This window comes from Artibeus jamaicensis, unplaced genomic scaffold (assembly GCF_021234435.1).
Source record: "Artibeus jamaicensis isolate MK-2021 breed Jamaican fruit bat unplaced genomic scaffold, CSHL_Jam_final scaffold_369, whole genome shotgun sequence".
Lineage (NCBI taxonomy): Eukaryota > Metazoa > Chordata > Mammalia > Chiroptera > Phyllostomidae > Artibeus > Artibeus jamaicensis.
Window position 1 is genome coordinate 1,310,104 of NW_026522042.1, and position 112,756 is coordinate 1,422,859.

The window sequence follows — 112,756 nt, forward strand, 5'->3', positions numbered from 1 at the left end:
CCCCCGGCCATCTGGGCTGCGGGCCAGGCATGCAGAACCGCCCCGAGCAGCGTACCTGCCGCCTCCTCCACGGGGGCGGCTCCCGACCTCTGCAGGACTGGGGCTGCTCCTCTCAGAAGCCCGCAGGCTGAAGGCAGCGCCTGCTGGGAGGAAGACACTCCATGTCATTCGTGGGTGAATTAGGGCAGCACCCTGGGGAGTGGGGGGCGGTGGGCCAAGGCTAAAGGGACTCCCCAGGCAGCAGAGTATTTCGGGAAGCAGCAGAGGGCGCCCCCTGCCCCCCAGTCATTCCAGGAGGGAGAGGGCCCGCGCTCTCCCGGGGAGCCCACCTGAAACCCCTACCTCCGAGAAAAGGCCCGGCTGCACGAGCAGAGCCTGGCATCATCGCGGGCACCAGGAGTCTGGGCGTTCGGATGAGCTCAAACCCTGAAGGCAGATGCTCGCTTTCCGAAGAAGAACAAATGTGTTCTTTAAAACCAAAGTGTGCGAACAGCACTGCTAAGCACTCATTGTTCAGAACTGTGTCTTCACTCTCTGTCTCTCAGCCAGAAGGCAAGTCTGCACCGGCCCTGCAGGCCTCCCGGGGGGTGGGGGTGGGGGGTGAGGCCGACCGTGACCATGACCGTGGAGGCCGGGACCCTGGGGTCTCAGCAACCGGCTGCGTGAACACTTCTAGACACCAAAGCTGAAGTGGGACTGTGACGGGGTGCGGCGTGTGCCTGTTTCAAGTTTTACCAATATTAAATACCAAGTAGAAGAATAGTATACAAAATATTTTTAATTGGTGGTAATTAGCGCTTGGCTCCTTTACAGTGAGATTACTCACCAATCACTTGTGAAATTAGAAAAACCCATGGGATCAATTTCACCGAGAGGCAGGGCGGGAAGGCTGCGGTCGCGGACAGCCGGCGCCTGGAGACGGCCCCGCCCGGCGGCCCCGGAGTTCTCACGAATTCGCCCACGCGTTCGCCCTCTCTCGTGCGCCCGGCACTGGCTGGCCACACATTCGGTGCTTGTAATGAACAGGGGCCCGGCCCCGCCGGCCTTCTAGGTCAGTGTCTTTAACAAGGAGCAGGGGCCAGAGGCTGGGGGATGGCAGCCAGCAGGGGGAGGCACGCGTCCCAGCCCTCGGGGAGCTGAGCCGGGAGGGTGTGGTCAGGCACTGACCTGCCTACGGAGACACGCCCAGAGGGGAGCCCAAGGGGATGGAGACCACAGCAGGTGCCAGGGATGAGCCCGTGCCTGGACCGCTCTGCTGCCCTGACCCTCGCACACCAGACAGCCACTGTGGTGTGCCCGCAGGGGTCAACGTGAGCTCAGCGCTGCGTGTGAGCGGTGATGCAGCACACGCCCGTGCACCACGGGATGCGTGTCCTCACGGGAGCGAGTCCCCGTGCAGCACAGGCTCCAGCCACACACGCCTGGGACATGGGCGCTGCCACTGGGTGCGGGAGCCCCTCCGACCACCGGCCTCCCCGGCAGAAGGGGAGGCCCCTGCGGGTGTAAAACACTGGCAGAAAGGGACCGATGTCAGCGTGTCTCCAGTGCCACCGTGGAGGGGACGGTGACATTCCTGCCTCCTATGGCCGCTGATTCAGCCGAAGGAGGGGCCCCAAACGAGGGAGGCGCGGCCTCTGCCCGCCCCTCTGTGCAAACCCACCCGGGTCCTGACTGCAGGCACGAGGCTCAGCCTCCCCAGATGTGCGTGGTTCTGGAGCGGCAGGCCCCGGGCCAGGAGAAGGTCACAAACACCATGCCGTGCTCTTGAGAAAAGCCACCCGGCCACCACCTGTGCCCCCTGAGCCATCTGCCCTAGCTCGCAACACACAGCAGCAGGCGATCACTCCCTGGAAACACGGGGTCTCTCCGAGGGGACCTCACTCCAGTGCAGCACTGGGGCGGGAGGCTCCAGAGCTCTCCCGCACACGGCGGGCGTGCTGGCCGGCTAAAGACCCTCCAGACACCCCGTGATGGCACTGGGGAACACAGCAGCTCCCTTTACTGTGGCGCCTCGTGGTGGCCACTGCGAGGAGAATGACCGGAGACAAAGCCAAGCAGTCCCCGCCGGCTACGGACTGTGGTGGGGACAGGAGGGAGGAACCGGGGGAGGGCACACCGGCCCTGCCAGGCGATGCCAACAGTTTCGGCCTGTTCATCATCCCCGCCTCCCACGACCTGTCTCACGGGGCGGAAGCGAGAGAACAGAGTGTGGCCAGGGTGCTCTCCGGCCAGTCCCGGTCACACCCCCCACGGCTGGCCCTTGGGATTCAGGAGTTCCCACTCACCACTGCATCCGGACGCTAAGTTTCAGCTGCTGGCACTTGCACAGAACCGTGCCACGGCAGGCTGTCCCCCGGGCGGGCCCTCCCCCGGGCGGGCCCTGCGTTCCCCCACGCACGCCCATGCTCGCTCAGCTAATGTGTACTGATGGCTTGTGGGCCGGGACCTGCGCGTAGCGTGGATTGGGTTTTTAAGGGATGGGCCGGAAGGAGTGACTTCTGGGGACAGCACCCCGTAAGCAGGGGGGCTGGCAGGGGGCAGGCAGCCAGCGGCCCAGCCGTCCGCGGCTTGCAGACCAGTGGGAACCTGTTCCGAGTCCCACGCCCATCGACCCGGCCCAGGGGGCGCGGGTCACGCTCTCTGTCAAGTGCAGAGCCTGTGACGATGACGGCGACAGCAGCCTTCTGTCCACAAAGCACTTCTGTGCACAAGGGCCCGTGTGAGCCGAGTCTCCTCTGAGACCAGTGAGGCAGGTTTTTAGGTGACCTCACGAAATTGCCATTTTTATATGGGACACAGTCAAACACTGGCCGGGTCAGCCCAGTGAGCTAACGGCATCGTCCTTTCTGGGGGAGGTGACTGACGGCGTGCCCAGCCCACGGTGACACTCGGAGCTGGCAGCCGGCGGCACTGCTGCTCAGACCGCACTGCGCACTGGCAGCCGCGGAGCTCAGACCTCAAAGGCCGTCTCTTCATGAGAAATTCCGGAGCTGCGCTGCGGTGCTGTCAGTCTGAGACGCACGCAGACACTGAGTGACCGCGGGGCACTCCTGACAGAACGGCATGTGGCCAGCGCGTCCCAGACGTTTTTAAAAGCAGCCGTCAGCTGCATTCAGTCCCAGAGTCTGCGCCCTTGCGAGGCGCGGCTGCCTCGCCCTGAGACGGCTTCAGGATGGCCAGCAGCAGGGTCAGCAGAACACAGTCATGCGTCTACACAGGGCTACCTACACCACACAAACCGTAACTGTCCTTCCAAAAATCCTGGAGTTTGTAGGCTCAGCAACATCATGTGCCAACCAGTCCAAAAACCATGTAGGTTTCAAGTGCTGGAGTTGGGATTCCAACCTACGGCTGTCTTATTCCAAAGGCTGGACTCTTCCCACCAAATTCAAGCAGTAGCTGTAAGTGGTTTTCAGTCCCTCTGCCCCCGACACCACATTCCCGGACACACGCGGTTTCCCTCCGAATCTCCGGGGTCTCGTTTCCTCCGGCTTCCGGTTTCCAGACAGACAAATACCTTTCGTTCACGTCTCCTCCAGCCCCTCACCTCTGTCCCCCGTGAGTGCCCAGCCCAACCCCGGGCTTTTAAAATACCAGCCACCTGAAGGCTGGGTGCCTTGTGACCGCCCCAACCAGTCTCCCCAGAAATAACTCGCGTGGTTAGTTCCGACCCTCGCTTGCCTGCATGGAACAGAAAAGAAACCCGCCCGTCGGAGGAAAAGAGACCTCACTCGCGAGAGTTTACGTCCTCAGACTCGAGTGGCTGAGGGTGGCGCTCACCTGCCCGCCGGCACCCGGGCCCGGCCCCAGGCGCCCTGCTGGTTCCAAGGTGCTGAGTCTCCTACCGCGGGAGCCAGGCCTGGAGGGCGACCTGCAGTCCTGTGCGGGGAGACGCGTGAGTCTTTCCTCGCTGGCTGTCCCGGGATTTTCTTTGCTTTTAAGCCCAGCCCAGGCCGGGGCACCACTTAACCCACTTATGCCGGGAAGTGCAGTGCATTGCGGTCGGTGTAAAAAGCCCGGCGCTGCTGTGGGACCACACGGCGCCCAGGGCGAGGCCGCCACGCAGCGTCACAAACGATGGAAGGAACCCCTCCTTCGGCCTCCCCCGCTCAGGAAGCCCTCGCGAGTGCGGTGGGGGGTGGGGCTCGGAAGCACATCTGCTGGGCCGAGAGAGGAGCTGTGTGATCACGTACTTACCTCTACACAACGGAGGAGACGAGCAAAGAAAGTAACAGTAGCTAACTCAGAAAAGAGGTTTACGATTCTCACTTACGTCTACGGGGAAGCACGCTGAACTGGGAGGCAGGGGCCCCGGCTGAGCCAGCGACGTAGCAGCTTGTGACGAGGACTCGTGACCACCAGTGACAGGTGCAGCCCTCACCATGTGCCCAGCAGAGCACCATGTCCTTGGAATGAGATCGTCTAGTCTTCAGGCAGTCGCCCGGGGTGCATTCACCTACGGGTGAGTGTTCCCCGCATCCCGTTGGGAATGTTTTTATTCCCACTAGACAGATGGGGAAACCGAGGCCACACGGGGAAGGTTGTCCGCGCGAGGGGAACAGACCCAGGCAGCCTGGCCCTCGGTGTCAGCTTCCTGTAAATCTAAGGCCCAAGCCGGGCGGTCTCCAGGATGTCAGCGCACAGCGATTCTGCACCCTTTTGTGACTGACGAAATCGCACAGAATAGAGAGATTCTGGTGAAACCCAGCCTAAACTTGAACACGAGGTAGGCTTCCCAGCCTCCTACGGGTTCTGTTGAGGGAGCCGCCTCCTCCTGGCAAGGAGACAGACACAGCAGCAGGGCATCCCCCTCGGGGGGCGTGGCCGGCCTGGCCCGGGGCCAACACTTGTCTGCTGTGTTGAAAGAGAATTCTGGGCCGGATCAGGGTGTTGGACTTGCTTCCAGCCCTGGGGGGTCGAATGAGTCAGAAGTCCTTATTCACTGAGTCACATGGCAGGAGCGATCCCTCTGTGGTGCTGACTGAGGAATTTTTGACAACTCTGGCTACAGACGCAACTTCCCGCTTCTGGAAATCGAAAGAACTTCCCCCAGAAGGGGGCTGAGTCAGTGCCAGGTTGTGGGGCTGTTCAGGACAGGGTAGCGGTCTTGCCTGGGGCAAGGCCAAGGCCACACTGGGGACCCCCTGGGAAGGGGCAGTGGGGGCCGGGCCTCCCAGTGCAGCCCAGGGCCCCAGGGCCTCCCCAGAGGAGCGCAGCGGGGCTCCTTAGGAAGCAGCACACTGTCCCGGCCTGGCCGAGTGCTGACCGGGCTCCCGGAACCCTCCCTGTCTCGGTGATCTCGGTCCCAAATCGCAGCTGTGCTTCCCCACATCAAACGCCACCGCTTTGGTCCAAATGGGGGGCGGGGGGCGGTCAAGGGGTTCCGGCTGCTTTCCAGGCCCACTTGCCTCCTGAGCAGGGCCTGTGCCCGGCTGCCGTGATTCTGGTATTGACGTCTGCGGCCACCTCGGCGACCTCGCCGCCTGGGCTCCCCAGGACTGTGGCATCCGAGGGGAGACGTTTAAGAGGCGCACGGGGGACTTCAGAGCCTTTGTCCTGGGTGAGGGGGCCACAAAAGTCAACAGGCCCTTGGATGAAACAATGGACAGCTTTCCCCGGGGCGGGGGTGGGGGCGAGAGGGGGCACCGAGGAGCCCCCAGAGGGGCGCCTGAGGAACCGATGCACTAGGGCGTGGAACTGGAACAGGGACCCAGAGCTGAGGAAGAGGCTCGAGAAGAGGCAACTGTAAGGCAGGAAGAAGGAGGAGGAGAACCTCCAAGAAAATTCAGTGCAGGGTTTTGCAGAAGCTCCGGCCTCGGCCAGGAGCCCTGCACCCGGCACCGGGAGGGTTGCACAAGCAGGGAGGCACGTCCAGGTGTGCTCCCCACTCAAGCAAATCTGCGACGGGAATGGGAGTGAACCACGCCGACCAGCCCAACCGGACACGCTCCTGAGAGCAGCGAGGCCCCCGAGGAGGAGCCCCAGGCCAGGCCTTCGGGGGCGCCCAGGAAGATGCCTGCTGTCTCAGAGGGCAACAGCTCCCTGCATGTGGCCCCCCCAGCCCCTCGCAGGGGACAGGATGTGGAGGCGGGGACAGTGGCCCCGGTGGTCCCGATGCTCGGTGGGCCTCCGCTACTGTGTGCATTTGTGTCTTAGTTTTTAACAAAAAGAAGTTTAAAAGCAAAAAAAAAAAAAAAAAGAGCTTTTTTATAGAAGAAAATATTTTTGTACAGTTGTCCAAGGTTTTGAGTTTTAAGCTATATTATTACAAAAGACTCAAAACGTTTAAATAATTTAGAAATTTATAAAGCGAATAGAAAGTGTATAGAAAGCTAAGGCGAACTCCTTACTGAAGAGGGAAAGGTGTCTGTTTTGAAGTGTGTCCCAAGGCGGGGCCACGGACTCTGCCGCTGGAACCGCCAGGTCCTTGGCCCTCGGCACCTTGCCACTCCCTCCCCACGCGCCGAGCCCCCTGCAGCCCCACAGGCTCCATCCGGGCCCCGCCCTTCACAGGGGCACCAGGCCCATCTCTCCAGCCATGTTCTCGCTGGGCCTTTCTTAAAAGGCTGTACCCACATCCATCCATTTTTGGGGGGGGGAGGGAGGGAGACGCATCAGCTGGCAGCCACTCACACGCACCCCGACTGGGGCCACACCTGCGACCCAGGCACGGTACCGGGGACGGAACCAGCGACCCTCTGCTCCATGGGACGACGCCCACCCACGGAGCCACACCGGTCAGGGCTCCGCTGCTCCTTTCCCACGTCCAGACACACGAACCCTCCCCACCGGGGGGACGGGTGCCTCCAGCGCTTGGCGCAGAGGTGCTGCGTGGAGCCGAGGCCTGGAGCGCCAGGCCGGACCACAGGGCCCAGGGTGGGGGTGGAGTGGGCTGCCACCGTGGTCTGCGGTGTCTGCCCAGTGACGAAACTATCTAGAGGAGCATCTCTCCGATCGTGCCCCCCGCTGTGAAGTGACAGGTGACATGCACTCGAATGGAGCAACACTGAGGTCGGAGGAAAGAGACCCACAGACACAGACGGCGTCGGCCCTGCGCTGTGGGAACCGGGCGGGGGCGGGGCCCAGGGAGCGAGCTTCACAAAGAGGCGTGAGCAGGGGCCTGGGAGACCGAAGGGGCCGCTGGCTCCACCCGGGGAGAGGAAGTGACTGAGACATCTCGGCAGAGCGCGTCACTGGGGAACGAATGTAACAAGTGGCCACATTCCTGCTGGAAGTGTCAGAGCCTCACGCTCCCTGACCTGGTGGCCGCTTGGGTCACGGAGACAGGCAGCTGTGGGACAGACACGCCAGAGAGGAAAGGAGGTTAACGGCGGGTGTGCGCACCCTCATGGACGTGTCTGTGCGGCACCTGCCACAGCTGCGGCTGCACCTGGCAACAGAACGGGCCCCAGGCCGACGGCAGCACTTGGGAGGGACTGGTTTCAGGACAACGTAGGGGGCGTGAAAACAGTGGGAATCGAGGAACAGAACCATTTCTACATGTACATTGATCCCATACAAACAGTAACTGCTGGGAAAGTTTGGCAACAAGAAGGCTTTCTGGCCTGGGTTGGAGTGGCTCAGTGGACTGAGCACGGGCCTGCGAACCAAAGGGTCGCTGGTTTGAGTCCCAGTCAGGGCACATGCCCAGGTTGCAGGCCAGGCCCCCAGTAGGGGGAGTGTGAGAGGCAACCACACATTCATGTTTCTCTTCCTCTCTTTGTGCCTCCCTTCCCCTCTAAAAATAAATAAGATCTTTAAAAAACAAACAAAAAAGGCTTTCTGAGTAAAAGGCAAACCGTGTTTTTACCATGGAGCACGTAGAGGGTTTCGGGCCTCAGGCTGGGTTTTCCCGTCAGGGAGGGAACAGGAAAGAGGAGAGTGGTGGACGTTGGAGTCCGGACGGCTCGGCGCCCTGAGGCCCCTCGGGGCCGGTCTCCAGGTCCTGTACGCCAGCTCGGTGGGGGCCATACAGTCTCTGCGCATCTGCAGCGTCTGCTTCATGCCGGGACAGTGACCGTGACGGTCTCAGTCATGACAGGTCTGGGGTCGCCGTAGGGCACGTGAGGAAATGGACCGTCAGCCCCCAGGAGTCGCACACGGGAGGGAGGACCCCACGGGCTCCGCCCGCGCCTGGGGCCCCTGGGGAGACGGCTGCACACGGCGAGAGCACACAGAGCCCCCTTCTTCCTCCTCTGCGGGCACCTTGTGTTCAGGGCTCCCTCCAACTCCACAGGGACACCCCCCCGCCTGTGGTGACCCACTGACCCCTCAGCAGGTGGCCCACTCCCGGGGGTGGGGGCAGCGTATCTGGGGAGTCTGGCTGGGACTCTGCACAGTCGCAGCCGACGAGGGAGTCCCCACCGTCGCCTCCGTCCGGGCCGCCCTTCCGCCCAGATGCCAACAGCAGCAGCTCGGCCGAGCTCCTGCCAGACTCCCGCCAGGCCACCCGCAAGCGCCCGGGACTGCTCGGGGTCCGACAAGTGCGTCCATGGGCGTTTCCACGCTTGTGTTTGGTGCCCCCAGCGGAGCCCGGCGCCGGACCCTCACTGAGCCCTGAGTGGGGCCTCGCCAGCCCGGGGGACAGCTCAGTGCACTGCAGCCCCGCTTCGGCGGCGAACACACGGGGCCCCAGTAAGAAAGGAATTCGGGGGCAGGGAGGGAAACCCGGGAAACCCTGGGGCTGCGAAGGCTTTGTGCTGGGACGCAGCCCCGACCGACCGGCAAAGCCGGGTGGTGAGCAGAGAACGTTCTTGGTCTCAGGCCAAGAGTCCTTTTCACACACTGAGGAACTTTCTGCAGCTTACAGTTTTTAGTAAATTAGGTGTGAGTGCCCCTGTAACAACAAATTGTTTCCTCTTCAGAGCCACCTGTAATGGGATGTAGGTTTTTTTCCCCCATAATCGCAACCTTAATTGTTTTCACTTTACTTTGTTTTCATCCAATCCAAACAGATGGATTCCGGAAAGAGCAGCTTCAGTACAGAGGTTTCGTGTTGCCCCCGCTGTTCAATTAAACTAGCTTATTTACTGACCTCACTCTCAACTCTGCACCCTTACAGCTGGTCGGGCCGAAACCCTCCTTGTTCCCTCAGTGTTTTCTGGGGGCCGGGGCGGAAGGCCCTGCCCTCCTCTGGGGTCTTAACCACCCAACGTGGCGCCCACTCACCTTCCCCGTCCGTCAGGAGCCTCGGTCCCTGCAGCCACTGGGCCCGAGAAACGTGAACAGTGCAGCTGAGAACCTCAGTTTGTTATTTTATTCAATTTCATCCACCTAAACTCACACGTGGAAGCTGGGCCTCGATTCAGCCGCTGGAAAACGTTCAGCGTGTTTGGAACAACGTGGGCGTGTGAGCCGTAACTGATGACGCTCCTGTTGTACAAACTCTAAATACCGATCGAGAGTTTCCAGTGAAACCTGTGACGTGAGCACTGGACCCCGAAGACCCAGCACCAAAACCTGGGTTCGCATCCTGCTCCCGCGCCGAGGTGGCATTCGGGACGCGCTGGTCACAGGTGGGCCGCAGCAGTCCGCAGACAGGCCTGCTCTTGCGGGGACCCCAGGGGCCGCGCCCACGCTGCGTCCGTCCTTCCTCCCGCACCCCAGGGTGGACGTGGCCCTGAGCCCCCTCCCCCTGCCGCTGGGGGGTTTGGGTGTGTCGCCTCCAGCATCTGAGGGGCTCCAGGGAGAGGTGGCGGAGGAGAGAGCTTTGCATTTCCCCACGGGCCGTCGTAGATGTCATTTCCTGACAAATCACGGAAAACTACTTAGACACTTTTTTAAGTTTTAAAATCACAAAGTCCTGAAATATTAATGAAAGGCAAAGTGGCTTTGTTACCTTTTTCCAAACTGTATTTGTTTTATAAACACCAGCTCTCAGATGAAGCTAGGCCGAGGAAGAGCTTCCAAGAAGCACTGCGAGCCGCCGCGGGGTGGACCTATGAAGTCGCTACCATCTGCACCGCCACGGTCACGCTCCGAATCCCACAGCGTGGGTACCGCTGTCACAGGAAGCAGGGACGGGGAAGGTGTCCTGAGATCCTCTGAGCGTGTCCCATGGATTGCTGGCTATGGGCCGATGAAGGCGTGACCCTTGGTGTGACAAGGAAGCCCACGGCCCGTCCCTGGAAGAGCCCGTTCTGCCCGCAGTGGCAGAGGCTGACCCCAGGGCGGAAGGCTCCAGCTTCCGGGGACCGTGCGGCTGCATCGCCTGAGTTGCCCCCAGTGGTGCAGGGCCCTAAAACTCATCCGTACGGCCTCTCCCCCTCCCCCACCCCTTCCCGCTGTCTGTCGTGGTGAAGAGAAGCGCGGGGACTTGGTGAGCCACGTACCAGACTGCAGGGCCCCGAGCAGGGCAGCCTGGAGTCCCACTGTCACGGCGACCTGAGAGGCCATCCACCTGCCAGCAACACCCTCCTGGACAGTCGGGTGAGCAGAAGACACGCTCCTAGCTCACCACGTCACTGAAGCGTGAAAGCGGCTGGTGCCGCCTCGATAAGTAAAATCAGGGACCCAAAGGACTGTCATTTTGCCTAAGGACAAACCCTTTCCCAGCGCTTGGTGTCAGGCCACCCCTGCATTCCATCCCCCCCCCCCGTGCCACCCCCACACGCACTGTGTGCGAGCCTGACACTGGGGCGCCCGACGCCACGAGTCACCAGGCAAGCAGAGTATACCCGAGGCGATGGCCAGAACGGCACCAGCAGCACCACGCAGAGCTGGCGAGCAGGTGGGGCCCCGGAGCAGACGGCTCACGATGCTGGCGGCGAAGCTCAGTGGCAGGTCCTCTCTGGAAGGCGCTCTGGCTGTTTCTAACAGAGTTACACACACCCACACTGCGATCCAACAGCTCTGCTTCGAGGGACACAGCTAAGGGACCTGTGCGCTTGTGTTTACCAGGAGAATCGTAGACGAAGGATATACTGCAGTAATCGGAGTTTTATGCATCATGGTAAAAAACTGTAAATCTCAATGCCATCAACAAGGAGCTGGACGAACAATTTGTCTGGAACACTGTGCAATCAAAAGGAATGAACTATGAATACACACAACACAGATGAATCACACAGATACTGTGTTGATCAACCAAACCCACACTTCCAGTCAAGACGGAGGCGTAGGTAGACACGTTTCACCTCCTTGCACAACCACAAAGAAAGTTACAACCGTATCTCAAAACAAGTGATACCCAGAACCCTCAAAAAATCGAGCTGTATGGAAGTCCAATAACCAAGAATCTAAGGAAGCCACATTCCTTCAGGTGGGCAGGGGGGGCGGAGACGGTGGAAAGGCGCAGAGGTGCGGCGTGGTGTGGAGAGGCGGTGGCGGGATGGGCGGTCCCGTATCCACGTGCGGTGGATAAAAATCAGGAGGGATGCCTCGGGAGAGAGCGAGCTCAGACAAAGGCCGGACCACAGACCCAGGGTTCCAGACCAGGAAGATACAGCCCCATAACTTCTGGCTTTAAAAACTAGCAGGGGTTGGGGTGGCAGAAGAAACTGCCAGTTTCTCAAGAGAGTCCATTTAAAGGGCCCCACAGACTTAGAACAAATGCAGACCCACCACTTCTGGGATTCAGCACTAGGGCAACAGCAGGAAGGGCGCCAGTCACACGGGGCGAGCGCCGGATGAACCTCCAGAAGCCAGGCCGCAGCGCTGTCCCCTCTCCGAGCCCTCCCCCCACGCAGAGCCACCAAGCAGTGCCACAGGCTGCCCCACTCTGGTGTGTGCTGAAGGCTCTGCCCCACCGGATCTATGGGTATCTTTTATAGGCAGTCAGAGCACCTCTACCTAATCACAGAAACAAACACGGAAAGGCTGCCAAATTGAGGAGACAAAGAAACACGGCCCAAGTGGAAGAACAAAACCCCAGAAAAAGAACTAAACAAAACAGAGACAGCCAACCTGTCAGATGCAAAGTTCAAAACACTGGTGACCAGGATGCTCTGAGGACTCATGGAGCACGGCAACAACACAAAGGAGAAGTGAAGGTCACGCTCAGTGAAACAGAGAAAAGTCTACGGGGAACCAACAGGGAAGGGGAGGAAGCTGAGAATCAAACCAATGATTTGGAACGCAAGGAAGGAAAAAGCATCAATCCGAACAGCAGGAAGAAAAAAGAATGAACAAAAAACGAGGAGAGGCTTAGGAACCTGTGGGGCAACTTTAAACATTCTAACATCTGAATCATAGGGATGCCAGAGGAGAAGAGGAAGAGCAAGATATTGAAAATTATTTGAAAAAAATAATGAAAGGAAATTTCCCCAGTTCGGTGAAGGAAATAAGTCCAGGAAGCACAGAGTCCCAAACAAGATGAACCCAAACAGGACCACACCAAGATACATCATGATTAAAATGCTAAAGGTTAAAGATGAAGAGAGAATCTTAAAAGCAGCAAGAGAAGAGGAGAGAGTTACCTACAAAGGGGTTCCCATTAGACTATCAGCTGATTTCTCAGCTGACAGAGGGAATAATTGGGACAACTGTAATAGCACAGTCAATACAATACACGGCCCTGGCTGGTGTGGCTCAGTTGGTTGAGTGCTGGCCTGCGAACCGAAAGGGCACGTTTGGGTTTCAGATTCCCTCCGGGGTTGGGGGTGTGCGAGAGGCAACCAATCGATGTTTCTCTCACACATCAGTGTTTCTCCCCTTCTCTTTCTCCTTCCCTTCCCTCTCCCTGAAAAATAAACAGAATCTTAAAAATAAATAAATGAATAAAAGTAAAACCCATACACGAGAGAGGGCGCACTCCCGGACCCCGAACACACAAAGCTCCGGCCGATTCCCTCCGCGCCGGTGGGCTGGTTGGAGGGGAGACGGGAACGGCACAGACCTGGCGGTTGTCAGGAGCGTCCGCAGGTGAACTTGTTTAAGTGACCCCTTAAGGCCTGAGCATTTTATTGTGGGCGACTTTTATTGTGAAGGGAAGAATCGAACGGTTGGCCTCCCCGGAGCACAGCACACCGTCAGGAGGAGGCGGAGCTGCAGCCGAGCACATTCTCCTCCTGAACGACACCCCCGCCCGCGGCCTGCGAGAGGTCTCCGCTCCTGCTTGGCTCACTGGCACCATCGGCAGGACCCCCTGGCATGTTGGACTCATGACATCCACGCTGTGGCGACAGACCGCAGTGATGGGCACCGAGGCAGCCCTGTTCTGCTGCAGGTGCCGGTGCTGATTCTGAGGCGCTCGGGAGACGCTGCTTCCAGGACTGACACAGCACTGGGGGGCGCACCTCCTGCCGCGCAGAGGACTGGCCGCCCAGCAAACTCGGAGCTGGAGAGGGCCCAGGGGCACCCTCCTGGGCAGGGTGCATCTGGCCAGCGAGGCCTCAGAACCGTGAGGCTGCGGGGTGAGGAGCCCGGTAAGACGCCGACGCGGTCGACGCACAAGTGATGGCGACACGTGTGACAACCCCGCCACGCGAGTGCCACCTCTGACTTGCTTACCAGCGCCCCTCCCCACCCCCGACGGCAGCCGTGGAGAAAGCCTCGCTCAGGGCGCACCAGCCGGCGTGCTGGCTGCACACCGTGTGACGCCCGCCCCAGGCGTGGCCGGACCTGGGGAGAACCCAGCGGTCGTCTCCGGTTCTGGAGGTGAGCAGAGCGCACCGACAGTCCGGCACCTCCCAAGCCGACAGCGAAGCCTGGGCCCAGGTGCAAACCGCCCATACATCCAAGCCTTCAGGATAAGTAATGAGTTCCTACGTTCAGAAAGGGAGGGAAAGCTGTGTTTTGTTCGGAATAGTGAGAAAGAATCCCAAGAACAGGAGACTCCAAGAACACACCAGCGGTGGAGGCACGCCTTGCCAGGAATTCTCACAAGTCCCCACCGAGAGGGGGAAGCCAGTGCCTGCTGTGAAGGGAGTGACGGTCCCCCTAAGTTACGGCGGAAGGGCGGGACTCCCTCAGGGAAAGGACTGATGAACTCGCCTGGCTCCCCAGCCCCAGACTCAGTCCCCAGAGTGCAGGGGTCTGGGGACTGACCTGCTGCTGCGTCCTCTGGGCCGGAACCCTGGAGACCCACCCTCCTGCAGAGCTGGCTCCGTGGTCCCGGTCGGCGGGTCTGGGGTGGCATCCAGAGATGCTGGTAAGTCCCCGAGGCTCTAGGTGGGCTGGAGTCTGTGACCGGTGGGACCCGAAGGGGGCAGGCACCGAGATTCTGACGGGGAGCCCAGGGCAGCCAGGGCGCCTCACCTGGACTGCACCCACCTGGACCCCAACCGAGTAGCCCCAGTAGGTGGGATCCTGGCCTTGGTCCCTGTTCCTGGCTGGCCAACCTCTGCCCTATAGGGAGGCCTCCGCCCGGGTCCTCGGAGCCGTTGCTCAGCCGGAGCGGCTGCCGCACGGAGCGCCAGGCGGGTTGGGGCTCAGGAAGCGGCGGGCAGGGCCGGGAGCCGCCTCAGCGAGCCTCTACTAGTGCTGGCAGCTTCTCGGGTGCGGCCTGCTGGCCAGCTGGCTCCCTCCTGGCTGGATGGAGAAAGGGGCCTGGGAGGAGGTTCTAGGCTGACTCCCAGGTGGCAGCACCGGGCGGGGACCTATGGCTCCCGTGCGCACACCTGCTGGGCCGTAATTCAGCAGCCTCGCACACGGGCGGGGGCTGACCTCCCCCAAAGGGGCCCTCAGCGGGTACCCCCTTGTGAGGAGCACACAGCCGATCTGCTCTCGGGCTGGGGAGCAATAGATACACCTGTGCAGGCAGGGCGGGGGGAGGCTGTGGGGCAGGCCCCATGTGTGTTTCAGGGGCCACCCGCAGCCCACCCTCCCGCACACGCTCCGTGCCGTGTGGGGCTCACACTGGGCAGTCGGCAAGAGGAGCTTCCTCCTTCAGCCCAGGCCAGAGCCTTGACTCACTGAAATGTGAAGAATTCGAGGAAAGAACACCAAGTTTTAGCAGCCACTTCTCAGCCTAGCACTGCTTCTCTGGGGCAGCCTTGACGACCTCAGGGAGGGCAGAGAGGAGCTGGGGCAGGAGGCACAGACCCCGGCCGGCTTGCTGGACTTGACCAAGGCTAGTGTTGGGCGCACACACAGCTTACAGATTGGAGGCTGATATCCAATGCCAAACAATGTAGAAAGATGATTTCACAGGTTAAATTCCAGGGATTAAAAAGTATTATTAGTAAAGCAGAAAATGCACTATTAAGCAACATTTAGAAAAACAGAAAATAAGGTGGATGTAAGAGTTGGAGGTAAAAACTTACCAGAACATAAGCAAAAAGATAAAAAAAAAAACTGATGATAATGGATTAATTCTACAGGTCTACCACCTGACGAGTAGGAGGGCCATTTAAGGAGAAAACAGCAAAGGCAGGGGAATGAGCACTCAGCCCCGGGAAGCGCCCCCGAACCGAGAGGAACAGAGAACCCATCAGGGTAAAGCTTCGGACCGCGGCCACCTTGGGGGATGAAGCTTCCAGAGCACGCAGACTTTCAACCTGGGTGGGCCACGTGGTGAACAGGGCAGGTCTCCCCCCGCAGCAAGGAGAACAGGAAGACACAGCACAGCGAAACTCGCTGCTCAGGAAGAGGAAGGCCCGATGGCAAGCCAACAGGGACGCGGAACAGCCGACCCTCTTCTGTTCGCCCGACACAGTCCCCTCCCTGGCGCGCTGGGAGGCCAGCGAGGAAGAGGCCTGGAGCGCCCGCTGGCGGCCCGCAGGGGTTACAGAGCACTAGCCCTGCCTGCGGGTCTCCAGGTGGAAGGGGCGCAGCACCGGTGGCCTCGGGCTCCAGCACGGAGCGCACACGTGAGCTCCGGACACGGACACGTGCGGCTGACCGAGTCGCAGTGAGAAAGCAGAAATCGAGGGCAGGGGAAGGCAGGGTGGCTGTCTCACCCCCTCCCTACGCACACCTCCAACTGTGTCACTTAGAGTGACCGGTCTGTCTCCAGGGCCTGGCCCTTCTCTCCCTACAGTGACCATGTGAGGCAACGGGTGATGGCCGAGTTCCCGCAGTGCGCACTCCAGACTCATGTGCGGCCCACTTCCACTGCAGACGTGTGTCAGCACGTGTCAGAGAAGCTGCACACGTGAAGTTTCCGACCGGCGAGAGTGACCGAGGCAGGTACTTACATACCGTGCAGACAGTCGGTGGAAGTCTCTGGTCCCGGAAACAGACACACCGAGTCCACCAGACCACCAGAACCGGTGAAGGCAAGGGGTGCGGGGCGTGAGAGGCGCGACCAAGGGAGGGCGGGGCTGCCGCCCGGTCCACACCCTTCCACGGCGCTGTCTCCCAGCCGTTCGCGTGTCCGCTGCTTTGATATTTCTAACGAAGCCGCTCAGATCCACACGGAGGAATGAGACAATGAGACACAGGGACACTCACTCACCACTGGGCTGTAATGACGGTGGGCCAGGCGTCTCTCCTTCCCGATCTCCCTCTGACCAGCCACGCCACCCTGGTCACTGCAAACAGGCCTCCCGGGCAGTGGGGCTGCGGCCAGAGAGCTCTGAGGAGGCGACCACGGCGCCAGAGGTGGCTGGTAACCCATCTCCACGTAACGGACAAACCGAGAGACGGTAAGAGGTACCACAGTCACGGCGCAAACACCTCCCCCCACGCAGCCCTTTCCAGCACTGAGGTTACGAGGTGCGGGTTGAACACCCGCCGTGTTCCATCAGCCGAACTCCCCCTTCCGGCCGGCCGTCCTCCGTGCACTTGCCCATCGGTCGGTGCTGCTGCGCACCCGCACGCGGAGCAGCACGTGGACGCCCACGCTGGGCGCGGGCTCCTGGGCGGCGCCTGCCGTTCACGCTTTGTTCCATCAGTAAACAACCCTCGTGTGACGGTAACAAATCTGTTGTTGCCTTCATGTTTCTATCCTTTCGAGTTTACCAGCAGCTGCCGCTCCCAGTTCACGGGTTAAATATTCAACCATATTTTTTTGTAGTTTTTTTTTTATTATCGTTAACACGGGGTTGCTTTTGACTGTGCTGTGAGGCAGGCGTCTAACTGGTTACCCCCGACAGCGTCTCCTGCACACCCCCCTTCCCACGTGTGCCCCCCTCCCTCGCTAACCAGTCCCTGTGACGATGTATGTTGAGGACTCATCGCTATGGTTTCAAGTAAACAATGACATAGACTCAAAACTGTTGTTTTTGTGCAAATCTTGAGGATTTGCACCTGGCTCTTGTTATATCCGAAGGTTCTGGTTCGTTCACGAACGACTTGGACTCCTCACGTGCCAGACGCGGTGAGTGCAAGACATGACGGTGAGTGAAGAGCGGCCGCCTCCGTGCGTCTCAGACGTCAGAGAGGTGAAGGGCGGGGAGAGCCAGCAGCGCTGTTTTGTCCATACGGTCTGAGTCCAGAGAATGACTTTCATCGCCACATCTGTGCAGCGATGTGTGTTACTCGTTAGTGTTTAACTTACGTACGACTGGTGAGCATACTGGTTTCAAAATGTCAGGGTGGACCAGCTGAACACCAGACGTGGAACAGTCAGTGGGAAGCGCTGCGGCGGAGCTCGCGGGTGGGGGGTCCCACCCTCCAGGTTCGAAGGGAGCAGCGCTGAGTAAACACAAACCCACGTCGCCCACCGAGTTCGGAGCCCCCGCTGCGAGCAGTAGCCACAGCCACGGCACGTCCGAGGGTCTGAAACCGTGTCACCCGGGCGGCGAGTCTCCTGCCTCAGGAGATCCCTGCGCTCACGTGTTGGTGATCCGCCGTCATCTCTGAACCTCCTTTCGAATAAAAACGAGACCACCCAGCAGTGCACCACACCCCGCCACTGGCTGGAGGGCCCACACACACTGCACAGAGAGCACGTGGCCGCAACCACACCCGGAACCCCAAGAACGCAGCGGACACGAGACGCTTCGAAGGTTTTAATCAGCCAGTCAACACCGTTTGCACGGGGATCGCAAGGCTGTAACTGTCAGCACTTCACACAGCTGGTCAGTGGGGGTTTGCACGGGTGGGAGTGAGAACAGAGGCAGGAGACGCGCGGCCCGGCTGCATGCTGGCCGCCGTTGAAAACTCAGGGTCAAAGCCGCCTCTTCCGCCCTCGAAGCTGCAGCGCGGGGCGGCGTCAGCATCAGTCCCAGGACTCCTCCTCCGCGGGGGCGGGGGCCTGGGGGGGCGAGAACCCCGCCGCGCTCAGGGCGCCCCTGCCCTGGTAACTCTGCGGGAGAGGACAGAGAGGCCTTCGGTCTGGGCCTGCCGGCAGCACAGTCGCCCGCTGGGGCGGCTCGCCCCGCCCACACGTGCTCAGCCAGCCCCGCCTGCCTGAAAGAGGGCCCAGAGCCGCCGCAGACTCTGAATTGCACAAAATATGTCCAAAAAACCCCGCTGTAGGCCAACGGAGATATGTAAATGGCAAATGGAGCCACGTAAAGCCCTGCGTGCCCACGAATGTGCACACAGGTGACTCGTTTGCTTGTGGTCTCTGCTCCCCACACTGACAGCACGGAAGACGCTCCGCTCCTCTCCCTAGTTCTCGGCCCTGGGCCGAGGTCGGAAGGCCAAAATGGAGAAGTCCTACCCAAAGTGCGGGAGACCCAAATAGGGTTTGAAGTGGCAGCGTGTTTGGGAAGACGACATCTCGGCATCACCCTTGATGTTAACGCCTCACCTTTGAGACCAAAAATACCTACGCAGAGTCAGGTCCCCTCCTAGAAGTGAAAGAACGGCTCGGACTAACACTGAGGGTCCAGTCCCCCCGCAATTTCAGACACACTTCCGAAGAGCAACCAGCAGCCGAGTTCCAAGCTGCCCACTCCACTGACCTTTCTGGTGTCCACGGACGTGAACACGCTTCCTCGGGGGCTCCCACTGAAGCCAGGCAGGCAGGTGCTGTAGGCGATCTCCTCCAGCCACGCGGGGACGTCCTGCTGAGCCTGCGAGACAAAGTGACCTCGGGTACTGCCCGCGCCGGGAAGGCCTCCCGGCCAGAACACCCTTATGTACGGAACCTCCACCTCCCAGGAGAGGCGCCCTCCCCCTTCGCTGGCCACGCCCACACTTACGTCGGACAGCACTTTCACCAGCGGCTGTGCCAGGAGCCGGTCCGCCTCCGGATCGAAGAAGGAGAGCGCCCTGCCGGTGTTGCCGCAGCGGCCGGTGCGCCCAATGCGGTGCACGTACTCGTCGATGGCTGATGGCAGGTCGAAGTTGATGACGTGTTGGACGTTCTCGATGTCCAGTCCCCGGGCAGCCACTGAGGTGGCCACCAGAACCGGGCACTTCCCGCAGCGGAAGTCTCCGAGGGCCTGCTCGCGCTCTCTCTGCTCACGGTCCCTGCGAGACAGGACACTCGGGTCTCAGGGCGGCTCCTGAGAAAGCTGCAAGGAGAACCAGCCTCCCCAGTTCGCCACGCACGCCGACAGCGCTGGCAAAGACGGCCCCGTTTAACACCAGCCTCCACCCCGAGGACCGTGTGTGACGTCAGTTCCCTCCAAGCCCTGGTTTTAGGTGGTTCTCGGACACGCTGAGGCTGGAACCGGTGTCTGCGTTTGCACCTGAGGTGGCTGGCAGCTGACACATGCAGCCAACGTGTGAACTCGAGTGTGACAAGGCCCCAGCTCACCTGGCAGTGACCCATCTGGTACTGAGAGACACACTACTGGATTAGAAGGCTTTCTTAAAAATTCAGGTTTCTCTGAAAAGTATAATCTCCAAATTCTACACATTCACTGGTGAGTATGTTACAGCTACTTAGTAAAGTACCCATAAAGCTGGGTTAATTGGATGTTTTTAAGCACTCTAATAACATAATGCCAGTCATCACAAAGATCAGATTCGGCAAAAGGAAAACTCGGGGCCAAGGACCAGAGAACCGTCGGTGAGCTCGGCCCAGACGCTGGCCCTCCCCACGAGGAGGAGTTCCCGGCAGACCTTCAACTTGCCCGCCCTTGAACACACTGATGAAGAGTAACAGTGCAGACTCTGAGAGTTCTGAATTCTCATTCTAGGACCGTGTCGTACTGGTTACACACCCTCGTGTTTCTGAACAAATGACAAGCAGAGGTTACCTCTCCACTAGAAAGTGGCAGGACTCTACTCACCCGTGAATACTTGTTGTGGGTATTTTTTCTTGACAAAGAAAAGTGGCGATAAAATCTGCCTTTTTCTTAGTTTCGACAAAGACCATAGTTCTTTCATCACCTACAAGACAATGAAACAGTGATTGACACTCAAACTAAAACCCGCAGGAGGGTGACGCAGGGGGGGTGAGCGGGAAAGCGGCGTCCCCCCAGCTCGAAGCCAGGCCCGCCGGTCTCAGGGGCTCGCGTGGTAGCCGCCTGACGGGGGGATGCCAACCGTAAAGAGAAAAGGACTGTTCTCTTGCTTGAGGGACTAGAAACATCAGCTTGCCCCCGGCAGGCCCCCTCGGATGGAGACTCGGGGACAGCTAGGGGACGGAGCCTGTCCCCCTCTCTGCAGTTCCAAACCTGCCTCGGGGCCTCCCCCCACCCCTGTGTATACAAACACACCTCCTCGCTCCACCCCCCCCCCCGAGCTAACCCGCTGGTTCATTCTAACCTGACTGCCCAGGATGTCTGTAATGATGACATCTGGCCCAGGGACGACAAATTCTGGGATGTGTCCTAGCCTAACTCTGTCTTACTTCTCATCTCTGTATCCCCAAAGTACCTCACAGAGGTGTCAGGAAAATTAAGTGATGGCTTTCTCCCAGACTCTTACTTCATGTGTCAAAGATTATCTGCTTGCTGACTTAAAAGTACTTAGCTGGTAGAAACTCATGCATGAGCCAGAGAATTTTCCACACAAGGAGTTGCCCTGTGAAACGCTGGAAAGAGGGCAGTTACAGGCCCAGCGGGGGCAGGATGTACTCCTGTTCCTCACCCCTCCCCCGCCCGCATATCCTCTGGCTTCATTTACTCAGCAAACACAGGCTCATCGCTGTTGCGGGGGCTGGAAACCCAGCGATGGTGCCCCGCCCCTGCCTGCCCTCCCTCCCCCCTCCCCCCTGCCCAGGGCAAGACGGGCCGGGGGAAGGGTCCCAGAGGGTCACTTCGGGCTGCGCCTTCTCCACGCAGACGACATTGGAATAGGGACAGCAATAAAACCAGACAGCGGATGGCTCAGGTGCCCGGTAGAGGTCATCTGCGGAGGCCCTGAGCCGCGGGCGCTCCCCACGAGCTCAGGAAGACTGAAGCGGCCCCATGGGGCTTCTCCACACTGGGGAGAGGGGACAGCAAGTACGCAGGCCGCGGTGAGGCGGGACCTTGCCTGGCGTGTGGGGACAGCGGCAGGACAGTGTGGCTGCGGTGGGGTGGCTGAGGACGGCGCGCGAGAGACCAGACCAACGGAGGCCAGTTCACGCCAGGCGCCGGTGGCCACCGAGAGAACCTTCTCCTCTGAGCGGGGAAGCCTCTCAACCACCAGCAAAGTAGCGGTGAGAGCTGACCTTTGTTTTAGCCGAGCAGCCGCGGAACTGAAAAGCTATTCAAACGTGCCACACTGAGAACACATGGACCTTCGTGTACCTGTGGCACCTGCTGCCACATCGCCCAGCCCCGGGGCCCAGGGTGGGTCGGCAGTTGGAAACCGGGCTTTCTCTGGGGTCACTCACAGTGTGTGAGTCTTAGAAGAAGCTATGAGATGTGCTGAAAGTTTAGCAAAACGCAATCACTGGGGATGGAAACACTTCTTGACTTACTGTTTAATGCCTTTATTTCCAATAAGAAAGGTTATTCGTTTGTGTGTGTGTAATCAGCCTACACTGCACAGAATCTGTTTACATCTTTGATTAGTTACAGGAAAGAGGGAGCAGAGGCCCCTTGTGGACCAAAGAGCCATCGTCATCCTCCACGGCCGCACCGCCATCTGCGCTCGCTCCTCAACGCTTTCTTGGCACTACCTCGGTAACCAGGCATTGCCCCCACCCTTGCATCGTCCCGCAGTAACCAAATGTTCGACTCCCCCGGACAACCTCGAGTTTTGCCTTTTTAAGATTAGAAAATAAATTTTTAAAAAAGAATTCCCCTAAACTACCTTTGAGATTTGCTAATGTGTTAGTATGTTTCAAAAATGTGTCCTTTGGGGAAATGCCTGGCAACGTGTACATTTCCTGGCTGTTCAGAGTGTTTTTATCTTTGGGAGGAAATGACCCCAGTAAGGCCAGCCCTAGCCTGGCCCCGCGCGCAGCCACTACCACGCCGCTGACCGTGCCTCCCACGCTGTCCTTCCCTCCCTCCGCCTGTGCTGTGACTTCCAGCCCATACTCCTCAACCCCTCCACGGTTTTGGGGGGCCCACTCAGTACACTGTGTCACTGTCCAGCCATTATGCTGTACACCTGAAACTAATGTCAAATAAAACAATGTCAACTGTAATTGCAAAAACCCACAATACCACAGGAGGCCTTTATTCATGGAAAATGAAAGTTTCAGGGGGAAAAGCAGCCCCAAGGGATGCACTTAAGACGTAACTCTGGGCAGCTTTTGCATGTTTACCAAAGGTCGGAAGGTGCCCTGCCCAGCACAGCGGCCCGTCCCTGCACTCACTACTTTAGAAGTTCGTGTTTGTGTGATCACAGCCTCACTTCCTTTGTGACTGGAACCCAGCACCTGCTGGGCCCACAGCTCCTACCTGGGGACACCCCTCGACCCGCACGTGGCATTGTGTAAAAAGAGCGACGCCTCCTGGTCTCCCCGTACGGACCGGCGTCCTGGAGACTCTCGGTATGAGACACTGTGCCCACCTGCGGCAGTAAGTCACATCGACACACGCTGACTAGTGACAGGCTTCGTCCCCGCGGAGTGTTGTACCTGTCACGTGGGGGTGGCTTTGCCGCGTTGCTTTGCAGGTCACAGAAACAACCAATTTCCCTGTTTGGGAGCAGCACTCCCAATAAGCCCCCTGCGACCTTCCACGTGTGACAGTGACAGTGGTAAAGTGGCCGCAGCACCCAGTTCTTTCTTCCGAGGCTCGCCCAGAGCTCTGCGATGAGCTTCGGAGCGTCTGTCTCCGGTGAAGATGGGCAGAGCCCGCGCGCGTAGGGAAGGGCCGGCGCGGCCACTGCAGGGACAGTCTCAGGGCCAAGACTGAGCTGGTTTCTGGGCTGAGCCCACGGCAGGCAGGACCACAGGCGCAGACGGCCAGCAGGTCCGGGAAGTGAGAGTGACTCGAACGGTTCGAGAAGCGAGGCACACACGGCTCCAGGTGGCGCTCCTCAGACCCCTTCCTGTCTGTCCTGTCCCTCGGACAGCGGACAGTGAAGCCTGCAGAGGGTGGTCCCAGTCTGCAACTACAGCACCAGAGAGGAGTCAATTTTGTGACTTCAGTACTCGTTCCAGGACGTGCACCACCAACTGGAGGGAGCCGGCCAAGGCCGTCGGTGACCGGCCTCGCTGCACTTGCACAGACCTGCCGAGTCTGATGGGGCCAGCAGCCTCTCTGGGTCAGGAGCAGCCTCGGAGGCCTCGGTGCACGAGGGGCGGGGCCGTCAGGAGAAGGGTGCCCACTCCCTCTGAGCCAGACAGAGCGCGCTCTGGCGCCCCCTTCAGGGCCGCGCGTGCTGTCCACCGCCTTTTGTCCTTCCGGCCCCACTGCGCTGCCAGCAAGGACGGCGCTCAGCAACAGCGGCACAAACACTCCTCTCAAATGTAACCCCTGCTCTGCAGCACCAACCAGTTTTGTTTGCAAACTCATTCCAGCCTTCCTGACGGGCGCATTCTGTAAATTCCCCCATGGAGCAGCTGCAGCATCTCACTAGTACCCTGGGGAATCAAACTCAAAATCTTTGGCCTTTGTTCATTTAAAGCTAAAAATATGAAAAAGACAGTTTTACTGCCATGAAATAATTAACACTGAATTTTAAAGGTAGAAGGGAGAAAGCTAGCAGATTTTAAGTTAAAAACAGAAAAGGACATAAATTATATGAACAAAAATAAGTGAAATATGAGGGCATGTTGGATGGATATTCCATGCACAGTTAAAAAAAAAGCAGCAACAATGAACTTGAACTGTGATGCAGAAACACACCAAGGGCGCTTGCACACCCACCTCACGGGGCTCGCACAGGCAGCCGGCCCTTTTGAAAACTCTCTTCATCAAGATGACTCCCAAGTTTTACTCCACCAACCCACGGGTGAAAGTGTTAAGGTGATTACACTGGAATCATGCTCTAGTCTCGGCAAAACCACACTGCTGGTCTCGCCTGCACCCAGAGCTTCGATGGCTGACAGGGGCCGTGGCCAGTGCTGCACTTCCGTGCCCTGCGTCCTTGAACCAGGGGTGACGAAGCCTCGCCCCGACGGTGGCTTTAAGAATGAAATGCACTAATGCACATAAGACAATCAGAGCAACGTGTGGCCACAGCAATGACTACCGTCACTTCATGTGTCCCAGGACACATTATGGAATGTCATGAAGCAAACTAGAGTTTCTCAAACCCAAGATGAGTTAAGTTTGGGCTTTAAAAAGTTGTTTAACATAAAGACTAGAAACCTTTCAAAAGTGCTGTCTAAACCCACTTTCCGTCGTTCTTTCTTTTGCTCATTTTTGGAAACAACGTGGTTTCCAGCCTCCCTGTCCCCCATTCCCCAACCTCAGACCGACGGACACAGAATTACTGCCGTGGGGGCCGGACGGGGGTGGGGGATGTGGGGGTGCCCAGCCTGTAACGCACTCAGCCTGGGAGGAAAGGAGAAGGTGCAGCGATGGCCCTCGTCAGAATCTGTCCTTCCAGGTACGAACGACGGCCACCTCAGTCGAACGAGAGGTGGATGAATTTTGGGGGAGGGAGACCAGATTTCTCACTGGGGTTGTGAAGCATCAGATCCCTGCAGTCCCTTGGAAATGGTCCCTTAGACCCCTGCTTGGAAACGCTCCGACCCCGCCGGGCGGGAGGCCCCGGAAAGCAGAGACTAGGGGCTGCACACACAGCACCGTCACTTCGGGTGCAGCAGCATCTGGCGTAAAGACACACTCCTAACCCTGTTTTCTGAAACAAAAAAAATCCGCTGAAACCATTGTTAGTAAAATACTATTAAGTGAAGTCTCAAATCCTTCCTATTTCTAAACTTTGTGAAGGAGAAAGGACTATACTACTACACTGTTTACGGAGAAAACAGAGTCATAAAAAGCTCTGTAAAAACAGCTTTAGAAAAAGAGGAAATGACGCAAACAGACTTATTAAAATTCATACCAAACGATTCTCACAGTCACCTTTGAAAACCAAAAGCACGAGAAGAACGGTAACGTGGGGGGCGGGTACCTGTGCTGCGCAGGACTTCCACGAGCTTCTCCCTCTTCGCGTACTGGCCCACCTGCAGGACGGTCTGCCGCACGTCTGTACAGGCTCCGCCCACTTGTCCAACAGCGACGAACAGGTAGTTCGACTTCAGAAACTCCCCGGCCAACCTCAAAAGACAAAGATCCTTCCTTAACTCACCCTCTTCCACTGATGCCCGGGACAGCTGCTAAAATCCTGCCAGTGTCACTTCAAGACTCATTAGGTTGTGACATCTACAGTGTGATAAGGTGGAGTATCAGCCAAGCACTGTTCCCAAAGGTCAAAGTCAAGTGTCACGTTTCAGTAAAACAGGTAATTACTAGTGAAAAAGCTTGTGGGGCGCAGTGGGCACAGTGACAGCGGCAGACGCCCTGACCGTGCGCAAGTGCGCACGGCGGTGTAACGATGTAAGTGTGCGCCATGCATCGAATATGTACACAACAACGATAAAAACTGTGCTGTACTATATACAATGTATACAGAACAAAAATAAAAAGTGAATCTCAGACTACAACAAGCAAAAATTTCCACTGGAGACTGAACTGTAAGTTTATGGAGAACAATGTTCTCCACTCACAGCGTTTACGGCGTTAGGAGCCGTCTGTGAGTCACTGAACTGCCAATGAATCGCTGTGAGCAAACCAGACCTTCCCCCAGTACCTCTCCCATCACAGCCCCCACAGAAAACCACACTCAGTGAGCAAAACTGGGCCAAAAAAACAGAGGGAGAGAGGTAGGGCCCGGAGGCGGGGAGGCCAGGGCAGGCCATGGGCACTCACCCCGTGGCTGGGGCTGTCCGCACCCAGACACGTGCCAGGTCTCCAGAGCCCTGGAGTCGGGAGCAGGGGAACTGCCTGTTACAGAGCTGAGTCTGGAGGGTCCAAGGGCAGACCCGAGTCTGTCTCCGGTCCTCCTCTCTCCCATGTAGCTGTCCCCGATTTTCTAGCTGCCTCCCGGAATATCATGGAACCAGTGCACAGGCTCAGCACGCCCAGCGTCTTCACAACAAACGCACTGCCGTTTCCTCCTCCTCACCTCTTTTCCCAGCAAAGAAAACAGACAAGCTTCCTTTTGATCCACCTTCCTTTAGAGTTGAGACCTCTCCCCAGGCACAGACCCTGAGATCATCTGCAATTCTTTACTCCCCATCATCCTTTTCACTCACCAGGCAGCTGGGAGAGCCCAGCATCCGGCGCACAAGGCACAAGGCACCGGGGGCGAGAGTGCCTCTGAGGGAGCACTTCAGGCAGGACACACACAGTTGTATACAAATAGTAACTATGCTTTTCAAAACATACAGTGCAATAGCTATGTGTTTTAATTATGTGCTAAATATTTTAATATTTAATACATTTATTGTAAAATCTAGTGTCGCAACAGTTAGCATCGACTGAACACTTACGTATTCCAACAAATGTGCAGAGTGTTTTAAATAGTTTACAATGATGTGTGTTGAGAAGAGTGTTCAAGTGTGAAGCAGCAAGTCGCAGTGCGGAGCAGCACTGGGTGGGCAGAGGCGCTCCGTGCACCAGGAGGGAGGGGCAGAGCGGACGGCGAGGAGGACGGGCTCGCCTTGCACAGCCAACAGGCAGCAGTCTGCCTTTGAACCCTCGCCCAGGGATCTGTTCACTGATTTCAGACAGTGGTCCACGCTGTCATTTAGGCTGGCGGTTACCCAAATACTTTCGTGTTTGGGTAAATCAGAGAACACATGGGCAGTTCATATGACCTTAACTTGCTAGTTAAGGAGGTAATTGGCAATAGTAATTCCCAAGGATGATTATGGAAATGTAGGTATCCCACTTCAGACTTAAGAAGCCGTTTAAGTACAAGAAACGCTTACTTGGTGCAACACTAAGAAACAAGCTGTGCCAGCTGCCTAAATGCTTTCGTAGGAGCCCTGGTCTTCTTCCCAACACTAGGCTCTAACTTTACACGCAGACTTCTGAACCCGTGACAACTGGAGCGCCCTGAGGCCAGCTCCGTACTCCGAGGCCTGGTGTGCACTGGGCCCCACGCAGCTTCCCGCCGGACCGGGGCCACTTCAGAGCAAGGTGGACATGCTGTGCCGCTACCCCCAGAAGCTGCCCCCCACCCCCAGGCAGAAACGGGAACCGCCCACTGACAAGGCAGGTCACGGGCCAGCGTGAAGCGACTCTCCGTAAGGCTGGCCCGTCGCCCGACAGGGCACAGAGCGCACACGTCCTGTCCCCCACAGTGCACGGCTCCTGCAGGTCCAGGGACCTGGGCTCCCACACAGGGAGCCGCTCCGCCACGGCGTCTGCGCTCCTCAGGCTCCCTGTGGCCAGGGACCAGCGTGCAGCAGGAAGAGTGACCGCACTCGCAGGGATGCAGCCCCCAGACTCAGAGCGCACCAGACCCACGGGTCCCGGGCTGGTGCGCCAACTCTCCACCAGAGGCCCAGTGCCGCCAAGCTCCATAATTTAAACTTGGAGAAAACACACAAAACAGCAACTCCATTTAGTGAGCCCTCACGGAATCCTAGCTGGGTGCTGAGCTACACACATGCACGCGCACACACACGCACACATTTATTAAAATGTGAGGCTAATGCGAGCCCAGGGACAAAGGTAGGAAATGATGAAAAATACGGTGAATTTGTAGGAGTGCACCCACTTTTCACACTATTTTAATATCTTAAAAAAACAGACCCCCAAACACAGGGTGTTCACACTGCTACTGCTTCTGCTTCCGTGGAAGGACAAGTGTCCACGAGAAGGACACCTACCTCTGAATCTCCTCCGGGAAGGTGGCGCTGAACATGAGGGTCTGGCGCTGCTCCTTCGGCGGCATCCCCGGGCAGGAAATCAGTTTCTTCATCTCGGGCCCAAAGCCCATGTCCAGCATGCGGTCGGCTTCGTCCAACACTAAGTACCTGACTTGTCTAAGGCCGATCTGCAGGACAGTTTGAAAGATCAGACAGTACGCAGTAGCTAACATTAAAACATTCGTCACGATTCCAACGACTCACACGCTCATATGGGCAGAAGTGAGAATCAGTGCGCAGGACGAGAGCGGCCGCACCCGGGTGGCAGTGTCGCTGCCTGTGTCAGCTCTCCGCTCCCCTGCGTGTGAGCCTCTGTCAGTGAGGACCGGAGGGAGCCGACCCGTCCGCACCAATCCCACACAGCGGACCTCAATTGCTCAGAACTTCTGCACCTTCACGGCCTCCCCTGCCGGCCCCCGGCCCACGTGGCTCTGAAGCACTCGCCGTGGGCCCATGCGCTTGTGGGCCAACGTGCCTGGCGAGCTGCCCAGACAGCACAGGTCTGGACTGCGTCCTCGGACCAGGTCGGGCTCCTTAAGCAACAAGAGTCCCCGAGTGGACGGCAAAGGCACATGGCTGGCAGAACGCGGGTCTGCTCTGACTGCTTTGAAGCCTTTCGAACGCCTCCACGCTCCCCTCAGTCAGACACGGCGGGGACATGCCACCCCCGAGAACGGGCACCGCCGGGGGAAGCAGCACACGTCCGCGACACGGGAGGCGTGCTGTGGCACAACCGCAGGTGGACCCCACTGAGAGCTCCGACGGCAGTGCCGGTGCAGAGGAAGCCCCGAGTGACCCCGTACAGGACGTCTGAGCAAAAGCATATCACACCCACAAAAGTGAACTTAGAGTATTGATTTAAAGTCTTAAAAGTTAACGATCCTGGTTAAGATCACTCCCACACTTAAAAAGGAGGCAAAATTACTGATGTCGAAAGCTTTCTTCCAGGAAAAAAGATTTCACTAAGACAAACATGAAACTAGACAAAAACACTCACTGCCTTTCTCTATTGTAGTCGGGCGCAATACGGAGTCCAAAATCAGATCCAGACTCTAATCCCAGCCCCATTGCTCACTAGCTAAGCGGGGGTTTCTTTAAATAAGTTAAACAATTACACCGAGTTTGTTTTCCGCATGTGTGAAATGAGACCGACTGCATCTCCTGTTGAAATTCTAAGGACTGTGTAAGAACTCGAGGGGGCCCAACAGGGAAGTGCTGTGGCAGCCGCTGGAGGAAGGCCCCGCCTCCCGTACAAGAGAGACCGTCACCGGCCTCACGGGCGCGGCGGCCCGGGCCCACCTTCTCTTTGCTGATGACGTCCATCAGCCGCCCCGGCGTGGCGCACAACACGTTGCAGCCCTGGACGATCTGCCGGACCGAGTGCCCGAACTGGGTCCCCCCGTATATGACCACGGCTCTCACGCAGGTCCTGGCGACCAGAAAGACAAAGGTCACTTGCTAATCACTCGAAAATTACACATTTGTTTCTAGTGGGATGTAAAACCAAATCCACAAAGAAAAAAATGAATACATTGAACTATCTTTAAATAAATAAATTCTTCCCAGGAAGTTGATAAACAAATGAAAAACTTTGAAAAAATGCTTTGTTACTTATCTGATAACAGGCTCTTCGAAAACAAGGATAAACACCACCAACCCCCACACTAACAGGACAGAAACAGGGCGAGAACAGGGGCAGGTGGCTCCCTGAGCACACGAATGGCGCTCAGACGTTTCTACGCTCCGCGGCGCTCTGACAAGGGGGAGAGCGGCAATGACCAGCAGGACGTCCGCCCTCCAGTGTGAGGATGCCCTGGGGAGCAGAGTTGGGGGGGGGCAGTGGGGGGGGGGCACCACCCCTCTCACCCTTGGAGCCTCTGCGGAGCTTCCCGCACTGACTCCTGTCCCAGCAGATCCACACTTGGGGACCCGCCCATCAGCTGTGTCCCCACAGCAGGCAAAGGTGACTGAGAGCACAATTCATGACCAACAGTATTTTTAGTATCAAAAGTCTGAAAACCATCTAAGTGTCTAACAGCAGAAGACTTAAAATTAGTCTCATTTCAAATAAACTAATTTATACAAAATAAAAGGCTAACAGCTTCTACACAGGAAATTCTAAAAACGTTGTAAAGAAAAACACCAAGATCCCAGCAGATAAAGTGGTTAGATAACAATTGGAAAATTTCCAAAGGAAAATTATTAAGCATTCACAAAGTAGTTCAACCTCTTAACAAATAAAGTTTAAAAATAAAAATACCTGCGGTGGTTTAAAATATGTACACAAATTCTTTAATATGCCTTCTTTCTGTCAAATATGGGTCCCACCCCTCCCCACAAGGGTGTGCACGGCTGGCTTCGCAGGCCGAGACCCACAGGGTCACAGTGGGCCCGAGCCTGGAGGAGCCTGGGCTGACGCTCTCCTCTTCACTGCCCGAGTCCACGGGAGTTTTGAACAAGGAACCTGCATTTGCACTGGGCCCCGAGAGCTGCACGGCCAGTCTGAGCAGGGACTGGGACCCGGTGCCTTCTCAGTGACACACAGAATGTGGCGGAAGCGACTGTGACCATTCTGCAGCACAACAGCCATTCAGGCCCCTCCTGCTCCTCCTCACTGACCCGTCAGTCACGGAGCTGTGCCATGTGCGGGACAATCCAGCGTCAGTCCGCAGGGGCCCAGCCAAGGCTTCGGAAGGCCGCAGTCCTGGGCCACCTCTTGTCTGTCTGCGCCTCACAGGAGGCCCCCGGCCAGAAGCACCGAGCTCAGCCGCCTCTCAGCCCCCGACCCCAGAAACTGCGAGGCCGTGGCAGCTTCTGCTTGCGCAGCTCGGTTTCAGGGGAATTTGTTCGGGCGCAGCAGGCAACCGACAGGACACCAGACACCAGCCGAGTGCACGGTGCGATGGGCAGCCGTGCCCTGCAAACCGAGGTGTGCACGGGTGCGAGCTCCAACGTAAGCCCGCGTCCTGTAACGCTACCTTCACTAAATCCTGCTGTAAGGAGCTACTTAAAACATAAAACGGAAAAAGCACACGGCAGCTGTTCATTATATGGTTGTTTACAGCAGCCCCAGGTTAGAAACAACGTAAATGCCCCCAAACAGGGAGATAAAACATATGCAGGTGGACAACCTTAAAGGCACCACGAATGAGGTCTGATTACATGAGCAGTTTTCCAAAGCTATGTGTAAAAAAACCGCATTTTTATTAGAAAGACCCAAGTTCATTTTTTTAATTGAAATCTACCAGATAATACACCAACGTGTTCACGACTTCCTTACCATCCTCCTTCTATTATCTAATTTCTGATAAGCATGCTTGTCTTTAAAATTAAAGTAAGCAGGGACTCCATAAATAAGAGTATAAAGAAGAACATTTCAATTAAGTGACACTAAGTCCACAGTCACGCCTTCACGGAGCTCTTCCCCACCAAGCGGGGACAGCAAGGACGGGGGGGGGGGGGGGGCAGCCTCCTGAGTGCACTCACCCGAAGGAGAACTTCCGGGCCTCGAGGAAGATCTGGTTGACTAGCTCCCGGGTGGGGGCCACGACCAGGCACTGGGGCTCCTGCAGGTCCCGGAAGCGGCTGGCGGTCACGCCGTCACGCATCATGTGGGCCAGGATGGGCAAGAGAAAGGCTGCCTGCAGGTGAAAGGGCCCCGCCCCGGCTCGTGAGGCACAGCCCCCCGCCTGCAAGGACCCACCTGGGGGCCTTCCTCCACCCTGCCGGCCAGTTTGAATGAGGAAGGAAACCGATTTCATTTCAATGAAGCTTTAACCTTCAGGTCTTCGTGCTCACGCCACACAGTATGAAACGTCTGGTGACGTCACCCTGCCCTATCAAAACACCTTTAGTTCTCCTTCAAAAGCATTTAGATGACGTGTTACAGACCTGGACACTTGACACCTGAGTAACTTCACTAATGTCCCTCAGTAAATCCAACAGAAAGTAAAGACAAAATAAACAGTACCACTGCAGAAACTACATCTGGCAAGAAAAAAATTTTTTTTTGCTATACTGCTTCCATTCAGCACATGAGACCCTAAAATCTACCCCCCCAACCACGTCTGAGCCCCGCCTCAGCTGCTCCACCACACGCCCCCCCCCCCCCCGTCGTCCCTCGACTCTGCCGTGTCGGCTGAGACCGACAGACCAGGACCCAGAACCAGGGTCCTGGAAGTGGCCATCTCAGACTCGCCTCGCGGAACCCGGCTCACTAAGCCAATGCCACTGCGAGCCCCGAGGCCGAGGCCGCCGCATCGGTGCTCCCAGCTGAGCACCAGCACCTGCCGCCGCCGCCGTTGCACAGAGCTCTTTCCCACCCTTTGGACGCCCAAACTGCTCACCCCGTCACACGTTACCTTCTCCCTCTCTCTGCGCTTTACTACCTCTGGTCCCTCGCCCTCTACCGTTTGTTTTAGGAACTACCGTGTTCTACAAAGCAGCTGAACACACTTAGAAAACATCTACTCACTGCAAACTACTCTAAACATAGGGATTCCTTCTTCAGAGGCATGAAACCCCAATGAAACTGGAAATCAGAAGCAAACATAAACACTCATGACAGTTCATTGAAATTACCTTCAAACCTTCGATCCAGCAAAAGAGACTCAAGCTACTCTGGAAAGGGAACGTTCAGAACGACGTTAACAGCTGGAGCACAGGCAGGGAACATGCGTGGGCGGGAACGAGCGGGGAGCGACTCACGGTTTTCCCGGACCCCGTCTGAGCGCAGGCCATCAGGTCCCGCCCGGCGAGGATGATGGGGATGCTGTACTTCTGCACAGGCGTCAGCTTGGTGTAGCCGGCTTTGGCGATGTTGTTGCTCAGCGTCTGACAGAGGTCAGCTTCTTCGAACGTCTAGAGAAAGGGCAGTGACTCGGTTCCGTCCACCGGTGCAGACCACTCCACCAACAACGGTGCACTGAACCGAGATCGAGTCTGGGTTAGTCCCACTTCACATACTGCAGTGACTTCGCTGACAGGCCCCACTCGAAGTGACACTGAAAACGTGGGCGCTGCTCGGCAGAAGGATGGACTCGTTCTTGCAGACGGCGGTTCCGCAGACACTGGCTGCCCAGTTAAGCCTCTCATCAGTGCCCAGAGCCCCTCCTGACCAGGCGGGACCGTGAGCCACCCCACCCAACACCTTCGAAAACCACTCCCGAGACACTCTTTCTCACATGGGAGGCCAAAATCTCGAATCTCTAGAAAAAGCACCCTTTCTAGTAAACTTAAGTTCTCATCCTGGTTCAGAGAGGTGGGGGTGAGGCAGAGTGGCCTCTCCTTCAACACAGCAATTAATTCTGTGTGCGTGGTACATGCGGTGCTAAACGTCCAACCCCACACGCTAGGGACTGCAGATGCAAGTTCCATAGTCTTTAACACCAAGCTATAGGAAGGCACCTTAGTTTCTAAACCCAAGTCTGCCACAGTCTCAACGGGGGTGACATGAGGGAGCGGCCTGCCACTGACCAAGATCGCCGGGGGCGCGTTGTGCCCGGAAACCTCCACCAGGATGCTGTCGTACTTGTCGAAGTTGATGCCCGTCTGGTAGTGCGCGAAGATGGAGCCCTCGTCCTCGGGTGGCGGCGGGGGGATGTAGGTCACCTTGGGGCCTGGGGTCCAAACGAGAAAGAACCTACATCACAGGACTAGCAGAACCACAAGAGGAGAACGAACAAAATGGACCAAATCAAACTTGAAACACTGCAGCCTTCGCCCGTGTTCACCACCAGAGCCCCCACCACACACCCTGAGAAGCACACGCACACTCACGGGCGTGGTGAGCGCCGGCACATGCGTGTGCCGGGAGCGCCTGGGGCTGCATGTGAAGGAGCCAGGGAAACGAGGAAGTGATTGTTTTCAATTTTAGCTGCTCGCTCGACCATAAGGACAGGGTGCACTTAAAGGAGGTACAGAGCTGATTGTATTAAGTCAGTTCCTGGAACGCCAAGCAGGGGGGGTTGGTAAAAAGACCACAACCACAGCCTGAGGTTTAAAAGCCAATCAGCCATACTATCACGAGCTGTCCACGAGCTCTAGTAACCAGTCCTTGGTCAGATCACGCACCTTAGTATAGCCCCTGAGCCAATAGCTAACTGCCACCTTCTGCTTCTGGAAGTTGCTTGCTTGCTCGCCCCTATAAGAATCCTCGCCTGTAAGCGTTAGGCGCGACTCTCATTTGCAGCCATTTTGGCACTCGTGTGTCTCCGGAGGCACCCCGAGAGTTCGCCCCTGCGCAGGTAAAACTTTGAAACTTTGGCCAATAAAACACCTCTGACTACCCAGCAGTCTCTGACCCTTCTTGCTCGCAAGGACGGGATGTAACACACGCACCTGGGGTGTCGACACTCTCTGCTCCTTCCGCTGCTGATTTCCAAGAACCTTGAAGGGATCGGAGCCAAAGAGGGAGATGGTTTTAAAAACTGAGGGCAACAGAACTCTCACGGTAAGAAGCAAATACTTTGTCTATAGTAAAACTTACTCTTTCCAGAGCTTGTTACCACTTCCTCATTTAAACCTTTGTAACCACCTACGAAAGACCAGAGTCGACCATCAGTCAAGATGCAAGGCTGGGCACACCTTCCTTTTCACTGCTTTTCTCAAAGAGAACAAGCTCTGAAAAGGGACAGACATCTTTCAAGTCCGTTTGCACAAACAATACTTGAGGCAATTGAGATGAGCAAAACCCAGAACACTTTAAGTTTCCTGAGTACTCCAAACTCCGACTGGAAGCAGCTGACTCGGTCGTACACTCACTGCTTTTGTGCAAGTTGTTATGTCTACATCCCAACTCCCACGTCCCGCAGCAAAGGAACGAAACGTCCATCTGTGCTCCCACGACCCCCCAGGGCCCACGGGGACAGCGGATCTCGGGGAACCACGGAGGAAACCTGCCAGGCCCAAGCTGGCACATCCTCGTCCACCGGTGTCACACCGGACGCGCCCGATGCCGTGCCCAGGGCTGTTGGAGGGACCAATGGCACAGACACCTCCTGCCTGGCAACCCCACCCCCCAGACCCAGGAAGACCAGCAGGCATCAACTGTACTGCTGCCCGAACCGGGGCAGGGGGCACAGAGTGACAGAGCGCCAGTCTCAGCGGCAGTGGGGGGCAGCCTCCCAGACACAGGCCTGCCGTGCAGGCCGCCAGGGCAGCCCCACTCTGCGCACCAGGCTGCCCTCGGGTCTCAGACACACAAGGGCTGCGTGAGACGGAAGAGCTGACATTCTTCCATGGCCCACCCACCCTCCCATCCACAGATGGGCCTCGAGAGCCGTTCTCACACAGTACATGAGCGTGTGGGGAGGACACGGACTGACCAGCCAGGGACAGTCTCCTTCCAGTGCGGAGGGCCAGGACTCAGGTAGGGTGCTGAACGTGTCTGACTGGCAGAGACCACTGCCAGCTGCTCAGTGACATCCAGGGGTCGCCATCTCGTCGGCCGAGAGAGCACTTTAACTTTTTTATATGACGTGAGGATTTGCAACTGAGATCGCTTTCACAGCACCAAATCACACTCAACAGCTTCCCCTCTACCATACAACCATATCGTCAGAAAACAAGTTTTAAAATGGTGAGGATCTGCATGCACGGACGCACCTCGATCATCCATGGTTTGCAGGAGCCCCATTTCATGGCCACACTGTTCATTAAAGTTACTCACTGTCAAATTTCGGGTGGTCTTCAGTTTTCACTCATCGTAAACAGAGCTTCGGGGACAGCCCTGTGCACGTACTGAGCTCCCCCCGCCCCGCCCAGCATGTTACAGGTCCCTCCAGAGCGGGCCCTGCAAACGTGTGCCCCTCAGAGGCACAGAGGCAGCACCAGTGACCTCTGACCGTGGAAACGAAGCTGGACCGCCGTCCCTGTGACCACGCATAGGCGGCTGACCACGCACAGGCAAGCCGAATAAACACTCACCTCGTCCGCCTCCACCCCGGTTTGGGAAAACGTCGCCATTGCCTGTAAGACACCGATTTGCAGAACGTTCAGAGAACACACAGCTTTTGCTCCAGCAAATGAGCTGCAGACCTGTTTCTGCACAAATACTGAGCTACGCACCGGGGGTTCCTGGTCCCTTAATCCACCCACCTCTTAAATCCACACATAATTTAAACCTTTTCCTCATCTGGATGTTTCAAGATTTCACACGTTAGAGTAGTTTTGGGCTCACAGCAAAGCTGAGGGGAAGATACAAAGAACTCCCAGGCACCCTCTGCCCCATGCTTACCTCCCACCCTCAGACCCCGCCGAGGGGCGCCTGTCACAGCAGATGCACCCACACTGACGCGTCCCCACCGGAGCCCACAGTTTACATAAGACTCATTCACGGTGCTGGGCACGCTGAGTGGCACCCTCCTGCGAGTCACGCAGAGGCAGCTCCCTGCCCTCCAACAGCTCGGTGCCCGCCTCCCCACCCCCTACCCACCCACGGAACCGGCAGATCCCCCGGGCCCCTCCCCAGGCAGAGGTGGAAGCAGACGGGGACGCCTCTCCAGCTGGCTTCTCTCGCTCGGCGTGTGCACGCCCGGCTCCCCCACGCTTCCTCGGGGCCCGGCAGCGCCTCCCACGGCAGCGCTGAACGACCCCCAGTCGGGGGGCCCCCAAGCTCGCACACCCACACTCGAACCTTTTCACCAACAACTGTATCCTTAGCTCATTTCCGCCCCTGACCCCCAACTCAGAGCCCGTCCTGGTCCTGGAGGCTTCTCGGAGGTCTGCGTCTGGCCGGCCTCACTCTCCTCCCTCGCACTGAAAGTGCACCAGCAGCTAAGAGGCAACGCAGTGCACAAAGTCTGTAAGCGGGATGACACCAGCCACGCGTTCTTGCCTACAGCCCTCGAAAGCAGAGAAAAGCAGGAGCCAGGCCGGCACACGCACACACATGCCGAGGGGCCCGCGGGCCGGGACTCGGAGCCCGTGTGAACGGGGCTCCTTGGCGTGACGTCTGCTCCTCACCTGCGCCGCTCAACGCTGGTCGCCTGGATCCAAAAAGGCCGCCTGCGCGCTGTGTCCCCTCGTCCCGATCGTACTCACTGTCTGGGTTTGTAGAGGACAAAACCAGAGTGTCGCTTTTAAGAAGTTTTTGAGTCACGAGTAAAAAGAAAAAAATCAAGTTACAGCAGCAGAAGTTAAAAAATGTGGGGTAAAACAGTTTACATTTAATAGGAATCATGCATTTTTCTGTGTATCACACGAGGGATGTCTCCACAACTTATTTCTCTCAATCACAAATTACTTCCTCAGTAATTCCTCAGATTTTCATCTTATTAAAATTGCTTTATAAAAGAAGTCGGGGCCAATGCGTGTTACAGTGCGACCTAGCGTAAGCAGAGGTGCCAGACCGCCTCCAAAGAGCAGCGCACAGTCGGCCCGGGGGCTGCATGCGGGCGGCTGCTTCCCGCGGCCGCCGAAGGGAGCCTCGGCCGCCCTGGGCAGAACCTCCAGGGCCCTGTGCTCGTTAAAAAGTGACAATCCACTATTCTGCTGCACATCTAGTAAATCGTCATCGCAAACTTATGTCTTCACTTCCAAAACCACTGATCTGTCCCCCACGGTTAGGAGAGACACACAATCCGACACTCTGCGTGTCTGAAGGCAGCCCCTCAGCCCCACGGAGGGGTGGCCGGAGGCCGTCCAGGTGGGCAGCCTCGCTGGCGAGAGGAGGCCCCTGGGGAGACAGCGACGCACAGAAGGCCATCTGTGAGGGCAGCCCCATCGGCCGGGCTCAGCGACCCTCAGGAGTGCGGAGCAGCAGAGAGTGCGGAGCAGCAGAGAGCCGAGTCCCGCTGCCTGCTGGAGGTCCCCGGACTCCGACTTACCCAGAACGCATGGACCACGTCCAAATGACATGTGTCCCGCACAGGTGCCCGCGCACCGTGTGCCCATGCTGTGCTGAGCTGTCCGCATGTGACCCTCCTAACGACCCCATGTGACAGGCATCATTCTGTGTCATTTCCTTGGCACAGGATCACACCACTGTGACCCACTACTCACTTAGACTTCCTGGACCGAATCCCGCTCGGCAGCCGCGGAAGCCCCCTCTTCCGCCTCTCCTGGATGAGCCCGACGCTTCCGGATCGTTCCCGTCTTGATAGCCTAGAGCAGTGACACACACAAGAGCCACAGGAAACAAAGACATTCTGGGGACACGACGGTCTGATTTAACTTAAGCTTTGATAATTCCATTACTTTACACAAGCATTTTAAGGCATCAACAAATAATTACCAAAAAGAAACACCACAATTGACCTACGCATGTTTGACTTCACTACTATAAATAGATATGGCTACAATTTAAAGAATCCACTGCTTGCTTTGGGGATGAAAACTAAAAATGACTAAAATGATAAAGTTGCCACAAATGCCGAAAATATCGAAAGCCGTCACAACTGCGTCACTAACGGGATTTCTGCAGTCCCCGGGTGGACTGGAGAAATCTGGGCACAGACTAAATACACGGGTGGCTCCGAGGTGCTGCGCCGCCTGCTTCGGGTCACTCAGCTGGCAGGCGCGGAGAAGGGACACTGCACGCAGCCCGGAACCCGAGGCGCGCTGTGCCGCAAAGGCTCGCGTCCGCCGTCCCGACAAAGGAGGTGCAGAACCGCCCGGCCCCACAGAAAGCAGTGAACATCACTCAGAACAGAGACAAACAAGCGCATACAAAGTCTGACTTCCACCTCAACTAAATCCCAACAAAATCAGTACAAACAGTTCAAGTAAAACAGGATCCCACCTAGGGCAGAACAAGAGGAATTCAAGACTAAGATGCCAACTTAGTGGAGACTGTACATTTGAGATTTACTTTATGAACTTGGAACTTTTCATACCTAAGAACTGTTACTGATCAAGAAGTTGAAATGTCTCACATAAGACATGTCTTGATAGTGGAGTCTGGGTGTTTTAAAGCCCATTTATAGCCTGGATGGAACCAACTCAAAGCTCTGCACCGGTGACCTGTCCCGTGTGGCGCTCTCCTCGCTCCAGCCACAGCTGGGCAGTCCCTGCACCCACGCCATCTTCTGAATTATTTGTGCCACTTTAGCTCTTAAGGAACCCTGTCAAAATTCCTCTCTTCATGAAATCTTTTTGAGCTGCATGTCTTTTTCAGGTGTAAGTTGTTTTCTTGTTTGTGTGTATAAATCAAAGAACATACGAAACACATGTACATTTGAAACATCATAAAGCAAAAATCAGTCCCACCCCCCATTTAAGACTAAAACGCCCCCGACGTCTCTCCCCCCCGTGTGTCTGTGATGTCCCCTTCTACGTCCTGGGAACCCCCCGCCCACCCAACATCCTGAGCTGCTTTCCACTTCCTTGCTCTCATTCTAAGCCCACCAATCACGTACTTGTCTCTACTCAAGGCAATGCTGAGCTTCGCTGGAGTCGAGATGACGCACTCACACAGAACCCGTCCTTCATCCGGCGCCCCTCACACGCCCTGGCTTCTGTCGCTACGGGAAACTGCACCTGCGGTGGCGGCTGAGCAACACTCCCCGCCCCGTCTCCACCCTACTCCCGTCCATTAGCTTTTGAACTTCCTCTATGGAGTCATCTTATTCAAGATGGACACTCATTTCTTTTCTAATGGACGCATTTAAGCCTGTAAAATTTCCTCTAAAAGCTAGTTTGTGGTCGCTTGATCCCGTAAGTTTGGACAGACTCCATTTTTACTGTCATTCGGTTCTAAACATTTCCACACGAGCTGTTCTTCATAAGCTGAGAAATTCAGTTCCCCAACTACCAGGGTGAGGCTTTTGATGCTGATTTCTGCTTTTATTGCTCTTTAACAAGAGGCCATGGTCTTGGTAGAAATTCTGTGGTATTTTGAAACTTCTTTCTGGCCTTAACAGATGAGATGATCAAGTTGGATGTATTCTTCCATACACTGGGAAAGAGTATGTAATTTATGTTTTGGGGGTATAGTTTTCCACACAGAAATATTAAATCAAGCCTAGCAACTGGGATTCAAATCTATAGTAGTTCTATAGTCTTCCTCATTTTCACTCTGCTCAGTCATCAGTTTCTTGAGAAAAAACTGACTGAAATCTAGAATTAAGGATTCAATGAGGATGTGCAAATTTTTCTTCTGTTTATTTTTGCTTTATGTAAGGAATGTGTTGCTAGATTCAAACCACCCTCGGAACTGCGATGTCTCCCTAGTGAGCACCATTTATCATAAACGCGACGTCGCCGCTGGCGTGTCTGCTGCAGCTCCCGTGTCTGAGGGCTGACCCCCGTTCTTCGGTCAAGAACAGACTGACATCGCCTCTTTCGGGCTGCATTAAAATACGTTTACGTGTATTGTGACTACTGATACATGAGTTTTCGTTTCTTCCATCTTGTTCTGTGTCTTCATCTTACTGAGTTTTCAATGTTTGTTGAGATCCTTTCTGTCCTTTGTTTCATTTCACACTTTTACTGATATCCTTCCACTTCACCACAAATATTTAAGAAACATTCAAACAACCTTCGGCCGAGACTCCTCCGTCCAGAGCCCTGTCCTTCTGTTGCACTTCCCCACTGGGAGGTTACGCATTTTATGTTACCCCTTTTCTGATCATCCTCCGATTTTACCGTATTTAAGAAGTCGTTAAATTATCTCCCATTTATTCTCCTTGCTTCTGAGCTGGCAAAAAACTTAAGTCTCTTCTTTACTAGTATTTTAGTTCTCTCTTGTGTGTAAAACCCCTAAATTAATCATCAGTATCAGCTTACACGTTCATCAGTCACTTAGGTTTACCAATATGTTTACAACTTTAAAATTTTTATTTACTTACAAGGCTTATCATTGCTTTCTACCCTCCTTCCTATTCGGGTTCCTTCCCGCTCGCCTAGATAATTCAGTGCTTGCCCTCAGCGGCCCGAGAGCACTAAGCGCCGTCTCGGACTGAGCGGCGTCATTCCTCCCGGACACCAGTCTGGCCTCTGAACACCACCCGTTCCCGGCGCAGCTTCTCCACATGAGCATCTCCGCTCGCGGCCGCTGACCGTTCCCAGGCCGACCTGTCTCCTCCTCCCGGGAAAGACCTTTTTGCCTTCGTGGTACCGTCACTCCCACACGTGCACAGGGCGTGGACGTCTCCACTGGATTTGCTCAAGACCCCTGTGCCCCTCTACACGCCCCCCCCCCCGCTCCCCTCGGACTGCTGTCCGCTCTGCTCCCCGCCCAGGGGCGCAGACACGGGCTGGAACAGCAGGGCTGCTCCCAGGGCTGCTACCGGCGCGCAGGTTCCCCCGCTCAGAGACGCTCCCGGGTCTGCCCGTGGACTCCCTGGCTCTGCCCCCGTGTTCACGCTGGTTGGTCCGCCACCGCGTTTTCTCCGTGCTCTTCTCCCTCCTGCAGACTCAGTTTGGTGCCCTGACACCCACCTTCTCCACCAAGCCGACGGCCGTGTGGTGTGTGGGGTCTCTGCTGCCTCCTGCACACTTGCTGACTGCACACGCAGCCGAAGCCCCGACACACACGTGAACATGTGCAAACGACGCTGGTCCCACGCCTCTCGTGGAGCCTGGTAACTAGAGGTGGGAGGAGCACAGGGCTCCGCGTGACTCAAGTTCTGTGCGGTCTCCTCATTTGAAGGTGGGGACAGAGGTGCCATGCATCCTACATGGTCTTTTTTTTTTTTTTTTTTTTTTTAAGATTTTACTTATTTATTTTGGAGGAAAGAAGGGAGAAAGAGAGGGACAGAAACGTGAATGTGTGGTTGCCTCCCATGCGCCCTCAGACCTAGCCTGCAACCCAGGCATGTGCCCTGACTGGGAATTGAACCGGTGGCCCTTCAGTTTGCAGGCCACGCTCAATCCACTGAGCCGCACCAGCCAGGGCCCTGTGTGGTCTTAGGAAATAATCATTTCTGTTAAAATAAACACATTAAAAGAGGAAATGAGACAGAAATCAAACTATATGAACTAGATCTACACTTTCAATACACATATCTTTTTAAATGTTGAAGAAAAATCATTAAAAGCTATAAAACTTCTCTGAAAATATAAACAGTACGCGCACCAATGCGAAAAGAAGCTCCCTGGGAAGGGGGGTATAAAATACGAGGGGGGCCTGCGGGCAACTCTCTAAACTCGGGGGCAGTAGGAAGGGGTCTGTGCTGGCCGGAGCCGCCCCAACACCCAGGCGCCCCCTTTAAGGGCCGCTTCTCGTGAGACAACATGGACGAGTTTTGACGCGTGCTCCGCACGTCACGGGGCAGGGCCGGCCAGCAGTCTCGTGACGACTGTCAGTAAAAGTGAGCTAATGAATCCGTTAGACTCAGTATGAGAGAGATGTAAACATCTTTTGTGCATTTAAAAACCCGTAAATTTGCCCTGGCTGGTGTAGCTCAGTGGATTGAGCTCAGGCCTGTGAACGACACGATCGCGGTTCGATTCCCAGTCAGGGCACATGCCTGGGTTGCAGGCCAGTTCCCAGCGGGGAACGCATGAGAGGCAACCATATGTTGATATTTCTCTCCCTCTCTCCTTCCCTTCTAAAGATAAATAAATAAAATCTTTAAAATACCCATACATTTAGTGAGGTCACTGAGCCTTCAATACACAAACGTCAAGTGTTTGTCGATACACTAGCATCGGATGGACATTTTTAAATGGTGCTGATCACTGACATCAGCAAAAACGGCAAAGGAAGGAACTCCAAATTCTGCTACTCCAAAAAAGGAAAAAATGTGGACACAGACATGTCAGAATTAACATTTTCCAGACTCTGAAAATTCATCAGACTTGCAGCAACCCAAGGAATGAACACGTACCTACACATGTATGCACACCTGTGTGTGCGTGTGCAGGATATGCATGTATGTGTAAGTACACGTGCAGGTGCGTGCACATGTAAGGGCCGAGCGCAGTGAGAAAAGGCAGCTTTGGGACACACTCTCCCTTATTTCGGCCCGAGCCCTGGCAGCCGTGCTCCCGCCGGGCAGGAGCCCACAGGATGCGAGAGCCGGGCGGCAAACCGACAGCGGCCCAGCGTGCGCACAGCAGCGGCGTCAGCGCCGGGCCAAAGGCGGGCCAGAGCCCACGCGAATCCCCAGGGGGGCGGGCAAGCGAAGCGTGATGCACGCACAGCGGCTGCTGGCCACGCGCCAGAAGAAGGCGGCTCTGACGCCCGCCCCGGCCTGGACGGACACGGACCAGCAGACGGGTGTGACGCAGACGGAGCCTGGCCCGGAGGGCGGGGGTCGCAGGTCCCACTGCCGTGACGCGCACAGACAGCACTGCGAACGGACTCGATGCCACCGACTCTCACATTTAAAGGCAGAGCAAGCGGTACGTTGTATGTTACGGTTATTTTACCACAATAAAAACAGAGAAACCCCCAATTTGATGAAGAGTATCAGTGTGCTCATGCAACAAGCCTAAATTCCAAGCAGGACAGGTGTAAGGAGACTCAGGCCCCCACACTTCAGTACCAAGCACGAAGGAATGGTGCTGAGATGCTGGGTCTCTACGAGCAAAAGGGTCGGGGCCCCACCTCCAACCGCCCGCCAAAATGAACTGGATGGGGCCACACCTCCAAGTAAGAGCAAAACCCATCAAATTCTTCGGAGGAGACAAGTGAGAACCACGCAACCTGGGGCAGGCACAGGTTTTCTAGGCGCAGCACCAGAAGCACGAGCAACGGCAGGAAGAAACAGACGAACCAAACCGCGCCGAACCTGACATCCGCTGTTCTTCAAAGGGCACTGTCCAGACGGCGCAGACCGCCCGCAGAAAGGCGGGAACGATAGCAGACCACGCACCTGATGGCACTTGTATCGCAAGTGCACAAAGAACGCTTCTGTTATTAATAAAAAGACAACCCAGTTTTTAAAGGGACCTGAGCAGACGGTCCCCCAAAGACACACACTGGCTGACACCTGGGGAAGCGCTGCTCAACAGCAGGGTGGCAGGCACGTGCCAACCAACACCACCACCAGATGCCCCCCGACACCCCCCAGGACGGCTACGGTGGCAAAGACGGGCAAAGCTGCTACCCACGAATGTCCTGTGCAGAGAGCAGGCCTCAGGGGAGGCCCGGCCACATGGCTGTGTCCCTGCCAGCCCTCTCTGTGGCCCCGAAGCCAGAATCCAGCACAGAGCTACAACTGGCTTTTGGCATCCTCACTTACATGTGAATTAAACTGAACAAAAATGGAACAGTGAAGAAGATACTCACTATTCTGCAAAGAACTAAAATGTTTCAGATAAAAGCAATGTTTTAGAAACCCACTTGTTGGGGAGGAGAGGAACGCTGAGTCACCTACACACCCCTCCCTGCACAAGGGCCCCCCCACTGCGACAATGAAGGCTGCCCCTGTGCACCACCCACTCCGCCCCCCCTCGAGCAGCTCCCGAGGCTCCAGGGAAACCCACCACAAGACCAGCCTGGCCAGGGGCCTGCCCGCCACCCAGCTGACCATCTACTGAGCGAGGGGGACGGCAGTCTGCACCTGCAGCAGCCGCCGGTGGACCTGACCCTGGGCAGCCCGAACAACAGACCCTTTGCTAGAAGACACGCAGACTCTGCGTGTCTGCGTCTGTAACCTGTCTGCTCACAACAGCCGAGAACTCAGAGCCACTGCCATCATGCCGTCTCATGTCCGGTTTGTTAAAGGCAGGCTAGACAGGCTAGGGTGGAGCCCCGCCAGACGGGACAGAGGGGAGTCTGCCCTGCTTCCTTCCCGCACAGCTGGTGGGGGGGGGCGCCCTCCCTAGGGGCAGAGGCATCCCAGGGCACTGAGGCTGTGGCTGAGGGGCTCGTATGCCCCGCCCACCACAGTCCCACGCAGCCCACTGCGGGGGCTCGGGGACACCCAGTGGCAGCAGGGAGCAAGAGGAGGAACACCTCTGGGACACCCACCCAAGGGCTGATAGCACAGCTCACGAGCCAAAGGGTTTCCCTCCAGAGTCCTCCCCAGACAGCATCCTCCCCCTCCCTCCTTCCTCCCCCTCCCTCCTTCCTCCCCCTCCTCCAGAATCAGCTCAGCCTGTGCAGGCGGCCACGGCACACTCGGCTCCAGAGCCGGGCCGCACCTCCTCTCCTGGGGAACCCTCTGCTCCGCGGCTGGCTGCCTTCGCCGTCGCTGCTGGGCTCTGGAATAGACACGGACATGTGGGTAGAATCTGAACAGTTAACTTTAAAGACAGAACATCCGAGTATCAGACTGTTATCACTGTCATACATCTGAAATTAGGGTGAGACTGCATGTCTACTGTGGTACAAAAATGACTTATTTGTACGTTATTTAAAAACAAATATCAAAGTAGCACTGTCACAAGGTAAATTAGTAAGAAAATATTTTCGTAAGTTAAAATATGAATAATTCTTGAAATAATTTTAATGGAAACATAAAAACATCAGTCAATCCCCTACACAAATCACCTAATATAGCTAAATATTACATGGTAAGTGTATAACTGAGAATCCACTACTTGTCAAAAGCCAGGCACAAGTCAAAAATTAAGACTTTCGAAAAACAATTAAGACTTTCATAAATGTCGATCTTACTAAAAATGGTTTTGGAAATATCTGAACTGTAAGTGGTCTCATACAACCTTCTGTCGATCCTCCTTCTGTAACCTGCCTCCCCAGTAAGCCTGAGATATCCGTTTTCTTAACCACGTGCCAACTCCTTTCGTGCCACCGAGAAGGGTGGGGAGACACGGCTCCTTCGTGTCTAACGGCGTCACCCGGGAACCCGCCCGGGGCCCCGCGCGGGTGAGCCCGAGAGTCACCCAGGAAGCCCACCAAAAGCAAACTCCCGAGGCCCAGCCCCAGAGACGTTTATTTTAAAAGTATAAAGTGATGGCAAGGAGTGAATAATTTTTAATGTAAAACTTACGTTAATAATATATTTTAGTAATGACTTCAAGCTTTCTGGACTATCCCCACAAAGCCACACTTGGGAAATAGAGAGAATTTCAAGAAACCTTTGTGTATGCGACCAGCGCTCCACATGAGACCTTTAGGTCACAGAGAGGACCTCACACGGCACAGCGTGGGTGCCCTCTGTGCAGTCCTGTGCGGAGTAGCGGTCGGCCCGATGACGGACGCCGCTCTCACCACGACCGGCGCAGAGCCTGTCGGCGCGGCAGTCAGCTGACGCCGCCTCCTACAGAGCCCCCTGCCACCAAGGCAGCCAGTCTTCCGAGAAGCGGGGGTTAGTGCTCCGAGGGCAGAATGGACAGGGAATCTTGGAAAGAAGATTAACCCTGAAATAACGACGATGAAAGCTAACACTTACTGCTTTAGAGAAGAACCTATCGATTAATTAGGGGCGTGGCAAGGAGGAGGAGGTCTCACATTATCTCTGGCCTGTTCCCTTCACACAAACACAGTTACTTCACTGTGTGGGAATTAACCGGGCTGCTGGCCCCAGGAGAGCCGGGCAAGGGCCCAGCGATTACGTTAGGAGGGGAGGGGAGGGGGGGGAAGCCCTCTGTGCTACTTCCCAGCCTCATCTGAGTCTTAGAGTATTTAGAAATAAAGTTATCTTTTTAAAAAAGAATTTCTCTAAAGGCATAAAATTTTTTAAAAAGGCATAAAATAAAGCTGAGCACAAACAACACTTAGATAATGATCCCAAGGTTAGTTACAACCTAACTGCATAAAAATAATAGTAGTAACACAGAAGTTAGCATTGTGTCTGGCACAGCTCCAAGTGAGCTACACATGTCACCTTTTTGAATCCTCACAAAAACCTGGTGACCTGGCTGTCACCCTCGTTTCACAAGGGGAGACAGTGTCACACAGAGAAGTCAAGTATGTTTTCAAGGTAAGACAGCCGACGGGACCGGGAGGCTCTGGGGTCCAGCCGGGGCTCTGAGCCCTCCCCGAGGCGGCGGCCCCGCTGGGGGGGGGGGGGGGTGCAGGTGGCAGGGCAGCTGCCCGAAGCCGCCAGTCACCGAGATGACAGGGGTTCAACCTACGGGAGGGCTGTTTAATTTTAGGGGGACTGGGAGCGAGAACAGAAGCGAGTGCCCCCAGGAGAGGAAATGGAGGCCTGGAGGAAAGGTGTCAGCTCACGTGCTGGGAGAAGCTGCTCTCTGAGCCCCGAAGGGCTCCCACGAAGCAGCCCCGGGGGAAGGTCTTGGATACGGGGGATGACCTTGGACCTCAGCTGGTTAAAAAACTAGGAGATCAGGTGAGTGAAAATGGAAAATGAGGTCTGTGTGGTCTGGTTTCACCTGAATGGGGAAGGAGAGAAGGCAGAGGAGCCCGGAGACCGAGGCTGGCGATCTGGAGGCACAGTCGTTCCACACCTAAAACCCCCCTAATTCCAAAGGGTGTCAGATCCAAGCTCACACACATCATGAAAACAGGCGGCGTTCACCGTGCACCGTGACTGGGCCTGGCTGAGTGCCCTTTCCCACGCGTCCCCGGTCAGTCTGCTCTGCACGCACAGCCTCCGCTCTCCGGGTGGGAACCGGGGCTCTGAGGAAGGGAGCCCCGCTCCAGGCCACTCCGCTGGCAGGCTGCGCAGCAGGACGCGGCAGGAGTCGGGGGCTCGCAGTGCACTGCGTTACCAAGGGTCCTGTCCACAGTGACAGAGGCAGGAGGCGGCAGAACCACCAGGGCCCAGGCCGCCGCCACCTCGACTGGGCCAGGTTCTCCCTGGAAGGCGCTGCCCAGCCCCGAAGGCCGCTTCTGGACCGGCTCCCGTCACTCCATCTTCCCTGCACCCCTCCCTCCAGGCCGGGGTCAGCACCTCGGACGGAGGTGCCTTTGGCTTCAGCGGGGATCTACGTGCTCCCCCCTCTTTCAACTGTTGTGACTTCATGTGATTCTGAGTAGGCACCTGCATGTCCCAAACCATATTTATATTTGAAAGCGCAATTTTCGTTTTTGACTTGCTGTTTCTGATACCACCTTTTTCTTAAGGCAGCACAGTGTTCAAAAAGTGCCTGCCACAGACCCGCCGAGGCTGGTGGTGACAGGCCCCGTCAGGATGCCCGAATTCTTGGTGACGGCTCTGGCGACAGACAGCTGCTCCCCAACCCGGGTGTAAGTACACTGGAGTCGGGACAGACCAACGCGCCTAATCTCAGCTGCACTTCAGTGCGCTCTGCAGACACTTAGCCTCACGATCGCCCCGAAAACCGCCGGCTCACCTCTCCAGAAGCCACAGCTGTCGCCCTCTTCCAGCCTGTTACCTGAGAAACCTGTACAAAATACAAAGTTAAACTCGCAAAATTTCTGGACACGACAGCTGTCTTACCTCTGCGGCATGAAACATCAAGCGTCCAGAGACTCCCCGTTACGCTGCCCCTTTGGAACAGGGTATGCCACACCCAACTCTCCATTTACACACCCAGGCAGCACTCGCACCGGCCGCACTAGTCTCCGCCTCGTGTCAGTCTGCGAGGGCCACGCGTCGGCCACGGCTGCGCCACCTCCTAGGCCACGCGCCACCTCCTAGGCCACACACCCCTCTGCACGCACACCAGCAAAACGAGGGTGGACGTCAGCATCAAAGTATCGCAACTTTTAAAGTGTACCAATTAACTCGTAATTTCTTCATCTGCCAGAGGAGAGTGCAACTACATTATAATCCAATATTCGGTAGTTTTCCCTTCTTGGTAACAAGAAAATTCTGCTGACTTATATCTTGTTTATAAAAAATACCTTTTGGAGCCCTGGCTGGGTGGCTCCTTTGGCTGGCACACTGTCCCATACAATGGGTTCGAGCCCCAGTCAGGGCACACACCCAGGCTGCTAGTTCGATCCCCGGTTGGGGCGCATAAGGGAGGCAGTGAGCAGTGTCGCCTCCTCACGCGGCTGCTGCTTTCCCTCCCCCTCCCCCTCGGGCTCCCTTTCTCTCTCGAATCAACAAAAACTTGTCCTCAGGTCAGGGTTAAATAAAATAATTTTTAAAAATGTTAACCTTTCACCAAGTTCTGCTTTCAATTTTCTTATTTAATAAAAACCTGTGTCTAGATTTATGCATCTGTGGAACATATAGACATGTTTCTAAAATTCCGTTTAAAACCATCCATCAGTAATAAATACTTTTATAACACTTTTAAATGCTGAGTCTTAAGCATCTTTAGTGCAAAGATATTCAAGAAATAACGTGCTTTAAAATTGTCAAGATAGTGCCTGTCAGTGAGTATTTAATCTAAATTATAAAACATTATAGTTTCTGTAATTTGGAGACTAATCAATGACAAATGCTAAATGTATATGGAAAATGTATACATATTAAATCACTTAACATGTCAGGTTCAACCAGAATCTCACACCCCTTCCAGCATCAAACTCCACGGAAATTACACACACGACTACCACACAGAACTAAGGACCCTACAGCGGGGGTCCCCAAGCCCTCCCCCTCCCCCCACGAAGACTGAGGCCAGTCCACAGCCTGTTAGGAGGAGCCGGGCCGCACCGCAGGAGGGGGTGGCAGGCCAGCCAGCGAAGCTTCCCTGGAATTACCTCGAGCTCCGCCTTCTGTCCCCTCCAACTGCCCCATCCAAGGAAAATCATCTTCCACAAAAAATGGTCTCTGGGGCCAGAAAGGCTGGGGACCACTGCCCTACAGCCTTGACACGTGGGGCGGGGACAGAGCAAGTTTCTCCTTGGACAGACACATCATTTCAAAGTCAAGACGACCCCTTCAGAAGGACAGCATCACCAGGAACCTAGGTTCTTAGTTACTCGCCCCCTGAACTACGGGCAACCTCGAGGCTGCTTCTGGAAGGCCTGCTGCTACTGCCCCTTTCCTTCCACTCTCCCGGCCCCAGAAGAGTCACACACTGGGTTGCCAAAGTGCCTGGGAAAGTCTTCCACCTACACCTTACTGGTCTTGAACTTAAACTCTACTTTTGACCTACAGTTTTTAAAGGTTGTAGGGGAAACGCTTTATTTCAAAGCTCTAAATGGGTCTTTGCTCAACTCAAGATGGAGATGGAAACTCAAGTTCACCGTGAGAGCTGACCTGGTCTCTTATCTGGGAGGGGTGGGGTCTTGGGGACAGGGACAGAACGGGGTTCGCCTGTGGGCAGTCGGAGTGGAGACAGGCTGTGCAAAGCTCCACAGAGCAGCAGGCACACCCGGCGGCAGGGACTGCTGCTCGGACACGGCTGGCAAAGCCAGGGGTGCCGGGACCCCACGAGTTCCTGGGACCGGGCGCACTTTCTTCGTGTGTAATGGGGGTGTAGGAACTCCACGACCGGACAAGGTGTGGTCACCCAAGTTCATGGTAAGACATCACAAGCAGGTTACCTCTGCTCCCAAAGCCCTTGCCAACTCCAAAGCCGCCTGCTGCAGAGGGCGCCTCCCTTTTACTGCACTCGCTGGCATCTGGAAGAGTTCAGACAGAGTTAACGTTCAACACGGAGCAGTACTCATGTCCTAAAACTAGGCACTCAAAGACTCGCAGGGACTCTCAAGGGCAAAGGGAGTAGCACAGAAATTTGTAAAGAAGTGGTTAACACACCCCAACTCCTTTCTAAAAAAAAGCCCCAGAACCACGGCGCCGGGGCGGTAACAGACAGACCACTGAGGCACAGCTCTAGACGAGCTGTGGCCGTCATCAGAGAACTCGGCTCCGTTTTCCTGTGTTCATCCTCACCGAGAGCTATTTGCCTTCCGCTTCTGATGCAAGCCACGGCCCCCGAACACCTCCCACTCTCCAGTGTCCCTTGTGTCCCTCGGTCGTCCCGTGTCCCTTACGCTGCCTTCTAGCACTGAAGTCGCCCTCATCTCTCTGCTTCTAAACTGAAAGCAGGATGGGACCCTGGGTTGCAGAGACAAGCTGAGAGCCACTGCCCTTCGAGTCCCCTCCTGCCACAGACGTCCCCACAGTGGCCTTCCTCACTCCACCTGCACCACGCCAAACATCACCCTTCCCACAGCGCAGGCTCCTGTGTCTGCAGCCCTTTCAAACTGCGCTTCCTGGGCGTGCCCCACCTCCTGCGTCTCCTCCAATGCTCCCCACGTGCCCACAGCCTCGCTCAGAGGCCCCCCTGCTGGGGAGTCCCCTGGGTCCTTCGCCCTGAGCGACCCTACCCACACTCCCAACGCCCCGTCTGCAGTAACACTTCTTTCCATGTGTTTCTGTCCCACTGCACTAAGAACTCTGAGGGCAGATTGCTATGGCACGCAGCAGGGTTATTTAAAACAAAAAAACGGTAACAGACGTCCAAACCGGCGAAGGCGCCACTTTAAACTGCCTCTGGGACACAGTAAGGCCCTGCTTTGTGCCCCCCCACCCCCCGTAAACTGCCTTGCTATCTCTGTGACACCCCAACATCGGGCAGAGGGCTCTATGGAACCCCAGAGCCCCCTGTGAAACTGGGCCTGAGCAACTAACTCCCGGAGCTTTCGCCCGGTTCTGAAGGTGCGATAAGTAAACATAAGTACATATGTATACTTAAAAAATAAGTAATTTCCATTAATAGCAGGAACATGTCAAAATATAAAATTCACATTTGTGTTAACTATATCTAAACAAGAAATTAAGTTTTCCAAATATCAAATGAAATATCACCCACACACACCAACCTTTAGCTTCCAAAGAATAACATTATCTAGAAATATCAATAGTTTTTCAAAGGATAATATAAATTCAATAGTAAGTTACGTATATTTAAGATCACTAATTAGCCCTAGCTTATAATAGTCCATAAAAGATAAATGGTCAAATATATTTTAAAATAAATTTGAGATTCTAATAATATTTTATTGCACTATAAGAACAGCGCAATAAAATAGCATGGAATATTTTTGGCACTTTATGATCAAATCTAAAGACAGACTCCTGGAAGGTCCTTGGCTACATCATCATCTGTTGGATCGAGTTGTGGCCGCTCTGAACGCAACAACATAAAATTCCAAGCTCGGGAAAGTAACCTCTTGTCACAATACTCATGAGACAACAGAAGTGCTTCCCATGCGCCCTCTTGTTGAGAAGTAGCAAACCTAAGGAAGAGGCCCGTCCACCCCACCTCCGAAGCTCTGGTGACCTACCAGTGCCAACTGCTGGGAATCGATCATCATAGTACACGCATTAAGAGGTAGCTCTCTCTTTAACTATCTTTAATCGGTCCATCTGATCAATTAAACTATTTCTGGTGCTACGCCCCCAAAAGCATGACAGCAGAAAGAACAATGGCATTTGAAAAAATGATGAGCTGATTATCCTGACAAAACCAACAGTGCACGGAGTGCCCCCGCCCCCACCCCCGCCCCCAGCCCTGCTATGCGGCTGCGCAGACCAAGGACAGACAGGGCTACTTACCTCTGTTTCCCCAACTCCGCCCAGAGGCGAATCCCCTCGTCATGAAATGGTCTCTCTGAGAAGGTCCCGCGTCCAAGTCTAAAGCGAACGACACGTGCAGGAGTCAGACCCACAGGTGTTGGTGGCAGGCGGACCCCGTGTCGCCCCCTTTCGGTGTGCAGACCGCTCGGTGGAGGGGCTGCGTCCAGCAGCAAGGAGGGCGGCTTATACAGAAGAACGGGTCGTCCCCCAAGCAAAACGAAAGGTGGCTAAATGTCACTCACAAGCGAAGACACTGGACGACAGAAGGCGGAGTGCGCTCCCACGGAACACGGGGTCGGGGGAGACCAGTAGACGACAGCACGGAGCCGCAACCCCGCCAATCGTGGTCCGCATTAGAAACACGTGTCTGAGAGTGGGCTGCGCAGACTCCCCTCCGCGCGCACGCGGGAGCACAGACTCACAGAGACGTCTCTGCAAGTGTCGGTCACGTGAGCAACAGTGAGCAGAGCGGCTGGAAGGAGCCCGGAGCGGCACGCCTCCAGCAGCGAGGGGCTGAGCGCCCTGGCAGCAGGGGGCGTGCTCGCGAACACCCACCATGTCCATGGGCACTCGAGGACACACTGTTACACAAAACCAAGCTTGTTTAAAATCCCCTCACACTCAGAAAGGTACTTTTAAAACACTTTTATGTGGCCCAGCTCACAGAAAAAAAAACTCATAATGGAACCTTAAAACTACTTAAAAGTCTATGGTAAAAATGTTACTTATCAGCACCTACATTTTTATACTCCAAAATAAGGACTCAAAATTAACGAGCTAAACAGTCATCCCAACTAGAAAGAATGTTACAAAAAAAAAAACAACCCAAAATCACACAAAAGGAGAAAAAAAGGGCAATAATCAATAAAACACACAACAGTGTGATTCAACAAAGCCAAAGCGAGTCCTTCAGAGAAACCCAGGGGAAACCCGCAGGGGGACCAAGCCCAGAAGACTGGCGGGAGGGGAGGGGGAAAGGCACAAACGAGTGGCGTTGGTGATAAAAGGGAAAAGGCAGGGACCTCGACGCGAGTGCAGCTGCTGTTCAAGGAGCACGAAGTTCCAGCTGTGCAGGTGGAAAGCTCCAGAATCTGCAGTGCAGTGGTGTGCCCCCACCTGAAGACGACACAGCGCTGCGCACTGGGGCGGTGGTTGAGCGGATACGCCCCGTGTTATGTGCTTTGTAGCACAATAAAAAACTGCCACGGACAACTTTATAGTCCTAAATTTAAAACTTACAAGTTCTGAGAACATTAACTCACCAAAACTGACTCAGGAAGCAATAAAAATCAAATTGTCCCACAGAAATTAAATCAGTACTTAAATCTATCCATCATGCCTGATACAGTTTTACAGGTGAGTTCTACCAAACTCTCAGAGAACAAATCAGTCCAACCCTGCCCTGGCTGGTGTGGCTCAGTGGATTGAGCACCGGCCTGCAAACCAAAGGGTCGTTGGTTCAATTCCCAGTCAGGGAATATGCCTGGGTTGTGGGCCGGGTCCTAAGTAGGGGACATGCAAGAGGTAACCACACTTTTTTCTCCTCTCTTTCTCCTTCCCTTCCCCTGTCTAAAACTAAAAATAAAATCTCTTAAAAGAAAAACTAACTATATCCATAGATAAAAGTTTATGATATAATTCAGCACCATTCATTATTTAAAAGCATCATTATTAAAAGCAAGTTAGGAAAAGGAGGGATATTCACAGCAGTGTGATTCTAAATGAACTACAGCAGTTGGCAACACGAGTAACCCTTAGAGACAACACGGAGAAGTTCGAATGGCAGAACAGAGACCCCCTACCCACGGCTTCCCCGTCGACGGTCTCCGCGACCTCCGGTCAGCTGTGATCTGAAACTGGGAGCCGGAACATCCCAGGAATAAGCCACTCCTGAGGTTGCAGTTCCGTGCCATTCTGACCACCACGGTGGACTCTCTCGGCACCCACCCTTACCCCACAGGACGGGGGTCCCCCTCTGTCCAAAGTGTCCCCAGACGCTCCCTGCCCGCTGGTCCCTGAGCAGCCGTCTCGGTTGTCAGGCTGTCTGTCCAGCCATGGCAGCACTTGGGTCCAAGTGACCCTGACTTGACTCCACGACAGCCAACAGGCCAGAGCAGTGACGCTGGCGATGCCGATGTGCCCGAGAGGGACGTAAAGTGCTTCCTGTGAGTGACAGGCGAGTCCAGGACGAGGAGAAGTTTTGGGGAGAGAGACCACGGCCACCTAACTTGATTACAGTCTATTGTTATAAGTGTTCTATCTCATTATTAATTACTGTTGTTAATCTCTTACTGTGCCTAACTCAGACATGAAACTTTATTACAGGCACGTACAGGAAAAAGCAGCGTGTACAGGGTGCGGTACCCTCTGTGGCTTCAGGCATCCACTGGGGGTCCTGGAACACGTCTCCCGGGGACGAGGGGAAACGACTGCATAACTCAGAACAGCCGAGACCCTGCACACAGACATCATCAAACGCCGGCAAGGACACGGAGCCCCAGAAACGTCGTCGCTGGTGAGGATGCGAGACGGTGCAGGCACTGGGGGGCCGTCTGGCTGTTTCCACAGAACTAGCCGGTCTCACCGTACAAGCCAGCAAACGAAGGAACAGACCAAAACACCAGAAAAACAGCTAAACAAAATGAGACAAGCAAACTACAACATGCAGAGTTCAAAACACTCTTTATAAGGAAGCTCAGTGAACTCAGTGAGAACTTCAACAGCATAAAAAAGGGCATGGAAACCATAAAAAATAACCAGTCAGAAATTAAGGATATAGCCCTGGCTGGTGTAGCTCGGTGGACTGAGCACCAGACTGCAAATCAAGGGTTGTCGGTTCGATTCCCAGTCAGGGTACATGCCTGGGTTGTGGGTAAGGTCCCCAGCAGGGTGTGCTCAAGAGGCAACCACACATTGATGTTTTTCTCTCTCTTTCTCTTCTTCTCTAAAAATAAATAAAATATATATTTTTTTAAATTAAGGATATCTAATGAAAATAAAAAACAACTTAGAGGGAATCAACAGTAGAGTGGATAGGATAAAGCCATGAATCAAAATAGCAATCTAGAACACAAGGAAGCAAAAAAAACTACCAATCAGAACAGCAAGAGAAAAAAAGCAGCCAAAAAAAAACGAGGATAGTGTAAGAAGTCTCTGGGACCATTTCAAGCATACAAATTTGCATCATGAAGGTTCCAGAAGAAGAAAAGAGAAAGCAAGGAATTATAAACCTATTTAAAAAAATAATGAAAGAAAACTTCCCTAAGTTGGTGAAGGAAACATACATACAAGTCCAAGGAGTGCAGAGAGTCCCAATCAAGATGGATACAAAGAGGTACAACCCCAGGCACATCAAAATTTAAATGCCAAAGGTTAAAGGTAAAGAGAGAGTCTTAAAAGCAGCATGAGAAAAGCAATTAATTACCTACAGGGGAGCTCCCATAAGGCTGTCAGCTGCTTTCACAAAAGAAACTTTGCAGGCTAGAAGGGACTGGCAAGAAGTATTCAAAGCGATGAAAAGCAGGGACCTACAGCCAAGATTGCTCTACCCAGCAAAGCTGTCATTTAGAATGGAAGGGCAGATAAAGAGCTTCTCAGACAAGCAAGAAAAAGCTAAAGGAGTTCATCACCACCAAGCCCTTATTATATGAAATGTTAAAGGTTCTTCTTTATGAAGATCAAAACTATGAACAGTAAAATGACAAGATAGATATCAATAGTTGAGTCTTAAAAACAGAACACAAACAGAATCATGGACACAGAGAACATTTTGTGGTTGCCAGACAGAAGGTGGGTTGGGGGATGGGTATAAAAGGTGACGGGATTAAGAAGTACAAATAGGCAGTTACAGAACAGCTATGGAGATATACAGTATGGTATAGGAATTACAGTAGCCAAAGGACACACACGTATGACTCATGGACACGAACAACACTGTGGGGATGGCCCGAGGGAGTGAGGGAGCTGAGTGGAGGGTGGCACAGGAAGAAAAACTGGGACAACTGTAATAGCATAACCAATAAAGTATAATTTTTCAAAAAAAACAAGGCTGAATAATAAAGGCAATGTAACCATCACATATTAACGGCGTGGCCCAAATGGGACTCCTAAGCACACAGACTTACACGCATACAGAGTGATAACTGTTGGAGTGGGAAGGAAAGACGCGCACATGGGCGTGCCAGGGGGGAGGGCGAAAGCTCACGCTCCGCACTGGAAGTCCGGCGAGGAGAGCGAGGGCCAGGTGGAGTCCATGATGAGCTGCCTTGTTACTACTTCACATCGGAAACCCAGAGAATGGGAACTCTTTGTACCTGGGACAGAGTCAGATTACCCCTGATGACTCGGACGGTTCCTGACCGTCATCGAGTAAAAGCAAGACACAGCGTCCCAGCGATCCGTTTCTGTGAAACCCACAGTGAAGAGGAAAACGCCTGAACGTAACTCTGAGATCACAAAGAGGGTACAGAAGATCGGAGCAGGGGCGCGAAGGGAACGCAGGGCAGTGCGTGCCATGAAAGGTGCGTGTGCGTGTGGACGGCAATGCCAGTAGCACACAGCTGTGCAGGGGGAGACACATGCAGAGATCCAGGCGGGGCAGCAGACTGTGTGTGGGGCGAAACCTGGGGGCCAGGACTCAGAGTATTGTATTTCTTTCCACCTCTGTATTTTTAAGTTTTGGGAGGTTTTTGTTTTTTGGGGGGTTGCATGAGGATATTAGGTATTGGTTTAGTAGACATCAATTGGCCTAGCGTGTATCTCTGTAATTAAGAAAATGTGTTTGATCGAAAGAGCTACGAAAGTGTCCGCTCTCCAGGAGAAGAGAAGCCGCAGTCCACGTTTCTCTTCGCCCGATTTCTTGTCCTCTGTCTGAACACTGGGGACACGGTGCTGCAGAAGGTCCTGGTTTTTAGCTGGTGACTCTTTCAATCTAGCTTCTTGAAGATTTCACCACAAAACAATGTTCGGCTTTGATAGTCAAAAGAAGTAAACTTCCACCCCTTTACAAAAATCACTTCTCTCTGACACCTGGAGAACGAGGCTCTTCCCGACCACACCGTGACCTCTGCCTGCTTGCCCTTGGAGTACCGTAAGCATGCACGCGTACACGCGTGGGTGCACAGGTGGGTTGGTGCACCCACGGTTGGTGCACGCATGGTTGGTACTTCAGAGGCAGTCAGCCTTCCGCGGTCCCAGCAGCAACCCCCCCCCCCCACCCCAGTGTCCCGCACAGAACCATGGTGGCGAACGCAGACGGACGTGAGAGCACTGCTCTCCACTTCCAGCCACCACAGGAAGGCCGTCTGCTCCGACCCAGGGGCTGCAGCCCCCACACCGCCCCCCCACCCCAACACAGGCTTCCCCGCTGCAGGGTGGACGGCCCAGCCCTCCCCCCCCACCTCTGATGAGGGGGGTGGCGGACTCCCTGGCGCCCCCAGCCCTATCCCTTGCTCCGGTTACTCAGTTCACAGAAGGCAGCCTGCAGGCTGGGGGGAGTCAGTGTTTCATGGGTATGAAACGTCAGCGGGGCAAGATGAGACGGGTCCAGGGGTGAATGGCGGACACGGCCGCCCAGCCACGTGGGCGCGCGCGTCTCCGGCGCGGCTGGGAGCCCGCAGATCCAGAGGGCCAGCCGCACACACTGCTCCACGCTGCTTCACACGAGGGCCCGAGCGCCTGTGGCCTCTGACCACGCAGGGGCAGTGCTCCCAACTCCCGCCTTGATCGAGAGTCAGCTGGACTTAATGCCACTGGCCTGTACTCTTTTAAAAAATGGTTCAAGTGGTCAGCTTTGTTACAATTTTTAATGCAGTAGAAATAGCATTTCGGGCTGCTTTGGACTTCAACAAAATGCAAGGCCACCGGCATGGGGGTACCCTCTGACCAGAGCCCTGTCGCTCCCACCCATCTCGCCATCCTCGTGGACACCAAACACACTCAGTCAGCCAGCAGGACAGGCGGCGGGGGCACCGCAGCTGCCTCCCCCACCATGTGCCTCCTGCCTCCTGGGTCCGTCCCCACGCCCAGTGTCAGGCACCAGAGACTCTGCTGGTGCCCCGCAGGGACGGCAGGTTTGGCACAGACAGTGGCTACCCGGATAGGTCACCGCCACTGCGTCTGCCCCACCCCCGAAGTCCAAAGGCCGGCCCTCTCATCAGGACCCTGGTGGCCTGAGAGCCGAGCGCGTGGCATCCAGGCTGGGCAAAGGCCTCAGGCCAACAACCCTACCACCAAACAAAGCCACCCAGGGCGCTGGGCGCTCTCCCCTCTCCCTTCTCTAACGGAAGCACCCCTATCCCAAACTCTCCGAGAAAGGCGGGTTCTCTCTAGGACATTTAAAACACCCTCCAGGATGTCCACACAGCAGCTCTTGTTCACGCAACGAAGCCCTCTGCCTGGTCGGGCTCCGCCTTCCGCCCTGACACGCACCTGATGACGAGACTGGGCTCCTGTGGAAAGTGTCCCCGTTTGCTCCAGAAGAACACCTGTCCTGTAAGGAGGAAGAGAAGACGAGTTTTCTACCTGGAATAACGAGACTGTCGTCTACTTCACAGACACTAGCAAACCTTAATCAGTGGGCTTCGTTCAGAACAAAATGACGATGGACTGTAAGATCCCCTGGGTCACTGTGGGACGTTCCTTTATCAACTGCCCCAAAGTCTTCACACCAGCTTCGCGTGGAGAGCATCTTAACACACCCCTTAGCACAGAGGTCGGCAGACTGCGGCGGTGAGCCAAGGCTGGAGGGCCTCCAGTTCCTGGGCGGGAAGCTGGCTGGGACACTGACGCCCACCCTCTCCACCTGGGCGCGTCTGCTGCTGCTTTCGCTCTAGTCACAAAGCTGCGACACAGGCTGGAGGGTCTGCGAAGCCTACAGGACTCACTGTCCAGCTTTTATGGAAGGACTTTGCTGACCCCTGAAGTGGTGGCTTAGCCACCGTGAACTTGAGAAGTGTAACCAAACACTATGCTGTAAGCAAACACTGACCGAGGGACACACAGACACAGCGATGCCTGTAAACGCCCTGCCCAGCTTACGAGGCACGGTGCACACGCCCACGGGTCCACACGGGCAGGCGGAGAGCAGTGCAGAGCAGCGCAGAGCAGCGCAGAGCGGCTCCCACAGCTCAGGGCCGAGGCCTCTGCCTGCGAGGCTCCCCTCGCGTGTCTATGCAGTGAGACAAACGGGTGTGCTCCAGCCGGGACAAAGGACCCACTCCCAAGGGACCACCCTTCTGCCTCGGGGAGCCTCCTGGAGAACGCAGCCGCGGCCTCCTCTGGCAGGCGCTTCCCGAGGGAGCTGTGCTCTGCACTGCCGCAGGTGGTAGCCGGAATCAGCGTGTCTACACGGGGTGCAGGGCTCGCCTCCACGGCACCCCCTCCAGCACAAACCCAGGAAGAGCACCACGGCAGGTGGCCTCGGGTGAGTTTCTGAAACGTCTTTCGCAGGAGACACTAAGTGGCGTTCGCGAAGCTAGAGCGTCTTCCGGTCATTTTCCTAGGAAGAGAAAGGCACCCTCGCCTTCGATATTGGTGGGCGCTGGGCACAGGAGAGAGTGACAGACATCAGAACCAACCAGTGACCCACTTCTCCCTCCTCAAAGGGAAGCCCCAGAGGCCTCTTCTCCTCTGCAGGCCCAGAGCAGTCCCGCGTGAAGAGAGCACCAGAGAAGGCTGGCGCTGTGACGGCTGCAGAGCCGACAGAGGAAGTGAACGACTCTGGCTTAAAGGACTGGAAACCTGGCATCCGATGACCTTCAGGCTTGGAATTTAGTCTCCCATGTTCACGGAACCTACCAATTTCAAGGCAAATTTTGAAACATCAAAAAATTCCTTCACTATAATCAGTTCAGCGTGAAGTTCTTAACCCTTTTCATCACCTTAGAAAGAACTGACACCCTATTCCCCTCCAGCTACCGCCCCCTTCTCCAGCCCTCCCGGCCCAAGTCTAGCCCCCACCCTTCCTCTGCACAGAAAAATGGGCAACCCGGAAATGAGGGATGGGGCAGCACCCCGACTGGCACCCCGCTTGGTCCCACCCGCCCCTGGCCACCCACTCTGCAGACCCCTCAGGCTCCTCACTGGCCTCTGACGCCGGACCGCCCAGGCTCACAGCTCAGCCATCCAAGGTGCTCCTCTGTCGGGCTTTACTCTACCCAATCCCGTGCCTTCAAGTCCCACTAACACTTTACAGAAAATGCCTGAATTTGTGTCCGCAGTCAGATTCCTCTCCTAAGAACAGCTCCGCAGGCCCTGCGGACTGGCCTCCTTCCTGACGTGGGCTCGCACCGGCACTGCACCCGAACACAACACAGAGACGTCCTGCGCCGCCCTCCCCCAACCTTGTGTCCCCTGTGGAGTCCCTCCCAGGGAACGGTGCCGGCACCCGCCTGATCGCTGGAACTGGAAAACCAAGCCAGCACCCCGGAGTCCTCTTCCTCCCACGTCCGCCTTCGTGCCCACAGCTCCGCCAGGACCCCCCTGCCCCGCCGCTCGCCACTTCCCTTCCCTTCTCGCCTTCCTGTTCCACCTGCCTGGTCTCCCTGGGCGTTAGCCAGTGAGCGGCTGGAGGCTGAGCTAGGGCCCCCGCAGAGGCGAAGCCCTATCTGGACAAAGTCCTCGCACATGGAATAGAAGACTGGGGGTCTCCTGGGTGGGCTTCCCGACCTCACAAGTGTCCTGGTGAGAGGAAGGCAGAGGGTGTCCGCGGGAACACAGAGGGGGCCGTGAACATCTGTGCCGAACACAGACGACAGCAACAGAGCAGCCACAGAAGTGAGGGGCAGCTGCCGCCCCCGAGCTGCAGGGACACGGATTCGCTCGGGAGGCCTCCAGAAGGAGCACAGCCCTGCGCACACCTGCACCCGCTGCTGCGAGCCGCCCACACTGCAGTCACTCGTCGCAGTGGCCCTGGGACCCTGGGCCTGTGCCCTCCGCGGGGCCTCTGCATGGGGCATCCTGTTGTCCCAGAGAAAGGAATCCTCTCCACCCAACTGCAGTTCGACCACCGCTGTCTGTCTGTCTGTGCGTGCCTCTCTCTCTCATACACACACGTTTTCCTCAATTTTTTTCATAGCATGTCTCAGTATTGATAATTATTTGGCTCTCGAATGTACCTGCCCCTGCCTGTAGGACACGGCGCCCGAGCGAGCCCCTCGCCCGCTGCGCTCAGCACCACCCCCCACGCCAGGCGGGCCACGGGCCTTCTCTTCAGGTCACTCATGGACACTTCTCTGTCAACCACGTGCAGCCTTGTAAGGCGTCCAAATGAACCAATTTAGAAATTCAAAGTGTGTACACGAAAGAGCATATGTAACGACAAGCAGTCCTCGCACGCAGCTGCAAATCATCTATTTGTTATGATAAACAGATTTCTTTTCCCTTGTAAGTACTCAATTATTTTCCATTATGGAATACCATAGCTTTTTTAAGTCTTTATCTTTTCCAAGCAAATGAGTGCTTCTCTTCACACACCGAGTTGCTTTTCTTTTTAAACACAGCAGGTCTGCTCCTCAAACAAACTTTTAGCTGCACAAAGTATGAACCGTGAAGATGCCACCCCCCGCGCAGCTGAAGGTCCAGTGCCCACAGCCCCGCGTGGGCCTCTGCAGACACCACTTGTGTTTTAGGTCCAGAAGCCCCAGGGAGGCATCGGAGCCTCACACCAGTTTTCGCTGAGTCCCAGGCCCCGCATCGAAGAGCTGGGGGAGCCTGTCCAAACACACATGGACGGGTCGCGCCTGACAGCGTGCCCCACACGTGTGAATTCTGAACAAATACCGAACACAGCTCTCCTCCCTTAGTCTCACACAAATTAAAGTCCCACGGTGCAGACAATGCCGCCCTCCAACCCTGCTTCCGACTCGTCGGTCCGGGCAACACAGTCTGTTCACGCACCAGGTGACGTGAGGCCCCTCCTCCCACCTCTCCATCCGCTGCCTGGTGCCCTTAACGCCACTCCACAGGCACGGGCAGAGCCGGGCCACTCTGAGCCTCGGGTGTCGCTCATAGACCTGAAGTTCCAGGGGGCTATCAGGTCCCACGGGAAGAGCAAAGCACCTTGAAATTTAGGAGTAACCAGCAAAACCCAGAGATAAATGTGACTGCTGCAAGAGCTTATAATCCAGGCCCTAATTTCTGTGCAAAAGCATTTTCCAACTAAAAGCAATTTCCCCAAACAAAAATATGCAGCGATCAAAACTCCTGCTGAGGTCACCAACCACAGGCTTCGGCGGAACCCACTGCAAGTGCAGGCGGAGGTGGGTGGAGAAGCAGAGAGAGAGCCGAAGGCTCGGCTCCACCTTCTCCAGGGGCCAGCCAGTCTGGTCCCCGGATCAGATTCTGCTGTCTCGTCTCTGTCCACCCTCCTTCAAAAGTGCTCCCTTTTCGCTCTCTCTGGACCAGCTCCACCGGCCTCTCCACCAGCCCTTTAGCCTCCTTGGGGCCTGTGGCCACTCTGCCCTCGCCCCCTCTGTTAGGACTCAAGGAGGAACTCATTGTCCATCACCCACTACTCGGCACAAGTGGTCTTCCACGCCCTCCATGATGGGAGACACTACTCTCCCGTACCCCACTGACGACTAGACTCAGAAACTGCTAGAAACCTTCCCCAGGCTCCAGCACTTCCACTTCCTTGGTCTTCTGACTCAGTGATGTCCAGGGACCACGTTTTTTCCTGCTACTTCAGAACCACAGCATTGTTGTGAACAAAGAAGACGCAAACTTGCTTATCTCGACAATTATTACAAACTTTGCTTGTGGACGGACCAATTCTTTCAAGCTATTTCCACTTTAATCATGAGAGTACATGCCTGCTGAGAGGTGCCACAGGGAAGGTCCCAAGGTCAGAGAGACGTGACCCCTGCATGGTCCCCTAACAGGAGGCACTGCAGCCAGGAAGCAGGCCCCCCTGCTCCACCTGCCACACCCGTGCACCCGAGCTCACCCCAGCAAGTGCCTGCAGGCCAGCGCCTGCGTGCCGAGTGGTCTGCCCTGCACACTCGTTAGATTATCAGATGTGCCCCCACCTCACACCTTTCACTGCGTCCTCAGGTGGCACCCTCGCCCCAAAATCTAGAACCAGCCCGCACCAGCTAACAGCTGCCACAAGAGCAGTGTCCAATCATTCAAAATGATGTGGTCATGTGTCAACATTAAGTCTCCCAGTAAAACCCAGAGGAGCACTCAGAAAAGGCTGATCACAGATATGAAGGTGATGTCAATCCAAGGGGGTCTCAGAGCTGCTGCAATTTTAACAAAAGGGAATGCCATCAGAAAAAAAAAATCAAAACTATGCCTCTGAAACAAACTAGGCTGAATAAAAGACCTCCAATTTCCCCTACATAAAAATGTCATTTGAAAAAGTCACAGATTCATCCCTAGCTTTAGCCCTTTTTATTCGACCAGAGCAGACAAAAAAGCTGTTAACTGCACCACGTTCCTCCAAGTCAAACAGGCCAAAACCCAGCACCAGGAGTCACATCTGCAGACAGATGGAGAAATTTTCGACAAATTAGACCTCCACAAATATGTATAAAAAATCACAAGGTACTTTTGGCTTTCGGCTCAGAGGAGGCGAAGGTGCAACTTTCTTCGGTCATCCTGAACCCGGGTTCATGCGACACCAGCTGCCTCCACCGTGCCTCCGAAGTTCGACCCCAACGAGATCAAAGTCGTTGACCTGAGGTGCACCAGCGGAGAAGTCGGTGCCACGTCCACCCTGGCCCCCAAGATCAGCCCCCTGGGCTGGTCTCCAAAAAAGGTTGGTGACGACATTGCCAAAGCAACCGGTGACTGGAAGGGTCTGAGGATGACAGTGAAACTGACCGTTCAGAACAGACAGGCCCAGGGGGAGGTGGTGCCTCTGCCTCTGCCCTGGTCGTCGACGCCCTCAAAGAACCACCAAGAGACAGAAAGAAGCAGAAAAACATCAAGCACAGTGGAAACATCCGCTTTGATGAGCTCGTCAGCATCGCCTGACAGATGCAGCACCATCTCTGGGTCAAGAACACTCTGGAACCACTAAAGAGATCCTGGGGACGGCCCAGGCTGTGGGCTGCAAGGCTGACGGCCGCCACCCTCATGACATCATAGATGACGTCAACAGCGGTGCAGTGGAGTGCCCGGCTAGTTAAGAACTACAAAGGAAAATATTTCAATTAAAGATCACTTAACAATCAAAAAAAAATCACAAGGTAGATTTGTTAACAGAAGTTATATTCAAGTGAGTATTCCCAATATCATGGAATGAGGTAGGTTTAGTGAATAAATAGCACAAAGTTCTACGAAGGTACAGTTGAAAGATATGAGTCAGCTGTACTGAATCTCAGACACCTCGTGCAATAAACATGCGTGACACACGAGTACAGTGTACTATTTGGAGAACACATGACACAAAATTTTAGATAAACAAAAAATGAAAATCAGACAGCTGCCTACTAAAGTCCACTGGAAACAGTGCATCTGTGAATTAAACTTTTTATTATAACAACTCTATTGAGAACCAGGAGAAAAAAGAACTGTAAAATATTCTTTGATCAAGTCATTCCATTTTTTAAAAAGCTCCCAAATTTTAAAAAAAGCTATAGATATTTTTGACACTATTACAGTGAAAAGCTAACAACGTGCAAATTCGCACCAACAGCAAATCGATTATATTACGGCAGAGCCGTCCCATGAAATGTTATGTAACTACAAGAAATTATTTTTAGAAAATCAATATGGAATGGTGAAAAATGAAAAGGCTAGAATCAAAAATTACAACTATAATTTTACTATCATTACAACCTATATAAAAACAGAAGGAAATTAACTAAAATCTAATAGGAGTTCATCTAAAACCTTCCCACCACACGATTTTTCCACTTCAGTCAAATCTGTAGCATTTACTAACTATAAACTTTAAATTTTACTACCTTCTCAAATACGGGAACATAGGAAGACAGGTGGGGTGTGATGATTTCGGCTTCCCAGTCTTCGTCTCCCATGGTGGATTTCAGTTCTGCTTTTGTGAAAACACAAGACACATTTGGCCTCGATTACACCAGAACCGTCACTCCAGAAGCATCAGTGATCATCACCTCACAGACACGAGAAACCTCTTAGCTAGGGGGGTTTTGGAAAAAAGGGGACTAAGTTTTGTTCCTTACGGGGAGGAGGCCACCCTTTTCATCTTTGAAAGTTGGTTCGACCACTTATGTAATGAATGACCTGGGCAACCCCTGTGACGTTCCAGAAGCTCACGCTGTGCACCCAAGGCTGGTCACCAGGTTTACCTCCTCCTGCGAAGGGGCCCCAAGCAACAGGGAGGGGACGTCTTCAGGTCCCTTAAAAAGTCGATATGGTGTGTTGGGCTTGGGATTCTGACAAGTTCCTTAGGGAAGCGGGGCCAGAGACCAACGAACGCCTTGGAATTGGCAGGCAAGGCGACAAGGGTCCCGAAGAAAGGCCAAGGCCCCAACAGAGGTCAAAGGGTTCCGAAGCAGCTTCGGTGCTGACCGCCCCGCCCCTCGGACGCCCTCCGACCGCACGGGTCCCCGCGGCCCTGGAACCCCGGGGCGGGAGATGCGGCCCACAGGCGTCCACCCGCTGCCTCACCTGCCCGCGCCACGGGCCCCTGCCGCCGCTCACCCCTTGCCTGCGACTTCGTCCCAGGTCCTCGCTGAAGACCCCTAAACGGTCGCACGCGCCGGACACCGAGCCAGCGTCCGCCGCGTGCTACAGCCAAAAATGGCTCCGACGGCACGTGCGGTCAACCAATCAGCGCCCGAATAGCGCGAGGCCCCGCCCACCCGCGCGGCCCACTGTTCCACCACCCCTGGGAGGTCCTGGACTGTGGCCGTTAGGCCCAAGGGGACAGGGCTGGCCTGTGGCCACTTGTCCCTCCAGCCTAGGGGAGCAGGGTCCTCGGTGTGCAGAGCTCCTGTATTTCCCTGTGCGAGCGCCACCTGACTCACACGCACCCCCACTTTCCTAACACCGAACGCAACAGGGGACAGGGCCTGAGACCAATCCTACCCTGTCGCGTGCCCAGTACTGCCCCCCTCCACCCCTGCCACAGTGCAGCGGTTGGCCCCTCGGGTGACGTCTGGGGCTCCTGCCTCTTGTCCTGGGACCCCAGGGTCTGGTGGCAGGGTGACACTGCCCGCCGATGTCCCAGGAGGCTGCGTCCTACCAAGCTGGGGCTCACGTCTTAGCAAAGGAGCGGCCCTCGGACGCAGACGAAGTTGTGCTGCGTGGGTGGCTCATCCAGGTTTGGACATGTGACCCCCCCCTGACCCCAGGGGCACAGGTCAAACCAGAGTGGCCGGGGGCCCTGCCGTGCCTCCCGCTCCCATCGGTCACGTCGTGTGTAGCTGACGTCCAGCAACTTTTGCCATCGTTCCAAGAAGCGTGGTGCTGGGGACACAGCTAATAGAGGAAGTCAGCAGAGCCGGGGTTCAGCACACTAGCAGGTTCGGGGACACAGTGCCTCTGGAACTCTTCCAGCGACAGTTACCAAAGGGGGTATGCATACCACTGATTTTAGCAATCCATGGACAATTTTCACTTTGATAGTTATTTTTAGTGCTTATACTGAATATTTAATATGTATGAGAAAACTATAGCCTGTTAAACCTGTGATTTCAGTAAATAATTGCTCCTTATGAAACTAAAATAAATATTGTTTTTTAAATTAATTAAATTAAAACTTCATCGTATTCATTGATCCAGGAATGGCAAAAACCGTGCAGGCAGTATTGAAAAGACTGCAGCGTGGTAGCCAAGGGGGTGGCGGGGAAAGACATGGGTCTGGTGACAGTGGCTGGGGCTGTTCTTGGTGGTTGGGTGGAGCCAGCCCCTCTGCACCTCTGCTGATCCCACGCTCCCTTGGCCCCTCCTGATCAGCACTTCTCAGCACCCCCACCCTGGGCATTCTGACCATGAGAAAGCAGGTCCAGTGGGCAAGACTTATTTGCTCCCCATTGAGAGTTAATACATTGAGGTTCTGGGTTAGAAATTAGTCTTGTTGGAATTTAACTGGTGTTCCCAGAGACCCTGCCTGTAGTCAGCCAGGCCTCCTAAATGACAACCATTCAGTGGTCCCTAAACATTCCTACAAGTCAGTTTACAGAAGAGCTAGAAATGAGTGCAGGGTAAAAAGTCGAATGCTGGGTTAGGGTTCCTAGGACAATCCTTTCCTCAGGGGAACTTTTTGGCCCTTTGCAGCCAAAGTGTTTGTTTCATCAGTGAATTCTGGAATGGGTTGAACAGTCACCAGGAAAGCATAGTATCCCGGGGTCTAGCCCTTTCCATCCCCACTAAATGTTAGCCATTCCCAAGAAAGATGGCTGGCTTTTCTGTACCAAATGGCAAAGGAAGAGGGATGTGTGCACGCCATCACCTTCAGTGAGGGTATGGAGAGAGGACTAACTCACCTGAGAAGCGGGGACCAGGCCCCATCAGTGAACAGCGATGAGTCTCTTTCCTCTGCACTCCCAAACAGGGAACGAGGAAGCGACCGCTAGCAGCTGGTAGGAAAGCTGGCATGGTAGTCTCTGGTTGTCCATTCATCAGCCATGTGAACTTGGGCAAGCTATTCCAGACAACAAAGGCCACCAGACACAGTTCTGGATGGTAGGCCCCGCTCCAGGCCAAAAGACATCACCTGTAGTGTTGTGGGGCAAAAATATGTTCCTTTGCTCTAGGTTGTCTGACTGCTCTAAGAGAGCTAAATTGACATAAGGCCGATTAACAGGAGAGAAATTGAACTTTGCACGTAAAAATAGGAGACTTAAAAAAGTGACCAAAGCAGGAAGTTTTTAAACCTTTTACATAGAGAAACCATAAACTGATGAAGAATTGACAAAACAAAGGGGTTCAGTCTTGAGTTGCTACAGTGGTGAAGAAGTAGCAACCTCTGTCCATACAGCCTTCTGAGCACTGAACTCCGTGTTGTGATCAGGATGCCTCTACCCGCTCGGTGTCGGGGGCAGCGTGGGGGCTACCGCTCACACTTGAGATTTGTCTCATGATTTCCGGGGGACAAAGGACGGTCAGTGTCCTTGCACTGACACTCGAGCACCTTTAATTCATACAGTATGCTGGGGTGGCATGTTCTCCTCCCCTTCGCCTTGCTGTGCAGCTTACAAAGGCAAGAGGATTATCTCACGGGCTGGGTGGGGCCAGCACAAGGAAATATTACTGGGAAACAGCCAGGTGCAGAGTCGTGCATCCAGTATACTAGCTTACATTTGCGAGTTATATTTTTCTAAATAGAAGGATAAACGAAAATGTCTAAAATGCCTCTCTAGGAGAAAGCAAAGAGAGAACACGCTGGGACAGGTAAGAATGTGGCTGGACTTCTCTGAGTGCGTGGATTTGATTGTGAACCCATGTGATTGTTATGCAAAATCCCAAAACAAAGTGAAATCAAAATCTAAAAAGCAATCTTAAAATGTAAAGCAAAAAAGAAACAAATACACATAAATAAATATGTATTGAATTAATGAATTAACCACACAGAGAAGAGTTATTTCAAAGGATTTACAATACAGTAATTTGACCATAGGTTCCTAGTGGGATATATCATAATGCAAAAGAACTACAAAAAATAAATGGATTGTATTGTTAACAATAAAATAGTACATAGTTAAGTTAATGCTTTTGTGAGCGAAAAGGGATTGAAATAGAGAATCAAAGAGGTCAAGAAATAACCCTATATTCCTAACTTTGCTTTGGAAATATCAATATTAACTAATAATAGATCTCCTCTACAAAATAATGAAAAGGGATTTCACAACTGTGCCCACTGAAGAAAGCCTAGAAGCAATGACCCACCCACCAGCAGTGGGCATGCTGCCACCCAGACTGGCGCCTCTAAACACCATTTGCCACTACAGGAAACCAGCATTCTTGCGGGGGAAACAGATACCATGCAGTCGGGGGCCAAAAATATACAGGACCAGCCTGAGACATCGGCTCATATAAAAAAAGCGAGAAAGCTCCCCAAAATGAGCAAAGCACAAAGGAACCAACTGAATGGGCTGCTCCTGGCCAATCGGAGACACTGTAAACATCAAAGTAAACCACAACACTAACGAATTATAATGCATTGAATAAAATAAGAACCCATGTAGCAGTGGAAATTGTAACAGTGGGGAATTGTCACCCACCCCACCACTCTTTTGGGGTTGTTTCTGGGAGCAAGGACCTACCAAACATCATGGCTAAGCCTGGCCTGCCTCACAGGAGTTCAGAACACCTACATTAACCCACAGGTGCGCAAACCCAGCTAACACGACGGATACCCTGTAGCGTATTGGTGGTCCACCCTTGTGGCCGTGCTGTGGCACAGGAGAGCATTGCACTCCGTGTCATTAGCCTGGAATAGATCAAAATTCAAAACTCAAAGTATAGTTTCCACTGAAAGTGCGTCACTTTCACACCAGTTCAAAGTCAAAAAGTTGTAACTCAAACCGTGGGAAGTCTGGACCGTTGACATTCCTTATGAGGCAGGGGAGAAAGAAGCTGGGAAGATTCCTGGGCGAGTGGAGTGGGGAAACTGGGACAAGAGTGGGAAACAAGGCCAAAGCGCTCCAGCAGCTCAGGGCCGGCTGGTGAACCGCAGGACCTCACCTCCCCGAGCAAGGGCACTGGAGAGCGGACGGCTGAGGCCTCTCCTCCCTGACCACAGAGCACTCAGCCTCCCTGGCCGTGAACCACAGGTGTCAGGAGGGGAGAGGGGTGCTGATGCGAACAAAGGGAGCAAGCTGGGGAAGGGGCTACACCTCCTGTCAGCCCCCCACCTCCTACACCCGAGAGAAACAGCAGGTCCGAGCTCCCCCAGGAATTCCCCTCCCAAATCCCACCTTTCTCTGATGTAAACTTGCCTCTGAGAGCTCAAGGGAAGGCGGGTGTCGGGGTTTGAACTCACCACCTTCTCAGACTGCCGGCCTCTGACAGTAATAAAAGCGCGATTGCAGCCCGGTCCCTGTCTCTGCTTTTCGGCTGAGTGGTGACCGGCAGCATGAGCCCTGGACTTGGTGGCCCTCCGGTTTCCATTGTACCACCGACCATGCATTCACCACGCCGTCTTTGGTCATTGAGGCAATGTCAAGTGTTGTTTGAGAGCACGGGCTTCGGAGTGGGACCTTGGTTTGAATTCCAGCTGACCTGCCTTTTATTAATAGTCGTTTGGCCTTGGGGAAAGTCACTTAAAGTCTCTAGGACTGTTTCCTCATCTGCAAAACAGGGATAAAAGACACTTCTAGAATCATGGTGAAGACTGAATGATGTATATAAAATGCTTGGCACTCGACACTAGCTGTTTCATTTGGACGTGTTGGCTTGAGTTCTTTACCAGGACACTGTCAGGTTTTTTTCTGGTTGTTTCGTTTAAAAAAAAAAAAAAAAAAAAAGACCATGGGCATCCTATGAAAGATGGGCGTGGGTAACTTTCCACATGCTCTTCAGAGGACTCACCCTGAGCTGACTTTTTATAACAAGCACGCTGATTTTACTTAGACTGTTAGTGTATTTGAGGCAGCTTTGTAGACATGCCTAGGGATGGGAGGAGGGTGCTGAAACCCTCTGGAACGCCTCTTTCAGCCTAGAGCAGAGATTTTTCAACCCGGATGCCAAAAAAATAATTCTTAAAACATGCAATACCGAGATATCGGCCAGGGGGCCCCGACTTTCCCCTTACATTGTCAAATAAAAAATGACAACAGCTATCACAACTACTGCCTGTTGGGTGTGAATGAATCAAAACTGTACCTATTTTTTCCTGTCAGATGGACATAAAATACATTTTTGGCGTGCTTGCAGAATTTTAGAAGTTTATGGGTGCCATGAGATGGAAAAGGTTGAACGCGTCCAGTGTAGAGATGAAGTTGGCCACGCATCCAGAAGGAGGAAAAGGACAGTGTCCAGAGGGGAGGAGCGCTGACCTAACAGTTTTCTCCAAACCAGCTTCCCTCCTGTGCAGAGTTCAAGCAGCACGTGCCAGAGCGCAGAACAACACCCGGAAGGCTTGGGCCACAGAGCCTGGGTGTCACGTGGCCTCCGGGCTGTAAGGACTGATGGTGCGGGCGTCCTTCCTTCCAAAACCCTCGGAGCCTCAGGGGCAGGAATGTGATCTCCGACAAAGGAGCATGTGCGCCGCAGTCGCTGGGAGCGAAGCGCACCGATACCGCGGTCCAATCCGGAACCGGGGGCGGGGGCTCCGCGCCGGGGGCGTGCTGCCGTCGCAGGGTCTTCTGGGAGTTGTAGTCCTCAGCGAGGCCCGGCGCTCTCCTAACTTGATTCCCCGACGGCCCCCGCGGCCAAGCTGTGGCCACTTCCTGCTCACGGGACGCGAAGCCGGGCTGCCCCGGGTTCCCAGGATCTGGGAAGGGTTCCCAACCTCCTGCCTCGCTCTGGAGGCTGAGGGCTTGGCCCGATCAGGTAGAGCATATTCCCCGGTCTTGCAACCCGCGCCCCGGGGGTGGGGCGGGCGCGGAGGGGAAGCGGCGGAAGAGCGGAGCGGGCGGAACCGCTGAGCCGGCTGGGGCGCCGGCTGTCACCGGGAAGTTCTGGTGACGCGCGTGGAACCTTGGCTTCTTGGGGGAACGATGAGGCCAGAGCCGGGCGGAGATCGCTGCGGAGGGGGGCGCTCGCAGCTCCCGGAGCGCGAGTGCGAGCAAGTCCGGGAGTGGGTATCCGCCAGAGGCTCAGAGAGGGCCAGGTTACCTTCGATGCACAGCTGGCCGAGGCCAGGGGCTGCAGGAGATCTGGGGGTGCGGGAGCAGGAGCATCCTTCTCTATCCCAGCAGAGCAGAGCCGCAGAGCCGGACGGGAGGAAGCTCCTTGGTGCCCGAGCTAGGGCTGCAGGTGGGGTGAGGCCAGACAAATACGTCCTCCCTAGGCTTGCCTGGGCTCGGCGGGGAGACCGAGTGTCCCCAAAGGTGGGCGGCTTGTCCTCTTCGCCTGAGAATACCGGCAGACCCCAGGGGTACTGTGGTCCTGAGTAAGACCACCGAAGTAAAGCGAGCCACATGACTGACTGACTTCTTTGGTTTCCTTGTGCACAGTCATGTTGACAGCATACTGTGGCCTACTGAGTATACGTTACGTCTAACAAATGGACGTATCCTCGCTGAAATTGTTAAAAATAAATTACTTTATTGCTAAAAATTGCTAACCATCCTCTGAGCCTTCAGTGGATGATGTCTTTTTGCCTCCACACTGACAGCTCTGGGTGGTGGTGGCTCAAGGTGGGGGTGGCTGTGGGGGGTTCTGAAAACAACAGACGGTTTCCACACGGATTGACTCCTTTCACAAAAAAATTCCTCTGTAGTGTGTGATGCTGTTTTGTTTTTTTTTAAGCATTTTACCCACAATAGAACTTCTCTGATCACTGGAGTCAGCCCTCTCAGACCCTGCTGCCTGTAAGTGTCTGAGTGTCTAAGTGTTACACTTCCTCAGCCAAGTGTAAGTGACATCCTAAGTCCTTCGTTGTCATCTCAACAGTCTTCACAGCGTCTTCACCAGGATTAGATTCCATCTCAAGAAACCACTGTCTCTGCTCCTCCACACGAAGCAGCTCCTCACCCATTAAGGCTTTGTTGTGAGACTGCAGCCAGTCGGTCCCGGCCTCAGGCCCCCCACTTTTGATTCCGGTTCTTTTGCCATCTCCACCACGTCCGCAGTTGCTTCTTCCAGTGAAGTCGTGAACCCCTCAGAGTCATTCCCGAGGGTTGGAATCACCTTCTTCCAAACTCCTGTTAGTGTTGATCTTTTCACCTCTTCCCAGGAATCAGAAATGTTGTTAGTGGCATGTGGGACGGTGAATTCTTTCTAGAAGGTTTCGATTTGCTTTGTCTGGATCCATCAGAGGAGTCACGATCTATGGCAGCTCTAGCCTTCCAAAACGTGTTTCTGCAATAGTAAGACTTAGAAGTTGGAATTGCGCCTTGACCCACGGGCTGCAGAATGGGCGCTGTGTTAGCATGAAAGTGATGCTGAACTGCTTGTCCATCTCCGTCAGAGCTCTCGGGCGACCAGGTGCCTCATCGATGAACAGTCATTCTGAAAGGCACCTTTCTTTCTGTGAGTAGGTCGCAAGAGTGGGCTTAAAACATTCAGTAAACCGTGTTGCAAACATTCAGCAACCGATGTGCTGTCAGCAGGCTTTGCTGTTCCATTCACAAAGTGCAGGCAGAGTCGACTGAGCATATTCTTCAGTGTCCGGGGATTTGTAGAATGGAAGATGGGTGCTGGCTCCATGAAGGTCGAAGTCGGCAGCTGTATTAGCACCTCACAGGAGTGTCCGCCTGTCTTTGGAAGCTTTCAGTCCAGGCACTGCTTCTCCCCTGTGGCTAGGAAGGCCCTAGAGGGCATCTTCCTCCAGTAAGAGGCTGTTGCATCTGCATAGAAAGTCAGTGGTTTAGTCGCTTTCCTGGATCATCTCAGCTAGATCTTCTGCCACGTCTGCATCAGCGCTGGCTGCTTCCCCTTGTGCTCTCGTGTTATGGAGACAGCTCATTTCCCTAAACCTCACGGACCCACCTCTGCCAGCCTCAAACCTTTCTCCTGCAGCTTCCTCACCTCTCTCGGCCTTTACAGAATTGAGGACGGTTAGGGCCTTGCTCTGGATTAGGCTTTGGCTTAAGGGAATACTGGGGCTGGTTTGGTCTTCTGTCCAGAGCAGCGAAACGTCCTCTGTGGCAGTAAATGCAGTAAGTAGAGAAGAGGACCACGACCAAGCCCTGGGAGTCTGCCATTTTAAGAAGTCTGGGACACAGGTGCAAGGAGTGAAAGAGATGGAGAAGGAGGAGGGACCAGAGAGGTGCAGCGACGACCTGGAGCCCTAGTGAATCTAGTCCATTAAGGAGGAGAGTGATCCATTGTGGCAGATGTTTCTGATCGGGCCAGTATGTTAAAGCTTGAGGGCCGACCCTGCCCAGGGCTTACCCTTCTGGAAGCCACTGGAGACCCAGCAGGAGCAGCCTCTGGGCAGTGATCAGCCCCTCGGCGGCCTGATCACTGGGCCTAGGAAAGGGTCTCGCCTATTCTATACATTTTGTTTTATGTCCGACCTCTTTTACATTTTCTTTTTCTCCTTTCTTGCCCCTTTCTAGGCCAATTAATTTTTACCATTCTCTTTTCCCCCTGCTGGGTTTTCAGTTATACGCTATTTTCTTTTATGGTGGTGGCTGCCTTTAAAATCGCAGCCACATGTTGCCGTCGTTCCGGACAACACGAGGACCTTTGGCACCTCAATTCCGAGGCCTGCACTTCACTGTTGTTCTTTTGGGTCTGGAATGTTAATTCCTTTTCCCCCTTTGTAATAAGCAATATAATGCTTATTAATTCTGCTTGGACTCATTACACTTCTTGAGTCTGCAGAGTATCGTTTATGAGTTCTAGAAATTTCTCAGCCATCATCTCCTCCAAATTGCCTCCACGGGCTGCTCTCCGGTTCTCCAATTTCGTGCACGCTAGCCCCTCTCACTGCGTCCCCCACGTCTCCCAGCCGCCGCCGCGCTCGCTGCCTTCCCCCCTCTCCGCCATTTCTGGGTAGTTTCTTCTGGTTTGGTCGTGCAGTTCCTTTGTTTTCCTGTCAACCGTTAAACCCACTTGTTGAGCTTTACATTTTGGCTCTGTACTTTTTAAAAATCTTGGCTGAAAAATTCCCTCTGGTCCTTTTCAAACACGCTAAGTTGCTTTGTGGAAGTGACCCCATTTTCTTTCTTTATTTAAACATAGGAAGCCTGTCGTTTTGTATTCTTACGGTCCCTGCAGTTCCAGTCCTCGTGGGTCACTTCCCGCTCTTGTTTCTTCCGGTTCTCACTAGGGGGCCTGTTTCCCCAGGTTACTTTTGACTGTGACTCCTGGTCCTTGAAAGATGGGTGGCTAGTCTTCTTTGGGCTGGGATGAAGCTGTGTCCTCACAGAGAAGGTTTACATGCCGCCGGTCACCTGGAAGCCTGCAGGGCCTGCACACACACTCAGAGCGCAGATCGCGGTGTGCACCACCCCCGCCGAGCGTGCGCAGGCCCCGCCCACTCATGCCCGTGCTCACTGTGCTCGTGGTCAGGGAAGCACGTGGGTGGGTCCTCACAAGGGAGGCAGTGTTTCTTCCCGTGAGCCCCTAGTGGGCTGCCGCAGCTGGACAAAGCTGTGTGTCCGCCCAGCCCCACTGTGGCAGGGACAGTGAGGGGTGACTTCCTACTGCAGTTGTGCCTCGCTCTGAGTGAGTCCAGACTTTGCCTCCAGTTTGCCTTCGAAGCGCAAGGCCTCGAGGACCTCAGCCCCCTCCCTCCCTGATCTGCAGACTCGCTCAGAGCAGGGGCCACCCCTGGGCTCCTGAACCCGTCCTGCAAACGGCCTGATTGTACTCGCCCGTTTTGAAACTTCCCAAAAATGTTTTTAATCTTTTACCCAGCATTTTGGGTAAAAATACTGGGTAAATAGCCAAATAGCCTGATTTGTCTTATTGCTGGAAGTGGATTGGTCCACTTACTTTTGTTAAGCTGAAAATAAGCAGTGACTTCGTCTCAATTTAGCAAGTTTCTGGTAAAAGGAGTGTTTGGGGCACGTGCTGCATTGAGATATCTTCAGCAAATTCTTGTGTTTTTCCAGTTTCTTAGGCATGCGAGTGTAGCATCTGGCAGGAGCAAAAACTTGAAGTTACCTGTCTGCTCCGATTCACACAGGCCCGCCGTCCGCAGCGCCCGGAGCCGGAGAAGAGGGCAGGCATGGAAAGCGACTCCAGGCGCCTCCTCAGCCCTGAGGCCGACCCCGAAGTCTCTCCCGGACCCATGAACATTCAGTTCGACTCACCGGACCTGAGATCCAAAAGGCAAGTTTCAAATAAAACACTTGTTTCGTAATTAGGGTTCTTCATTACTAACATAGAACTACTTTTAACCAAACATATTTAGCTTTAGTTATAAAATACCCAGTTTCTTATAGGATCTGTATGTTTGTTGTGGGAGGGGCTCAATAGGAATGCTGCGTCCTCATTTGTATTTGACCGTTTCGACTCAACTGAGCATCTCTGTCGGGGGCTGGTTAGTTTTATGAAGTCAGATGCATTTATATAATTCATTGAACAGATGTGTGCTGATTACCAGCTTCGGGCAAGGTAACAAGCTAGATGCTGAGGATGGAGCAGTGAGAGTAACACACAGTCCCGACCTGCACTGAGCTCACCTTCCGGCACAAAGCTTAAGATTTGAGTTAAAAATTTGTTTCATTGCATACTTGGAGAACCCCAAAGCATGCACTTCTGAAAATTGTTATAAATAGTAAGAAAATTCAGTAAGGTGGCTGTTTACAAAATAGGCAAAAATAAATAGCATCCTGATGGGAAAGCATAATGGGAGAACAGAGAAAATCCATAGGGGTAGCCTTGAGACTGTGCGAAATCTGTATGAGAGGAACTTTGAAATACCACTGAGGGGCCTAAAGGAAAATTAGAGTATGTCTTCACATCGAGATGCTGACTGTAAGTTGCACTGGACACAGATGGTACAAATACTGCTGTAAGGTAAACAGCTCCCAGCACGCCCGATGCAGTATTCTCTTAGGCTTAGTTTTGTTGTTAAGTTTTTTATTTACTGAGGAATTCTTGGACTGACTTGGTATTTTATTCTGTGTCATTTATCTTTCGTGCAATTATAAAAACGAAACTAGAAACAGTATATCAGTGGAGATATTACTACTATGATTCTTCTGAGTCACTTTCTGGAGTCATCAAACTCATACAAAATTGTCCTTTGTCTCCTTAAGAGCCCTGCTAATGTAGCATTTCTTGAAAGAACTTTCTTCCAAGTCACTGACACTTTCCGAGCGTCGATGCTTGCACTTCCCCAGTTTTACCAGAAGGTGTCACCGAGGGCTGCCTAACAGCACCATGGCTCCTCTTCTGCAAACAGTCTGCCAGTGTCCTGACACCTGACGGGAGCAGGGACGGGAGCAGGGACGGCATTTCTCTGCTGTGCCACCGGGAGCGGTCACCGGCTCACCGTGGTGAGAAGGTGTCCAGGGCTGTGAGATGCGTCCATCTCTGAGAGACGTCCCATGTGTGCACGGTGCTAGAATCAGTAACACGACCTGTGACAGAAAGGCCTGTTCAGCTCGCAGTGGGGCGACGAGAGTGAAATGCCCTGCTCTTTACATCGCGACCCATACATTTAATGTGACCCCCCCACACATGCCAGCAGCCAGTTCCAGAGTTTAGGTGGCCCAGTACTTTCTCTTCAAAGCATTAATTCCCAATGCCAGATAATATACATACAGGGTGTTCAATGCAGTGTTTTTAATAATAGCAAGAGGCTGGGAAAAATGTCTTTTCCTACAAGACTAGGTAAGTAAATTGTGGCATATTGATGCAGTGGAATATTCCCACCCGTTACACAGCAGGAAGTGGCTTTAACACACGCCAAAGTGGAACAAGGCTTCGCCTTCCCTTGTTAAGTGAGAAAGCAAAGGGCAGAGCCGACTGGGTAGAAAAGAGACCAACAAATTCCATGTGGCACCACGGGCAGCAGTGGCTCCGTGGCAGTGGCAGCCCCTCAGAGGGAGGGGGCAGGGGCGGGGGACCCTGCTGGGTAAATGCCCGCAGGCAGGCAGTAAACCCCATTCCTGGCGCACGGGGCCCGACTCTGTGGAGGGTTGCAGACGGCCCGCCTGGGGTGGGAGGACTGGGCAAGGCCGGTTCCGGGGACCCTGTTTCCGCGCCCCGGTCACAGTCACACGTTGCTGACTGACAGGGCCACCTGCTGAGAAACCCGTGGCTGGGTGTGCTCTTGGTGCAGGTGTGCCATGTGCCCGTACACGACCTTGGCCACCTAGCCCCCTGCCCCCCCCAGGCTGGACAGTCCAGCCCGTCACCCCCGGACCAGTCGCCTGTGCAGCATGTCACTCTGCACCACCGGGCGGCAGCCACCGGCTGTTGCTGGGTGCCAGGAATCATTCAGCTGCGTCATAATCTCTCGGGACCATCGTCATATCTTTGGTCGGTTGGTGACCCAAATGTGGTTGTATGGCGCTGACTGTGCCCAGTTTCTCAGTCTTCCGTGCAGCCGGGTGGCCATGTGGAGTTATCACGGGAGGAATTTGTCATCGTCATGTACGGTGGCCGTCAGAACAGCTAAGGAAACGAAGCTTGTCATTTTCACCTGTGCGTTCCCACATCGGTGACCACCAGCACTGTTGGAGGCCGCCGGGGGCTCAGGGTTTCTTCAGAACCTCTAAATTCTATGATAAATAATCGACCCCTGTGACAGCGGAACAGAGGTCAGCACAGGCATTCCACTGCGGGCAGCCGGGGGAGCTCAGACGGTGCTGTTTGTGGAACCGAGGAGATTGAGGGAGACACGTTTCCTGTAAAGAAACTCGAAATGAGCGGGAACCGGCTATTTCCAACCGCGGGGTGACGACCTGGGTAAGACGTTCTGAGGAAGGCAGGTATTTGAACGGACTTAGCGGTGCCGAGTGCTGGTTTGTCTGAGATAACCTGTGTTGAAAACAGAAACTATTGTTTGGGGAGGGAAAGAGGAGAACCTGAACGTTGTTGCTTCTGTTAAAATTTGAGTTGCTTAATTTACATATGTAAACGAAAGCCAGGCACACGTGGGAGAATTTGTCTTCCATTGGAAGGACCGGCTTAGAGGAAAACTTGGGTTACGTCGGGGACCCTGTGACTTTGGCGACACCCCTTAGCTGCCTGTAAAATACTACATCTTAATGTGCCTTTTAGTTCCGACTTTTAGAAATCAGGGGTAATGGAGCCTCATCGCCACGTCCCTGTGGGTCGGTCGGTGTCATGGTCGTGTGGCCTGTGCTTTGCTCTGACTCGTGCTGCCGTAAGCGCCGGGCAGGTGAACGCGCACTCGTCCCGGGTGGCCTAGGAGCGACTTCCGTACGACCACCCTGCAGAAGACCGACCTCCTGCAGTGGTTGGAGACGCTCCAGCACCGGCCCCTGCTGTGTGAAGTGAAGGTCCGACTGGCCGGGTCAGTGACGGCAGGGGGGCAGCATCCCATCGGGCCCTGGCCCTGACCCTGACCCTGACCCTGACCCTGACCCTGGCAGGAGCTCAGGGGAGGCCCGTGTGAAGCGTTGGACAGGGAACGAGGTGAGGAAGTGACGGTGTCGGAGCAGGGTGTTCTGCGCAGACGGTGACCTGGTGACCTTTCTCCAGGAGACATGGGGGCTCTACAGGCAGATGATGTCACCGTCCTGACCCGGTAGCTCTGGAGTGACTGGCTGCAGGCGGCTGTCCTGAGAGGCTGAAATTCAGCGATGGGCACCTTCATTTTGGGCGTGTTTGCTGGTTTTAATGGCGCCCAGAAAGCAGCATCCAGCGTTCCAGCTCTGGGGCCTGCAGCCTGGCGCCCGTTTGCCATCTCTGCCTCCAGGGTGGTCCGAACCGTCTGTCGCCCCCGGCAGAAGAAGAGGCTCTGCACATCTCGGTGGGACTGGGTTCTGGTTAGACTGTCACCGACGTCCCGGGAGGCCTGGGTAGAGCTGGTACCCAGTGTCGCTCACAGCCGATGCTGCTTCGGGAGTGGCCATGCCAGCCAGCCCGAAACCAGGCTCTGAAGCTGGCCTTTTCAGGTTTCTCTGATTCCACGCTTCTTCCGTTCTCCCCGGAGTCTTGGGCTTCTCCGTGCACCCGGCGCCCCTAGGACGGGAGTTCACGGGGGTCCCCTCCAGCCGTGCTCTGCAGGCCATCCTCCCACCCCTCCGCCCCACATCAGTCCCGGTGCTCATCTGCCCCCGGCTAGGGTTGCTGTGGCCACTCACCTGTCCATCCCTTCGTGGCTGTTTGTCTTTTAACGTGGAGAAGTACAGAAGTGTGCAAGTCGAACCTGAAGCTGAGCAGCGTCCGGCACCCCTCAGACACGCGGTGTGCACTGCGCCCCCCTCGTACCGGGGTCTCAGGTCCCTGCCCCCCGGTCTCAGAGTGGCTGCTGGCAGGCACATCTGTCCAGGGGCCCTCTGTCGGGGGGGGCCATCCGGGAACAGCAGTCGGCTCCTTCTGGTTCTGGGAGAGAGAGAGGAAGGGGGCCAGGAGAGTTTGTTGTTAGCGTGGCGGGGGCCCCCGGCCCCCGGGAGTGACTGGAAGTGCTTGCCGGGCGTTGAGGTTTCGTAAGTGGGACTCAGGGATCCAGAGCAGAGACGGGCAGGGCCCGCCTCCGGGAGGGCCAGCTCCAGAGCAGCCACGGTCTCATTTTGAGGACCTGGTTGTGCTCAGACAGAAGGGCTGAGGGCCTTGACCATGATTGGTGCTCTGGAGCTGCTGGCCAGCTGCGGGGGGGTCCGCCCCCTACACCTTCCCTCTCCTGCTGCTCCTCCCGCCCCTCCCGCTCTCTGCCCTCTCCTCCTCCTCAGTCCCCTTCTCTCACCTCTCCTCCCCCCACTTTCCACCCGTGTTTCCCCCTTTTTCTAAACACTTGAAGAACACAGCCCTGGCCCTGGACTCAGAGACGCTGTGAACCATGTGTGTGCATAACTCGCATCTGTGCCGCTGCGCCGGGGTGGGGTCTGACTTCTGGTCCCCTGGGGACCCCTGCGCTCTCTCCGAGTCCCAGGTCCTGGCGTGTTTTCCTTCTCGCTCTCTTCCCACGGGTCTCCTCTGCCTCCCCGCCCCCTCGGGCCTGGGTCTGCTGGCCTGCTGCTTGTGTTCTGTCCACTTCTGCTTGTGTCTATAGCCTTCAAGCTGGCTGGGCTTTATTTCCGTCCCTCCCTTCCTCCCTCTGAAGACAGGGACCCCAGTTGAACTTGACGGGCACTCCTCAGGGCCAAGTTGGAAGCCTGTTTGGTTGGGAGGAAGAGGTATGAGGAGTTGGTTGGGGGGGGGGGCGTGGAGCAGGGAAGAACCTTCCTCTCACCTGCTAGTTTCTGCCGGCCAACCCAATAAGTAGGTCTGCACGAGAGAGGTCAACCAGAGAAAATGAGCAGACTTAATCACACACGTGTGTACAGGAACCCCCGCATACCGGGTGTCACAGCCCCCACATACGTGATGCATGAAGGCGAAATGAGGTCCGCGTGACGTTCTGAGAGGGCTGAGCCCAGGGGCCCTGGGGCGTCAGACGGGAGGAGGGCCGTTCCCAGGACGACGAGGACAGCGGATGTTCCGTGGTTAGACGTTCTCTCGGCCGTGAAAAGTGATCTCTGGCACCAGCTTAGGGACAAGGCCCCTCATTTGAATCCTTGTGGGTCACTCCGGGGACAGGAGTTTCTCTCCAGCCCGGCAGGTGTCTGTTACCTGTAGCTCCAGGTGGTGCAGGCGGAGGAGGCCTGGCCCGAGCCCTCTCAGGAGCCCGGAGCGCCAGGGAGACAAGGAGGGCGAGGAGACGTCCAACACGTTCCTCATCTTTGTTGACTGTCCCTCAGCCTGTCCCATCGGGCGGCTTTTCCTGGCGAGGTGACAGTCCTGTGGCGGTGGCAGGGGACTGTTTCTGTCGGCCTGTTAGTTCCTGTTTGTGGAAGGTGCTTCTGGAATCTTAATCCAGTGGAAATGTCCCGTTGGTTCCTGATGCTTTTAGTAAAAAGGAAACAGTTGCTGCATTTCTCGCGTTTCTGTTACTGGTTATTTTGAAGCCATAAAAATAGAGATTTGTTTTCATGACAGTAGAATTAAAACAATTTATAGATTTTTTTTCAAAATTTGAAAGCACAAATTGCATTAAAAGAATTTGAAATTCATTCTTAGCAAAAATCTGTATTCAATTAAGGTATATGAGCCTGAGAATTAATAGTCTAGTCAGGCTCTTTGTCCGTATGTTGTTGGCGAAGATGTTTAGTAGCAACTAAGTAACAGCTCGGCTGCGCTGCAACAGAACCCGCAGCCTGGGACCAGGTGCTCGTCAGCCCTCCCCGTCTCCACAACGCCACTCTCGCCAGTTAAAATAGTAACAGTCTTAGAACCCTGCACGCACGTGTGTGGGGGATGCGTGTGCCAATTATGCGCATGTGCTCCTGTACTTATATGTACATTATAAACATGAAATGGGGGCCCTGGCTGGTGTAGCTCAGTGGCTTGAGCACAAGCCTCTGAACCAAAGAAAGGGTCACGGTTCGATTCCCAGTCAGGGCACGTGCCTGGGTTGCAGGTCGGTTCCCAGCAGGGGGACTCACGAGAGGCAACCATACATTGATATTTCTCTCCCTCTCTCCTTCCCTTCTCCTCTAAGGATAAATAAATAAAATCTTTTTAAAAAAATGAAATGGGAATTTTAGAATTACAAGATGTGAAATCAATCTTGGTAAAATTACCTTTTATTTATTAGTTGTATGTTGAAGGTTCTGCTTTTACTTTATAATACTATCAAGAACAATTGAATATACTTTATTTATTTTTTTTAAATCGTGCAGCAGTTTGCCACACAGTAACTGAAACTGCTTTGAATCCACTTGGGTCTCATTCAACAATGAGGCCCGAGTTTTTGTTGAAATTGCCTGGTGCATTTCCACCTCCCTGACATCACTTAGTCCTTAGTTTAGTGACCAAAGTGCGGTTTGTGTATTCAAGTGTCCCGTGCTGGTTTGCCAGCACGAAATGCTGATGTTTGTGTTTATTTCGTCCTGCAGATTCGTGAGTAGCCACTAGCGTCCCTCACCTTCCTTGATTGTCTTCAGTTCACCCCACCATCTCCTCTTTTGCATTCCTGCCATCTTCCCAGACTGACTTCACTGCCCAGCTCCAGTAGTTACTCTGGGGATGGACACACACACACACACACACACACACCCAGGAGAAGGAAAGAACCCGCACTGGTTCAGAGAGCACCTCTGGAAGGTGGCTGATCTCTCTGCTGCGGGAGGGGAGGGGTCGGGGGACAGCCCCGCCCTTCCTTCCTTCCCGTCCACTGGGTTCACAGGGAGGTCTGCCCTGGGAGAGCTGCCCTGGCGGGGGAGGGGGGCCGCCGGCGCTTCCCGAGGCCCTGCTGACTCCCCTTCTTCTTGGCTCAGTTCCTTCCGAGGGGCCAGTTGGCAAGGCGCCCTGGGCAGAAGGATGCGCAGGGGGCAAAGCATTACATGTAGTCGTACCTAATAATTTACATTAGAACTGTAACTTTTAGTGTTTATGTTTTTACAAATTAATGTTTCATTTAATGCGGTAGAATGTTTGCAAATTTCCGTATTTGAAATATGTTGAATGTCTGATTTCACTGATTTTGAAACGTTTTTTAGTGAAAATACTGCTGTTACTACTCGCGTTACGTGGAGTGAATAGCGAGATCCTAGTGTTGCCATCTGCTTCATCATCACAATTATCACACTGGCTTTTTCATGTTCAGTAACAAATAGGCTTAAAGTCCGTGATTTACATTCTGTGTTTGCAAGTTTTCTGGTGTTAGATTTCCACAAGTATCAGATGGTAGATGAGGTTTTGTTAGTGACATGTCATTTCAGCCGTAACATTATGTAACAGTGGAGACACCTCTCAGCACCCTCCCCCCCCAACTGGAACTGCTCACCTGCCTGCCTGCCCCTCCCACAGGTTAGACTCCTGTGTTCAGGGCGGCGCGTCTACTTGGTTGGCGCTCTGAGGGAGTTGAGGCCCCAGGGCCGAGCGTGTGTGCGAGAGGACGTGGTGTGGGCCCCGTGGCGAGAGCCCGGAGCCGTGGCAGCAAGGCCAGGGCCACCACCAGTTCTCCTGCAGCTCCGGTGCGGCGGCCTGGTTAACGCCCTCTCTGTCCTCCGTGCCGAAAGCCCCCACAGGCGCAGGCAGCGCGCAGCACAGTGGGTTTGTTATTTTGAATGTTCACTTGCATGCTATTTTGTGGATACCTGATTCCCTTCTCATTCTTTCTTTTTAACAAACTACCCCGTCTGGCAGGGGTTTGGGTTCTCTGGCCCTCAGGTATGTGAGGGGGAGAACGGTTGTGAGCCAAGGGTCTTCGTGCCGAGTGTGAACCTCCATGAGAGCGTGGAGTTGTTATTGAACTTCAGAGGAGTGCAGCTGGCCTGTGGAAGGGTGGAGACAGATGGAAAAGCCAAAAAATGTCAAGGAATTTAAGCAGTGGAACCTAGACAGGCTTTGGGTAGGAATAAGGTTTCTTTGTTTGTAAGTATATTAAATGAAAATATGGGGTTTTTGAATCATGTTTTAAAACATTTTAAAAATTTTGCTGGATGTTAAAAGCATTTTTTTCTGCAGCATGCTCATAAACCTTTATACTGTGAGGCAAATAGAACTTCTCCATAAAGGGCTGCAACTTATTTTCAGTGCGGGGCCGTGGGGCCACACGTCGCCAGGAAGCAGCGGGGGCCCGGCCTGGGGGGCTGCTCGGAGGAACGAGCCCACGCGTGGAGCCTTTTATTCTGGACGTTGTTCTCAGTATTAACTCCAGAAGTGTTTTCGGATCCAACTGAACTTCGGTTTAGAAGTATAGTTTATGTATCTGTTCTCTCAGATGAAGCTTTAAGCATGTTTCTAAAGATTCGGTGAAAATGGGCTGAGTTGTGTATTTTTCAAGAGAATCTGTTTTGAAAAGATTCCCAGCATTGGTTTGAACAGCTCTCAGCATCTCGATGGAAACCGTTGGGAAAGAAACACGTTGTGCCCTTGGACACCCAAGCCCACGCACCTGGCACGGCCCGCGCTCCGCCAGAGGCTGGCTGCCGCGGGACCCTCCCTGGCCTGCCTCTCTGCTGGCCCCCGGCCCCCTGGTCCCCCGCCCCTGGCCCCTGGGAGCTGGACAGCAGTGCCACTGAACTTTCAGACTAAGGAGCGACGGGTAGAAAGCCTGTCTCTCTCTGTCAGTGTCGCACGTTTGGTCCTTCGTTAGCCCAGGGTCTGCCTCTGCGTTGGCCTCACGAGGTCTGCAGTGGCCTCCTGAGCTTCGTGGGGTGTCATCGCTGCTGAACAGGAAGGCGAAGCCCCGGCGAGGGTGCCCCCACCTGTGATTACACTGTCTCCGACACACGGGTGTGTGGCAGTGCTTTCAGCACGACTGAGTGTCACGAGGAGGTGCACACCGTGCAGAGCCGAGCGCTCCGGGGGCCTGGCGGTCGTCTCAGGCCCCTCAGCTCCGAAGTCGGGTGCTGCATCTGCCCCTGACCCGGTTGTTCTCACCGGCCCGCTCGAGGTCTAGTGACGCCGCGGGGTTAGTCGAGCACTTGTACGTGTGGTTTAGGGGCACGTCGTGTCTGGCTCCGTCCCCATGTCTGTGCCCTCCTAAGGGCTCTCCTCGGACATGGGTGGGGTGAGACGAGGAAGTGCCCCCCACGTTTAAGTGCCGTAGCAGAGAATAAATAGGAAAAGAGAGGTTCGAAGATTCTGTACGCTGACCAGAGGGACAGTTAACATCTGTACGACCATTTCTCTGATGGCACAGAGTTGAAAAAGAGCAGAAACTGAAGTTTTAGTCACTTGGTTTTCAAGTGCTTCCCACAGGATTAGATTAACGGTGTCTCCAGAAATGGGGCCGCACTCTAACGAATGTCACAGGTGGAGAAGGAACGTGGAACCGGGACAGACCTCCGGGCCGCCTCGCCTGCCTCCCTTGGATCTGTGTGTGACCTGCAGTGGTGGGGTGCCGAGCCGTCGGTGGCTCTGGGGGCCCCCAGGATCCGCGGAGGAGTGCAGCGCTTTCCGATGGGCTGGAGACGCACCTCTGCCAGCCTGTCCGTTTCCAGAGGTCAGTGGTCCTGACCGCTGGAAGGCTGGAGAGCGGATGGAGGAGCTGAGGGGTTAATGACCGGACCGAAATGACGGCTGGAAAGGCAGGACCTGCCCTAGCCCTTAGGTTGGGACGCGTGTGGGAAAGAGACACGCAGGCAGTGTGCCAGGTCCGTCAGGGCGTCCCCAGAGCAGTGGCCCGAGGCTGAAGGAGACACCATGGGGGCCTTGGCACCCCACGGGGCAGTCCTCGGGGCAGGTCTCACCAGGGACATGGGTGCGAGGCCTGGTCCTCAGCGCACGAGTCCAGAAACAGGAGGTCTCCTTGTCCTCGGAAGTAGCTTTGGGCGAGAAAGGAGAGCAGACTCCTCAGCACAGGGACGTTTGTCTGATTCCTCTGATTCAGGGCCAAAAGCTGGAGAGAGAGAGAGAGAGAGAGTGAGTTGGAAGCTGTGTCCGAGTGTCGCTGCTGGAAACTGGCAGCTGCCGTGTTTCTTTTCGACAACGATCGAAGCTCTCTCTGCTCTGTCCCCCGTGGCTAGATTTCTTAAGTTTAAAAATAAGTCTGTTTGGGGTAATAATGAACGACAGGGGAGCGTTGCCCTGGGGACCGGATCACTGTCCTTCGTGCCCTTTTCTCCCCGGCGTGTGGAGCGAGGCACTTCCGTGGCGCGTCCCTCACCGTGGAGCACGAGGCGTCACCTTCTGCAGCGCTGACTCCGGAACCCCTGGCTGCACGGTCTTTGTCCAGCATGTGTCTCCTCCCCCAGGCCTTTCTGCATCGAGCCCGCAAACCTCGTCAGTGCGAATGACGTCATTCCGAGGGTCAGCGACCAGGCCTCCGCCATGAACAAGAGGATTCAGTACTACAGCCGGCTCACCGGCCCCGCGGACAAGGCTCTGGTAAGGGGCCGGGCGCTGCCCGTTCTCGGGGGTCCAGTCGACAGGGGCAGCGAAGGGCAGGGGCCAGGGCCACTCCCCGGGGTCGGACCTCCTGCTGGTCCCGCTCCGGGACGGCATCACGGAATGTCACAGACAGTGGAGAACCCGTGTGCGTCTCACGGCCGAGGCCCGCTGAGCACATGTAGCCTGGTGTTGCGAAGGCCCCGCGGTGTGGACACCGCCCTAGAGAACTGCGGGGCTAACTTCCGCTGCCCCCAACGCCGGACGCTTGGAGGCGGGTGGGCTGCTTTTGAAGTGGCTAAGTGGTTGATTAATATAAATAGTAGAAGGGTCTGGTTAGTCTGTTTAATTGTTAAGTGTGAAGCTGCAAGTGTGAACACCTCCTCCAGGAGTAGGACGCTGAAATGTGTGCACGTGTGTGTGATGCTTTCCTGCTTCACGATGTCCTTTCCCAGACCCAAACCGGGTCAGAGAGCAAACACCAGGCGTCCTGGGCTTCGCGGGCCACACGCCGCCACACGTGCTCACTCCTGTTTCCTGTCGTTGCACGTGCGAAAGTCACTCTCAGTAAAGGGGCTGTGAAAAAGTCAGGAGACGGCCGGATCCACCGGCTGGAGTTTGTTGACTCTTAATCTTCTAAAATCTGCGTTACTGTTTTAGGTTCAAAAATATTCATTACAATTCATTAGGTTGCTTATAAGAAGTACCACTGTAAGATATTCAGAAACTCGAAAGCCTAAAGAAAAATGGAAACATCCTGAAAGAAAAGATAATGACTCTCAGACGTCACAGTAAAAAGGGGGAAGGGAGCCAGCATTTACAGATCTCTGAGGGGACAGGGATCGGGCCGGTCACGCGACTGCAGCGGTCAGAGCTCCCTCTGTGCAGCCCCATGCGGACTCCTACATATGCTGATGGGACGCTGCTTCCCAGGGTTTTCACTCCGTCCTCCCCGGGCCTTCGTATCAGCAGTTGTGGAGAAGTCTTCGTCCTGCCCCGGAGTTGGCCAAGCCCCCCAGGGAGTGAGCAGTAACCCGGCACCTCCAGATCCAGCTCAGCTGCTCACGGCCTGTGCTCACCCTGGACGCTCGTCTGAGCGGTGCTGGCTGGGCCAGTCGGCGGGTCGCCTGCCTGAGAGCTGGGCCGGCGTGGGCAGCGAGTGGAACCCCCTCTGTGAGCGGGCTGGGAGGCGGCCAAGGCACCCATCAGAGCCACAAGTGGGGACCTGCACCAGCCCTGTGCCCTGGCGTGTTCAGGGACAGGTGCCCATGTCCCCACCGTTTTCTGGGAGCCCTGTGTTTTAAAGGGCTCCCCTCAGGGCCGCGGCGGAATTCCAGCAGGAAACTGCGTTTTTCCCTCCGAAGTGGGGAGGCCGAAGGAGGGAGCCCTGTGTGCAGGCCACGCAGATCGGAGCCTGAGGGGCGCACAGCTGCCCCGCGCCAGCGCTCTCCCTTGAGTGCCTGCGCCTCTCCGAGGGCTCCTCCCCTCAGTCTCTGTCCTGCCTCTCAGACCCTGCTCTGCCTGTTCCTTTCGTGCCCGTACGCACCTGCCCGTCAGCTGCTGAAGCATCCGAATGGCCTGGCTGTAGTTCTCCGTCCTTCTTCGGCTGGCCGCTCATTCCTGACCAGCTGTCTGTGCTCCCTGCCTGCCCACGCCAGCTCACAGGTGTCCAGTGGCTGCCGGGCTCTGGACTGGCCCTCGGCCGAGGCCCAGGCCTCTCCACCCAGAACCGCCAGCCCTCTTTGCTGGCTCTCCTGCCTCCTTCCTCCTAAACCTGGAGGGAAAACCGACTTCACAGATGCTCATTCCCGGAATTCATTCTCATTGTGGAGGAACAGTCCGTTGTGCAGGGTCCTTGCTATTCTTGCTCTTTTGGTCTCCACCACATTGGGAGGGGGGCTGCGTTTGTGTCTCAGGGACACGTACTGCTGTTTGCTCGCGACATTTAGAAGTGTGTCCGGCGCCAGGTGCCCTGGTGCACAGAAAACAGCCCGTGGTGGTCATGCCCTGGCGTTCACGCCTCTGTCTGCCCCCCCAGCTCGCCCCGGACCATGTGGTCCCGGGCCCGGAGGAGTGCTACGTGTACAGCCCCCTGGGATCCGCCTACCGACTGCAGAGCTACACGGACGGGCATGGGAAGAACGCCAGCGTGGTGACCATGTGCGTGAGTCGCTTTGGGGGGCGTGGCCCGACCCCGGGCACCTGGACGCGACCGATTACTTTAACTTGCCGAGATTGAACGGTGCGAGGAGCCAGCCTTCACGAGGGCTGCGGCGGCTCTGCTTTCAGATTCATGATCTGGAACACCATGATGGGCACGTCCATCCTGAGCATCCCGTGGGGCATAAAGCAGGTAATGAGGTTGTTGGGCACGACTGTAGCCCGGGTTGTTTCCTCTTTATGTTGTAAGTTTGATGGTGGGTTTTTAGTGACCTTGAAGTTGGTTTGTTTTTCATTTGCCTGTACTGGGGCGACGTTGGTGAAGAGGGCGGCATAGGTTTCGAGTGGACGTTTCTGCGGTGCGAGGTCTGTGCGTTGCGCTGTGTGCCCACCCCCCGAATTCAAACCCTCCAGTCTCCCTCGTGCGTGGGACAGGAAACTGAAACTCACAGACACACTCAGTCGTACGCTGGAGGCTTTAATAAGCCCACGTAACTTCTTAAAGAGAATAGATGATCGCGTTTAATTTTACACTAAATGTAGTGGTTTCACCGTAACCGTGTATCAGGTTGCACGGTAATTATTTAGGGCAGCGTCACGGGACGGTGCACGTGTGTTGCAGTGTGCTGACCCGTGTCGTCCCGTGTCCCCGCCCCCTCCAGGCTGGATTCACCACGGGCGTGTGTGTCATCCTGCTCATGGGCCTCCTGACGCTGTACTGCTGCTACCGGGTGGTGGAGTCTCGCGCCCTGATCGGTGAGCCGGCCACGGGGACGCGCTCAGAGCCGCCTGTGCCACCTTCAGCTCAGAGGCCGACCGCCACTGGGCGCCTGCTGCATGCGTGGGGCTCCGTTTTGTGCCCCAGGACGTGCTGCTCCGACCAGTGTTAGGCTGACCCGATCGGGGCCACCCTGGACACCCCGAGAGGCTGGAGTTCTTTGCAGAAGGCACTCACGCTGCTCATTTCCTTATAAGAACAATTTTAAAAGCTGTGTTTTAAAAATAGGTTCTTTGCAAGAGCTAAGTTGAGAAGTCTGTGATTCTTGGTCCATAAATGGTGACTGTTTTGACCTCCCCCTACTGAAAGGCCTCAATGTTGGAATCTCCTAAAAATAGAAAATATACCTAGAAAAACAGGACAATGGGAGCGATGGCCCCCTGCAGCGAGTTCTCAGTGTTATGCCCACACACTCCCCTCCGTGTGTCTCTGTACCTTCTGGAGCAGGGACACCCTCTCAGGTTTAAAGTGACCTAGGGCCTGAGTGCACGTGCACCGGTGAGTTGGTTCGTAGCCAGTGTGAGTCCACGGACGGGGCTCTGTCCAGGGTCCTCTGTCCCTCCGAAGCTGGGGTGCACTTCCTTCTAAATCTGTCCACGTCCCTTCCTCGTCACCCGCCGGCCAGCCCCTGGTGCTCCTGCAGGGCTGCTGAGCTGGTCAGGAGACGCGGGGTGAGCCCTTGGTTGGCTCTGGTTGGTTTTCCCTATTCGGTGTGTGAACGGCTTCTGTCTCCCACGAGCTTGTCTATGTATCTGCTCACCTTTGCCCTTGCGATTCAGTCAACAGAAGGACAAACACTCAGGGTCTGTCTTTACAGGCTTCTGACTCTCCTGTTACTTGCTTTTTAAACTCAGTTGTGTGAAACCTAAACTGGCATGTGTGGTGGACAGTGTCACTCAGGAAGACTCCCCCCATGTCACTAGTTAATAGTCCCAGGTGCGCTCGGGGGACAGCTTCTGCCAGTGATTTGTCCCCGCCCTGGTTTGCTGCTTGTTCTCACTAGTTACCCCACTGTATTACACTTCAATCCATTTCTCGGGTGATCTGTGCTATTCCGTTGACCTGCATTTCTTTCCCTGTGTTTGCTCTATGAGGTTTTCATTTCTGTTGTTTCATAATGTGGTCTAATGTCTGTTGGTGGACCACCCGTGGTCTGTGACTGAGTTCGGGTTAATTGGGGACACAGACTGTGGCGGTGGGGTATGTGACTGACATCGAACTTGGTTCTTCCCTCCTGCCCCCCAGCGTCGGCGGACACCTCGGCCTGGGAGTACCCCGACGTCTGCCAGCACTACTTCGGCTCCTTCGGGCAGTGGTCCAGCCTGCTCTTCTCCCTGGTGTCTCTCATCGGAGCGATGGTCGTGTACTGGGTGCTCATGTCGAACTTCCTCTTCAACACCGGGGAGTTTATTTTTAGTGAGTATCGCAGCTGCGTTTTCACACAGGTGCTTCCGGGCACAGCCTCCAGCGATGTCTGTTTCGGCCTCCGAGTCTGGACTGGGGAGAAGCACAGTTGAAAGTGCCATTTGTGATTCTGAAAGTCGTACCTGATTCAGTTTGTTTTCTGTGCTTGCGATCTCGGATTTAATGTGTGCTTATTTCCAAAAACTAATTTGGGATTAAATAACATTCCTTCAACTTCTCTAGTTCATATAAAGTGTTCCTAAGTTCCAGCAGATGTTGTAAGCGTTGTTTTGATCGTTACCACAAAATTTTAGACTGCAGCCCCCTGAAAACGGGGCTGGGGCCTGAACTAGGGGCAGCAGGGCGGTGGGGCGCTTGTGGGGCATGTGTCCTTCCCGGGGTTCGTCGTAGGTGTGGGCGCCCCTTTGGTCATTTAAAGGCGCCCCTGCCTATCCATTTCTTAAGCGTTTTTATAACGTGTGCTGGATTCTATCAAACAGGTGACCCACATCTCTTAAAACGATCTAAGGTTTTCTCCTTCAGATTGTCAATACAGCAAATTGAATAACTTTTGCAATGTTACTCAACCATTCTTACATGCTGGGAAAGCTTCAACTTGCTAGTCACGACGTACATTTCCAAGTTTCTTACCGGATCCAACTTCTCGTGGCAGGCGTGGGGCCGACCCTCCATTCAGACCGTCCGCCTGCTCTGGTGAGGTGCCGGCCTGGGTTCCCTCCTCGAGCCACCCTGGCTGGGCCTTGAGGCGCCAGGGCGTCTGTTCGGCTTATAACAAGGGAAACGCGCCCCCTCGCGGTCCCCGAGACCCCGAAGTGCAGTCAAAGTGCCCGCGGGGCTCTGCTCCCCCTCAGGCCCGCAGGCAGAGCCCCGCCCACCTCTTCCGGCTCCTGGTGGGCCAGGCTGGCAGGGCCGTCCCCGGCCAGTGGCTCTGTCACCCCAATTTCTGCCTCTGTCTTCACAGGGCTGTCGTCCCTCCACACGTCTAGGTCCAAACTCCCCTGTTCTCTCTTAGGACGCCAGGCATTGAACTCAGGGCCCACCCTCCCCCAGTCCGACCTCGCCCTACCTGGACCGCCCCTGCAGAGACTCCATTCCAAACCAGGTCACAGTCTAGGTTCCTCGTGCACGTGGGCTAGGGGAGACTTGGACACTTGACACCCAGGTGTTACTGTTTGCTCGCCTGCGGTGAGTCTTGGCATCAGGCATTGCGGAGCGACCCTGCAGTTCAGATCTGAAACCCCTAGTCGCCCTTGGAGACACTGTGAAAACCGGGCCTGAACTTCTCCTCTCCCACCCTGACCCTGGGGATGGAGAGTTCACATGCGGGCCGAGCTTGGCCGTACAGTCTGATCCATCGTCTTCACATCTCATTGGAGTTTTCATCGAACACTTCTATTGTTACTGAGGTTATAAAGGTTAACGTCGAACAGAGGGAACTGCGTTCTCTCGGGCCCGCAGGAGACACCCCCCCACCCTCACTGGCCGTCGGACGATCAATGTCCAGGCAGCACACGGGCCCCTCTCTCTGCTTCCTGCAGCGCAGCTGAGTGTGCGCAGTAACCACTGCGCAGCCCTCGGTCTGTAAAAGCGTTACTATGCTTTGTACAAACTTTAATGACTTTCCAGACAAACTCGGCCACTATAAGTGTTGGTTTCCCTGCTTTACAGACTTTAGAACTTGGTCTAAGGTGTAACTGCACTTACGTAAATCAATGGGAGCCGATGCACACTGTCTTTATTCTGGTGCTTTGAACTACATGCCGTCTCTGGGTAGGTTGTTAAAAATCCTCTCCAGGTACGAGTGCCCAGAGCGGGGTGCGAAGCTGGAGCTGCGCTAACAGGCGGGGTCTGGGCTCAGGCACGCGAGGTCCGTGCCATACGCTGGACCCGAGTCTGTGGTCGCAGATGAAACACTCCAGCAGTGGCCAGCTCAGCACCTCCCGGTGAGTGCTAAACTGTATTTTCCCTTGCTTTTTAGACTCTATCCACCACATCAATGACACAGATGCCGTGCCGAGCACCAATGACAGCAACCCTGGTGAGTAGTTTGGGATCCAAGTTCAGCCTGTTTTCATTCCCCACCTCGCTTCAAAAGGGTTTAAGGTAGAACCTCTGCCTTCGTTTTAGGTCAGCAGTTAGCACGAAATTGTTATCGCTGCGTTAACCGAGCCACTATTAAATGGTTGACAATCAGAGTGTTTAAAAGAAAGAAAAAGACCAACTTCGCCAAGGGCTGTAGGAATGTGAGCCGTGAGCGAGACAATGTTCAGTTCGTGTGACGCGGTCGCGGTCGTAGCTCAGGTCTTGCTTACCTCTGGCCACTCAGTGCGCGTTTTCAGCTGTCACCGCAGGTCCCTCTGGCCTGGCAGCAGAGCTCTCGGTTTCTTAGCTGTTTCAGACGTTTATTGTTTTAGTTACCAATATGTAAGGCACAGAAATCTGTATCCTTAGAATAATTAACTTCCTAATAATGAACAGACGTTAATAAATATGGACAAATTGAAGATTTGGCAAAACAAATCTTAATTTTTTAGGGATGTTCCTTTAACCATTGAACATGAACATCAGTGGTGCATGGGTCTGTCCGGTGAGGCAGGCACAGGGAGAAGGGGCGTGGGAGTCACCGTGACTGCGTTCAGTCACCCCAGACAGTGCTGCGGTGAGCCTTGCCCGTCGCCTGAAGCTTGGTGTGTGTGGCAGGGGGAGGGGGTTTCAGAGAATCCGATGTGGTGTCACGTTGATGGGGAAGCACGCTGATGGCTGAAACAACAGCTCACCCACGACACAGCCATTAAGCCTGCCGTGTGTCGGGCCTGCTCCAGGCTCTGGGACACAGGGGACGGTGGAAGCCTCTCCCCTCGGGGTGTGCGTTCCAGTGTCGGCCACGCAGGGTCTCGCTCTGCCCCTAGTTACCTGTTCGCCCTGGGGAACTAGTGAGTGATGTGCTGGCTGTTATTTCTGCAGGCACGCACACGTTCATCTTTGATCGATGCCTAAACACGTCAGCGTGATTTTAAAATACATCTCTTGCACTGCATTCCTGGTGTCAGAATTTTCTCAGGACCAAGTGACAGCCTTGTGTTGCAAGAGAAGCTCCATCTCTGCAGCTGTCCTGGCACCGTCGGTGGAAGCAGTGGGTCCGTATCTAACCCTGGGACCCTCAGCTGAGGGCGTGAGCACCCCGGTCACACCCCGACGGGGAGCCCAGCACCAGCACAGCCCGCTCCCTCCTCTTGGCCATGGCACATGCCGACACCAGCACCTTTCGGTTCTTTTTCTGCTGATTTCGAGCAGGGTGTGGCGTGGTGGGAGCAGGGCACAGTCCTCCTTCCCTCCTGCGGAGGGCCACAGCTGGCGTTTGCGGGGCGCTGGCGCGGGCCGGCAATGTTCCGAGTGTCGTACAGCAGCCTCTCCGCAGGGAGGCACTGGTGCCCGCACCTCCAGGACAGGGAAACCGAGAGAAAGTGCAGCAGGGGCGGGCGAGGTTGCGTAACCGAGAGCCGGGCCCCAGGTTCATCTCTCACAGTCAGTTTACTGCCCCAGCCGGTGCTTTTCGCACTGGAATTGTTGCACAAGAAAGACTCGAGTTAGTTTTCTCCTATGCCGGGTGCAGAAGGAAAAGGTACGTGTTGACATGGTGACCAAGAGAGGAGGAGACAGAAAGCGGGGTGTGTGGCTTTGTGGCGTGTGCCAGTAACGGAGACAGAATGGAGTTAAAGCCAGAGCTCGCGGCGAGTCAGTCCGTCACGGTCCCTGTGACTGGTGAGGCTCGGGGCTGTCGCTCAGCGTGAGCAGTTCTCGCCCGCACTGCGGGTTCTTCACGGAGAGCTGCGGATCAGCAACACTCCCGCAAAATCGGAAACCAGGAGAATGGTTTGCGCTGTAGCTGCTGGGAGAAGAGATTGCCTCTCACGGTCAGGGGTAGGAAGATGAACGTGCTGCCCGGCTCCCTGGCTGGCGTCTGGGCCCCTGGGCCCCTGGGCCGCAGCGGAGGGTGCCTGGCTCCAGGAGCGTTGCTCCGGCCACGGGAGGAAGCTCTGCTCAGTAACTCGCTCTCGGCGATGTCGAGACGGCTGCCTCCACCACATCCGCTCTTTCCTCCAAAGCCAGACGTCTGGTTTATTGTTTTAAGAAGCCTGTTCTTTGGCCCTGGCGTGTGTTCTCATCACGACGAACAGGGAGCCTAGAGGATATTCTCACCTCACTGTGGACATCGGGCCCACGGTTTTCTCTCTGGCAGGGGAACCAGAGGATTTTGTGCTGGGATAATATGATAATTTCTATAGAAATTAAGGATATGCCTCAAAATGTTCTAACATTCCTCCCCCTCTAATTGTTTATTGGTAAGAGATTTCTAAGAGCCGCTCTCGTCCCCTGTCCCCTGCTCTCTGCTCTGACTGGTTGGTCTCCCGTTGCAGTGATCTGCCCAGGCCCAGGGAGCGGCCGTCCGCACAACGGCTCGGGGGTCATCCACGCCAACGGCACGGGACTGCAGCCGTTTGAAAAGTGGTGGGACAAGTCCAGGACGGTGCCCTTCTACCTCGTGGGGCTGCTCCTGCCGCTGCTCAACTTCCGGTCGCCCTCCTTCTTCTCCAAGTTCAACATCCTAGGTGAGCCACGGCCACGTGCCGCATGCCACGCTGTGGCCACAGGTCGGCGATACGGCCGGCAGCAGGGGGAGCCATGTCCCGGGCCTCCCTGTTTAACCTGTTCCTGCTCTCCTTACCCTGCGTCGGGGTTTTCTCGGTGGAGTCTGGCCCAGAGAAAAATGCCAGTGAGAGTTTCAACGCCGAGTCCTCAGAGGGCAAGTTATGGGGCTGCCGCGGTGCTGCCACTGAGCACGCCTCCCTCGTCTTCTCCGAGCTGCGGGGCTCCTGGAGGCGTGAGCGAGATTCAGGAGGAGGGTCCAGGTGCCCGGTAGAGGACTTCTCAGCTCCCGAGGCTGGAAGCGGGAGGACCTGCTCAGGGAGGCAAGGGAGCACCTTTCCCCGCAGTTTCTGTTCAAGAGCTTGGCCTGGCGCGGTCGCCGGCCTTGCCGCCTGGATGCTGTCCCGCGCCCCGACTCTGAGGTCAGAGCCGCCCCTGCTCATCCTGGTGCTGCCTCCCTCTCAACGCCTGCCTCCGGGGAGCGGCGACGTCTTTCTGGGAGCCCGTGTTCCAGAGACTGCTGAAACCGCCGCCATGATGTGTTGACCACGTCTTCCCTTACAGCCTTAAGATGACGAAGGAATTCCCCTGAGAGCTCAGATCTGGCTCACTGAACACAAGGGTGTCAGCCATGAAGAGTGGATAAGCCCAGCAGGGTGTGGGTTTCACCCTCCCCTGGAGAGCTGGCCCCCCGGCAGGCAGCCGAGAGTATGAAACGGGTCACGGGGGGCCGCGAGGAGGTGGTTTGGGGTTTCCAGAACAGCGAAGGACGAGGCCGGGCTTCCTCCCCGCACGCCTGGGCCTCACAGCCGGACAGACACACAGAGCCAAGAGCGGTGGGCATGCCCTTGGTGGCCGCTTGCGTGCGCCCTTTCTGCGTCGGCCGGCGGCCAGGCCGACAGTGGAGCCCACGCGGCGTGTCCGTGGTTTCTGACTGGGCTTGCCTGCCGCCCTTCCTGGGGAGCAGACCGTGCAGAGTCCACCCACCCACGTACAGAAGCAGGTGCTCAGCGGGCAGAGCGGTGCCCGGGCTTCCTTTCAGTCGGCAGCTTCTTCAGGAGAATGAGCATCTGGTCCCTTCGGAGACCTCCCCGACTCAACTCCATGCTGCCTGGGCCCAGTCCCTTAGCAGGAGACCCTCGGCCTTGTAGACCACCGGGAAGCTCGGCAGGCTCCCTCTGCCCTGCGTGCAATGCCTGCAAGGGGGGCTGGGGTCCGCCCGCCCAGCAGGTGGCCCCGGCGGCCAGAAGTCACCCTGCGCCGGAGCAGACGGCTCCAGGCTGTTGGGCTCACCACCTTCTCAGATGGGCTGGCGCCCCGCATCCGCGACTGGACTTCCCGCCTGTCGCTCTCCAAGTGTCGTGACGGGCTGTTCCAACCTGCTGACTGTCTCTGAGGCTTCCCGTGCCGAGAGTGGGTCAGCTCCACGTAGTCAGTTTTCTGCAGCGTGACCCGGCGCTGCCGTGAGGGCCTCGGCACGCACCCTCCGCTGAGCGCGCCCGGGCATCACTGGGGCAGCTCGGCTTCCCCCGGGCCTGCCGGGCCCACTCCGTGGTTCCTGCTGTTTTCCAGTAATGCACGGAGCTGCTTTCTGCCCTCAGGTCCCGCCTGGGTCGCCATGGGCATCACCAGTGACAGGGCCGGCGTTCCAGGCTGGCCCGAGCACAGGAACAGAGGTAGATTTTTAAATGGCCTGTCCCGGTGTGAAGGTGACGGCTGGTTTCTGCCTTTCTCTCGCAGGCACGGTGTCCGTCCTCTACCTGGTTTTCCTCGTCACCCTGAAGGCTGCTCGCCTGGGGCTTCACTTGGAATTTCACTGGTTCGAGCCAACAGAATTTTTTGTACCAGGTGAGCTGCTTTAGCCAAATAGAGAACTAAGAAATTGCAACAATGTGACCTTTAAGTTAGCTGTTTTTGACTGTGGGATTCTAAATCCAGTGATGGGCATTTTTATTAGTGCTGTTTAGCGGAAACCCGAGTCCAGCTGAAATTGCTCTGGTCACCTTGCCATTGGGGGTCGAAGGCCCTTTGTCATTCTGCCTGGGGGCAGAAGTTCATTCAAGTCACAGTGCACCTGAGATGTCAAGAAGGCATCGTCTACACCTGGGTGTCCAACCCGCGGCCCAGGGTGGCTGTGAGTGCCACCCAACATAGAATTGCAAGTCTACTTAAAACATGATGAGATTTTTTTGTGATGACCTGTCACCACGGATGTAACATGTGGCCCAAGACAACTCTTCTCCTTCCAGTGTGGCCCAGAGACGCCCAAAGGCTGGACGCCCCCGGTAGACTTTCCGAGCAGACACTCCCGAGGATTTCAGAGACTGAGCCCAGTCGGCGGTCGGTGCAGGCGGACAGGAGTGCCCCTAACGCCATTGCTCCCCTCAGGGTTTTCCTTTAACTGCTGTTTTCCAGGCTAACAGCGGTTATTGCGTGTTCCCTCCCGCCTTATTTTCTCGTGGTTGTAACTTGGCAGTTCCTCAGGTTCCACCCAAGTTTAGAGGATCTGGACACACCAGAAGCCCATGAGAGAATGAGTGGACAGTGCTGAACGAGTGGACAGGTTAGCAAGAGGACGTGACTGTCGCCCCGGGGCTGCGGACATGAGTAGGGGCGGTAGCACGGAGCTCTGTCGCTGGTTCAGGAGACGGCTTTGCCTGCGGTCTTCGCCTGTGGGTGCAGGCCGTCTGGGGTCTCCGTCTCTGTCCGGTACGGGGTCACCCTCCGACGGCAGCAGTCCCGCTGTCTGCTGCCCCCTGCTCCTCCTCCGGCGTCACCGTCCCTGCAGGTTCCTGGTGGGCCGAGCGGTGCTCGTTGGCAGGTGTTGTTCATGCTGGTTACCATGGTTACTTGTGTTCACAACGCACAGCTGCACCAGCTTTGTTTTTGTTGGGGTTTTTTTGTATTCTTTCTATTAGAAGCCCACAAAGGCGAAAAAGTCCGTGCAAATTCAGGACAGAGGAGGCGCTGGGGCTCCGTCCTCGCCCCCGGAGTGTGTGGCACGCCGGTTGCCGGTTCTTCCACCAGTTGGAAAAAACGGCCTCGGGCGTTCGCTTCTGAACTTCGGTCCCCGCTGGTTTGTTTTATTTTTTAGTGATAAAAGTTCTTGTGATGGTGGGACACGGGAGATAAACGTGAGGGCAAGGGGAGTGCAGACAGTTACTCGGACGACGAGAGAGACTGTCTCACTGGTCACCAAGCCACTCGTTGCAATCCACTTCTGAGTGACAGGGAGGGCCGGACCTCAAGGGCTGGGCGTGTCAGTTCGCTCGTGAGGCGAACCGCCGTAGCGTCATCGGAACCTCCCCGGAGCGGAGGCTGGCGAGACCCGGGGAGCTCTGGGGGCGCCCGTCTTCACCGCCCTGACGAGGGGTTCACGTCACCTGCTGTGCTGACGGCGGCTTCGTTGTTGCTCTCGTTCCTAAAAACCTCTCTCCCGGCGCCGTGGGCCCGTGGCCTGGCAGGGAGCTGGGGAGCACGCAGGGCACGTGTCCGTTCCTGCCGGGGCTCCGGCCCGCCGTCCTCCCTCCTCTAAACCACATGCGGGTGTCGCGGTTTCTTTGCTCAGCTCCTCCTGCCTCCCAGTCCGCCCAACCTGAGCTCCCGCGACGCCACGTCCCCGCAAGCTGCCTGTTCCCTGCAGAGGAATCACCTTCGAGGGGTGTCTGCTCACCCCCGGCCCCCAGCCTCTGCCTCGGACTCGCTCCGTGGGGCTGCTGCCTGGTCTCTGTGCTAATGGCTGCTCCTCAGGCCCCTCCTGCCCGGCCGTGGCCTCACGGGCACCCAGGGACACCCCTGCCCTGGCCACACGCTGCCTTCGCACACGCTCGGCCCCACCCCCTTGACCCTTGTGCGTCACTGCACCTTCTCGTAGTTCTGACCCCTACACATAACGAAGTCACCGGGGCTGGGTGCTCACACCTCCTTCTCTCCCTTCACCCCAAGTCCTGTCACATCTCGTCACCTGGCCTCAGGCCTTGTCCCTGTGCTGACCAGTCTCAACCCCGAGTCTCTGGCCCGGGGCTCTCTGCCGACGCCCACACTCACTCATCCGCCCGCCCTGTACATCCCCACGGGCGTGTCCACTCGTGTCCCAAACTTCGGGTTCTCAAACAACAAACGCCTGTTTTCTTCCTCATCCACCCCGTCCCACCTGCTCAACCATCTCAGAAAGTGGGGGCCCGTTTCCCGTGTGATCAGGCCACACACGGAGTGCCGCTTGCCTGCCCTGATTACTCCTACTGAAAAGAGCCAGGCGAGGACACCGACCGCTGCCCAGGACCATCACAGCCCTCAACCGCCCCCCATGGTCTGGTCTACACCCAGCAGCCCGAGCCGCGTCCTCAAACCTCCACTTTCGGAAGCGGTTTCCCTGGTCTCACACAGCAAAGACAAGTCACAGTCTGCAGGCGCTTGGTGGCCCAACCCCTGGCTTCCTCGCTGACGCCATCTGCCGCCACCGTCCTGCTCTTCTGTCGTCCCCTCCGGCCACACCGTCTTCCTCGCTGCGCTGCAGGGGGCCCAGCACCTCTGTCTCCGCACGTCCTCCTCCCTGTGTGGGACACGCCCCATCCATTCTCCTGGTCTGGTGCCCCGTCTCCATAAGAAGGGATTTACCCAGAAACGTCCCAAATCTGTTTGGTTCTTGAATTCAGGCGGCGAGTGTTCAGGAGGGAAGCAGTGAAGGGCAAGGCACTGACGCCTCCCTGCGTGTCTGTGTCGGCCACTGCAGTGCCCGCCCTCTGAGACCAGGCTGCTCCGTCGTCGATGTTTATTCTTCTCCAATCCTGTCGTTTCCCCGAGGCCTGTGGTGTATAGTGAGTGCTTAGCGCCTGCTCGCTGAGTGAATAAGTGTCTTTCTCTCCACTTTCTTCTGGATTCATTAAAACATCAGTAAAGGAATAAATAAACACAAAGAGGCGACAGCAGACGAGAGAAGGAGTGGATTCTAGAAGGCAGAGAACTGTGGGCGGCGGGGGCCAGGCCACGACGCGTGTGGGCGCCCTCGGGAACCGGCCGCCGCCACAGGAGGCCCGTCCGAGCCCGCGGTCCCTGGAGCCTCCGCATGTGAGCGTGTGAGTGACGGAAGGGGAAGGGCTCAGGATGGGAGCACCCCCTGAACGTTGGGTCAGGACAAGCCTCACCCTCTCCCCTTCCCTGCTCAGCACGAGAGAAGAAAGTGAGCCCTGGCCAGAGGGTCAGCCCTACACCAAAGGTTGCCGGTTCAACCCCCGGTCGGGGTGCCAAGAGGAGGCAACCGACTCATGGTTCTCTCTCTTTCAGCCTCCCTCCGTCCCGCCCGCCACCCTCTCTCAAATCAACAAGCACGTCCTCCGGTGAGGATTAAAAGTACAAACAGAAACCGCTAGCGCCCAGAGGGCTGTCTCGTCGTCCTGCCACTGTTCTCTCCCTGCAGAGATGCCCACTGTTCTAACCTCTGACCCCAAAGGGCCGTTTGCCCGTTTTTTGTAACTAACACAAGTAGAACGCACCGTGCGTAGTTTTCCGTGTCTGGCTTCCTTCGGCCACGTTCCTTGGGGACACTGGCCCCATGGTGTGCGTCTGCAGTGCGTCCACTCCACTGGCAGCGTCACAGCTCTGCCGTCCTCCTCGTCCGTGTCTCCCAGGAGCGGCTTTGCTGGGCCGAGGGTGTGCGTGTCCCTCCTGCAGGAGATCGGCGGAGCCAGCCCGCCCTGCGGCAGCGTCCGCGCGTCCTGCGGGCCCGTCTTCGCCACACCGGCCTGCTCTGTCTCTGTCCTCCAGCCTCGCTGCTGGGGGTCAGTTTGGATGACCGCCTCTGTCCAGTGCCTCTTCAAGTCTTTCGCCCAGTTTTCTACTTTTTAAATAGATTTCCAAGCATTCTTTGTACGTTCTACACACACGTTCTCTGTCGGACTAAAGTGTGACAGCTGTCTCCCCGCTCCCCCACCCCGTGCTTCCGTCCTTCCTCACTGTGCCTCCTCGAAGGGTCCAAGCAGCAGCTGGAAACTGGCGCAAGGCGGGGGCTTCTCGAAGACCCCTGCCTCGCGGAGCCTGAGTCCCCCATCCCTGCACCCTGTGGGCGTCAGCCTCCACCCGTGGCCTGGGGGGCTCTCAAAGCCGACGGAGGCCCTGGTGAGCCGCAGCCAGCTGGGCCTTGTTCGGGGTTTCTTGTTCTTTGCTGTTGCTGCTGTTTTGTTTTTACCTGCTCTGCCACTGCGCCTGTCGTTTGGAGAGTTTGGTCTGTGCGTTTGCGCTGATCGTTGGTGGATAAGGACTTGTTCGTTGATTTCTGGTTGTCGTGTGCTGTAGTTCCTTTCTTTTTCCTTGTGATTTGAAGACTTTGAGTTCTCACTAAAAAGCTTTTCAATTGTTTCCCTAAAAGGAATGTCTGCAAATAACATCACGTGTAAATAATACTTTCCCTGTTTTTCCGAAGTCAGCGCCTCTACTGTAATTCTGAGAGTGGAATGCAGATTTCCAGTGCCGTCGTCTTCACTGTTCTTGCGTTAAAGCAGCTCTGCACTTATTGCAGTGCGTTTAGAGACTTTGCTACATTTAGAGACTGTAGGTGAGTGGGTGATGGGGGATGAGCCCCGTCAGCCCGAGGCGAACACCCCCGCCTCTCCCTGGTGCACTTGCAGTTTCCGCCCCGCAACGAGAGCCCTCACGGTCCGCCTGCCCCCAGCAGCTCGTGGTACCGGCTGCTTCCCTCCCTGCAGAGCTGTACTTCCAGCATCTTCACGCGATGCTTTTTAGATTAGCCACTAAAAATGTCAAATGACCGATTCTTCCTTCCATGGTTCCTACCTAACAGTGCTTTTCCGGCAGATTAAAGCGTTAGAAGAGGAGGATCTATAGAGCTACACAGGCCCCGGGTCCGAACCCTGCCCACCGCCTGCCGGCTCGGGGGCAGCAGACAGAAGATAGAGGGCGGGGCAGAAGCCGGTTCCCGTCGTTTGAATGGGAAATGGTGTGGTCGTTCACAATGAATGGCGCAGGAACGGACTCTGTTTGGCAGACTCACCGCTGTGATCTGCACCCTGCCCGCCACATGCCGGAGTCGGATGCAGACAGGAGTGACCGATGTGGACCCTGTGCAGTGGTGGTTTCCCGGTTCCTCCTCGGCCCCTTCCCAGCTCCGCACTCGAGTAGAGCGCTAGCCTTGCTGGGCTCTGGGAGATGTTGTGATGCTCTTCGTCCCTGGACAAACAGAGACGACTGGCTTTTAGTGATCGGCCTGTGGCAGCGTGTATCCCTTTTCCAGCTGTCAGTTTTAATGTGCTTTCCCTTCTCTTTTTCTCCTAGAGATAAGATTTCAGTTTCCACAGTTGACCGGAGTGCTTACCCTTGCTTTCTTTATTCATAACTGTGTTATCACACTCTTAAAGAACAACAGGAACCAAGAGAACAATGTGAGTAATTATCTGAGGAACTGATTTTTGTTACTGCAACTTAACTTTTACATTTAAACCACCGAGCAGTGGTCGGCAAACCTTTTCTGTACAGGTTCAGATGGTAAATATTTCAAGGCTCGTGGGACGTGTGGTCTCTGTGACAGCCGCGGTGGCATCCAGTTGCCATAGGCGATGTGCAAACAAATGGCGGTGGTCCCACAACAGAGAGTGGGCCAGATTTCACCAGTGGGCCATGGTTCCCCGACTCCTATTTGAGTGGTCACTAAAAAATGAAGAGGGACAGCTATTAGCCAACAGTGGTGATAAAATCTTTAAAAATGCCCACGGGATCTAGAAGACAGGAAAAGGGAAACCAGGGACAGATGGGACAGATAGAAAACAAACAGCAAGACAGTAGTAGACTTAAACCAAATAACATTGATAATACCTTAAATAAAATGGTCCAAATACTGGGATTAAAAGATAGAAATGTCAGACTGATTTAAAAAATGAACCCTAACTACAATGCATGCTGTCTATAACAAACTTGCTTTAAGTATAAAGATGTTCCATAAAGGCACCAAATGTAAGGAAAGTGGAGTGGCCATTTTAATGTCAAGGTCAACTTCAGAATGAGCAGTACGGCCGACAGAGAGAGGCACATTACATATGATCTTTAGGGATCGCTTCATCAAGAAGATATAATAATCGTAGATTTGTGTGCACCCAATGAAATAGCTTCCAAATAACCGCTAAAACTGAACAAAGAAGTAGACAAATCCACAATTATAATTGGAGATCATGATCCCTCCATTAATAACTGATAGAACAAATAGAAAATAACGGATATAGAAAATATGAAAAACACTATCAACCTGCTTCATCTAATTGGCATTTATAAATGTCTTCTCTCCAACCCTAGCTAGATGGACATTTATTTCAGATGCATGGAAACATTTACCAAGATCGACCATATATTGAACAAGTCTCAATAAATTTACAAGGTTTGAATTCATACCAAGTATTTCTTTGACCAGAGTGAAGTTAAACATCAATAAGAGAAAGAAATTTGGGGAATTGACACATATGTGGAAATTAAACAACATATTCTTAAGTAGCTAATGGGGCAAAGAAGAAATTACAAGGAAAAAAAAGGACGTACTCTGAGATGATTGAAAATGAAGACAAAACACATCAGAATTTATAGGATGCAAGCTGAAGCAGTACTTAGAGGGAAATTTATAGCTGTAAACACCCACATCAAAAAAGGTTTCAGGTCAATAACCTAACCTTCTACCTTAATACGGTAGAAAAAAGGAGAGCAAACTAAATAAACCCCAAGCGAGCGGATGTCAGCCAGCTCCTTGGGGCCTGTGTGCAGACTGTGGGTTAATCTGATCTTTTACAACCATCCAACCAAAGTCGTGGCGAAGCTCCGACTGAGATGCCTGCCGTCGTCAGTGATGTGCCAGGCGAGGAAGTGCCCGGTGCGCCAGGGACTCCAAGGGGGTTTCAAGTGATGTTTGGCAGAGCCACTGAGAAGGCAGAACAAATCTTACTGGGTAGCAGGAAGCTAGCTCTCAAATTAGACCAAAAAGGTCTGTCTTTTACCTGGTAACACATGTACTGCAAGTTACCTCTGAGTAGAGCTGGAATTGGGTGAATCTGGATTTTCCAAATTTCTTGGTGACCTTCAAATTTCATTTTCTTTCTGTGAAATAGTCTTAGAACCTTTAGCACAAGGGCTACTTCTCCTGGTGCCTCCCAGGGACGGTCCTTTCACTTGGGTGAGGAGTTGAGACCGTGTCCTTTGTGTCTCTGGTCACGTCAGCACACGCCTGCAGGGGCTTCACATCGCGGCTGCCTGGCATCAGGTCCGATGGCTCCTGCCCACCTGTTCCTGTGGGCGCAAACAGCCAGTGGTGGCGGGGCAGAGCCCGAGGCAAGCTCCGCGCAGCTGCGGCCACAGCTTCCTCAGGTGTCCCGGCACTGTCACTGTCCCGTTGTCCGGCCATGTGGAGAGGACCACTGGCCCCTAGAATTCTGAGATGGGAACACTCTTCTGGAAGGAGGGGAATGGACCTGGTTCACCCTGAACCGGAAACTGCACAGCGCCTTTTCTGTTTCGTTTTGCCTGCCTTGATTTAGTCTTAGAGCCTGCTCTGTTCTTTAGAAACAGGTCGCGATGCTTCGCGTCCTAACCCGCGTACTTTCTGGGCCTTGCCACACAGCTGCGTAGGTGGCCGCCCGCAGCAGAGGCTCTGGGCAGGTGTCTGGGGTCCGCGTGGTCGATCTCCGCAGTGCCGTGAGTCCGAGCTCCACCGCAGGGTGTTTTCACCGTGAACGAGACGTGGGACAGACGAGACGCCGTATCTGCGATGGTGCGCCTGACCCTTGTGCTGTTGGCGCTGAGCAGACATTCCTGTCACTCTGCAACCAGCCCTGCAGGCCCATCGTGCTCACGCCAGACATGGGACAGACCTCCACGGGTGGGACTCTTGACACATTGCACTTCAGATTGTCACTTGTGCCTCTTCTCAACTACGTGTTTTTACCTGGAGCCTCTCCTTCTGAAAGGCAGCCTTTGCGACCATTTCCCGCTGCGTGGGCTCTGGAGAGGCTGCCTGTGCTGGCTGGGTATAGTGACGGCAGTGACCCGGCCAGAGCGGCGAGGCGTGTGTGCGCTGGGCGGCACGTGGCCCGGGACCCTGCCGAACCTCGGCCGCTTCTCTGTCAAACTGGCCTTTCCGCCCCTCGGAGGATCCCCGGACGAGACAGAGGCACAGCTCTCGGCCTCCGCCTGCTGGAGGTGTGGTTGGTCGGCCGCACGGCCAGACTCTGCTGCCAGCACCGCTCCTGTGTCCTCGGTGCGCGCAGTGTGCCCTTGGTCACTCACACCGGTTCCCCCTCGCTGCTGTCTCGATCGCTGTTTATCTGCTATGACACAGCGCACGAGAGCGGTCAGTTCTGCCGCACAGTAGCTAAGGGCGTGCGGTGTGGAGCCAAGAGACTCCAGTTGACCGTGGCCTTCACCAGCTGCTCACTTGGTGGGTGCAGACAAGTTGTGGGACCTCGCTGCACCGGATCCTTCATCTACGACATGAAGGACGCCATTGTCCCCACATTCAGGGGGATGATGCGTGCCGTCAGGGTGCCGCTTCTCGCAGAGCCAAGCACCCAGACGCACCTCAGAATCACAGCAGACGAGGTTGTTATTTATCCACATTCACCCTACTATGGTGAATGAGTCCCTACTATGTGCTGGAGTCCCAGAGACACAAAGATGGGGAAGGCACGGCAGTCCCTGTCTCCAGAGTCTCCCACCTGGTGGTGTGGCCCAACTCGATGCCGAGTCATGGAGATGGGAACGTGACCTAAGGACCCTTAACGCTGGCTGCTTCGTGGGTGTCAGGGACACCCTCTGTCCACTGGAGACACGTCTCGTGAGCAGGCATTACCTTTACAATGAAAGTGAACGACAGGCCATTGTCACTGTGCCGCAGCCAAGACAGCTGCAGCCTCGTACACCCGCCCTCCTGTTTGCCGAGGTGCGAGTCTGGCCCAGACGAGAGATGCAGTGACCGGGTGCACAGGGTGGGACCACCCCTCGGTGGCAGCTCTCCGTTTTCTATGGCACTCTCTCTGAGCAGCTGCAGGCCCCCAAGGCTTTGTGCGTGACAAGAGTGCCCTGTTCTAGAGGAGCGCTGAGCAGGCTGAACGGGTGGGTGACTGCGAAGCATCCTAACCTGAGGGCAGGAAAAGGAGAGTCGTCGGGTGGTTCGTTTCTGTTGTCCCACAGGAGCCCGAGAGGCAATGTCAGGGGGGCCAGAGTCAGTCGGAGGTGATCCTGGAGCTTCAGGGACTTTGAATCCCTGGGGGTGGGATCAGCCTCCCCTTCCTCAGCCCAGAGTAACTGGGAGCTCTTTGAGAAGACCGAACACCCCTACCCAACCCAGGTTCCCAGGGCGCCACAGCGGGGCCACGCCATCTAAGTCGGGGGACCCCTGGTTCTTTTTCCAGCTGGACATCAGCTCAGGCCTGACATTAGGACTTCTCATAGCGTGTCGGTTGGTTTTTAACCGCATCCACCAACACCCAGGTGTGTGACTCTGCTGCTGCTGTAGCTCGTGTGGAGGAAAGTGGTCCAAGATCACGAACGCTCCCCAATACCGAGTGTCCAGTCACCGTGTTGTTAAACCGAAGTAAAATCGTGTGTGGTTTTTCCTGTTTCCTTCGCTGGCAAAGCAGTTTCTGTTTGCAGTGGAAAACGAGTTGTCTTCTTGCCGTAATTTAGTTGGTACTGAACTGTTTGGCCGCCACTTGAGCACTGATGGAGACCAGCTTGGGGGGCTGCAGGCCTGTTCGGTGGGGCCCCGACAGCCAGCTGCCTTCAGCATCTCGGAGCCTTGACTTCACTCGGGAGTGGGAGGCCGGGCGGCTGGCGCCCGGGGGAGGGCCCGCTTCCCTGGACGCCCTGCCCGTGTTTACTGACCTGGCAGCCGTGCGGCGCAGCTACGGGGCAGCTGCGTCTAACTTCCTTTTGTTTGCTTTTTGGCTTCATTAAGTGAGTCTTGGATACCTGCTTACTGCCTGCTCTTTAACTAGCTTTTCTTTCTTATTTAATACATTTTACTAGGTAGCAGTCTCTTTTGGTCTAGGCATGCTTTGAAGATTTAAGTTAATTTACTAAAATAAAAAAATTAATGCCATAGGTCATGGGTGGCTTAGCCTTGCTCTTTTATTGTCCTTAGCTGTATCGCTTTAGTTAGATGTTTTGTAATTCAGCAGATGAACTGGGTTTTGAAATTAAGCCAGCATTTCTATCATGTTGCACCACCATGTGCGCCAACTTTCTGAGCTGGGCAGGAGGCAGCTCCGTCAGCTTCCCCCAAACGGTGAAAACACGGTCAGGCTGACTTAACGGGACGTGCGTCGGTGTCCGTGACGCTCTGAGAGCCGGTGGGCCCTAGACGTCTGTGCGCACACGGCCAGAGAGGAGCGTGGTGGGCGTCGGTCTCCCCCTCACCCTGCTCGGACGGACCCCTGCGGGGTCCCTGTGCCATGAGCTGCCACTCTCTCCTCCCAGGTGAGGGACCTGTCCATCGCCTACCTGCTGGTGACGCTGACCTACCTCTACATCGGAGTCCTGGTTTTCGCCTCGTTTCCCTCACCGCCGTTACCCAAAGGCTGCATCGAACAGGTGAGCTCCGCGCTCCGTGCGACGGCCCCCAGCCCACACCCGCGCAGCCGGCCGGGCAACGCCACAGCAGGGCTGTCCTCGCTGCCGCCCCCTCCCCCGGGGGCTCTCGGCCCTGCCCGAGCCTCTCTGAACTTCCCTGTGCTCTCCCATCGAGGACGGGGACGCCCGTGCCACAGGTGTTCCGACAGGCCATCTGAGGAAGCCCGTGTCCTGCTGGCACCTGTGGCACAAATAAACAGCCCCCGACCCTCTGGGAAGGGTCACAGCAGCGGTCACGGGCTCACACACCTCCACCAAGAGCATGTCCAGCTCCCGTGCACTCAGAGCCCAGGCCCAGGATGCCCGGGGTGAGCCGGCCTCGAGGTCAGCGTGTCCTGCTGACGGGCAGCAGAACAGATAGAGGGACGGACGGACAGAACCCAAGAGACAAGCTTTTACTAGGAGGTGGCTATAAGTAAGATTTTGTCCGGCTCAGCCCGTCATGGACCTAGGCATGGCGTGGTCTGGAGTTCAATGGACAGCAGACTTTCTCACAAAAAACCCAGTAGCCTTCCACCAGGGGCCTGACTTCTGGTCAGAGAGAAGCTTCTCTGGGAGAGTGTAGTGGGGGGACAGCGAGCCTGGCCCCGGAGGAGTGACGGGGCCCCACCGCCTGGCACGGGGAGCCGGCGTGCGCTCCTGCTGTCTCGACAGCGTGGGTGGCCTCCCGCTGCTCCCCCGACTCCAGAAGTGCTCGGTGGCCGAGCGTGTGCGGAAACCCTGCCGTGTGAGCGGCCACGCCAGGCCTGCTCCCGAGGGGGTGGGAGCAGCTGTGGGGTTCGTTTTCCACGGGGAGACTGAGCGATGAGCTATTTCCTCAGCTGCCAAACTCGAATGGAGAACAGAGTCCTGAGAGGGAATGGATACAAGTCCCTTTCCGCTCAGGGTCCGACGGTAAGAGGCGCTGGTCCTGGTGACACGGGCACTCTGTGGCCTCGACTCCGAGAGGCTTGGGCGCTGCCGAGCTGGTGCAGGCGTAGCGGGCGGTCACAGGAGAGTTTGCAGCCCACACGGGCAGACGGTCACCGGGCCTGCCAGCGCGGAGCTGCTCCGCTGTCCCCAGTGAAGGACGAGGCCTTTGCCGTTTAACTGCCGGATCAGCTGCAGCTTAGTCCCTCCGTAAACCGGAAGAAAAAGGTGCCAGCGTCACCTGTCTGGAGACGCCACTAAACCCCATCTGCTTCTGAACCCCACAGACCGAAGGAGCACAGCACGCAGCCTGGGCCCTGGGTGGGCTCCGGGCAGCAGTGTCCCCGCTCCCTGTGTGTGTGCGCAGAATTCGGGTTCTAACATGGCTCCGCTCTGTCTCGGGTCAGAATTTCCTAGACAACTTCCCCAGCAGTGATATCCTGTCTTTCGTCGCGAGGATCTTCCTGCTGTTCCAGATGATGACCGTGTACCCGCTCCTGGGCTACTTGGCACGTGTGCAGCTCCTGGGCCACCTGTTTGGGGACGTGTACCCCAGGTAAGGGCCTCTCTCTCGACCAGCAGCTGTGCCACACAACCAGCGACGGTGCACAGGGTCGTCTGGAAACGTGACGGACCCTTTTGCTATAAAAATCTGCCTCGCGGACATGGTTACAGGGGATAGGTCATCACTGATATTTCCCCCGAAGAGCTTTAAAAACAGAGAACACTTCCTCGTCCGGAATTATTTACAGTGGAGTTATAGTAGGTCTGATACCAGCTATATTATCTTATGATTTGATTAACCTACACGTTGCCAAGAAGTTAATGATATAAAGGACCTGCATGAGCTAATGAGAAGCAGCTCTTTCATTGGAACTAGGGGTTATGTGAGCAGTCGGTTACCGGTATGTTTACGAACATCCACCTGTTTTCACATAAGTGAGAGCTGATCACCGAAGGTGGGATGCGTAAGGAGAGCAAAGTCCCCGCTCTGGGGCTGCCACTGTGCGCCCCACCGCTTCCCGGCGACGGCGGAGTCCTGGGTCCTCCAGGGCAGGTGCCACGCCAGGCTCCGGAGACTTCCCGGGGGGCCCCGGTCGACTCCGATCTCACCGCCAGTTTCCTCAGAGTCGTCCCCGTGAAAGGTGCCTTGACCTGCTTTACTGGGAATAAAGGATCACAGATGAAGAAAACTTTTGGATGAAGTTTGGGAAAAAGTTCCGTTTACAGTAACCAACACACAGACGGTCTTAACCAGTTCCTCCTCAGGGAGCGAGTGCAGTCTGTCCCCCCCTTAGGTAAATAATCGGTTAAAAATGTGTCGGTTCCCAAGCCACGAACTGTTCACAGCACCCGTCCCCAGGCCTGGCCGGGGTCACCTTCTCTCTCTGCTGCGATGTCCTTGTGAAGTTTAAGACATTCTGGTGTTAAAGGTGTTCGTGAAGAGTTGCGTTTTCATATCGAGGGTTATGATTTGCCTGCATTCATATTTTTTTCTTCCCTCCAAACTCTCTCGTCAACTTCCAGCGTCTTCCACGTGCTGGTTCTTAACCTGCTGATCGTGGGGGCCGGAGTGGTCATGGCCTGTTTCTACCCCAACATCGGCGGGATCATCAGGTACGGCGGCCGCCCCACGGGGCCTCTGGGCTTTTCCTGCTGCGGCTGCGGCTGCGGCTGTGCGGTAACAGTGTGGAGCGCCCGCCTCTCGGGCTGGTGACACACGGGCGTGGTCCCCTGGTGGCAGTGGTGGGCTCTAACTGGGAGGGCCGTGTCCCTTCACTCGGGGCACCTGTTCCTCTTTTTCCCCCTTTTCCCGTGATTTTCCACTGTATTCCTGGCTTCTTTCCCAGAATAAAGGCTTGCATTGAATAAATACTATATAACTTCTTGGAGTACCTGGGAAGGCTCTCTCATCTGTGAAGGCTACATCCTGATTTTCTCCATCTGTTTCTCCTTGAGAGTGTATGTCAGTGTCAACTGTAGTCACAAAGGAAGTTTGGGGAAGAATTCAGATCCCAGATGGCTCTTTGCTCAATATTCTTCTTCCCAAAACTGGAAGAATATTCTTCCCTCCAAAAACTGCTTTGGAGGAAGCCAGGAGCCGGTGGGGAGTTGGGGTTGTGACCTCAGAGTCTCTGGGAGCTGCGGGGTCTCCATGAGCTGCTCCTCCGAACCCCTGAAAGCAGGGCGAAGCCGCCGCTGCCGGGGAGCCAGCCTCACCCGAGAGAGTAGCCGAGGCTCCCGGGTCTCGTGGACTCCAGTCCCTGGCGGACCGTCCCCCGAAAGCGAGGAGGAGACGGCGCGGGCTCGGGTCCGGGTGTCTCTGGGACCGTCTCTGATACTCAGGCTGCGGGCTGGGGAGGGGCGGGGGTGCTCGCTGTCCGCAGATGCTCAGAACGTGTGATTCGCTCACGAAACATCAAAGCTGGAAAGCCGACCTCCAGATGTTTCTGAGGAAGCAGCCACAGCCAGAGACTCAGGAACGATGGGGATTTGAGAGATGAATAAGAATCTCTTTGCCGAGCAGATGCCCTAGAGATGAACAGGAAATGATACTTTTTATTAACTTAGCAAGTAAAATGAGTTGCTTCATTTATGTCAGCGAGAAGGGACTCAGATAACTCTGCTCTCGGGCTGAGGAGGGTTTAAGTCGCGCTGTACGTGTCTTCCTTGTGAGTGGGAAAAGGCAAGCGTGAGACAGGTGGACTCAGGACGCTCTTCCCTTGCAGGTACTCGGGTGCGGCCTGCGGCCTGGCCTTCGTCTTCATCTACCCGGCGCTCACCTACATCATCGCCCTCCGCCAGGAGGGCCGGCTGACGTGGCCCAGGCTCCTGGCGCACGTGGCCATCATTCTCCTGGGCCTGGCCAACCTGATCGTTCAGTTTTTCATGTGATGGCTCCACTGGCTCCGAGAGGCCCTTCACGACGCTTCGGGCTCCGGTGACAGCCCCAGCCAACTCGCTCCGAAACGCTGCCGTGGCCGCATTTCTGGGCGTGTCCCTAAGGGCACTGGAAACGAGGGAGACGCGGCCCACTGCTGCGTGGCTGTGATCAGGACAGGAAAGGAACGGTGGGAGTGACCCCGGTCCCCACCTTTCCTGTAGCCCCTCACCACTGCCGCTCCCGTCACTCCGTCTGCTCTGCGTGGGTGTCGCCCCCGGAGGAGCGGGCCGTGTTTTGCTCTTCGATCTGAGGTGGGCGGGCGTGTTTGCTGCAATAAAGATCCTCAGGGTGTCACAGGGCGGTGCCTGGCCAGGTCCTGTTGCGGCGTGTCCGTCTTCGTTGTGTCACTTGCTGCGCCGTCCTGCAGCTTGCCAGGCCCCTGCTGTTCAGGGCGGTGAACCCGGCACCTGGTTTTCAAAAGGTCGTCCCCCTGACGTGAGTGTGACAGTGAGTCTCCGTGTCCTCCATCGCTGCGTGGAAGCTGCCGCCACAGGCCAGGCAGTCGTGGG

The 112,756-nt window shown here is 55.3% G+C and overlaps 2 protein-coding genes and 1 pseudogene across 7 annotated transcripts; 2 read left to right on the top strand and 1 right to left on the bottom strand.

The window, feature by feature from the left end:
• Nucleotides 1-17,826: 17,826 nt before the first annotated feature.
• On the bottom strand, nucleotides 17,827-71,391 carry DDX4 (DEAD-box helicase 4). The gene is made up of 24 exons (XM_037145143.2): nucleotides 71,017-71,391; nucleotides 70,175-70,481; nucleotides 67,677-67,906; nucleotides 65,175-65,263; nucleotides 58,690-58,750; nucleotides 52,240-52,317; nucleotides 50,223-50,300; nucleotides 48,110-48,160; nucleotides 45,032-45,091; nucleotides 38,000-38,101; nucleotides 36,962-37,042; nucleotides 35,924-35,965; nucleotides 34,485-34,532; nucleotides 34,337-34,384; nucleotides 33,473-33,615; nucleotides 32,705-32,857; nucleotides 31,484-31,638; nucleotides 29,297-29,426; nucleotides 27,959-28,125; nucleotides 25,192-25,337; nucleotides 20,013-20,112; nucleotides 18,975-19,245; nucleotides 18,735-18,845; nucleotides 17,827-18,130 (listed from the first exon to the last, which is right to left on the bottom strand). The coding sequence occupies exons 3-24, from the start codon at nucleotides 67,810-67,812 to the stop codon at nucleotides 18,044-18,046; spliced, it is 2,337 nt and encodes a 778-aa protein (XP_037001038.2). The 5' UTR covers nucleotides 67,813-67,906; nucleotides 70,175-70,481; nucleotides 71,017-71,391; the 3' UTR covers nucleotides 17,827-18,043.
• Nucleotides 62,097-64,441, top strand: LOC119049188 (60S ribosomal protein L12-like; annotated as a pseudogene).
• Nucleotides 71,392-71,557: 166 nt separating the features above from the next.
• Nucleotides 71,558-112,543, top strand: SLC38A9 (solute carrier family 38 member 9). Of its 6 annotated transcripts, none has more exons than XM_037145139.2 (16): nucleotides 71,566-71,685; nucleotides 72,607-72,668; nucleotides 75,864-76,083; nucleotides 86,637-86,769; nucleotides 88,808-88,929; nucleotides 89,059-89,122; nucleotides 89,592-89,685; nucleotides 90,953-91,123; nucleotides 93,111-93,170; nucleotides 95,551-95,742; nucleotides 97,520-97,627; nucleotides 103,067-103,173; nucleotides 108,242-108,355; nucleotides 109,711-109,859; nucleotides 110,831-110,920; nucleotides 112,033-112,543. In XM_037145139.2, the coding sequence occupies exons 3-16, from the start codon at nucleotides 75,980-75,982 to the stop codon at nucleotides 112,196-112,198; spliced, it is 1,674 nt and encodes a 557-aa protein (XP_037001034.2). In that variant the 5' UTR covers nucleotides 71,566-71,685; nucleotides 72,607-72,668; nucleotides 75,864-75,979; the 3' UTR covers nucleotides 112,199-112,543. The 6 variants fall into 6 exon arrangements, with proteins under 6 accessions (XP_053513202.1, XP_037001034.2, XP_053513201.1 ...); XM_053657226.1 differs by having other exon boundaries at nucleotides 75,938-76,083; XM_037145138.2 differs by lacking the exon at nucleotides 72,607-72,668.
• Nucleotides 112,544-112,756: the final 213 nt, after the last annotated feature.

Bases quoted from the DNA above. Each gene is read 5' to 3' on its own strand.
- DDX4 (XM_037145143.2), bottom strand. From the start codon at position 67,812: ATGAATGGACAACCAGAGACTACCATGCCAGCTTTCCTACCAGCTGCT. The intron at 65,264-67,676 runs GTGAGTTAGTCC...TTTTCACAAAAG, and splicing joins GCCTGGTCCCCGCTTCTCAG to CAGAACTGAAATCCACCATG. The intron at 52,318-58,689 runs GTGCGTGTCAGG...CGTTCGCTTTAG, and splicing joins GAGCCCAGTCTCGTCATCAG to ACTTGGACGCGGGACCTTCT.
- SLC38A9 (XM_037145139.2), top strand. From the start codon at position 75,980: ATGGAAAGCGACTCCAGGCGCCTCCTCAGCCCTGAGGCCGACCCCGAA. The intron at 86,770-88,807 runs GTAAGGGGCCGG...CTGCCCCCCCAG, and splicing joins GCCCCGCGGACAAGGCTCTG to CTCGCCCCGGACCATGTGGT. The intron at 103,174-108,241 runs GTGAGTAATTAT...CTCTCCTCCCAG, and splicing joins ACAGGAACCAAGAGAACAAT to GTGAGGGACCTGTCCATCGC.